Source organism: Ailuropoda melanoleuca, chromosome 11 (assembly GCF_002007445.2).
Source record: "Ailuropoda melanoleuca isolate Jingjing chromosome 11, ASM200744v2, whole genome shotgun sequence".
NCBI classification, from domain to species: Eukaryota; Metazoa; Chordata; class Mammalia; order Carnivora; family Ursidae; genus Ailuropoda; species Ailuropoda melanoleuca.
The window spans coordinates 12,132,818-12,256,291 of record NC_048228.1 but is presented as its reverse complement, the minus strand read 5'-3'; the positions used below and the strand labels follow the sequence as shown (position 1 = coordinate 12,256,291).

The following is a 123,474-nucleotide window of genomic DNA, read 5'->3' as shown; positions in this document are numbered from 1 at the left end:
GCTGGAAATGCTTTCACTGGGGTATAAATCACCGGCCCAACCTAGTAGCTGCCTTCCACCTCCCTTAGGACAGCCATCCTAACCCTCCCGGGGCAAGGGCAAGGCTGACTTCTGTGTCAGAGAAACTGCAGTGTGTTGTGCGGGAGTGGGGCTTCCCCCACGAGAACCTAGCCCTCATCCTGGTCCTCCTGGGGGTCTCTAGGGCTGAGAACCAGGCCCTGGAAGAGAGTACCCAGTGCAGCACGGGCAGCTGTCTGGGGAGGCCCCGGGCCTCAGGTTCAATGAAGCAACCCCCAATGCCCTCAGAGCCACCAGCCTGAACTCACGGGATCCCAGGTCTCAGCCTCATGTCACCAGGGGTCCGGGACTAAATACCAGTCCTGGAGGGAGGGTCCACCGACAGCATCTTTCTCCTGCAGACCCCATGACACTCATCGAGGAGCCGAGCTGGATTTCAGAGGGGCCATGGGTGCTCCAGCTCGTGGAGACCAGAAAGCCCAGTCGGGGAGTCTGGCTGGCCGTGGTAGGCAGAATAATGCTCCCTCCGCCCCCCAAAGATGTCTGCATCCTAATCCCCAGAACCTGTGACCATGTTATTTCACATGGACAAGGGGAATCAATGTTGCAGGTGGAATTGAGGTTTTGAATCAGCTGACCCAGAGGTGGCCAATCATCCTGGCTTATCTGGGTGGGCCCAATGTAATCACAAGGGTCCTTAGAAGTGGGAGAGGCAGCCAGAGGAGTCAGAGAAATAGCTGGAGAGGCCATGTTGCCGGCATTGAAGATGGAGGAAAAAGAGGTTACTGGCCAAGAAATGCGGGGGGCTTCTAGAAGCTGGAAAGGCAAGAGCACAGATTCTCCTCTAAAGCCTTCAGAAGCAACACAGCTCTTCTGATACCTGATGTTAGCTTAGAGAGACCCATTTCAGACTTCAGACCTCCAGACTATAAGATAATAAATCCGTGTTGTGTTAAGCCACTACGTTTCTGGTCATTTGGGACAGCAGTAGTGGGCAAGAGATACACCAGCTCTATCCTTCCTGGTGTGGACAGGTGAGCGCCGTCGTTGGTGGCCCACACGAGAGCTTTTTTTGTTTCCTCTCTGCATGGGGGTCAGGCTCCTGGGGCTGCTCATGGTGCCACCCACCCCAGCCTAAAGCACAGGAAGCAAACTGGAGAAGCGAGAAGTTTCCAAGGCTTTCTGTTGGGTCAGGCCTGAAGGCATGGGGGTGGGGTGGGGGGGTGGAGAGAAAAGCCTGCTTGCAAACTCATCCCAGTTCTCTTGATTTTCTGCACTTGGCTTCTAGAAAGTCCCATTCCCCACCACAAACCCTTGCAAAAAATAGGATTTTTCTCATCATCATTTGGGCCAGCTTCCCTGGGAGGTGGGCTTAGTTTGATAAAATCTGGCCACGTAGGGGCATTGGGAGTCTGGTCCAGAGAATCGAAGTAAATCGTGGTAAAGAGGGGGCTTGGGGGAGAGGCTGCAGCACCTTCTCTAAGCACCCAGAAGCAACCCAGTCCTGGGGCCGGTCTGATTGTGTTTCTGTTTTGCACCTTGGTGGGGGCTGGAAGGGAACCAAGCAGAGGGCGTGATTTCCTAAGGCTCTGGAGCAAGCCCACCTGGGCTTTTATGGGGTGCCCGGGGCCTCCCACGGGCAGGAAGGAGGATGCTGAGAAGGGAACACTGCAGGCGCCCCATGTTCCACACACCTCGGCTTCCCCCATTGCGACACTCACGATGCAACCTTCCGGCCACAGCCCAGACCCTCGCCCTGCCATGCTCACTTGGCCCTGGCGGCCTGGCCCTTGACCCCTGGGCTTGCATCTGTGTGGTTATATCACCACAACTGCCCTTGGCAGCCCTAACTCATCCTGCGGCCCATGCAGCACCGCCTCACCATCTCACCAAAATCTGGGCCTGTCCGCCCCAAATTCTTCAGGGGCCAGGCAAGCATATGCTTCAGCTGCAAACAACTCCTCCATTCGGTCACGTTCTAATCCCAAAGGGCCCAAATTAGACCCAAACCATTCGTGTTGCTGTAGATTTATTAGCCAGTGATAGACACCCAGCTGGACCCACACAGAACACATGTGTAACTGGCACACACTTGGAGGAAACCTCCCACCTCTCATCCCCTCCCCTGGCACTCAGAGCAGTTCATTCCTAGAGCTGGCCCATTGCGAGCTGTCTAGGTAGATCTGCCCCTCTGGGCCCCCTCTCCTGAAGTGTAGCAGGACATGGAAATGTGGACCAGAGGGGAACAGAAAGCCTAGGAATGATTCTGCCAGGGGTCTCCCTTCCTGCAGAGAGAGGTCTGGGGCCAAGGAAGCATCCTATGCGTTATGAAGGACATCGTTCACCCTTGCACCCACAGGCTTCCCCAAATCCAAGAATTCCCCACATACTTTCTTCTCCAGGAAATTCCTGGAGGTTTTTGGATAAAGCCAGGTTTCTGAATGTCAGATGATGGGGCATTTATAAGGTTAAGGGCCAACAGTTATTCCTTCAACACACATCTAGAAAGGACCAATTATATGAAAGCTCATGCTGGGCACAGGGTGGGGTAGAGGGTTCAGCATCTGGTCAGAAACTTGGCAGGTAGACTGATGATCCAACCTTGATCTACATGGACCCCCCACCTCCTTCTCTCTGGGGGAAGCTATGGGTAGACTCTCTCCCGGGTGGAGGGATCTGACTTTAAGGCTGTTGGACTGCAGAGTAAGAGGCAATCAGACCCAAGCAGAATTGTGGGTCCTTCCTCCATTAGGACACAAAGGCCAAGATGGCAGATGAGATGCCTGGATGTTTCTAGACCCCGAAGTAAATCAGATCCCAAACAGAGGATTTGGGGATGGGAAGGGGGAAGTTTAGAGGAGTCCCCATGGGTCATGTTGATCCTCAAGAGAAGCCACAAGAAGTGAGGCCTTTCTTCTTGGGAGGCCAACAAGAACCAAGTCTGAGAACCAAATGGGTTGCAAGTGAGGTGGGAACACTTCTAGGGAAAAGGCTTCTGAGGGAGACAGTCACCCTCAGTGTGCTATCTGGAACTTTGGGGTCTCTTGATGCTTATTGTTCAGGGCCGGTGGATGTCCTGCCCCAGGGGGAGAGGGTCACGGGGCGGGGGAGGGGAGCGCTCAGGGCACCATGTTCCACCACTTGAAGGAGAAGGGCTGCCGGCGCACGTTGGTGCCGCAGTGCACCTCCCCGTGCAGCATGTGGTAGGGGGTGAAGTCGTCGATGAAGGTGCAGTGGAGGCCCAGCGGCTCGAGCAGGGACCGCACCTTCTCCTCCAGGCAGCAGCGGCCATTGATGACGGGCCCGAACGGCTTGGGGATGCCCAGGTGCTTGCCCAGCACCAGCATGTTCACCTGCAAAGAAGTGGGGTCCCAGCTCAGGGGCAGGACTTCATCATCAGCTCCGCCTCAACACCTGCGCCACACCTGGCAGGACCGGCGTCTGACTTGCGGGCAGCCCTGAAAACAGCTCCGCATACTTGTACGCAGTGGGAGAGGCACGTGGGCTGGTGAGACTCCAGCCAGCTGTGCCATCCCATGGGAGCAACCACACAGCTAGGGCCAGCTGATTTCTCTGGTGATGGCCCTCCTTACGGGCAGACCGTGCTGGCCGCCATGTTTGTGCTGCAGAATCCCAACTTCCTAGGTTGTAGCTGATTGGACCAGGGCGGACATCTGACCCAAGCTGGACCAATCAGATTCTCTCTCTCTCTGCGGCATTTGAAGTTGACAGAGTGGGCCGGTCCAGTGGCGCTCTGCCTATGTCTGTATCTGCGTGTGGCTATGGGCGTTAAACCTCCGGCTCTGGCTAAAGCTGGCTCGGGTGGCCCTGTTTCCTGTAAACACTGGAGGCACTTACATAACTGCAGATCCGCCTTAAACATGCAGGAAGGAAGGGGAATGAAAAGAGGAGGGGAAACCGAGTTTTGCAAATGGGGAAATTGAGGAGGACAAAAGGTTAGCCAGAAAGGGGAAGGGAAATGGGATGAAGCAATGGTGGTGTGGACAGCCTCCCTGTAAGGCTCTGATGGTGGGCAAGATGAGTTCCTCTTGGGGGCGGAGGTGAAGAGGGGCTGGAGGAGGGGAGAGGAGGAGAGTTGGGTCATCTAAGTACTGCTACTCATAAGTGTGGTCCTCAGAGAGCAGCCTCAGCGCCATCTGCTGAATGAGAACCCATGGGGTGGGGCCCCAGTAATGCAGGTATTCCAGAGGAAAAGCCCTCAGGCCTCAGCCAAAGGCCATTTCATCCATGAAGGCTTCTTGGATCTTCAGTCCAACCTCTCAGGCTGGAAGTGCTTTGTCCCACCTCTCAAATACCACACGACTTTATTATACAAAAGAGATGGTTGAGTGGGACACACCCTAAAGGAGGTGAAGAGAGTTTCCCTCGCACTAGATTAGAGTGGAAACTCCTTGAAAGCAGGGAGCAGCCTTAATCATTTTTCTGACAGTGTACCCTAAATATATGCGGGATGGGTGAACAGCTATGAGCTTGGGACAGAGGGAGCACAAGGGATGTCCAAGCTCCCAGCTGATACTGCGGGCTGTGTGCCCACATCCGTATGTGGTCATTGCTTCACTCCATGAATATCAAGGGGGTCCCTGGGGGAAGGGAAGTGCCCTTCCCTGGTGGCCTTTGAGCAAAGGGCTCGGCCAATGAGACTTCCATAGTGACCGGGACAGTCAGCCACCTAGAAGCCTGTCCACTGCCCATCATGGGACCCCTGATTCTCTCTGCCACCCCCACCAGCCACCACAATCCCAAACATGGCAATGACCAAATGTCTTGCCCTTCTGGGGAGAAGCTTGGAGCCTAATTTGGCGAAACAGATTTAAGTCACAAACAGTGGCCTCACCAAGTCAGGGAAGAAGGCCACCGCCTTTCTCCTCTCAGTCTTGAAGAGCTGGGGGATGTCGATGATGTCCCGCTCGGTCAGGCCCAGTTCCCGCTTCAGCACCTCCCGGTTCCAATCGATGCAGCTCTAGGGCGGGTGGGTAGAGTTGGAGAGACCTTGCCAGTGGGTGTTGGGGGCACCCAAGAGGTCATGTCTGGTTAAGGAGACAGGCTGCCCAACTGCCCATGGGCCAACTCTCCACACAAACCTTACCTTTGTGTCCCTTTGTCAAAATACACCTGTTCTGGGTCCCACCTCTCACAGTCCTATCCCACTAATCGGGCTAGTTCCAGAGTGTTCCACAGCATTCTGTTTTTGTGAGTGTTCCAGAATGTTCCATCTTTGGCCCTCTTCCCTTCTTCAGATCCTTCACTCCTTAGGGGGATCTCCTTCAGTCTCATGGTTTAAAACGCCATCTACACACAGACAACTCCCACATTTCTATTTACCAACTGCTTTATAGAGCCCGCTCGCTTTCCTGATCTCAGATTTGCACATACAACCGCCACTTTGCATCTTCACCTGGATGGCTAAACTGGCACATCAGATATAACATGGCCAAAGACAAACTCTTCATTTCTACACGTGTCACCCCCACCCCCGCCAGTGTCCTTCAGCTCCATAAACGCAGCCAGCGGCTCGCGCCTAAAGCCTTGCTGTCCCGCCAGTGCCTCCTGCCCCTCACTTCACACCCTTCTTCAGCAAGGACCGTGGGCTCTACCTCTAAGATATATCCCCAGTCTGACCTCTGACCCAGTCCTACCACCTCCAGGGCTCCCACCTGGTGGACAGCTATCCCCCCACAGCCTGGTTGACAGCAGTGGCTTCCTAACCAGCCTCCTTGCTGCTTCTGCTTTGGTGCCCTGTGGCAGCCATCACCATGTTCCTCCCGGACCTCCAGCTACGGGGGTAGACTTGAACAAGGGCCTCGCTGCCTGGCTCTGGCTCTGAAATCCTTCCTGTGTTTGCGCCCGGGGCCACACCTCCCACCCGTTGCTAACAGCCAATGGTGAGCGCAACAAGGATACTAAGGCAGACCTAGGGCCGTCTTGGCTTGTAGAATCCCCATAACCTTGCTGAACCTGTCTGAGACTGCAAGGTGGTACAGGGGGCTTCCTTCAGCCTTCCTTCCCACTGACCCACAGAGGGTAGGTACACTCTCCCAGTTCCCTCCAGCTCCCTTCCTCGTCCTAACAGCTTCCCTGGTGGGGTGTGAGCAGTGGACCAGGAGTCTGGAGCCCTACCTTATAGTCCCTTCTCTTCTGGGCCTCAGTTTCCCTGGAGTGAAGCAAGGCATGGCTTCACGTGCCTCTAACTGTCACTCGTCTTGAGCGTTTGCACACACGGACCCCTTTAATCTTCTCTACTTTATAGACAGAGACGCCAAAGCAGAGCGAGGCCAAGTGTCTCCTTCAAGGTCACACACCTAATGGATGGTAGGGCTGGGATTGGAACCCAGCCTGCTGGGGCCCAGCATCCACAGGCTTAACCCCCTCGCCTCAGCTCCAGGGAGCTGCCCTTCCTGATCAAAACCTTCACTGGCTCCCCATTACCGCCTGAGTTTCCCCTTGACCTCCTAAGTCTCCCCTGTGAAAATGCCTTCCCCTCAGAAATGTCTCCTCCTTGTCCTTGGTCCCCAGGCACTGTCCCTAATAGGATCCCTGCATGTTTAACTCTGCCTTGGCATTTACTTCTTGGATGACAGCATGCTGGGTATTCTGTTTGCCCTTCCGGACCCTCTGTATAGCTTTCTCTTCTACTGTGTGCTTTGGGAGCCTGGTCCTTGGGAATCGGGGTCTCTTGTGCCCCCTGGCTTCTGGCCAGATGCAACCATCGGGGCACAGACAGGAGGTGGGGGTGGTAGCGGAGTGCAGCTGGGGTATTTGTTCCTGCAGCTCCCTCACCAACAAGTCACTGTGGGCTGGCCAGGAAGGTCACAGCTCCTGTCTCCAAGCCCTCTTTTCATGGTGACCTCTCCAGATTCCAGTAAGATGTCCCCTCCCTTAATTCTTTCAGGTCTAGGGGTGGTGACAGCTCTAGCTGTCTCTCTAACCTGGGGATACTGCACAGTCCCCTGTTGATTTCCTCAAATCCTGCCTGTGCCTTGGTAAATATTCCCTTGATTAAACTATTCCAGTTATCCAGCTTGAGGTCCCACATGTTTCTTGCCGGGACCTAATGTCTCTACCCCCACCCCCTGCTATGAAATACTGATATATTCTCAACACAGCCGCAGAGCAATCCTTTCGAAGCATAAATCAGATCGGGTCCCTCCTCTGCCCAAATCCTCTAGTGGCCTCAAATGTCAAAGTCCTTGCAATGTCCTCCATCACTTGATGACCCAGCTTCTCCTCACCTCCCCAGAACCCCCTGACTCATCTGCAAATATTCCATGCCCCTTCATTCTACCTCAGGGCCATCATCTGTGCTGTTCCCTATGCCTGGATGTGTGTCCTCCTCACATGCACATGGCTTACCCCTCATTTTCTCCTGGATCAGAAGAGGGGTTGGAGCCCCTGTGTCCGGGCCACTTCCAGCCTGGGCTTTCACGGACCTTGAGCCTCAGACTCCATCCCCATCGCTGTCCCCAGCCGTGCCCCCACTAACAGCGCATGACCTGTACCTGCACAGACTTATTGTAGCTGATGAGGCTTGCATTGGAGAGGACCTGGTTGATGGAGATGGTGTTGACCGGCTTATCCCCTGTGAGGGAGAGGGAGACGTTAGAGGACGGGCAGGAACGATGCCAGCAGTGAGGGTCACCGGCTCTGGGAGGCAGCCAGGCGGAGGCCAAGCTCACAGCTACTGGTCTTGTGAGTCAGTAGCTCTCTGGCCTTTCTGGGCACGGGGTGGGCACCACCCAGCAGAGCTCAGCCTGGCCACTGCGCAAGCCTGGGGGTGGGAGGGGTGGGAGGGACAGGTGGCTGAGCGCCACACACCTTAGACCTCTATTTGAGTGCATTGGAAGTGGTGACAGCTTTCACTGGAAACGTACATCCCTTCCAAGGCACTGGGTGCTGATCCCTCTTCTTTCCAGCTAGTGGTGGTAGTGGGGCTGGGTCACCCCCCTGTCCATCAGGCCTGATGGATGCCACTGGACCCTGTCCCTCCCCTCCCAGAGGGGACTGCGTGGCAAAGGGGCTCCCTGGAGTCCCAGCTTCCTGCCTGCCTGATGGGCTGAACCGGGAAAGGGAGGTTAGGCTCACAGTCCTCACAGCTGCTGGTGAGCGCTTACCAGGGGCAGGCCCTGAGTTCAGTTCTGCACATTCAACACCTCATTTAACCTCCCTGTAACCCCACAAGGCGGCCATTGTCACCCTACTTTACAGACGGGCACATTCAGGCTCAGAGAGGCAAGAAGACTCACCCAGGACCTTGCAGCTAGGAAACAGGGGGCTTGGGATTCAAACCCCAGCCCAGCGCTCACAAAGGGCTGCAACCTTGACCAAGGGGAAAGACAGGACTCCCTGGGCCCATGTGCCCGTCTGCCGGCTTGGCATCCCCTCCACCCCTGTTGGGGTGAGCCGGCTGGGGTCCAGTCCCAGCTCCGTCGTGTTCTTGCTGAGTCCTCTGGGCCAGTGACTCCCCTGATTTCCCCGTGCTCTTGGGTGTGTAGGGGGAGGGGATACTAAGAGGGGCCTGGCACACAGCGGGTGACCAGTGAGATGTGCTGGTCTCCTGGACAGCACGGTGGCTGCACGTGGCCTGACAGCCGTGAATTCCCGCCTTCTCCTTCCCAGCTGGGCGGCTGGAAAACCCACTCAGCCCGTCCCTGGGTCTTGTTCACTGTCGACGAGGTCCTTCCAGGGAAGGTGACAATGGCTTTCCCTTTGCCTGGTATCACATCTGGATTTGAGGCTTTTTCGGGTTTGCTCCGGACTTAAAGGCATTTAGCCATGGTCCTTATGGGAACAAGAGGGTTGGGAAGACTGTATTTCTAACACCTTGTAGCTGGGGCTGCAGTGTGGGGCCGGGAAGGGGGTGAGGATCGTAAATGGGCAGAAAGGGACTGCAAAGTTCTTCTTTGAGAGCTTCGGAGTTCTGCAGAAGCATTTCCCTTGGAGGTTTGGTCCAGGACATTATTGACCAAGAAAATCTACAATCCCACCAGTCAAAGGTTTCTGCCCTGAGACCACCAGGGTCCCTGTCGGAGAGGACCAGCCTGCTCAGAGTCACACAAGCTTGGTGGGGACGGCAATGGAGCCATTCTAGCCAGTTGGCGCCGCCACCCCAGCCCCAGCCAGCAATGGCTCTCAGAGTTCCTTCTAAGCAAAATGAGAACGTGGGGCCCTTTGTTCAAAGAGCAAGAAAAAAAAGAAAAGTATCACTAAAGGTGCTAAAATATAAGGCTTTTTCTTTCCTCCATGTCTCTCTCCCGCCTGTCACGTTGGTTTTTTACTTGCTGTTTGATGTCACCCTCCTCGGTCACGGGACCCCCGCAGTGCTGGGAGCCCCAGCTGAAACTTGACGCATGTACACAGCCCACCGGCTGCCAGGCATCCCAGCCCGCGAGCCACAAGACCCACATCGAGCCAGACGTCTCCCCTTCCCACAGGCCCACCATCCCGAGCCCTGGCGAACCGGCAGACCCCGCAGGCAACTGCGACTTCCACACACGGGGTGTGCTTGCTGCCTGGATGGCGGGTGGGCAAGAGGCTCGCCCCTTGCGTGCTGCCCACCCCCTGCCCTGGGGCACTGCCAGTCCAGGACAGGGACCATTCATGCCAGGTCCCCCCCTCCCTGAGATGCTGAGGGGCACATGAACCCAGGCCTCCCCACACCCAAGCTCCTGCTGCAGCCATCATCAGGGAGGGGGCGGGGTGGCAGGGGGAGGCAGAGAAGGGGAGGCAGAGAGGGGAGGCCCCACAGCCCTCACTGCCCAGAGCTGAGGCTCCCGGGAGTCCGAGGGTACAGAGGGGTCTCTTCCCTGGGAGGCAGCAAGACGGTTCACTCACGAAGCACAAATGGGTAAGCGTTTCAGGACAGTGATGGCAGAGCATTAAAGCGCCTAAGGGGAGGGCCCTGTCTGGGGACACTGGTCACGGGCCCACGCAGCTGGCCACGTCTCAGTCCCCAGCCACGGGCAGTGGGGGCTGGTGGGGCAAGGCATGGAGCGGCAGTGAGGCTCTTGAGTTTGGGGGGACCGCCCTGATATATAGACTTTGCCGTCCCTCTCTCAAGCCATGATGCATCCCGCTTTAGGGGAGGGGGCGGGAAGGCTGGGACGAGGGACACAGCACGGGTACCCACCAACAACCCCTTTGAACAGGAGGGCCCCGCCGTGGCCCCACTTCTGCTTTTCCTGGAAGAGCTTGAAGCAGGCGCTAGGGCTGGCCAGCAGCATCCGGAAGCCCTGTGTGGAGAGGGCAGACCTGCCTGAGCTCCCTGGCCTCAGCATGGCGCCCCTGCAGCTCATTGTCTGACCCAGACGCTGGCAACAGGCATGTCACCACTGTCCTTACCTTCTCATCGGGGGCAGGGACGAAGCTCAGAAACTCATCCACGTGGCCCACGGCCAACCAGTCCACAAAGAGCTCCACGGGGGGCTGCACCCTCTGCGCATAGAGGAAGTCCCGCACTACCTGGGTGACCCGGCGGCCGCTGGACCTGGGGCCCAAGGGGTTAAACATGTTACTTAGCTTAAAAAAGTCTGTAGGAACTACAAGAGTTCAAGATTTCTGCAATATCCAATTAAAAAAAAAATGCACCGTGTCCTTTAAATTCTGCTCAGGCTGAGCTCTTCGGCGGGCGCAGGACAGCTCAGTCCAACCCGGCTGGTGACCCCCAGGTCTTGCCACCCGGGCAAAGGCTCAGAGCCGCCTGCCCTGGGACCCACCCTCACCTCCAAGAGACCGATTCACCCCTAGGCCATCCCCTCGGGCCAGGCGGCTCTTCTTGGAGTTCAGCTTGAGTCTCTCTTGCTGTGGCCTTACCTTCTGTACATCAGTGGGGAGAGAGGTGGACAGGATCACCCCCAAGGGGTAGCACAGCCCCAGCATTTTATGCTCGTGAACGTAAACCCTTTCTTCTTTGATCTTCTGCGTAAATATCTAATGGTACGGCCCAAACTTCCTCTTTCTTTTTTCCTTTTTTAAAATAGGATCCACACCCAGCATGGAGCCCAGCGAAGGGCTTGAATTCAGGACGCTGAGGTCAAGACCTGAGCTGAGATCAAGAGTGGGATGCTTAACTGACTGAGCCACCCAGACGCCTCGAACTTCCTCTTTCTGTGGGATCACATGCTGAGGGCAGTTAGTCCCCTCCAAAGCCTCTTGATTCATCTGTTAGTTGACTCCAAATCTGTCCTAACTGCTTTGTAGAATTTGGTTGGCTCAATGTCTTGGTCTCTTCCACAGCAAAAAACCATTACCATGTAATTCCTTTTCTTTTACGTCAGTATCTCTGTGTCACATGTTGAACAACAAAGAATCTGTTATTCTCTGTGTGTGTGTGTGTGTGTGTGTGTGTGTGTGTGTGTGTGTGTGTGTGATGACATCTCGTTTTTCATGTCCTGTATCTTCCTACTCCCATTCTGAGGAAAACATATGATAATAGTCATTTACATCATAGTATGAACAAGCTCTCGAAATATAATTGCTCTAGGACTGTTGAGACTTGAAACTTTTTCTTCTAGAACTATTAATTGACTGCTATTAGCAATATCATTTCTTTTTGGAATCAGAAGACCTGTGTTGAGTCACGACGGCATTCTGTGTGACCTGTACCAGGTCACTCACCCTCTCTGGGCTCGCTCGTGAAATGAAAAGGCTGGACTGAATGATCTCTCAGGTCTCTGCTCACTTTGGCCTTCTCAGACTTGCCAAGGTAAGGGTGGACGGTGTCTGGTGATCAGCCCGCTGCCCGCCCCACCCCATCTAGAACTAGGAATTTATCCCTCCTCACTGGCCCTCTCCCAGGAGTGGAATGGTCCCTCACCACCACCACTCCAGCCACCATCACCACCCTCCACCGCAGGAACACCTGTCCCTGCCCCTCTCTCACCCAGGCAGGTTGCCCCCGATGAGGATCCTACCCAAGGGGTACTCTTTCCCATTGGCCACCACGGGGGGGCTGACCTCCAGGTTCCCGAAGGAGTCCAAGCCACTCACAGAGCTGTCTTGTGGTTCCCGAGTCACATAGCCGAAATCTGGACCCTGGCAAGAGAAACGGTCAGGCTAGGGGTGGGGGTCACCAGAAGGAGCTTGAACCAACTTGCTGGGCTCTGAGCTGCTTACGGATGGGGCAGGAGTGGCTGCCCATTCTTCAGATGGATATACTGAGTCAAGACAGGGATCTGACCCAGTCAATATTCCATGCATGCAGAGGGGCCGAAGTTGGGAATACACAGGCGCTCTGGCCCTGCTGCCACATTAGAGCACGTTATCCCCATGGTCACAGGGAGACAGTAGAAAGGGCCGTGGCTGCCTATACTCCCCATTAGACATGGAGCCCGACGCTGTGGCTCCTGCCGCTCCTTACCCTCTGAACAGCCCTCCTGCCAAGTTCAACCCAAGGGCAAGTACCCGGCTGTTCTAGAGCAGCCTGAATGGGAGAGCTCCCCAGGGCCATCTCTTGGAAGGAACTCCGACAACATTGAGGCCCACGTGAGAAGTCCTACCACCTCTGTGATCCAGAGGTTGGAAGGGCCTCAAGGTCTCTACGGCACCAATGGAGTCTGCCCTCTCTCTTCCAGGAGGTCCCAGTCCCCAGCCACCATCTTCCCAGTGTTTCTTATTACCAATATTAATCTCAGCTAACAGAGCTGCATGCTCCCTCTGTCTGGTACAGAGAAGCCTCACGAGCACCTGTGAGGATCAGGGCTATAATATCATTTTTGCTGATGAAGAAACTGAGGCTCAGAGAGGGGAAGTGACTCAGGCCAGGTCACACAGCATCTGAGTAACAGAGCCAGGTGGTTCTGATTCCAAAGCCTGTGTTCTTAACCGCAGCACTGCTCCCCGCTCCGCCCTTACCCAGAGTTGCCAAATGTAGTAAATAAAAATACAGGATGCATAGTTAAATTTGAATCTCAGATAAACCACAAATATATTTTTAATATAACTATGCCCCGTGCAAGGTTTGGAACATACTTATACCAAAAAGTTCCTCATTGCTGATCTGAAATTTGGATGTAACTAGGCACCTCCTGTATTTTATCCGGTCACTCGTGTCCCTAAAGAACGTGGTCCCCAGTGCTGCGCCCTAGACTCTAAGCCCCGGTGGGGCTTCGGGTAATGTTCCTGGACCCTCAGAGCCAGGCTGCAGCTTGTGGCCTGGACCACTCACCAGGATTCTTTTGTAAGGGAAGTCCTGCAGTTCCCCATTCCTGGGGGAGTCAAAGACCACCGGGAAGGTCTTGTGTGGCGCCTGAACGTAGCCCAGCTCCATCTCGTCCTGCGAACGAGAGAGACACCCTGTGGACAATCCACACTCGTTTGGCATCGAGCGCTTTGGAGAGGACTGTTCTTGGGGCTTCTTTGTCTCAGGCCTGCTTTGCCCTTTGGGCTGAAGAAGGCAGGGGTTCATGATGCCTGCTGGCTGGAGGAGGGGCTGTGAACTCAGAGAGGGGGTGCTCTTCCCTAGGGTCACACAGCAAGACGGGGGGGAATGAACTAGAACAGGGACGGGACCCTGGAGGTGTCCACATGCTGGATCAGGGCAGAGTGGCCACAGAGAGAGCCCCAGGGTGGCCAGAGTTGGACAGACAAGTCGCTGGACATCGACCAGCACCTCTGGCCTCCACGTGTGGTCATGGACAGGGCTGAAGGGACCAAAGGAGGTATAGGTCTGCCTCCTTCTCAGATCTCTCAACTTTGAGCCCAGCTCGATCCTGACCCCTGTGGTCCTGGAGGCAAAGATGGCCCAGCACCGATGAGCTCTATATCCAATGAGAAGCTCACTGTTACGTGCCTGGCCCTGCTCTAAGCTCTTTGTAAACATTGACTCCATCAATCCTTCACACACACACTCAGGCAGAGGCACTGTGATTACCCACATCACAGATAAGGAAAGTGAGAGACAGAGAGGTCTATTTGTCTAAGGACACACAGTTAGTCAGCGGCACAGCCGGGACCCACATCCAGCCCATCTTGCTCCAGAGTCCTGCCCTGACCTTCCACCTTATCAGATGGACCTCCAGCCATGACAGCTTCTCAGCTTGGCATTCACAGTCTCCCACTTCAGCTCCTCCCACTTCAGTTCCAGAACCTTGGCCGTGACCAACTAGAGCACGAGGCGAGCTTTCATGCCTCCCCTCTCAGGGCCTTTCCACACACTGGTCCTCCGTGAGGACCACCATCCACTGAACCCCAGCGTGGCCCTTACCAGCTCTGTGGCCCTGGGCGTGTGTCCCCTGAGAGCACATGGTCCTGTCCTGTCCGGTTGGCCTTCCTCTGGGAGGGCTTTATTCATCCCCAGGCAGAGGTGACACCACCCTCCTCCAAACCCTGCTGGCTCGTTGCTGGCACCCCTGCTACATCTTCAATTGCAGGAGCGGGGGCAGGGGGTTGTTGCAATATTTCACCACACCAGGGTTTCTCAGCCTTGGCATTCGTGACACTTGGGGACCCCTCTGAGATAATCCTTTGCTGTGGGGCTACCCTGTGCGTTCACTGTAGAAGGCCTAGCAGCATCCCCGAGCTCCGCCCACTAGAAGCCAGTAGCACCACCATCCTTGGGGTGACAGCCAAACATTTCTCCAGAGACCGCCAAATGTCCGTCGGGGACAAAGTCGCCTTCCGTGGGAACCACAGGGCCCAGCTGCTGAGGGCAGGGAGCGTGTCCTGTACCTCAGCCACTCCCTTCAGGGCCAGCCCCGTGCCTCGCCCAGGCCCTGTGGGTGAGTGGGGGTTCGATCTGGAGTCGATGTGTGCCTAGGTCTCCAGAAAGTTCTGGAGAGAGGGAGGAAGCTCTAGGTCTGGACTGAGAAAAAGGAGGGTCCCAGGGGGGACAGTCACAGCACCCAGGTCCTTCCAGATATTCACAGCAGCCTCCCCTCCCTGCCCCCAGTTGGGGTGGGCCAGCCTCTCCCTCCGAGACGCCATCCTGGCTGGGCGCCGCCCCGCGGCCACGGTACCTGGATCCAGCGGTCGTTGCGGTTCTCGTTCTGCGGGCAGATGGTCAGCTTGCAGCCGGCCTTCCTGGCCAGCTCCGCCACCGCGTCCACAAAACCCTTGTTGTTCCTCACGCTGCGGACAAGTCCAGGGAGCGCAGCTCAGCACGGAGCCAGGTGTGGAGACCGGAGGGGCCATGAGGGTCCTTAGGACACCCACGCCCTCTCCCACACTCACCGGCACACGTACACCTCCAGGGGCGGCAGGGTGCTGGGTGTCATAATCCAGGGCGCCACGCGAAACACCACAGTGTCAGTGAAGATCGGGGACTCGGAGAAATCCTACAGGGGAAGACGGGCAGACGGGGAAGAGCACTGGCCTTGGAGTCCAGAGGCCGGGCTGATGCCACTGGCGTCTCCTCGTTTCTAGAGGGGCAGCAGCGGGGTGGTCGAGAGCTCTGGGGTCATCCAGGCCAGCGGTGCCCGTCTCTCCTGGGGGTGGAGCCCTTTCTCACCCTCTCTGCCCCGGCCATCCCTCACCTCGTTGGAGTCGTCCAGCAGGGTGACATGGAAGGACACGAGCCCTGTGAAGCTGGCATCAGGGAACGAGAGGCCCTCCACAAAGAAGTGTTCCTCGTCCCCGTGGAAGCGGGGCACCTCGTAGGACACCTTGTCCCGGCCCAGCACGTGCCTGTAGGCCTCGCACGAGTCTTTGGGACCTGGGCGGGGACGGGAGGGACAGCTGTGACCCCCAGTTGGGCCCGCAGAGCATGCAGGTGCAGAAGGACCTGGGCCAAGCTCTCCGAAACCCCCCAAGCCAGACAGCAGGCCCCGCCTCTGTCCTCCCACCGGCAAAGGAGAGAAGATGCTTGGTGCCCAGTGTGGGTGAGGCCAGGGGAAAGGCCATTCCTTTCTAAGATGGCTGTTCAGACCTTCTGGAGACAACTTAGCAGCATCTCGCAAAGTAATGGTTACTCCTAGCTAGCAATCCCGCTTCCGGGGGTCTTTGCGACAAACACACGTACGAGGGTATTCACTGGCTGTTCGTGCACGGAACAAGTATTTCCTGAGCACCTATTCTGCACCTAGGAGGCCTGGTTCTAGGCTCAGGATACGTACACACCACACACGCACACGTGCATACACACATGCATGCACGCACATGTGTGCACATTTAATGCATACAGAGAAAAGTCAGAAGAACACATAGCAAATCGTTAACAGTAAACGCATTTTAGGAGTCAGGTTTAGGGGTAGGGATGAGGAACTCTCATTTTTTACCTTATATACTTCTATACTGTTTGAGCCTTTCATGTTTTAATGTTTTTAAAAAATTTCAGAGAAAGCACACGTGTGAGTGGGGGAGGGGCAGAGGGAGAGAGAGAATCCCAAGCCAACTCCCCGCAGAGCGTGGAGCCCAACGCGGGGCTCGATCTCAGGACCCTGAGATCATGACCTGAGCCGAAACCAAGAGTCAGACGCCCAACCCACTGCACCAGCCAGGGGCCCCTTGTTTGAGCTTTTTTTTTTTTTTTTAATAAAGATTTTATTTATTTATTTCACAGAGAGACAGCCAGCGAGAGAGGGAACACAAGCAGGGGGAGTGGGAGAGGAAGAAGCAGGCTCCCAGCAGAAGAGCCTGATGTGGGGCTCGATCCCATAACGCCAGGATCACGCCCTGAGCCGAAGGCAGACGCTTAACAACTGAGCCACCCAGGCGCCCCTGAGCTTTTTTAAAATGAGCATTTTATCACTTGTATGCATTTGTATCTTTAAAAGGGATTCTATGTCCTTGCTCACTCCATGGCTCTGTGGAGCCATAGTCAGGGGTTTGGGGGAGATGCCCTCGGAATCCTGTAGGGCCGTAGCCATCGTACCGGGAGTGGCTGCACCTTCCAGTACCTGAGCAAACAAGACACATGAAGCAAGAGAAGCCGAACGGTAACTGTTGAATCTGAGGGGTCTGCGTCCAGGGGTTTTTCACTGTTCTCTCCTTTTGTGTGTGTTTGGAAGTTTCGATAATAAGAATTTCTGAACATGCTTAAAATATATTTTTAAATATATATTTTTAAAGATTTTATGTATTTATTTGAGCACAAGCAGGGGGAGGGGCAGAGGGGGAAACAGACTCCCTCCTGAGAAGACAGAGCCTGGCACGAGGCTTGATTCCAGAACCCCGGGGTCATGACCTGGGCTGAAGGCAGACGCTTCACTGACTGAGCCCCCCAGGCGCCCCTAAATATATTTGAATTCATCCAAACGGCCTTGGGCTGTGGCTGTGCCGGGACGCCAGCCGCCTGTTTCAGAGTTCCCACATCTGACCGAGCTTCCTCTGCCCCCCAAGGCAAAGCCTGCCCTCCCGCCCACAGTGGGGAAACTGAGGCCCCCCAGCAGTGGGAGCGGAGGGAGGGGAAGGACGTGAACTCACCACAGGCGTGGAAGACCCGTGCCCACTTGGCGTCATAGCTGGAAGTGTGGAGGATAAGTTTGTGGTCATCGAACAGGGCGGCAGGGCCTTGGGTCCTCAGGACCATGACGGACATGTCTTCCAGGTCTGCGGAGCCAGACAGGGGCGGCAGCTCAAGGGGCCCGCCACCCTCCACGCCTTCTCCTCCTGCCCACCACACCACCCCTCCCCAGGGCAGAGGGTGCCAAGACCTGGGTCTCTGATCCCCGAATCTGTCCACCCTGTGAGAACACTGTTTCCAGTGTTTTCAAGAGCAAACCATGAGGACGTCTGTAAGCGTGTGCCGTGTGACTGTGTCATACTCTCTCCAGGCCTCCGCTCCCTCACCTGCCCAACGGGAAGTGCAGAGTGGCCAGCCCGGTGCCCGGGGACAGGTGAGAAGCATGGGGTAGGCAGGCCACCTGGGCGGGCATGCTGGGGAGAGTCTGGTCTCAGGACTAGCGTCACTCTCTGGTGACCCCAGGCAGGCCCCGCTCCCTCCCTGAGCCTCAGTGCTCCCCAATCTGAAATGAGGGAGATGCACCCACTTTTGGAGAAGCTGTGCCCCCCGCCCCCGTGAACAAAGCACCTGGCCCGCACCCCAGGACATTACTGCCGCCTTCCTCACGGGGCTGTTGCGTGCAGTGTGGGACTGACTTAGAACGTGGGGCATCCTGAAATGCAGCCAGGGGCTCCTGGTGGGGAGGCCGGATTTGGGGTGCAGATAGGAAGCTTTGGCTGGGAGCGGTTAGCTGGAACTCTGGCCCCTGGTGCTCCCTTTGGGGCTACCTGCCAGTGGCTGAGCAGTGACCCTGGGCGCCCCCCTTACCTCGCAGGCAGTGCACATGCCGGTCACAGTTGTCCTGGTTGTAACAGTTCAGATCGTCCCTGTCGCAGTTCACCAACAGGATGGCTCCATACCCGCCAGGCCCCCAGACCCAATCCCGCTGCCAATGGCAAAGCATAGCTCATGATGGGGCTCGGACCCGTCCTGTGCCCCCTCCCAGCAACCACCTGGCCAGCGTCCTGACCCTGTCTCCTCCTCTTCGCCCTCCCTGTGAGGACAGGTCCACTCTCACAGAAGCGCTTCCTGCACCACATCCGGCAGTGACTCCTGACTGCCCATACCAGCAAGTCCAAACTACACAGTGGTCTTTCATGGCCAACTGTGGTACGTCTCCAGCCAATGTCCTATTTCTCAATGGGCAACTTCCTGATTATAGATCCATTCCCGGCTCCAGGCCTTGGCTCCCGCTATTCCTTCCACCTGGAATGCCCTCTCTCTTGCATTGCTTTAGACCCTAGTTCAAGTGGACTTCAGAGGAAGTCTTCCTTGCTCAGGCAGCCCAGCTTGACCTTCTGCTCTGAACTCCCGATGTGTTAAGTGCCACCACATTTCAGTCCAAAGTTCTTTAACAGTCTCATACTTAGTAGAGTTCCCCTTTCGCCTAGATTAGAAGGTTGGCACTCCAGGGCCAGGAACCCCCTCTGGCCCACGGCTTCTTTTTGTAAATAAAGTTTTATTGGAACGGTCATATCCATTGTATTCACTACAGCTCTTTCACACTACAATGGCAGAATTGAACAGTTGCAACAGAGACACTTTGCAATGCCTAAAATATTTCCTATCTCACTTTTACAGAAAAAGTTTGCTGACCCCTGACCAAGACTGAAATTCCAGAAGGACTTTTCCCCACAAAGGAAGGCCTAGCCCAGACCTGGGCGTGTATACACTTGATAATTCTTGGTAATGATTTTTCTCCTGGTGAAAGAAGATTGCCAAACATGGCTGGTTCCCATTTGGTTCTCCTGACTTCAACAGGAGCTAGGAGGCAGGGAGATACCTGTAAAGGCCTCACCCTCTTAACCCAGCCTAGGTCAACTTCAAACTCCATGTCCCTTTCTGGGCCCAGGTTGAGTTGCCCTACCTTGTCCACAAAGCTCCTGCTCTGCCTGCCCTCACAGTTCCGGTCACAATCCAGAGCGATGTCTGCAAGGGGAGGGCAGAGAGTAGGTCACTATAGGCTTCCCAGGAGTCCAACATAGGTCCCACATGCACATTCTGCCTCTAACAACGCCTCCTGCAGACAGAGCATTTTCAGCTTTCTTGCTAAGTGCATTGCAGATGCTTGTACCCATGCAAACTCCCACCCGTCGTCAAGGAGCCCCCCAGTTCCACATCCTTGGCAATGCTGAGTATTAAGCAACTTTCCTTTTAGGTTCTGGTCACTGGGGCTTTCTCTTCTGTGAATTGCTTATTCATATTTTTTGCCTGTTTCATTAATTTGTCTTTTTTTCCCTACTGATTGGAGTTCTTCACAATCTATATGTACCAAGTCAGACATACGCATTCCAAATTTCTTTCCTCAGTCCATATTTTGACTTTTTCTTCCCTTTTTGTTTAAAGTAAGCTCTGTGCCCAATGTGGGGCTTAAACTCACGACCCTGAGATCAAGATTCATGTGCTCTGTGGACTGAGCCAGCCAGGCGGCCCCATCATTTGACTTTTCACTTGTCCTCTGTTGTATAAAAGTTTTAAAATTTAATACAGTCTAAATTATCATTGCCCTATCTTCAGGTTCACTGATCCTCTCTCCACTTGTGTCAAGTCTACCAAGACAACCCAGCAGGAGCATTTTTTAAAAATCTATTACCATGATTTTTAGTTCTAGCATTTCATTTCAACATCTTCTTATCGTTTTCATCTCTCTGTTGAAATTCCCCATCTGTTCATTCATGTTATCTACCTTTTCCTTTAATGTATTACTCAATCTGAGTTACCATGCATGGAGTTTATATACAATTTGTGGATAATTGCCACGAAAAGCTTAAGGTGGAAAAAGTAAGGTCCTGTACCAGGCCTAGAGTATGTCTCCCTTTGTTTACAAAAGGAGGGAGACTGCAGGTATGCCTGTATCTGCCTGCACAAGCACGTCTCTAGAAGGATGCTGGGCTGGGGGAACTGGAAGTCTTAGGTGGGGAGAAAGGGAGGTTTACTTTGCAATATATACTCTTTTATACCATTAGAATTTTTTTTAAAGATTTTATTTATTTATTTGACAGAGATAGAGACACCCAGCAAGAGAGGGAACACAAGCAGGGGGAGTGGGAGAGGAAGGTGCAGGCTCCCTGCAGGAGAGCCTGATGTGGGGCTCGATCCCATCACGCCGGGATCACGCCCTGAGCCAAAGGCAGACGCTCAACTGCTGTGCCACCCAGGTGCCCCATACCATTAGAATTTTTTAAATGTACCCTTATTTTAATTTTTAAAATGAAATGAGTTGGTGTTTGTAAAGAGACCCTTGTTTGTTGTCATTCCCAACTGCCCCCCACCCTTGGCCGAGGCCCTCGACGGCCCCCAACTTACCAACACAGGTGAGGTACAGCACCGCATAGGCCAGGGGCAGGGGCTCATGGCTGGAGTGGTAGGAAATCTGAACCTGTAGAGAAAGGGGCCCAGAATCAAGCCGGCTGAAGCCAATAGCCCCCACCCCAAAGGATAGGTCTTGCGGGATCTGGCAGAAAAGAGAGAGAGGATCTCAGGAACCTCTGGGCACTGAAGTTGAGTTTGCCAACCCAGCTCTTCCATCAGTCTCTTTGCCATTTCTCTTTCCATGCCTTGCTTGGCCCATCTGTAAAATGGGAACTATTTGTGAGGGATTCCCTGGAGACCTGGGCCCCAGTGCTGCCAACGACTACCAGTTTGGCCAAGCCCCTGCTCCCCTTTGGATCTCTGTTTTGCCATTTGTCAAATGAGGAGGTCTCCGACCGGGCAGGGTTTAGGGACCCTCTCTAATCTGTGGGATTCAGACAGGTCTGGACATGAGCCCAGCACCTCTGGGTTTTGTGACCTTGGCCAAGGTCCCTCACTTTCCTGAGCCGTCTGGTTTCCTCATCTGCAGGACAGCGAGTGGACAGGTCCCTACCTCAGGGGGTTATAGTGCCGCTTAGAAACAACATGTGTACAAGACCGACCCCATAGGCAGGGCCCAGACACACCAGCTGCTGTTCATAGAGGGCCGGCAACACTCTGTGAGGTGGTGCAGAGCTCTGGGCTCCAATTCTGGATCCACCACTTGTGACTATCCTGGGAAGAGTCACTTGTCCTCTCAGGGCCTCAGTGTCCCCTGCTGTAAAGTAGGGATAATAATAGTCCCTACCCCAGAAGGTTGATTGTAGGCTGTGACCATCAAAGAAGGAAGGCGGGTGACGTGCTCCGCACTGCGCTTGGCTAAGCAGCCCCGGTACCCGCTAAACGCGGGGCTGACAGTGACTGATGAGAACACAGTGCCAGGCCCACGTATCAGAGCCCCTTTGGCCCACCACCCTCCACTTGCACGCTCCCTCCTGATGGGGGTCCCTCAGCTCCACCAGAAGGCTCAGCACCCCTCAGTGCTGGGAGCCCCTAAATCTTGCAATCACTGACCCCCCTCTGTCAAGCCTGAGCAACGATGCTGGCCTCAGGCATACAGTTACCTGGGTCCAGGTCAAAGGTGGGGGAAGGGGAAGGGCGGGACACTCCGACCCTCCTCAATCCCTTTGGTCTTTGGCATCCACACAGCCCCCAGCTCGGCAGGGCACCGAGGAGGGGCCCTCACCAGCTGGCTGGTCCCCTTACCCTGCACCGGGGACTCTGTCCTGACCCTCACCAACTCTGCTACTCATGAGATCGGGTGACTTCAGGTAAGCAACACCCCTTCTCGTTTTCAGTCTCCTTATCTGTAAGATGAGTTCATTTATCCGTCCACCTGTGTCGCAGAGCTCAGCGGAGGGGCTCATCTCAGAGACATGGGTGGGAAAAGACGGGGGGGTGATGAAGGGAACCTGCCCTGCCCCCCGGGGTGTCAGGCAGGTCTGTGTAGTTTTTTTTTTTTAAGATTTTATTCATTTATTTATTCGACAGAGATAGAAACAGCCAGCGAGAGAGGGAACACAAGCAGGGGGAGTGGGAGAGGAAGAAGCAGGCTCACAGCGGAGGAGCCTGATGTGGGGCTCGATCCCATAACGCTGGGATCACGCCCTGAGCCGAAGGCAGACGCTTAACCGTTGTGCCACCCACGCGCCCCAGGTCTGTGTAGAATTCTAACTCTCTGATTGGGTCTGTGGCCTGGACACGGTTACTCTGAACCTTGGCGGCCCCACCTATGGAATGGGGATCAGACCCTGCCTCTCTGAGCTGTTGTGAGGGCTGCCTGAGCTCACGGCTGCCCAGGGCGTGGCTTATGGTCAGTGGTCCTTAACAGGTCAGTTTCCTCAACACTGCTCCTAACATGGGGCGGGAACCTGCCAGTCCCACACGACAAGGCCAGCTTCCCATCACTCCTTTAAGGGGGCATCACCTGGGCCAAGCTCAAGGGTCACCCCAGTTTTCCCCTCTTTTAAATGCCCCCTGCCCTGAGGCCAGAACCCTGCCTACAGCTGGGGCTTGTTAAACTCACCCTTGGTGGCTGAATGAGCAGAGAGGAGAGGAGGGGAAGTTACGTGCCTCTGAGAAGGGAAGGGGGTCAGCAAGAGAGTGGATCAGGAGGTGAGGCACATTGTAGAAAGGGAAGAACTCATCTCCCCAGGCACCGGCATCCCCCCATCTCTTCATTCAGAGTGGCAGAGATCACCTAATCAACCCTCAGCCTGCAGAAAAACGGGGACACCTCCCTTCACTGGGGTCTTGGGAAACAAGAAAAGAAGCAAATGTTGGCTCATGTTCCACCCCACACCAACACCAGGAGGAAAGGTGCTGTGATCGTCCCCATTTTACAGATGGGGAAACTGAGGCCCAGAGGGCCGATGTGACTTGCGAGCAGACACACTGTTTATGTCTGTAGGTTGCAGGGCTGGCTGGTTCCAAGGGTGGGTACTTAGCCATCACGCTACCCCGCCATCTGGGTAAATAGAGGGTGCTGGCCCTTGAGGAGCCAGATCGCTGCCCCACCCACCCCAGACCAGGGGACCTGCTCACATGACTGTCATTGAGGTCGTTGCTGGGAGAGTTCATGACCACGATGATCTCCAACCCCGTATCAAAGTGCCACCGCCTGGTGTCCGCGCGCTCCCGGGCCCTCTCCATACTAGGAGAGACGTAGATGTCCACGCCGGGGGTCCCATAGACCTCGAACATCTCTGTGCCCTCAGGTACCGACCTGGGAAGGACAAGAAGCCATGGGAAGTGCTAGAGGGGGGCAATATTTATTCAGATGCTTGAGCTTGACTCAAACTATTGCTTCCTCCAGGAAGCCTTCCCTGACCACCCCAAGCCTCTCAGATCCCCACAGCAAGCTCCTGGGAGTGAAGCCTGGACCCCACACGAATGCATACACAATCTCACATTCCAAGGTTCTGTGTTTATTAACATTTCCCTTGTGAGTTATTTTAACCCCAACAAAACTGCAAGCTTTTTGAAAGTTAGGACCCAGTTGAGTGCTTTATAACCTCCCAATGCCAAGCTGGGTTCAAGGAGCTCAGTGAACACCAGCCCGCAAATGGACCCCGCTGTGGTTTTGAGACCATGGCTTTAAGAAGAGCGGTCTCCCCTCAAAGTCCCATTGCACCCCTCTTTAGCGGGCAAGAAGACGTCCAGGGATCTTCCCTAGGGAAGGGTAGTAAATTTTGTGCAGTGCCCACTGTGTGCCAGGTGCCTTGTATTTCCTAGCTCCTTTTAGTCTTGTAAGTCTGCAAAGCGATTGGTATCATCTCCATTGCAAAGGTGAGAAACCGAGGCTCAGAGAGATCAAGAGCCAAGCCCAAGGTCACACAGCATTGAATGGCGTGGCCAGGTTTGCCCTTGGGTCTCTGACACAGGGCCTGTGCTTCTCCGTGGCGCTGCAGTGTCACCTGGGAAACTGGGCCAGATTCAGCCAAACAACCATGTATCATTTATATGGTTAAAAATTCTATGTCATCTGGCCCTGGGACTGCGTTCTCCCCCTCTCCAGCTAGTCTGGGAGTCCTGTTTGAAATCAGTATGTTCACCCTCTGATTGTCTGTGGGGCCCCAGGGGGGCCCACTGTGCCCAGAGGCATTGCCAGACGGAGGCAGATACACCCACTACCCTCCCCACTGCCCCAGAACCTTCGATCCCACCAGGGAGTTAAAAACAGCACTGCCCAGGGCAGCCAGATGGGACTTAAAGTCAGGAAGTCAGTGGTCAGTGGAACCCCATGTAGGGAGAGGCTGCTGTGAGCCAGAGGGACCAGAAGGCTTCCTGGAGGAAGCAGCATACACGTGCGCCTGGGGGATAATAGGAGCTGACGTTTGTCGAGCTCTTGCTAGATGCCAGCTCCATGCGAGGTTCTTATGTCTATTATATCATGTAATCCTCTCAATAAACCTAGGAGACACAGACTACCATTGTCTCCCATTTTATAGATGGGGAAACTGAGGTTAAGTAAACCGTCCAAGGTCACGGAGCTAGTAAGTGGCAGGACTGGGATCCCAGACCAGGCCTTCTGGTTCGTGAGTCCATGTTCTCACCCTCCACCTCCCCAAGAGTAGTCAGAATAAGCATGGCCCCTGAAGCCCCCATCCCCTGCACGCTGACCAGGGCAGCCTGGTTAAGCCCTTCCAAACAGCATTCATTTCATCCTCACCATGGCCCCAGGAGGAAGGGATTATTATCCCACTCACATGTGGGGGAACAGAGGCTCAGGATGGGCAAGAGACTTCCCCAAGGTTGCACAGCCGGTGATTGGACTCCAGGCCCTTTTCCTTTCCCTGCTCCACTTGGAAGAGAGCAGACCTCCTTCAATATACTCTCTTCACTCCTCCACCAGCGGGATTCTGATACTTCCCAAAGTAGCTTTTTTATAAATGGAGAAATAGGCCGAGCCCAAGCACCACTCGATTAGACAGGTCCCAGCCCAGTACATGGCCTTCCCAGGCGTCCTCCCCAGGGGGAAGGGGCCAACACACCGGCTCCTCCCAAGCATGGCTGCTAGATTTAGCAAACAAAAATAGAGAACACCCCGTTGGACTCGGATTTCAGATAAACAACAAGCAATTGTTTTAGTCTAAGGATGTCCCATGCAATGTTTGGGACATGCTTACACTAAAAAAATATTAACTGTTTATCTGGATTTCGAATTTAACTAGGCATTCTGGATTTTATCTGGCAACCCTATTCCCAAAGCCTGTAATTTCCAGAACTGGTGGTGCCCTCTGTCCTGTTGTACCCTGGGTGTGTGGGCCAGCCCATCACGGGACATAAAGAACCTAGACAGAGAGGCATGAGGCGCAGAGAGAGAGAAAGACAGAGACAGAGAGAGACAAAGAGATATAGAAAAACCTAGAGTGATGGAAAGCCAGAAAGACAGAGACACATGGAGATAGACCGGGTATGAAGGGCCTCCCTCCACCCCCAGGAGCACCGTCAGCCCCACTCCCTGAGTCACCCGGCCTCCAGCTCCCCAGGAGGCTTATAAACTTTTCATGAAATTCCCCACAACCCCAAGCCGCTGCTTGGACTGCGGGTGCCCACGAGCTGGAGGTGAGAAGCTTGAGGGTCCTTCTGGTGTGGAACCCCACCCAGCTCCCCACCCCCAGTCCCCGGGTTTGGGGTATCTCAGCCCAGTTCCCTTGCATCTCCTTGTATGAGGTGCCGGGGATCCCTGATGAAGATCCCTTCAGGCCTGGGGGGGAGGAGCCAAGAGCTCGGTGGTGCCGGGACCAGAGTCAAGCGTCAGGTTCTAGAGTGGGCTGGGTCGCACATGAGCCAGGTGACACGGAGTAAATCACCTAGCCTCCCTACAGAGCGGAATGACGACACCCACTTGGTCAACCTCACGGACAATTGCAAGGCTCAGATGTGATCATGGGAAAGGCTTGGAAAACCGCCCATCTGAGAGGGGGGAAGGGGGCACTTCAAGTAAATTAGGAAGCAGGAAATGGGCAGAAGGAGGGAGGTTGAGAGGGTGGGCTGGGGGTCTGGGGGCAGCTTCCTGGAGGGCGGCAGGGGAACCAAGGACAAGGAGGAGACACGTCTGAGGGGAAGGCATTTTCACAGGGGAGACTTAGGAGGTCAAGGGGAAACTCAGGCGGTAATGGGGAGCCAGTGAAGGTCTTGAGCAAGAAGGGCAGCTCCTTGGAGCTGAGGCAAGAGGGTTAAGCCTGTGGATGCTGGGCCCCAGCAGGCTGGGTTTCAATCCCAGCCCTACCATCCACTAGGTGTGTGACCTTGAGGGAGACACTTGGCTTCCCTCTGCTTCGGCGTCTCTGTCTATAAAGTAGAGAAGATTAAAGGGGTCCGTGTGTGCAAACGCTTGAGACGAGTGACAGTTAGAGGCACCTGAAGCCATGCCTTGCTTCACTCCAGGGAAACTGAGGCCCAGAAGAGAAGGGACTAGAGGGTAAGGCTCCAGACTCCCGGGCCAGTGCTCATGCCCCACCAGGGAAGCTGTTAGGACGATCAAAAGAGTGGCTGCTGGGAGAAGAGCGTCTGGTTCAGGAGGGGCTGGATTTCCCATCCTGTGGAGGGCAGGGGAAGAAGCCAGAGGCTCCCCAAGACAAAGTGTCCTCCAGCCAGGCCACCCCGAGCTGCCGGCATGCTGCTGTAGACCGCGCCCCAGCCCAGCCCTGGGGGCTTCGGGCTTTCCCCCACTGAGGCTGTCCACACACGGGACAGTCAAGGCCCTTCCCCGCACTGAGCAGCTCTGGCCAGCCCAGGGGGCCCTGCTCTCCGGAGGCTCTGCCAGCCTGGATGAATGGGGGCTAAAGCGTGCTATGGTGACCAACAGTTCTGCTTTGCCGGAGACGGGCTGTGTCCTGGGTGTAGGACTTCCAGTGCTGAAACCTAGAAGGTCTTGGGCAAACCGGACAGCTAGTTGCCCTCACAGTGGCCAACCTCAGGCCCACCTGTTGAAAATGCAGAGTCCAGACCCAGCTGGGCCACAGGCAGGGTCCCCAGAACCTGTCCTTCAAGCCACACTGACGCGCAGTGACATCTGAGAGCCATGGCTAAGGGTGGGCTGTCTCCCCGGGCAGCGCGGGAAGGACGCAGGGTGAGCCCACCCCCTCCTGGGAATCAAGACAAGTCAGGTCTTCCTTTATGCTCTATGTCACCCCTTCAGCGGTGAGGACGATGATGGCGACAGTGGTGACAAAGGTACCCCCACAGCCACACACCATCAGCCCTGTTATCCCCTCATACAGATGAGGGAACAGGCCCAGAGGTGACAGGTGACTTGCTCAGAGTCACACAGCCGGTCAGTGACAGACCTGAGATTCACAGCCGGCTCTGTTCCCCACTCCCCTGCAAACCCAAACCCATCCTCTCCTTTCATGGCCTCAAGACCTTGGCCTCTGGGAAAACGAGACCAGACGTTTCAGAGCCGAAAAACTGATGTGAAAGGCCTTTGTGGCTGAAATCAGGCAGGTTGACAAGATGACCACCACGGTCCCCCCCGACGTGGCCCACGGGGGCAGAGCAGACCAAGGCTCACACAGCTCAGGCTCTGGGTGGCAGTACCAGCTTCCCTCCCTGTTCAGCAAGGTTCCCAGATCCCAAGTCCTCTGGCCTCACCATCACCAGGGTCAGACCACTGCCCCTCCTTAGTCTCACATTCTTCCTGCCCCTGAGAAATGGTGGCCCCAGGAGCCCTTTCCCTAAAGCTCAGATTGTTAGGAGGGCTGACGATGCATCAGCCTGCCAGGGCCCGGCTCTGCCCAGGCAGGTCGACACGCTCACATAACACAAGCCGGTGGAGGCAGACAGAGAGCCGCTTCGTCAAACCAGCAAGGGGGCTCAGACACCTCCATGAGCAGAGATTGCAACCCACTGTTCTTTGCCAGCCTCTTCAGGGTGCATGAGGGGAAACTGAGGCCCAGGAAGGAGCAGAAAGTGGCTCAAGATGAGAGAGCAAAGGACGACAGAGCTAGGACTGAACCTCAGGGATCCTGGCCCCCAGGTGTCCTCTGCCTTTTCACTCCATTGACCTGCCTCCGCTGAGCAAGAGGTGACAGGAGCTGTTGGCTTGTCCAACTAGGGCAGTGGTTTTCGACTCCGGCTGCACATCCATCCCCAACGTGTGGCTCAGCACACCCATGGATCTCCCTTCCTTCCCTTTTCCCCTACCAACCCCCGCTCAGGAAAGCAAAGCCCCCTTACCAAGTCGGGACCATCTCCAGCTCAACGGAAGGCAAGAAGACAGGGTTTAGTCCATTGCCACAGACAGAGTGCCCCAACGGTATTGCCTGCGCTCGTCCTTCAAGGCTCTGGTTGGTCCCCTTCCTCCAGGAAACCTGCCCTGACTGCTCGGCTTCTGTTAATTTCTCTTTTCTCATCGCCTTCTTCTCCCAGTAGGGTTCAGAGGTTGTCCCCCAGCCATCTTGTGGATGGCAGGTTTGGAGACACTTGAGGCTGGGACAGAGCCTTAAAATGATGATGATGATGGTGGTGGTGATGGTGGTGGCGGTTACCACGATGGACTGTCCACCACGTGCCAGGCATGGCCTATGTGCTACACACACAATCTCATTCAATCCTCCCCAGAGTCCTTTGAAGTGAAGGTCTAAGTGTTTGGGTTGCAGCCTGGCTCTGCCGCTCCTCACAGGCTGTGTGACATGGGGCAAGTTACTCAACCTCTCTGTGCCCCTATTTCCTCATCTATAAAATGGGGATGATGATAGCCTCCCCCCATAGAACTGTGGGAATTACTACACATCAGGTGTTTTGGGCAGTGCCTGGTTTGGAGCCGGCTCTAAGTGTCATCATTAGTAGGACCGTGTCCATCCTACGGATGAAGGAACAGTCTCCAGGAAGTTAAGCGACTTTCCCAGAGTCAGAAGGCCGCTAAGCCACAGCGTCACAGCGGAGCCAGCACACCCTCTCTCCTTCCCCTTATTGGCTCACGGGGTGAGCACCAGGATGGCGGAAGCACGACACCTCCAAGCTGGAAGGGACCTCAGGGCTGACCCGGTCCTGCTCCCCTCACAAGGCAGGAACCCTTCCACAAAGTGTGAAGTGGTCCAGCCTCTGATAGAACTCTGAAGGGACAGGATTCTCAGCGGGGACCAGGCCTCCTTGTTCACGTTGTGTCTCCTTGCCCAGCCCGCACTAGACCCCAAAGAAATACTTGCTGAAGGTGTGAACGAAGCAACTAGCAGCTCTCCCCCTCCCCCAAGGTGGTCCGGTCATCGAGGCCCAAGAATCCTTCACGAGGGCACCTGAGGCTCTACTCTGCACCCTCCGGCTGTCCCCCCCACCGCCTACTCTGCGAACCCCAACACGGCTCATCCATTCACAAAACCCCAAGTCGCTGCTGCCTTTGCCTGTGGTGACCCCAATTCGTCCTCCATCCTCTCGGGATGCTCTGCAGGGGAGGAGCCAGCCCTGAGCTTCCTGGGGCAGGTCACACTGCACATCTGCCTGACGGGCATGAGGCAGCTGACGCAGGTGAGTCACGGCCACGGGCACGCAGCCTGGAGGAGGGGGTGGCGCCAGGCAGCATGGACACCTTTCCTCCCTTGTCACTCCTCCTGGCACAGCCTCTGTGGCTGCCCCCTCCTCCAAATCCCCTTTCTCCTTCTCACTGCCCACCTGCCGTCAGCCAAGCTTTAGCTCCCGGTGCCTGGCTGGGCTAGGCCTCCTCCAGACTTGGTTGCCTCCCATGACCAGCCCCTCACCCCTTCTTATCTAATGCTCTGGGACCAACCCTATCTCTGCTTCCGACTAAGTTCACTCCCATTTTTAAAGTCTTAGTCTGGGATACTGGTTCTCAACTGGGAGTGATCCCCCTGCAACCGGTCATGTTTGACAATGTCTGGAGACATTTTTGGCTGTCACGAGTGGGAGTGTGTCACGGGCATCTCAGGCATAGAAGCCAAGGGTGCATCTCCCAGCGCACAGGGCGGCCTCCGCAGCAGAGAATTATCACGTCAGTAGTGCTGAGGTTTGGAAACGTGACTGAGGAGAGGGTGGGAGACATGACAAGGGATTGGTGACACGGTTCTTCCTTCTCTCCTCCCTGTCCCCTATCTGTGTCCCCAGCTCTCCCTTGGAGCTGGGACCCCTGGAGATTCCCCAAAAAGCTAAGTAGCCAACTCCCTGGTGGTTCCCAGAGCCCAGTGCCTAAAACCCTGCCCAAATTCTCCTTTTCTTCCTGGGCAAGAGAGAAGGTGGGGCCTTACCTCCAGCCATTGGCTTTAAGGACATGGCCATGGCACACAGTAGGGCCATAACATGTGGGCTCTGAATGGCTGGAGGAAACCAGATCCTTCCTCTTCAAGGGGCAGACAGCTAAAAGCATAAGACGCTTGACCATGAATAGGTTTGAATCCTGGCGTTGACACTTAGTTACTGTGTGACCTGAGCAAATGGCTTGCCCTCTCTGTGCCAGTTGCCTCATCCATCAAATGAGATGAAGCTGACAGCAAACTTAGCTCACAGGTTGTTGTGAAGGTTAAATTGGAGCAGTAAAGTTCAAGGGTTACATTCAAGAAGCTTCCAAGCTTAGAGCAGTGTCTGACACACAGGAAGTGCTACCTAAGCACAAATAATTTCTAAAGAAATGATTGATGCTCTTTGCAGAGCTCATAGGCTGGGGACCAGGGCTGGGCGTACACACCTCCCCCTATTCTTGTGTACCCAGCCTGCAGGGTCCTCCAATGTGCCCAAGCCCCCATGACACCAGCACCCTCCAAGGCCCTAGACCAGAGCTCAACCATTGCAAGTCCCCTGGCTTAGGGGGAGGGAAGCCTTGCACAGCTTGCCGGAAGAGCCCGAGGGGCTCAGCACCAAGGGACTGCAGACCCCCAGGCCTCTGGCTCTTACCCATAAATGTCCACGAGGGTCTCCACGCCAGCCACACACACGGCGCTGGTGGGATGCTCCAGGGACACACGCACGATCCTCTGCAGTGACATGCTGGCCTTGGACTGGGCTTGGGCCAGCAAACCCAACACTGCCCCGCCGAGACCTTGACGGGTGGTTTAAAAGACCCTGGCCCCGCCTCTCCAGCCCGGGGTGCTAGCTTATTGGCTCCAGTCCTGGAAGCCCAGCCCCTTCCCAGAGCCAGGAGCTCAGGATTGGCCAGAAGGAACCTATCGTTTGCATATGAGCCTGTTGCTCCGCCCCCAGCACGAAGGGAGTTAGTTTCTCCAAGAGAGCAAGTCCCCATAGGCACCCCGCTGGGGCACCAGGGCTTTGGGGGGTGGGGGAGGCAAAGATGTGCAGTATTGACCTGGGCGCCTTCCTTACTTTCCACACTCCTGTTCACCCCCTTTCCTGAGTTTTCAGAGATAATATGGTTTTAGTGGGGGGCTTCTCTACCCTGCCGGAAGAGCTGGTGAAAATGCAGATTCCAAGGCCCCACCTCCAGTCTGACGCAGCCGGTTAGGGGTGCCACCTGGCATGCGGATTTTTTTATAAGCACCCCAAAGCATTTTGAGAAACTGTGAGAAACCCCAGCTTTTTTCTTAAAAGCATGGAGTGAAGAGGCAGGACTGGATTCAGCCCTGCCTCAACCACCTCCTGGGTGCGTGGCTGTGGACAAGTCACTTCATTGCTCTGTGCCCCACGTGTCGCTTCTGAAAATGCTGTCGCAGGGCTTACATGGGACGACGTGGGTAGAGCTCTAGTGCGGAGCTTGGCATTATTCTATTACTGGCATCGTCATTATTATCACATGCCAAAAGCCTGTGGAAGGGGTGGGTGGTGTGAGTTAAACCCGCTCTGGCTAGGAAGAGCTTAGAACACCGGGGTAAGAAAGCTTACTTGTCAGGTGGGGAAACTGAGGCCAGAGGGGGCATTCGGCCACCTGAAGCAGCAGGAGCAAGGGCTCTGGGGAGAGGTCTGGGGTTCAGATCCCGACTCCACCGTGCACCAGCTATGTGGCCTTGGGTGGTTGTGTTCCCTCTCTCCGAGCCTTGGTTTTCTCATCTGTAGAAAATGTGGCTGATCAACAGCGGGGCAGAGGTAATGGCGGGGACACACCCTACCCAGCCAGGCTCTAAAGGTGCTGAATAGAAGCTTCCTCCCTTCTCTCTGGCGATGCTGCCAGTCTGAGGCCGGGGAGGGATGGGGACCTGCTCCCCAGAGTCCCCAGTGGGTGTACTCCCAGCAGTTCAAGGATCTCAGCAGGACTCTCAGGTGCTCTTTGATCCCAGAGTCTGGGAAGGATGTTCTCAAGGGGAGCTGCTGGGCTGCTGGATTCAATGCCAGCTTTACTTTTTTGGCTAGAAAATGGCTTGATGGCCAACTCAGCTCTGGGTTAGAGTCAGGACTCGGAAGGAAGCCACAAGCAGTCCCCCTACCTGTTTATGAGCACAGCTGGGGAATCAGTGCAGAGATTGGGGGCTTCCCCCTGGGCACTGGCCAACTGTGCTGGGGGCCGCGCCAGCTTCTGGCTTGGAGCCCTGTATCTCCCTTTGGAAGTAGACCCAGGCCTTCACCTCTCCCCAGTTAATACCAGCTTGTAGAAACACACCTGTTGTTCGTTCAGACTAAAGTGTCAATGACTGATGGGCAGCAACTTCTTACCTTTTAGTCCACAACAGAAGACAGAATAAAGTGAATGAGTGAGTGTCAAAGGGTACAATCTGAGGCAGCGGCCAGCGTGTAGGATGAGAGGGGTGATATTTTCAGGATCCTGAAATCAGAACACTGAGGCTGGGGAACCTGTATCTTTAGAGGTAGGAATGCAAGGGAATCATAGTGGCCTTTGGCCCTGGGCACGAGTCCCACTGGAGAATCTCCGACCTCTGCCGGTAGTGCCCAGCCCGCCCGCATCTGAGAGATGGAAGAGATAGCTAGCCCAGGCAAGGAAGAGGTAGGACCCACCTCTCCGCTGATATCCGTCTCAGTGGGGCAGTCGGCCTCAGAGCTATGGGCCTGCGCCAGCCATCCTGCTGAGTCAGCCTGCCTGCCCCGCTGGCACGGGCCCTGGGGGCTCTCCCAGCCAGGTAGGGGCTGCCCATGGCCAGCAGAAGTTGAGCCAAGGAGCTGGGGCATGGTGGGCGGGAACTGGAAGGAGGGCCCCCGCTCCTCCCCACGGCCCAACAAACAGAAGCTCAGGAGGCAGCCACTTGAAGAAATGCATGTTGACATTTTTATTAATCCGGTAGTAGGGGATCGGTCACCGGGAACATCCTCAGAGGGGACGGCAGGGCCCTCCGACAACTCTAGCAGCCATTCCAGAGCTTCCCACGCTCAGGGCAGCTCTCGAAGGCCTGCTCCCTACCCTCCCTATCCCTCTGCAACGCCCATTCCCCTCCACCCACAGCTTTTCCCTGGGGAACCTCAACCCTGGCTGCACGTCCTTGGCCCCCGAAGAGCTTCCCTTTGCTCCTTGGCTCAGTCTAGGCTGGGTCATGGTCATGAGCAGAAAGTGCAAAGGTTAGACCAGGGGCTTGCAAATGGGGTCCCCAGAGTCTTCTGGAAGAGGAGAACCCAGGTACACCACCCCCGCCATCTTAAACCAGAGCAGTTCTGTTTCATCCCTTCATATGTCCGGTTTCCATGGAAGTTTCTGATTGCTAAGTGTTCTGTGGCTCACAGAGTTGAACAGTGGCTGGGTGGCCCAGTCTCGGTCTTACCAGGGGGCACTGAAAACCCCACTGGTGGAGGCCAGGGCTGAGAGCCTCCGGGATGGCCCCAGAGGCAGTGGTGGGGAGGGCACAGGCTGGCTCCCTCTTACCTGTGCCTGCCTGGGGCAGAGGCCACCTCTCACCCAGCGCTGGCTAAGCCTGCCTGCCCCTGCACGTCCCGGTGACCTCACCTGGGGCCGGCCTTAACCACCCCCTACCCCCGTGGCAGCTCTCTTCCCCTCTCTGGAAGGGGGAGGCAGTGCAAGGAGACAGGCCTGCCAAGGGGTTGACTCTACAAGGGAAACCCAGGCTACATGCAGGGTCTCCGGGCTGCCAAGAGGGACTGGGCCAGCCTTCCCTCCCATTGCCTGCAGGACCAAGGGGAATAATTAAACACAATTAAAGGAAATTAAACCCCACCTTCAGAGATAACCTAATGCCCCCCCACCCTCTCCTAACATCTGGGCCCCTGACCCACGTGACATCCGAATGGCCGGCCCCCCTTCACATCCAGAGTCAAAAATCCAAAGTGGGGACCAGGTCCCACGGCTCATCCTCAGGCCTCGGCTTCCTCCGTCACCCTGGCCTCCTGCCAGCCTGCCTGTGTGTGCCCCCCTGGGCCTCTCTCTGGCCTCACAGCACTCGGGCTGGGCCGGAAGCAGCCAGCACGCATAATTAAAGGCTTTCTAACCAGGTAACAAACGGAGTCAGGTATTAAAGGGGTTTTGTTGCCTTTTCTTTTTAAAACAGGCCCCCAGATGCTGGGTTTTCCTGTCCTTATTTCCCTCTATGAATGTGGGTGAGCGGTACCGGAAGGCCATGGCTCGAGGGTCCCCTGCAGAAGAGGACAGCTGGTAGAGGAAAGAGGGAGCCTCACCTCCCGGCTCCGGCTCTTACAAGAACCACAGGTGCCCCAGACCCAGGCCCTCACCCAGAGCCCAGGCCCTCTGGGTTCCATTCCTGGTGCAGACACGAAAGGAGTATCAGAACAGAGGGGAACTACTCAAAGTGGGGTACCTGCCGTGACCTTGCACGGCCAGCCATGAATATGTTAAGGCTGTTGCTCTTTTCCAGAACCTCTGGGAGTGGCGGGTCAGGAAGAGGGAGGGAGGAATGAGGACAGTCCTCCTTGGGCCAGGGAGCCCCTCCAGAGGCGAGGGCGTGTGCTGTCCACTGCTGTACCCCGGGCCTGCGGTGGCTGGCACATTTGCAGGCACTCAGGAAGAAGCGCCCAAGCCTCCCCTAAGAGGACGGAGGCCGGGTGGAGGTTCCTCACCCTCACCCTGGCGGGGTTCCCTGGCAGGTGGGCAGAGGGGATGGCGGGGGATGGGCTCAGGGCACCATGTGCCACCACTTGAAGGAGAAGGGCTGCCGGCGCACGTTGGTGCCGCAGTGGACCTCCCCGAGCAGCTTGTGGTAGGACAGATAGTCGTCGATGAAGATACAGTGGAGGCCCAGCGGCTCGAGCAGGGACTGCACCTTCTCCTCCAGGCAGCACTGGCCGTTGATGATGGGCCCGAAGGGCTTGGGGATGCCCAGGTACTTGCCTAAGACCACCATATTGACCTGCAGAAGAGAGAAGGCAAGAGAGAAGCCTTGCTGCCTGGGGGTGCTTACACACTGAGGCCCCGTCCCCAGGTCTGTCCCATCCTCATCAGCATCCCTGGGCTGCTAGGACTGGCGCTTGCTCAAAAACTAGGGTCAATGGAGAGAAGAAATGGATTTGTGGTTGGAAGAGAGGTTTAATACCAGGCGGAGCTGCCAGGAACATACATGGTAACTTTATATGAATGAAAGTGCTTCTCTGATACTTTCTTCCATCTATCAGAATATTGCCATATTCTAACAATTTAGTTAGAACAAGATTTTACCATCGTCTGCCAGAAACTTTGTACAACAGATATCTATAAGGTCTATGGAGCAAATGTCCTTACAGGTGTGGTGCCCTTGTGCAGTGCACAGCTTGCTCAACTCTCCCTGGAAGCCCTGATACGTGTTATGGTTTATTGAACATCCCCTGTGTGCCAGATACATCATCACTAAACCTCACAGCCTCCCTCTGAGTCAGCGGCTGGACAGAGTTAAGTAACTTGATCCAGGCCACACAATCAGAGAACGGAGAGACCGGGGCGCCTGGGGGGCTCCGTCAGTTCAGCGTCTGCCTTCTGCTCAGGTTGTGATCCTGGGTTCCTGGGATCGAGTCCCACATCCAGGCTCCCTGCTCCTTGGGGAGCCTGCTTCGCCCTCTGCCTCTCTGTCTCTCATGAATAAATAAATAAATAAAATCTTTAAAAGAAGAGAGAGAACGGAGAGACTGCAATTTGATGTAGCCCTAGCTCGTGCCCAAAGTCGCGTTCTTTATATCCTACCGGAGTTTGTAGCACCGGGGCTGCCTGCGGAGCTGAAGAGTTGGGCAAGGGGCTAGGAGCCCTTGGGGACATCTTAATCTCCACTGGCACCTCTGCTTCCCTGGCTGAGGGCCCTAACCCTGGGGAAGGGAATTTTCCCCGGGGCAGGGTATGGAACCATCTCAGAGAAAACCTTGGCCCCATACTGATGGCCACAGAAGCTGTCCTTGGTGTTCAAAGGGGACACTCCAGACCCGCTGTGTGGAGGGTGGTGCTGGGTCATCTCAGTGTGGGGTGGACCGCCCTGGAAGCTGTGCTCCCACATTCTCCATGCCGTGGCCCCTCACCCTCAAGTCTGCCCTGCAGGGCCAGGCACAGCTGGGACCAACGTGAAGCTAGAGGACCCCCCGGGGTCAGTCCCATGGCCCTGGCCCTGAGCTACCCATTGCCCACTAATGGGCCAGAATGTGCTGGTGGAAGTGGGGCAGGTGGAGGGACAAAGGGAGAGGAGATGAGAACTCAGGAGACTGGAGACTCCTCCCTTGCTGGGTGACCTCAGGCAAGTCAACCACTCTGCTGGGACGGCCTGTTTCCCCACGTGACAAATTAGGGGGTTGAGTGTTCCCCTTGGGGATCTTCCAATGACGAATACTGGGATCCTTCAGCGGGGTCTGGACCGAAGCTTAGAGATTCCCACAGAGGGGTGTGTGTTGGGGTGGGGGCTTCCAAAAGAGGGCTGGCCAAGGTCATGGGCTCTGGCCCGGGCCCTCCCCCAACCTTCAGCCAGAACCAGAGCCTTGATGCCCCCTCGCGCTTCCCGGACCAATATGGCAGCCACTGGCCACATGTGGCTGTTAACAATTAAATTAAATTAAAGTATAAATTTCATTCCTCAGCCACGCTAGCCACATTTTAAGTGCTCAGTAGCCACATATGGCTTGATGGCTCCCACGTCGTATTGTGCAGACAGAGAACATTTCCATCATCTGAGAAAGTTCTAACAGACAGCACTGCCTTAGAGCAGTGGTTCTCAGCCAGGGTGATTTTGCCCCCAGGACATTCTGGTTGTCCCAGTGAGCGGAGTGCTGCTTGGGGGATAGGGACGCTGCAGCCATCCCACGGGGCTCAACATGGCCCCCGCAACAAGGGAGTCAGGCCCAAACATCAGTAGAGCCAAGGGCATGAGGTCCTGCTTCAGAGAGCTCTGCCAGGACCCACAGCAAGGAGTCAGGAGTGAGCGCAAATCCTGGCAGGGAAGCCCCACCCCACTCACGTGCCTCCAGGCAGGCCCTTGGGATTCATTCCCACCCCTTGGATTGTCCAGTGACAGGGATTCGAGTTAAAGGCTCCGGGCTGGAGAGGGAGGGTCTCCCATCCTGGGGAGCTGCTCCACCAGCGGCCAACACCCTGACACCTTTCCAAGGTGTTAATGGTTTAGCCAGCACCTGCTGATAGCATCACCCGGACCCTCCCAGAGGCCACACCGGTGAGATCACATCTGGGCATCTGCTTGGCAGCTGCCTGACTTAATGACAGCCGGAGAGGCAGCTACTGTGGGCCCGCCTGCTCGCCTCGGGAGCCACACTAGGGAGCAGCCAGTGGGGGGCCAGGGTGCGGGGCAGGCCCAGGAATGGCAGCCCAAAACACCAAAACCAAAAGACGCTTCCTTTTTTCCACTTGGGAGAAAAAAACGCCCTTCGTTGTGGGGCCGCCCTGTGCAGTGAAGGAGGTTGAGCCCGGACCGCACCTTCGAGATGCCGGTAGCTCCCCTGATCCAATCCTCGCAGCAATAAGAAAATGCCCTTGGGGGACAAACTTGCCCTGGCTGAGAACCACTGATGGAGACGCTCTATATCCGCCCAAAAAGCAAACACATGCTGGAGAGGTCCGCAAGCACCCCCCAAGTCTCTGTGCCCGGCTGCCCTCTCCTCTGGAACCCCAACTGGCAGCCCTGCAGACCCTGCTGGGCCCCAGCGACAGGAAATGACCTTCTTCTGCACTCTCACCATGTCAGGGAAGAAGGCTTCTGCATAGGAGTCCTTCAGGGAGAAGAGTTGCGGGATGTCCACGATGTCCCGCTCGGTCAGGCCCAGCTCCCGCTTCAGCACCTCCCGGTTCCAGTCGATGCATTTCTGGGGGGCAGGGGGAGAGGCAGCGGGCACACCCCGGGAGCCAGAGAGGCTCTAATGCTTGCTGAACGCCAACTGTGAGCCAGGCCCTGTGCACAGCCCCCTGCACCCTTGCGCTCCTTTGAGCCTCCCAAAAGCTCTGGGACGCTGCCGCTCCCAGAAGGGGAAACTGAGGCTCAAGGGGCCTGCCCAAGGGCACAGAGCTGGAAAGCAGCGGAGCTGGGATTTGGACCCAGGCAGTTTCTGGCTCCAAAAGCCCCTGCCGCTACACCACACTGGCCCAGCAGGGCCACACACCCAAGCACGAGGCTGGCATCAGCCCCGCCCCTTCCGGAGACCTCCTCCCGCCCCCACCCCCTGTGTCCTCCTGGCTGGATCCCCTTGACTCCCACCCATCCCACCCCTTACCCCCATGGGGCCCCATTTCTCCACCACATCTCTCTCCTCTCACTGTGCTTCCCCGGAACCTGGAAATTTGTCCTTCGCTCAGAGCAGAGTTAGTTCTCCCTTGTCAGGCCGGGAGGGCCCTGAGGGCTCTGCTGTGTCTCCTCCATCAGACCTTGGGTTTCCTGGCGCAGAGGCCCTACCCTACCCACAGGTTTCAGCAGCCCCAGACAGTCAGAGACCCGGGGATGAGCGGCTAACCCCCACCCCAGCGATTCCTGGGGCTGCTTCTCCTGGGAGCTGGGGGACCCCCAAGGGCCCTCACCTGTACATAGAGACTGTCGCTCCTGAGCTGACGGTCTGCCAGCATCTCATTAATGCTTCTGTTCTCCTGGTGACTTAGCCCTGAGAGAGAAAGAAGGCAGGACGGGGGGTTGGGGGGGCTGCCCAGGGCCATCTCGGGCCTGGGGTGGCAGAATCCGGGCCAGGATTTTTCTCCCACCTCAGTGCCAGGAGCTGAAGCTAGGACAGAGAAAGCCAGAGACTGGGGACCCAAGCTCTGGCTGCAAGGAGCACAAGCTCCTCCGCAAGGGCCTCCTGGCTCAGCGCTGTATAATTACAGTGCGGTTTCCATTACCGAACGCCCGCCGTGCTGGGACACCCCACTACATTTATGAACAATCTTTAAAACAATGCTAGGTAGGTTAATTATCACCCCCAACTCAGAGAAGAGGAAACTGAGGCACTGAGCGGTCTGGAGAGCAATCTTGATCTCACAGCCCAGGATTTGCACCCAGATCTTGAAGCTCTGCCCCACCCCTTCCAGTGCTCCATTTCTCAGGGGGGAACACTGAGATCCATGGTAGGGAAGGGGGAGGTGCTCAAGGGGGCCAGCCAGGCCCTTGGACGGTCTGTCAATTCCCAGAGGCAGGTCCGCAGAGGGGCCCTGACCACCACCTGGCTTCTACCCACCCCCCACGCTTGAGCCCTGCCGCCTCCTGAGGATAGCCCTGGGCTCCTCTCTGAGCCTCTGGGGATAGGGGTAAGGGGGAGGGTGCGAGATCAGCACGGTGCACATTCTCTCCGGTGGCTTTCCTCCCCTGGGGTGTGCCCAGGAGCCGCCTTACTGTGGAGGTCACCCCTGCGTGTGCCTGGGACAATCCACTGGCCTCTTGGCTTCCCTGCCTGGGCCCAATAAAGGGACAGCCCGACAGCCCTTGTCCTTAGCTCCCAGGTGAGGTGTAGGGAGAATTAGTTATGTCCAGCTCTGAGTGGACGGATCCGAACAAGGCAAAGGGCATGTAAACAGAGTATAGCCACGAAAGGCATCCCCGGTGCCCAGGGTTGGCAGTGAGAGGGCAGGGTCCCCACGGCGGGGGGCTGTGGTCATTGGCACTCACCATCGAACTGGGCAGCCTCCCCGTACCCCTCCTCTTTCTTCTCTTGGAACAGTCTGAGGCAAGCGCTGGGGCTCGCCAGGAGCAGCCGGAAGCCCTAGCACAGACGAAGGGAGGAGGTCTCAGTGGATAGGTTCCCCCTAGATGCAGTGGTCCCACCTACCAGCCACAAAGAACTCTCAGCAATTCCCCTGATCCTCCAAGCTGGTTCACACCCCCAGGCCTTTGCCCAAGACATTCTCTTTGCCTGGATGCCCTTGTCTACCAGGGAAGGCAGCCTCTGGTCACTGGTCGGCCTCCCCTCCCAGGCTGCTTGCTCTCTGAGGGCTGGGCCTCTCTCTGCCAGGCGGTGGAGCTGAGTGGTTAAGATGTTGGTCCGACCCCTCTGTCCAGGTTTGAATCTTACCCTACCAGTCATTGCCCTTCTGAACCTCAGTTTTCCCATCCGTAAAATGGAGATGATGATAATACCACCCATCTCATGGAATTTTTGGAAGATTAAATGAACTAAAACACATGCACATCGTAGGTGCTTGCTAAATGTTACCGGTTATTATTATCAGTGTCATCCTGGGTCTAGGCTGAGAGGTTTGGATCACAGCAAATACCCAGCAAGTGTGAGAATGAGTGTATGAGTAGGGGAGCCAATCAGTACCCTCCCGACCTGAGCTCTGACCTCCTCCAGGAAGCCCCGGGGATTAACACATCTGGTTCCTAGGGTGCCCTGACTCTGAGCTCACTACGGACACAGGCGGTGAGCTGGTTCCAGGCAGCTTTGCCCCCACCATTCCCATTAGGTTGGGGAGGGGCAGGGGTGGCTCGGACAGGAGGAGAGGGGATGTACCTTTCGGTCAGAGGTGGGCACAAAGCTCAGGAACTCGTCCACATGGCCTACAGAGAGCCAATCAGAGTAGAGCTCCACGGGCGCCTGCACCTGCTGGGCCTGCAGGAAGTCCCGGACAACCTTGGCCATTCGCCTCCCGCCGGACCTGGCCCAGGAGGGAGAAAGCAGGGTCACTTCATGCCCACTGTCTGCTGGCTCCCTGAAGACACTTTTGAGCTTCCCAACCCTGTCCAAGCCTCACGAGATCCCTCTGAACGGGTCTCCTGTTGTCCCCACTTCCTGCACCAGCTCCCAGGTGCTCCCAGGAACTCACTGTCCATCCTGACCATCATCCCAGAGACTCCACCCCCTCCCCACAGCTGGGAAGGCCCTGCCTTCTCCTCCCCACTAAAAAGAGTCAAACAACGGAGCTCCACTTGCCAAAGGGACCTAAAGACCCTCATCTTACATCCTGGGACGCAGAGAGGTTGACTCTTTACCTAAGACACCAGCCTCAGGTTCTAAATATGACCCGGAGCTGGCCCACCCCTCCCTCAGCCCAGTGTTTCCCAAAGTGTGGGCCCTGGACCGCCTGCGGGTCAGTCTCTGGTGGGGGTGGGTGCTTGCTTAAACAGAGGGTTCCTGGGCCCCGACCTCCTCCCCATCTCAGAGTCTTGGAGAACGTGGCCGTCTGAGGATGTGGGATTTGCCTTTCCACAAGCCCCTCGGCTGATTCGCGCGCAGGAGAGCCATCGCCTCAGTCACCTCGTGTTCAACACGGACTGTCTAGTCCTCAGCAGCTCCTGAAATGGGCTCTGCGCATTTTCAAACCACCCTTGTCTAGCACAGGGAGGGGCTGAGGTGGCTGAAACTAGGAAGCAGGTCTTGGGAGCTGGAGTCCCAGGGCTGGGGGAGGAGACGATACCAAAAGCTCCTAGCGCCTACGGGGATTTTGACGCTGCCTCAGGCACGGCCATGTCCCCATTTCACAGATGGGGCAGCTGAGGCCTAGCAAGTTCAAGGGGAGGACTTGTCCAAAGTCAGAACGATGTCTTATATACTCTGGGCACATTCCACCTTTTCCTGGCATGTGTAACCATGTGCAAGCAACACACACACACACACACACACAGAGAGAGAAAGAGACTTCTTTTTTCAATATGTTTTACAAAAAAAGGATCACATTTCTTGACCTCGCTTGCCTGGCTTAAGGAGATATCATGGACAAGCTCCCCAGCCTGCATCGAATCTGGGGACACAGATTTGAACAGAGCACAATCCAGCCTTTCCCTCCTCTTCTGCCACCATCTAGCCCGCACACTTTCCTCATCTAAATAATTCTAGTGGCAGGGGCTCCTGGGTGGCTCAGTCCGTTAAACCTCTGCCTTCAGCTCAGGTCATGATCCTGGGTTTCTGGGATTGGGGGGGTCCCTGCTCAGCAGGGAGTCTGCTTCTCACTCTGCCCCTCCCCCCACTTGTGCTTGTTTCCCCCCCCCCAAATAAATAAGGAAAATCTTAAATAATTCTAGTGGCTTGCCCCTTTCCCTCGTCTCTCTGCTTTCACCCTTGCTCCCCTGCAGTCTAACTAGACGGAGGCTTTTAAATATGTCAGATCACCTCCCTCCTCTAGACAAAACCCTCCCACCACCCCCGTCTCCCTCGCTGTACATGCAAAGTCCTCACAATGACCTGCACAGCCCCTATCAATCCCTACAACTTCCCTATGTCCACTCTCCTCTTCATCTGCTCAGTTCTGGCCATGCTGGCCTCCTGCTGCCCCTTGAACATACCAGGTACAGTCCTGCCTCAGGGCCTTTGCACATGTTATTCTATGTACCAGGAATTATTGTCCACTCCCCATCTCCCCATGGCTTACTTCCATCTTCAGGTTTAACTCAAATGTCATCTTCTTATTCTATGAGGCTTTTGAAAATTACATCAATCCCTCAATCCCTTTCCTAGATTTATGTTTCTTTACAGCATTTGATACTATTCGGTACTTGATAATCTCATGTATTGTCTGGCATCCCACCAGAATGTAAGCTCCAGGAGGGCTGGGATTTTGTCCACGTTCAGTTCTGTGCTCCAGGCACCTCTGACATAGATGTCCAACAACTCCTTGTGAATGATATGCTTTTGAAAAGCCATGTTATAGTCCATGGTCTCCGTCACTCAATTATGTCGTAGACGTGACAAGCAGCGACAAATGACAGCACTGATTTGATCTGGGGGATAGGATTACGGAAAATATTTTTCTTGTATTTCTGTTATTTTAAGATAGTGCCGGCAATTTAAAAGGACTTTCTAAATACAGTGAGGTGGTGAAGAGCGAGACTCCAGAACCGGCTCATGAGTCGACCGTGACAGGAATCAGGAACAGGCGAGCTTGAGGCAAGGGCAGCCTGGGAAGCATCAGACCTCCTCGCCCAGTCACACCAAGCCACCACCAGGGGGCAGAATAGCTTAAAGATGCTTAAAGATGATTTTAAACACGGGAAGCAGAGCGTGAAGAACCCAAGCAGAGAATGGACAGGACACCTTACTGAGCAGCTAGTGTGTGCCGACCAGAGGCTCCTAGTACCAAGTATCTTGCTTAATGTCCACTGATTCCCCTGTGATGAACGTACTAATAACAGGTGCAGGTCATGGTCTAAACTCTGCCCTGCTAAGCTCTCTGACCTCATCCCCGGCCATGCTCCTCCTTGCTTATTCAGCTCCAGCCACGGGCCTCCTTGCTGTTCCTCTGATGTCTCTGGCAGGCTCCTGCTTCAGGGCCTTTGCACTGACCATTTCTACTCCTTTGCACGTTTTCCTCCCAAATACCCACATCTTCAACTCCCTCATTTCCTTCAGGGCTTTCTTTAAGTGTCAACTTCTCTCCCGGGGTTTCCTTTAACAACACCCTGTATTATCTACGTATTTATTAGTCTTGCTTATTGTCTGTTTCTCCCTTCTAGAATGAATGTAGGTTGGCTGTTTGTTCACTGCTGGGATCAGAAAGAAGCCAAGACAGGAACACAGGACAGCAGCCTGGGTGCTAAATTTTAGTTTGGGGCCCAAGGCGAGATCTGGATTCTGACTACACCGCTAACTTGCTGTGTGATTCTAGGCAGTAGCTGTCTGTCTCTGAACCCAGGGCCCCTTCTGTTTACCAAGGACGTTGTTCCTGGTTATCTACACAGTGGTCAGTGGACTTGGTCACAGCTGCACTGGAGGTCTCCACCTTCCTATCCCCAGTCTTTGCTCTGAACCTGGAGCTTCCAGAACATTTCTTTTATCCAGGGCCTCAGACCTGGCGTATGGGAAGTCTCAATAAATATTTACAGAATCGGTACATGAATGCATGACTGAGTGCACTCCCTTCCCCTTTCTGAGCCCCAGCTTCCTCATCTGTGAAATGAGGATAATAATTATCCCAACCTCATAGGGCTGTTCTAAGAATTAAATGAGGCTAATCCTTAAATTACATGAGGGTAAAATCCTTATGTTCGTGGCATATAGTAGGTGATTGATAACTTTGGCCCAGTGAGTTCCGACCTGCTTCATAACAGACCCACTGCCGAGGGCCCAGCTAAACAATACTTAAACATTCAGAAGACAGTTAACATGAATTCTTTATCTCCACTAGTGCTGATTATATAGCTAGCACAGAGATTTTTAATAGACCCATTTCACAGACAGGAAACTGAGGCACGGAGTATGAAATCATTCATTCATTTCATAATGTATCTTCTGTGCACTGATGTATCTCTAGTATCTTCAACCGTGCCTGGCACATAGTAGGCATGAGGTAAATAGTGTCAAATGAGTTCACTGAGCACCTACTATGTGCCAGGCACTACAGTAAGTGCTGCTTAGGTGTTATACCCAAAACCCATGACTAATATATGGCAGAGGTAGGACTCGAACCCAACCACTCCTGTGCTCCTTCCTCCTGGGTCCCTCCCTGAAACACAGGAGGACTTCCCAGAGGCCCCAAGGTCCTTCCGCCTCCAGGGCACCGGGCAGGATCAGGTCCCAGAGGAGTGTCTGAGCATGAGTCACCAGCAAGGTGAGCACTCCTCTTGCCTCGCCAACCTCAGCCCCGGGCACCAGCTTGGGCACCCAGCTACGTGCCTGGGGTTGGTGCCAGGAAACCCCGCCTTGCCCGATCCACAGCCCTGAGGCTGCCAGGGTCACCACTGGAGGCCGGGTGACCTTCCTCTGACTGCCTGGCTGTTCCAGACGTCAGTCAGGGCTTGGGGCTCTCACCTGGTTTCCAGGCCATCCCCACGCAAAGGAGAAGGTGGTCCCCGGTGCCTGTGGCAGGCCTAATCTCCAGGCAGGAAGCCAAGGACCCCACCAGGATCCCTGCACAGCACACCCCATTCTTCGGTTGCCTGAAGGCAGGGTGGGGACCCATTCGGCAGGATTTAGCAGATACTGTCACCTGTCTAAGCACCGACCCCTCTATACCTTGTTTCCTGCCTGATGACAGCTGTCCGGGGTGGGACCCACCAAGTCACCTCTGCTGCCCTGGTGTCCTGGCCAGCCACTCATTCGCCGGTAGCCCCCTGGTGACCCCTGGGCCCTTTAGCTGTTGCTAGAACAGCAGCTATTTTCACCTCCGGGGAGAGGTCACCAGGTCCATCTCCTTCCTCTGCACCACATCACCTCCCCGACAATGCCAATGTTTCAAAAGAAGTTGGAAGTCTGGCTTTTTACGTAAGGCCTCCCCCCATACGTGTAGTCGGTGACTAATGAAGCTCATGAAACACTAGGCAGCCCAAAGACGGTGGGTCACTCGTCCATGAGTTTTCTCCAAAGAGAAATGAGCTTTTACATCTAAGATCCTAGGACTCGGGGTCTTTGACCCCAGGACCGCGCAGGAATGAAGACCGCTTCTCAGACTGGAAACCTGTGTTTGGGGTGAGGGAGCTGGAAGGTGCGTGCTGCGGGGGTCCCCACGTCCTCCCACCTCCCGCCAGGCCTCTCACTTGGGGAAGCTGCTGCCGATGAGGATCCGGCCCAGGGGGTACTGCTTGCCGCCCACCGTGACGGGCGGGCTGACGTCCAGGTTGCCAAAAGAGTCAAGGCTGGAGGCGCCGGCGAACAGGATCTCCCGGGTCACATATCCAAAGTCGGGACCCTAGGGCAGGACCAGCAAGCCCCCCAACCCCAGAAGGAGGGGTCAGTTAGGACAGGAAGTGACAGCTCTTGGGTGTGGGCGACGGAGGGGTGCAATTTAAAGTCCCAGTCTGCAACAGGATGATAACGAGAAAATCCCCAAGTGCGGGGAAATCAGGCAAGACACTTCTAAAGGACCCTTAGGTCAAAGAAGAAATCCAAGTGGAAACTAGACAGTATTTTGAAGTGTAAGGTGATAAGCAGNCCCTGCTTGTGTTCCCTCTCTCGCTGGCTGTCTCTATCTCTGTCAAATAAATAAATTTAAAAAATCTTTAAAAAAAAAAAATAAAGTCCCAGTCTGCAACAGGATGATAACGAGAAAATCCCCAAGTGCGGGGAAATCAGGCAAGACACTTCTAAAGGACCCTTAGGTCAAAGAAGAAATCCAAGTGGAAACTAGACAGTATTTTGAAGTGTAAGGTGATAAGCAGGCAGCCCACCAGAACTCGTGGGGTGCTCGTGAGGCCACAGCCAGGGAAAGGCTGCAGCTCTGAACACACNCAGGCAAGACACTTCTAAAGGACCCTTAGGTCAAAGAAGAAATCCAAGTGGAAACTAGACAGTATTTTGAAGTGTAAGGTGATAAGCAGGCAGCCCACCAGAACTCGTGGGGTGCTCGTGAGGCCACAGCCAGGGAAAGGCTGTAGCTCTGAACACACGCATTAGGAAGTGAGAGGGTTGGAAAACCTTGCTTCCATTTCCAACCAGGAAAAGAACAGCAAATTAGACGTAGAGCAAGTGGAAGGGAGGACAGAGTAAGGATGAGGGCAGAGATGAGTGGGGAACACGCCGGCCGGATCAGGCCCAGGCTGGGGTCAGGCCACTGGTGGATGCAGACTCACCCTGTAGGGCTCGCTGTCACCTGCGCTGGGACCCGGCCCCGGCCCTGTGTGCCTGTGAGCTCCCAGACTTCCCCCGCCCAGCTCCCATCTGGACTCAGGCACTGTCCCAGTGCCGGGGGTGTGGGAGCTGGGAAACAGGCAGGGACGGCGAGCTGTAGGCCTCGGGCCCCCCTCCAGAGGCAGTTCGGCCTAGTGGTAGGGCTGTGGACACAGTCCCTCTGGGTTTGCTTCTTGGTGCCACTAGCTGCATGGCCTAGAGTCTGTTACTTAACCTCTCTGAGCCTCCGGAAAGAGGGGCTAAGAACGGCAGCTATCCACAGGACTGTGGATTCGAGGAGTGACCGTGTAACACTAGCGCTGGGTGTGCCCAGAATGCTGTGCATGGTTGCTGGGGCTGCTCTTGTCCCCATCCCATGCGTGAGAGGCAGCGTGGAGCCTGGCCCGCAGCAGGGGTCCAGAAAACATTTGTCACCTGAAAAGAGGCCCCATCTCATAAAAGCAAGAGTCGTGAGGGCTCACTAGTGGTGTGTTCCCCCAAAAGGCAGTTTGATCTCCCCAGAGCTGACCCCACTGTGGACTCCCACCCACATGGGGGAGAAGGGCTCCCTAGGAGGACTTTACTGGCCTGCCCTTCTCAGAATGGAGGGATTTGCATGTTCCAGAAAACATTTGTCACCTGAAAAGAGGCCCCATCTCATAAAAGCAAGAGTCGTGAGGGCTCACTAGTGGTGCGTTCCCCCAAAAGGCAGTTTGATCTCCCCAGAGCTGACCCCACTGTGGACTCCCACCCACATGGAGGAGAAGGGCTCCCTAGGAGGACTTTACTGGCCTGCCCTTCTCAGAATGGGGGATTTGCATGTCATTTGCATGTCATTTGCATGTTCTATCCCAATCTCCCTCCCACTGACTCCCCATTTCCCCACCATTTGTGTCCTTTAGCCCCCCCGTAAAGGACAAGGACCAGGACCAGCGAAGTCCTATAGGAGGAGCCTCCCAAGGGACCTCCACTCCGCCCTTTGCCACATACCAGGATCCGCTTATACGGGAAATGCTTCAGACCTCTGTTTCGGGGAGAGTCAAAGACCACTGGGAAGGACTTGTGAGGGGCCTCAGTGTAGCCAAACTCCATCTCGTCCTAGGAGGGGAGAAGAAGCGATCACGGTGGTGGCCCCAAATGTGATTTTCCAAACGGGGTGATCCCCTCAGACCTGGACCAGGGCAGGGCCACAGAGGCTCCCTAACACCTGGGGATGCATAGGTCAGGGGTACAGGTGAGGCCTTTAGGGACCCCAACTGGGAGAGGACTCTGTCTGGGACCCGAGCATGTAGGGGAAACAGGAGAAACTGGGGTGATGGGGGCAGCTGGAACGTGTTTCCCTAAGCTGCCTGCGCCTTGACCCCCATCCTGGCTTTTCTCGGGAGACCAAGGGTGCTTAGGAACCTGTCCAGGCCCCATTTCCCAAAATCAGGGTAAAGGATGGGGACCCAGATGCCTCGGCCACCCCCACTGCTCCTGCACCCACCTGGATCCAGCGGTCACTTCGATTTTCAATCTGAGGGCAGATGATCAGCTTGCAGTTGGTTTTCAATGCCAGGTCAGACATGTCTTCCAGAAATTTCTTATTTGGGCCATGAGAGTCTACCACACTGCAAACACAGGGGGAGAGGAACGTAATAGTGACCTCTGACTGTGGCCTTGGTCCTGTCCACATAGGCCCCGTGTGGCCCCTGCGTATAGGGGTTCAAACACAGCCCCCGCCCTAGGGAAGACAGAGACAGATAATGTCCCCAGATCATATCAGGGGGTAGGTGCAAGGTGAGGGGCAAGCCCAGGTGCTTGGAGGCCAAAGGCAGGGTATGAAAGCCAGGAGGCCTGGAGACTGGGCTAAGGTGGCAGTGAGGGTAGCTAGCCCCAGCTGCTCTCAAGGCGGATACAAAGGCATCAGGGTGGAGTTAGTGAGCAAACAGAAAGAAAGAATCCCCTTCCGAACACGTGCAGAGCAAACTTATTTCTTCCCACCTTCCTGGCCTTTTGACTTAGATTCCAAGTTGGCTACGGGCCTGTGCACTGGTCTGACCTCTGACACAGGGGCCTAGAGTGGCCTTGCCAATCAAGGCTCACCTGTCCATTATGGGGCCTGACAAGGATTCTGGGAGACGGCAGAGGGACTAAGGTTTCAGGCTGGGCCGGGTCTCACAGCCGATGCCAGAGGCTGGACTCCCATGTTCTCTGTAGGCCCAGCAGCACACCGACCCCAGCACGAGGCTAGGTCTCCTGCGACTGCCAGCTGCCTAAACAGAGCCTAGCTTTGCTGCCCCAACTAATCCAAGCTGTCTCACAGGCAGGACACAGTAGAGGCAGGGACACTGATGCTGCACCCATTGGCCTCAGCTGGGGCCTTAGCTGCTCAGGACAGGCTGGGGCTGACCGACGCAAGCCAGCCTGCTGCTCTCCCCTGCCCGGCCTGCACCTACGTGTGACCTCAAAGCCTCCATCCACTGAGTGAGGGCCCAACACTGGACACAGCATTCTGTTCCTATCTCTACTGGTCCAGAGACCATGGGGTCGCTGCAGGAGGGGTGAGGCCTCACCTGCATGCGTACAGCTCCAGGGGGGGCTGGGTGTTGGGGGTCATGATCCAGGGGGCCATGCGGAAGGCCACGGTGTCTGTGAAGAGGGGCACCTCAGGCAGGGTCTGGGGGGAAAATGAGGACTAAGTGGGCCCTGCAGGGAGCCCCATCAGGCCTCAAGTTCCCCCAGCCCCCCAGCCTGCCCAGCCCTGGAGACTCCAAACTGGTCCCCCAAACCCTCAGGCACCACCCTAGCCCCTAACACTATACATACCCCCGTGTCCACCAGGCTGACACTGAGGGAGACCATCCCCAGGAAATCAGCGTCAGGGAAGGTGAGCCCCTCCACAAAGAAGCTGATCTTCCGCTCCCCTCGCTGCCGCTCGACTTCGTAGGACAGGTGCTGAGGCCCCAGCACCTGCTTGTAGTCCTCGAGGGAATTCCCGCCTAGGGGAAACCAGAGTCAGGGGCCGGCGCTGGGACAGAGGGCTCGAGGAAGGAAGCCAGAGGCCAGGGATCCGGGGCAGAGCCACTTTCGTGTTAGATCTCCTGGGGCTCCCCTCGAGCCCTGCCACATGCAAGCTGTGTGACCCTGGCTCAGTGACTCAGCCCCTCTGAGCCTCCCTTCCTCATCTGTAAAATGGGCCAACAGTATCTCATGAGGTCCGTGTAAGCTGTAAATCAGATAAAGAGAGAAAAGCAGCTGGCACAAAAGGTGAAAAATACCCAAACGTCCACCAACGGATGAACAGATCAACAAACTGGAGTCTATCCGTATGACGGAACTTTTTCTACCCATCAAAAGGAATGAGGTACTGACACGAGCTACAATATGCACGAACCTTGAAAATATTATGTGAACTGAAAGTAGCCGGACACAAAGGCCACATATTGCATGACTGCATTTACAGAGAAGCATCTAACACAGGAAAATCCACAGGGACAGAAAGCAGATTACGGGTTGCCTAGGATTGGGGGGCGGGGGGAGAGAGCAGTGGCCACTGATGGGTACAAGGTTTCATGGGGGGGTGAGGAAACAGTCTTGCAACTAGAGAGACGTGCTGGTCGCACAGCATTGAGGACGTCCTAAGTGCCATGGAGCTGACCGCTTTCAAATGGTTAATTTCCTATTGTGTGAATGTCACCTCAATTTATTTTTACAAGCGCCTGGCCTGTAGTATTTCTGCGCTGCCCCCTTCCGTGCTCCCCTCAGGCTTGTCTGGGAAAGTTCTCATGCACCGCGAGGAAGGTTATCCGTTCACTTAGTGAGGTTTCACTTCTGTTCTGGTATCACAGTGACTCCAAGCGGGGCCTCTGCCTAAACGTCCACCATCGGTGCACGAGGAGGAACGTTCTGGCTCCTGCCAGGCTCAAGTGATCAGGACAAGTTCTGGATCAGTCTGAACAGAAGAAGGTAAGGGGGGGAAGAACCAAAGGGGCAGGAAAAGCCTCTTGCTATTTATAAAAATGAGTAGAGGCAGCTCAGGGTTAAGGATGGGTAGATGTTTTTTAAGCCATAGATTTTGATTAATAAAATCTCTGGCACAACAGCCGGGATCTAAGGGCTGGCCTGGGCCATGGCTTCGCTGGTTCCCGCCCCCACCTCACCCAGCCTGGACAGAGCGGGACGTGCATGAAGAGCTCATCCCAAGCTGCCTGACCAGAGGAGGGGGACGGCAGTGGAAAGAGGAGGGGTTTGGGCTCTTAAGAGACCCGGGTTCGAATGCCCGCTCCACCCCCAGTTGGTTGTGTGACTTAGAGACGGAGGATTCCTGAGTCTGAGTCCCAGGGGCCTCCTCTGTGAAATGGGACTCGTTTTCGACCCTCCTTCGTAGGTAGCAGCTGTGAGCTGTACGTCAGAGGTACAGGGAGGTACAGAAGATGTGGAGGGGATGGGGGATGTGTACAAGAGAAGAAAGAGTTTGGGAAGCAGAGGGTGAGCAGGGCAGGGGGGAAAGCAGCCCAGCAGCCACTCACCCCTAGCACAGAAGACCCCCACTCGTTTGGAATCCGAGAAGGGCATGCTCAGGACCAGCTTGTGGCTGTCGAAGAGGCTGTCTGGGCCGTCACAGCTCAGCACCATGGGGGACATGTCCTGTAGGTCTGGAGAGGATGGTGCCCTTGAGACAACCCTCCCTGCACCCCACCGACAGGCTACCCCCCCATCTTCCCCAGCCTCTACTGCCCCACGCCACTCTGGACGTCCCCACACACCCCTCTGTCACACACCATCCAATGATGCCAGTTGGCTGTTGGTGAGGTCAGGCCCTCTGGACGTGACACTGTCCCGATCACAGTTCACTAGCAGGACAGCTCCATAGCCTTCGGGGCCCCAGCGCCAGGTTTTCTGTGGCAAAACAAGAGGTTTTGAGGTCAGTGGGACCCAGAGGGCCTGGGGAAGGGGCTGTGGAGTTGGCTAGGGCTGGCTGCTTTGTTAACATGGAGACTTCTGTTTTCTGGGTTTGCTGCAGGACTTAAAGAGGGATCATAGATTTGGGGACTGGAATTCCTGGTCTCTAGACCCAGATCCACCCCACACGTGTGCAGTGAACAACCTATACAACTATACATTGTGGTCCCACCCAGCCATGGCACTGGAGGACGAAGGGTGATGTCAGTCCTTCAAGAGGAAGGCTGTTCCAAAAACAACCTTTACCAGCCCGCCGAGCTTTGGCCCTGCCTGGGGGACAGAGGCTGCCTTGCCTTGACCTTGATGGGGCTGGACAATCCCAGGGAAACTTTCCCCATCTCAGCACTCTCCTGGGTCCTGTCCCACAGACATCTCTGGCATCTACCCTCAGTCCTGCAAGCCTTGCAAGGAGGTCTAAGCCGAGGTGGGAAAGATGGCTGGAGCCCTGCCTCTGATTGCAGCTTTCCCTGACACGCCTTCACTTAATCCCTACCAGACCCCACAAGGCAGGGCTCACTTGCCTCATTTCACAGAAGAGGAAAGGAAGGCTCTGGAAAACGAGCCCCCAGTCCCATAGTTGGGACTCAGACTCATCTGGCCTATATGGCACACTTGTCCACCTTTCTTGGTAAATGCTGCCCTATGCCAGGGCACAAGACATGACTTGCATCATAGCCCCACTCACCATCTTCGCCAAGCAACCTAGCTCAGTGAACAACCTGCACAGCCATCCATGGCTGCCCTGCCCCCATCTTGTCCTCAAAGTCTATCCTTGGGGCCCAGGCTTTCTCTCCAGGATCTTTCCCTACAAATTACACCTTCTACCCCTTCCAGGATAGCTTCCAGATATTTCCCGGGTGGTAATGCCTCGAGCCCACCCCACCCTCCTCCTCACTCTTCAGGATCCAACTGAGGCTGTCCACCCGGCCTCCTCTACCAGAAGCCTTGTCTTCTCCCAGCCGTCAGTCAGTCACTCGACAACCTTTTATGAAGCACTTACCATGTTTGGGGGTCCAAATACAGCCAAGGAAATAGAAGAGGCATCAAGCAAGAGAACCAGTCCCAATCCCTACGTGGTGGACAGACTCCGAGAGGGCTCACACCGGACTCATGCAGCACGGTGCTCCCATGGTGCAAGTTACGCCCACCTGTGTCAACTTGGCCACCTCCAGATGGGTTCCCTACACGGTCGGTTCCCACAGACCCTGGGATCCATCACCCCCAGCTTTGTCTGTCAACCCTGCCACCCTGGGGTAGCCAGGAGAGCTTCACCTTGTCGCCGTGGCTCCTCTTCACCTTGCCTGTGCGATGCGTGTCGACGTCGAGGGAGATGTCTGTAAAGGAGTGGAGAGGGGCACCAGAGGCTCGCCCCGTCCCGCCTCCATGCCCACGATGTCCAGGCCGAGGCAACCTTTGCCCACGAGACCCAGGGAGACCAGTTCTGGGGACCACACCCAATGCCCAGGGGGCCATGCGGCCACCCCCTGTGGTTCTGGATGTTTGGAGGGACCTAGTCTCCAACTCTTGAATTTATTGCCCGTCTAGGATTCTGAATCGCTAGCTCTCGGTGGCCCTGCCACTGGCCGTGGGGAACGAGGCCTGAGGCTCTAGGTGCTGGGTCCCTTGCTGTCGGAGCCAGCGGCCAGGGCTCTGGCTGAAGGCGGCTCACGGCCCTCTGAGGTTTAGCGAGACAACTTGGGGTTCCAGTGGTGTGACAGGTGGGCCTCCGGAGGGAGGAGGCCCGTGGCGGGTCTAGCTGTCCGCCAAGGGCAGTGCAGTTTCTAGATTCTGGTGGCCCTGAGTATTTCTGAGTCTCCATCCCCGAGCTGATGGGATGAGCTGAAGAAGGTCCTCGAGGTGGAGGGGGAGGCATGGGCCTGGTACTCAGGGGTTCCCCTGAGACCCTCAAGCGGGCAACATGGAGGGGCGGGGGGTATCCAGGGAGCCCAGGAGGTGGTACTTACCGACGCCGGTGAGGAAGAGCGCGCTCTGGCCCAGGGCACCGCCGTCATGCGGCCCGAAGTAGGACACCTTCACCTGGGGGGACACCGTCAGCCCTAAGCCAGTACGGCCACCCTTCAGAGATGGCCGTGGCGGGGGGGCGGGGGGACACCCTGACAGTCCTGCTTGGAGGCAGGGAAGGCCTGGGCACCCCTAGTGCTCCCCACTGCAGAAGGCCCAGGATTCCCGGGCCCCTGGCTTGGACTCAGAGCTGCCTTCCCCAGCGTGAGAGGCTGTGGCTACCTCCGGGGCTCTAGAGCTGGGCTGAGAGCGATGAGGGCTGAGGAGGGTGGGGTGGGTCCCAGAGGGAGCAGCTGGACCCTCAGGAATCCACGGAGATGTCAGAGAGGAAGAACAAGGGGAGGGACGGCTGACACCATTGACATCAGCCAGTTACTCGGCCTATTACTCGGCCAGTTACTCGGCTTCTGTTTCTTCATCTGTAAAATGGGAACAATGACCACACGCTCCCCTCCCCCCTCCAGTAAAAGCCAGTGGTCACAGAGCTCTTCTCATGGTCCCGAACCCATGCCAAGAGCTCTGCCCAGGCCATCTCAATGAGCTCCCAAGATGGCCCCAGGAGACAGGGTGCATTCCTAATGAGGCCACTCCGGGCCCTCCCTGTAGGCGTGCTGCTAGTAAGCAGAGCAGGTAGGATTTGAACCCATGGCAGGCGCCGGGGCCTCTGCTCTCAGCAGCTGTAGTTTCTGCCTTTTCCCTGCTGGGGGAGAAAGGGCGATGGCAGTGAACCAGTGGGTTCACTGTGTGTGGTGGGGGCCTAGGGGTGAGCGATGACGGGGTCGTCCATGAAAGAGAAGCCTTTCTCCTTCCTTAGATACAGGGACAAGTGCACATCCAAGCAGACACCTGTGTCTTCGCGCATGCTTGTGCACAGGCCGTCGCTAGAGTCCTGCCTGCTGCAGGGCTTGTTTTGGGGTCTGTGTGTAGGCTGAACACAGGCATTCACGGGAGGGTGCCTGCGAATTTGAGGGGGTGAGTGGGCAGGCTGTTTTTATGGGAGAACTCCTTCGTGTGTGTACATGTGACGCTGTAGCCTTGGGGTGGACGTGCGTGTCCGGGTGTCCGTGGTGTCAAGATGTGCTGTGTGGACGCAGGTGTCAGGGCCTCGTGGGGTTTGGCGGAGCAGGGGTGATGTGTGAGTGGGGTTACGCGGGGGGGCGGGGGGATGCGGCCCCTGACTGTGGAGACGAGACCTCTTACCTTGAGATCATTTAAGTCCTTACTGGCTGTGTCCACGGATACGGTCACCTCCACACTGGCGTCCAGGGGCCAGCGGGACTTGCCCGTGGGCACCGTCACCCGAGCTGGGTCGTAGACCATGAAGACCTCCACTCCGGAGCTCCCAGACACTCCGAAGGTCTCGGCCCCCTTGGGCACGTCACTGACAGAAAGGAGAGAGGGAAGTTTCCAGCGGGCCCAGGACAGAGACCACAGCGGGGTAGCGGGCAGGGGCTGTCAAGCTACACAAACAGCAACCCTAACAGCAGGATTGCGGAGCGGCAGGGGACTGCCACTGGCCGGGAGACCAGCCTGACTGGGCAACGGGCAGCCTGGCCTCCATCCCAGCTCTCCACTGATTCCCACGTGACCCACCCTGGGCACCTTCTCTTGTCCTCTGGCCTCAGTCTCCCCATCTGTAACATGGGGCTTTGCTCTAATGGCAAGGCCCTTTCAGCAGATCTCATGTGGAACCCAGGACCTAAGACAGACGCAAGGGAGCGGGGCATGGGGTCAAACCACGGCACTTAACGCCCCGCTCTAACAGTGGTCCCCGAGGCTTCAGAGACCAGAGACAGCAAATCCCTGGACGGCCTCCCACCCCCAGCCTAAGGCTTCCCCTTCTGATACTTCCAAATTCTCCAACCCCATAGGAAACCCACTTGATCATCCCCCTCTCATCACCTCCACCACCACCACCCAATTACTGGGCAGCCTCCTCACTGGTCTCCCTGGACCCACCTGTGCCCCCCAGGTCTGTTCCGCACACGGCCCACTTAAGCAGGTTGTGTTGTTCCTTTGCCCAAAAGCAGTGGTTCCTGTCACACTCAGTAAAAGGCAAAGTCCTCAACAGTGGTTTACAAGACCCCCCCCGTGATCTGGCCCCTGCCACCTCCCTGACCTCTCCTTCCCATGATGATCCAGCCACACTGACCTTCCTGCTAGTCCATGAAGCTGCCAGTCTGTCCTGCCTCAGGGCCTTTGCACTGGCTGTTCCCTCCACATAGAATGCTCTTCCCCCAGATGTCCACAAGGTTCATTTCCTTACCTTCTTCAAGGCTTTGCTTAAATGTCACCTTCTCAGTGAGCCCCCCATCACCCCATTTAATGCTGCACCTTGCCCCCACCTTCTCCCCCTCCTCCTTACCCCTCTCACTCTGCTCTGATAGCTAGGCCCCCTATGTGGAGCCCATACCCTAGAGGGGAAGTTGGACAACCGCACTACGCGTCAGTGTTTCTCCCTCCCCTGCATGTCAGGGCTCTCCCCTACCCTTCCCCAGGACAGAGCCATCAGCCTCAAGGCCACCACTTAAGGTCAAGTCCACCTACGAGGCGTCAACTTGACTGTAAAGATGCTGGACCAGAGTGGTCCGTTGATGTATCCTCTAGCCTCTATCCTTACCTGGACCCCTGAGAACCCACCCAGATACTACACCCTCTGGAGAAACCAGACACCCCTCCACAGCCCCCACCACAGTCACCTGTGCCCGTCAAACTGCCCCCAATGACAACGGTTGACAGGGGTCATAGTTACAATGACCCCAAGTCCTGCTCAGCACTTGGCTCTCTGATGTTCAGCAAGGCAGTTTCCACTCTCCTCACTTTACAGATGCGGCTGGGGTGGAGAAGGGCTGCTGGCAAGACCCACCCACGCCACCCCACACTCATGGCCCCACATCCCTGGGAGCCGTGGTACCTTCAGGAAGCCCTTCGTCCTTGTTTAATCAGTGACCATAGGAACCCAAGTACCCCAGAGGCTCATCCTCTAATCTGACCCCATCTCTCACCCGTCCCCACTCCCGGACAATCCCACGTGCCATCACCTGCACGGTGGCCTCAACCGCATCTTGGGGTGTGTCCTTGACCTCATACTACCACAGAAACCTGTTCCCCACAGTGGGCAGGGGTCCCCCTGCAGCCCTCTCAATGGTGGCCACTCCCCCCACTTCTCCTACCATCGGGCCCAGAGGTGGGCAGGAGTCCTGCGTGCTCCTTCCTGTCACCACCACATCATTGTCACTCTGCCCTCATTCCTGGAGGGGGCTGGCTCCTGCCACCATCTCCAGCGCTGCTGCCCCCACTTACGGGCCAGCACCCTGGCGCCTCAGCGCTTGACCCCCTCTTCCAGCAATCCCAGTCCCCGCCCAGCCTCAGCCACCTTGCCCAGGGCAGACCCCGGACCTTGTCATTACCGAGAACTGTGCCCACCACACACCCTCCATCAGCAGCCCACCGACACCCCCTGCTAACCCGCCAGCTCACTCCTCTAACACGCCAACCCCATCGAGCCCTCTGGGCAGCCCTGGCCCTTCCTGACCTCTCTTCCCTTCCCAGGCTCAGAGTCCCTAGCCTGTCTCATGGTCACTCCCTGGCACCGTTCGACTCCTCTGCACCCCTTCCCCTCCATCAGATTGCCTAAGCACTGCCCCAGCCCCCAGAAAGCCCCCTCCCTCCCCGCTCTGCACCTGCACCCCCGTGGCTGACCACATCCCACTCAGATTCGTGACCGCCAACCTTAAGTGACCCTTGCCACTGCCCACAGCCTGACAACATTTCTGGGGGCTGGAGAGCCTGGGAGGGAGGGGCTAGGGTATCAGGCCCATCTTGGGGCTCCATCTCCTGGACACTGGGGTCAGATCTTCGGTCTCAAGCCCGCCAATACGGGCTCCGGCTCTGAGCCCTGAGGCCAGACTTTGGAGTCCAGGCTGTGCATTCTGTCGTCCAAGAGGAACTGGTGTGCAGCATCAGAATGAACTGGGGACAGGACTGGACCACCCCAAATTTCTCTCTCGTTTTCTTTCTTTTTTTTTTTTTTTTTGAAGATTTTATTTATTCAATCGACAGAGAGAGAGACAGCCAGCGAGAGAGGGAACACAAGCAGGCGGAGTGGGAGAGGAAGAAGCAGGCTCATAGCGGAGGAGCCTGATGTGGGGCTCGATCCCAGAACGCCGGGATCACGTCCTGAGCCGAAGGCAGATGCTTAACAACTGAGCCACCCAGGAGCCCCTCTCTCTCTGTTTCTTGCCTACGACCCATCCGCCTGACGTGGAGAGGTGGGAGGTGACAGTTCGGACACCCACAGCTCCTTCCCTTTCCAAAGGAAAACGCCTCAGGAGCTGTGTGTGCTGGCTGCCCAATCCTGTCTCCCTGTCCCTGTCACCTTCCGCCGGCCAGGCTCTCCTCCCGGCTGTGCCATTGAAATCACTCTGGTGCCAAACCCAGAGGTCCCTTCTCTTCTTCCTCTTGAGCCCCGTCGGGGGCATCTGACCCAGATGATCAGCTGTCCTCCTTGAAACACTTTGCACTTGGCCTCTGGGACACACGGCTCTCCTCTCCTCCCCCAGGCTTCTCCTTTGCTGCCCTGTCCTCCTGACTGCGGAGCGCCCCAGACGGCGGCAGGCTGGCCCCCCTTAACCAGCAGCAGCTGGGAGGGATGCATATTTACTTACGCTGATTATTAATTTTGCTGATACGAATGATGTGTAGCACACGGTATACTAACGATAGTACACTCTATGTTACTCTTCATCATAAAATCACTTGTAAATCCCATAAATCCCCCCCCATCCCGGTTCTTAGAAAATGCCTCTCGCAACCACAGCCAAACCGTGCTGGCCATTCAACCACAACTCCACAAATGGGGTTGCATCCCAATCTGCTCATTCTTTCCCCAATAAATTTGTAGTCACGAAATTTGATACGTGACATAAATGCAGACTGATATTTTCGTTTGTGTTCAAGAACAAAATGAAAGCGAAGCCATGGAGATAAACCTCACCCCATCCGTGATATGAGCAACCTGTTTGCTGAGCCAGCTGATGCTGGACGAGCACCTCCCTCACTTTTTGTGCTAATCACATTGTAACACACTTTTAAATTTAATCCGCGTTAATCTCCTTTTCTTCGTCAATTAAACAATAAATGGAGTCCTGCTTTGTAGACTTTGCCCATTTCCATGGTCTAGAGACTTCCACCAATGGCCAATTTCAAGTTACCAACTCAACATCATTGAACTCAGAGTTGCACAGAAATGCACGATAGCACCCCATATATCAATATTTCTACCATACAGACGTGAATGATCCCGGAGCATAGATCTTGGTAGAGTGTAATAAAATAGTAATGAAGCCGTGCATTTTGATTATTACCTTTGTTTTCAATATAATTTATTTAATTGTAAGTATATAGAGTTTGATTTTAAATACTGTCCTGGCGGGATACCTCGGTGGCACAGTCAGTTGAGCGACCGACTCTTGATTTTGGCTCAGGTTGTGATCTCGGAATCATAAGACTGAGCCCCGCATAGGGCTCTGCACTCAGTACAGAGTCTGCTGGAGACTCTCTCCCCTCTGCCCCTTCCGCTTAGATGAGCGTGTACATGTGCGTGTGCTCTTTCTCTCTCAAAAATAAATGCATAAATTTTTTAAATAAAATGAATAAATACTATCATGGCAGTGTTTGGCAACAGGCTGATAAACTTCCTAAAAAATGGCCAATTGGGGCCTCTGGGGGAAGGACCCTACTATACTGCTAAAAACGTGTACTCTTCACCTGTCTCCCAGCCTTCGCCAAAGGAACTCACAGCCTTTAACCAGGTGACCGTACACTGGGGAAAAGGAAATAATCAGACCTTTCCAGCTTTATTGGACACTGGCTCTGAGCTGAGGCTAATTTCAGGAGATCCACATGCTATGGCCTCCTGCCAGTCAGAGTAGAGGCTTTCAGTGGTCAGGTGACCCATGGGTTTAGCTCAGGTCTGGCTCCCAGTGGGTCCAGTGGGTCTCCAAACCCATTCTGTGGTTTTCCCCCACTCCATTCCAGAATGCATAATTGGAATAGCACTCAGCAACAGGCAGGGTCAACTCATAGGCACTCCTGTGAGTGTGTCCCAGCTGGCTCCAGCCCACCTGGCCCCAGGGCTTGGTGCTCAGTCCTTGTCTGGTGACACTCACCCCCTTGATGTTCTCCACCTGCCACACCGATGTGGTTAGAACCCCTACTCTCCATCTCCAGACCCTTATAGCTAATTGCTTTTTGAACATCTCCCTTGGGTGTCTAACAGGCATTTGAAATTTAACATGTCCATATATAATCATAAAGGGAACAAACCAACAAGAAGCTATAACAATTGTAAATATTTATGCACCCAATAGGGGAGGACCCAAATCCATAAAGCTGCTAATAACAAACATAAAGGAAGTAACTGATGGTAATACAATAATTGCAAGAAAATTTAACACCCCACTTACATCATGGATAGATCATCCAAACAGAAAATCAACAAGGAAACAGTGTCTTAGAATGACACATTGGACCAGATGGATATAACAGATATATTCAGAACATTTCATCCAAAGACAGCAGAATATACATTCTTTTCAAATGCACACAGAACATTTTCCAGAACAGATCACATATTAGGCCACAGAATAAGTCTCAACAAATTCAAAAATATTGAAGTCATACCATGCATCTTTTCTGACTAGAACACTATGAAACTCGAGGTCAACCACAAGAAAAAATCTGGAAAGACCACAAATATGTGGAGGTTAAATAACATGCTACTAAACAATGAGTGTTTCCATTAATGAAACAAGAAATCGAAGAGGAAATTAAAAAGTACATGGGGACAAATGAAAATGGTCCAAAATCTTTGGGATGCAGCAAAAGCTGTTCTAAGAGGGAAGTTTATGCCAATACAGGCCTAGCTCAGGAAGCAAGAAAAATCTCAAGCAACCTAACCTTACACCTGAAGGACCCAGAAAAAGAACAACAAACGAACTCAAAACCAGTAGAAGGAAGGAAGTGATAAAGATCAGAGCAGAAATAAATGAAATGGAGGGGCGCCTGGGTGGCACAGCGGTTAAGCGTCTGCCTTCGGCTCAGGGCGTGATCCTGGCGTTATGGGATCGAGCCCCACATCAGGCTCTTCTGCTATGAGCCTGCTTCTTCCTCTCCCACTCCCCCTGCTTGTGTTCCCTCTCTCACTAGCTGTCTCTATCTCTGTCAAATGAATGAATAAATAAAATCTTTAAAAAAAAAAAAAAGAAAGAAATGAAATGGAAACTAAAAAAAAAAACAACAGATCAATGACATCGGGAGCTGGTTCTTTAAAAAGATCAACAAAATTGATAAACCTCTTTCCAGACTCTGAGAGAGAGTGAGAGAGAGAACTGAAATAAACAAAATCAGAAATGAAAGAGGAGAAATAACAACAGACCCAGCAGAAATACAAAGGATTTTAAGAGAATAATATGAAAAACTACATGGCAACAAACTGGACAAACTAGAAGAAACGGATAAATTTCTAGAAACATACAACCTACCGAAACTGAATCACAAAGAAATAGAAAATTTAACAGACTGGTTACCAGCAATAAAATGGAATCAGTAATCCATTACTGATGGATAAAAATGCCCAACCAACGAAGTCCAGGACCAGATGGTTTCACAGGTGAATTCTACCAAACATTTAAAGAAGAGTTAATACTTATTCTTCTCAAACTATTCCAAAAAACAGAAGAGGAAACTTCCATATTCATTCTATGAGGTCAGCATGACCCTGATACCAAAACCCGATAAAGGCACTACAAAAAAAGAGAACTACAGGCCAATAGCTCTCACGAACACAGACGCAAAAATCCTCAACAAAATATTAGCAAACTGAGTCCAACAATCCATTAAAAAAATCATTCACCACGATCAAGTGGGATTTATTCCCGGGATGTAAGGGTGGCTTAATACTGGAAAATCAATCATCATGATACATTACATTAACAAGAGAAAGGATAAAACCATATGATTATTTCAGTAGATGCAGGAAAAACATTCGACACGACATCCCTTCATGATAAAAATGCTCAACAAAGTAGGTTCAGAGGGAACACGCCTCAACATAATAAAGGCCTTAAATAACCCACAGCACATCCTACTCAATGGTAAAAAACTGAGAGCTTTTCCCTTAAGATCAGGAACAAGACAAAGCTGTCCACTCTCATGACTTTTATTCAACATCGTCCTGGAAGTCCTAGCCACAGCAATGAGACAAGAAACAGAAATAAAAGGCATCCAAATTGGGAAGGAAGAAATAAAACTCTCACTAATTTCAGATGACATGATACTATATACAGAAAACCCTAAAGACGCCACCAAACAACTGCTACAACCGATACAAGAACTCAGTAAGGACACAGGATACAAAATCAATGCACAGAAATCGGTTGCATTTCTAGGTACTAAAAATGCAGTAGCAGAGAAGTGAAGAAAATAAGCCCATTTACAACTGCACCATAAAGAATAAAACATCTAGGAATAAAGTTAACCAAGGAGGTGAAACACCTGTATGCTAAAAACTATAAAACATGGAAGAAATTAAAAATGACACAAATGGGAAGATATTCCATGCTCATGGATTAGAAGAACAAATATTGTTAAATGTCCATGCTACCCAAAGAAACCTACAGATCGAATCCAACCTCTATCAAAATACCAACAGCATTTTTCACAGAACTAGAACAAATAATCCTAAAATTTGTATGGACTACAAAATACTCGGAATAGCCAAAGCCATCTTGAAAAAGAAGAACAAAACTGGAGATATCACAATTCCAGATATCAAGATGTACTACCAAGCTATAGACAGCAGATCGATGGAGTAGAATAGAAAACCCAGGAATAAGGGCGCCTGGGTGGCACAGCGGTTAAGCGTCTGCCTTCGGCTCAGGGCGTGATCCCGGCATTATGGGATCGAGCCCCACATCAGGCTCCTCCGCTATGAGCCTGCTTCTTCCTCTCCCACTCCCCCTGCTTGTGTTCCCTCTCTAGCTGGCTGTCTCTATCTCTGTCAAATAAATAAATAAAATCTTAAAAAAAAAAAAAGAAAACCCAGGAATAAACCCACAATTATATGGTCAATTAATCTTCAACAAAGAAGGCAAGAATATGCATTGGGAAAAAGTCTCTTCAACAAATGGTGTTGGGAAAACTGGACAGCTACATGCAAAAGAATGAAACTGGACCACTTTCTTATACCATACACAAAAACAAACTCAGAATGAATTAATGACCTAAATGTGAGACCTGAAACCATAAAAACCCTAGAAGAGAGCATAGGCAGTAATCTCTCTGACATCACCTGTAGCAACATTTTTCTAGATATGTTTCCTGAGGCAAGAGAAACAAATGCAAAAATAAACTATTAGGACTACATCAAAACAGAAAGCTTCTGCACGATGAAGGAAACAATCAACAAAACTAAAAGGCAACCTACTGGATGGGAGAAGATATTTGCAAATGACATATTCAATAAAGGGTTAATATCCAAAATATATAAAGAACTGATACAACTCAACACCCCCCAAAAACTAAATAATTCAATTAAAAATGGGAAGAAGACATGAACAGACATTTCTCCAAAGAAGACATCCAGACGGCCAACAGACAGGTGAAAAGATGCTCGACACCACTCGTCATCAGGGAGATGCACATCAGAACCACAGTGAGATGTCACCTCACACCTGCCAGAATGGCTAAAACCAAAAACCCAAGAAACAACAAGTGTTGGTGAGGATGTGGAGAAAAAGGAAACTTCATGCACTGCTGGCAGGAATGCAAACTGGTGCGGCCCCTCGGGAAAAGAGTATGGAGATCCCTCAAAAAATTAAAATAGAACTACCCTATGATCCAGTAATTCCCCTTCTGAGTGTTTACCAAAGCCACACGAAAACACTAATTTGAAAAGATACATGTGCCCCAACTTTATTGCAGCTTTTCAACAATAGCCTAACTACGGGAGCAGCCCAAGTGTCCATTGCTGGATAAAAAAGATGTGGTATATATATATATGCATATAATATTCCATTCCATATGCAATGGAATAGTATATGGCCATTAAAAAGAATAAATCTTGCCATGGATAGATCTAGAAGGTAAGTGAAATAAGTCAGAGAAAGACAAATACCGTATGATTTCAGTCCTATGTGGAATTAAATTAAGAAACAAAACAAATGAACAAGAAAAAAAGAGACAAACCCCAAAACAGATTCTTAACTATACAGAACAAACTGGTGGTTAACAGACGGGAGGTAGATGGGGAAGGGGGGAGGGGGAGATAGGTGATGGGGATTAAAGAGTACACTTACCATGATGAGTACTGAATAATGTATAGAATTGTTGAATCACTATATTGTGTACCTGAAACTAGTGTAACACTGTATGTTAACTATACTGGAATAATTTTTTTAAAAAAGAAGTTCTCTAAAAAACAAGAATATAAATGAATAGATAGATAGATAGATAGATAGATAGATAGATAGATAGATTTAAAGTGTCCGAAACCAAATTCCTACCCCACCGCCCTGCCCCATCCAGTCCTGCCCAAGACCTTCCCCAGCCGTTCCATCCTTGGGTTCACCCTGGGGTCCCCGGCCTCCTTCACACTCACACCCAGTGCCCCAGCAAACCCTAACGACTCCACCTTCATGTCATGTCCAGAGCAGAAACTCTCACCTCCCCAACAGCATACACCCCGGGGTGGACCACCAATCACCTTCATGTGGATTTTTACAACAGGCTGATCTCCTGCCTCCCTTCCTGCTGCCCTCAGTCTGTTCTGGACATAACAGCAAAAGGGTCCTCTTTAAAAAAAAAAAAAAAAAAAGCCCTATAGTGTCCCTCCTGCTTGTAACCCTTCCACAGAGTCAAACTGGCTCCTGAACACGTGGCTCCCCTTTCCCCCTCCCCACAGACCCAGCTCCTTGCTCTCCCTCTAGCACACCCAGCTCACTCCTACCTCAGGCCCTTTGCACCTGCCGTTCTTGCTTAGAATGTTCAGCTTGCAGATATCCGCTGGGTTCTCACCCCTCATTTCCTTCTCAGGAGGTCTTCTCTGCCCAATTTAGGACAGTATGACGGGAAGACACCATGAACCCCACACTCTGTAACCCCGTGAGCCAGCTTCATTTCTCCTGACATATTCTGCTTATTTTGACACATTGGCTTATTGCCTGTCCCTCTTGTTTCTTCCTCTAGAATGCAGGGATTTTTTCCATTTTACTGTCTCTGACGCTGCTGTCACCTGAGCAGCCAGCTCGGTGCCTGGCACGGACCAGGAGCACAATAAACCCTTGTGTTATGGATGACGACTGGGAGACCCAAAAACCCAGGACTGCCCAGCTGCGAGGTGGCTGCACTGAACTTGCATCCAACCGTCCTGGCCCCAGAGCCTTTGCCCACACATCCCGAGAGCAAGTAGGCATGAGCCCCAGCTGGTGGCAGAAGGGTTTCCAGCTCCCAGGAGACACCTGCCCCACCCCCGCCAGGGGACTGCCATCACCAGATGCAGCCCTTTCAAGGAGAGCGGGGTTCTGTGGAGCCAATCCCCAGCTTTGGGCAAAAGTTGGCATTTCCAAGTCACGGCCCTAGCACACAACTCCCTATATGGGGTAAGAAATAACAGGGGCGCCTGGGTGGCGCAGTCATTAAGCGTCTGCCTTCGGGTCAAGGCGTGATCCCAGGGTCCTGGGATTGAGTCCCACATCAGGTTCCATGCTCTGCTGGAAGCCTGCTTCTCCCTCTCCCACTCCCCCTACTTGTGTTCCCTCTCTCGCTGGCTGTCTCTCTGTCAAATAAATAAATAAAATATTTAAAAAAAGAAAAAGAAAGAAATAACAGTAACAGTAACAACAACAAAGATGGTAAAAGAAGAGGGGGAAAGAGCGAGAACAAATGTTCTGGGGCTGTCCGGCCCTTCCAGGCCCAGCCTGCTTCTCGACCCCTACCTTGCTGGGTCGCTGCTGCCTCTGGAGTGCTGGGAGTCCGGTCTCAGACGCTTTCTCTCCAGCAGGTACCAAGGGAGTCCCTCCAAGGCCGGGCCTCAGGAGAGGTGAGGACGTGCAGGAGGCACCCGACAGGCAGGGCTGAGGCCCAGGGCCGCTGCCTCCACTTCTGCAGGGCCTCTGCAGGTCTCACCTGCCCTCTGGCCCCCACTGCCTTCCCCCCACCCAGGTGGTTTCCCTTGGGCTGCCTCTCAGAGTGGAAAAGGTACAAAAGAGCTGGGCTCTCCCAGCCGGAGCTCTGCAGACTGGGAGGAAGAGGGAGAGGAAGGGGGCCGCAGGGAGGGGGGCCCGCTGCTTCCCCCTGGTGCCCACGCTTGGCAGGTTATGCCCGGTAGGCCCTTGCTGCCTCAGATTCTCATTCCCTTGGCGTCCTCCCCCCGACCGTACCCGGGCCTCGCAGAGGGGGTTCGCACTGCCTTCCCACATCTCTCAGGCTCCCGGATCCGTGGTTAGGGCCAAGGATGAAGGGCTGCTCTTGCGGGGTATAACAGGCAGGGGTGGGAGCTTGAGGGCTGCTCAGTAGGAGTTTTTAGCTGACACCTGCCGGCAGGCTCCCCTTGGGTGGAGTCTCCCGGGGCAGCCCCCAGACCCAACCGAAACTCACAGTCAGGTGAAGTAATGCATTTGAACCCCGCCCCCCGCAGCTGAGAGGGTCTAAGTCATTACCATACACGTAACCATCGTGTCTTCATCGTCACGTCCATGCCGATGCTGACGAGCCGGTGCCCTCCCCTTGCGCTTGCTTCCCAGTGTCCTTCTCCTCCCTCCGCAGGGGTGCGGGGTGAGGATGGAGATGGGGCAAATCTTCTGCATTCTTGAAGACCCATTTCAAATGCCACCTCTCTACAGAGGGAAGTGTGGGTTCTGTGCAGAGTGTGGGCTCAAACCTGGTCACTCAACTGCTCTGAGCCTCTATTTCCCTCCTCTGTGAAATGGGTATAATCCAAAGAGCTACTTCCTAGGGCTGTCGAGGGGATTTCATGAGATGATGTATTTTAAGTGCTTGGCATACAGTAGGTGCTTACTAGGCATTAGGTGCCACTGCTACCATTACTCTCACTCACCCCAGAGTCCCCCAAATAGCCCAGCCCACTCGGGCCAGCTCCCAGGGTCCTTTCCTCTGTGTTCCCACAGCACTGGTTCAGACCCTCCTTGGGGCCCCATCGCAGTCCGTCTGTGTCACCCAGAGCAGCACCCTGCCTGACTCGTGCACATCCCTGCACCCCATGCCCACACCTGGGCCTGTGTACTGGGTCCATAAAGAGGCTGCAAGGAGAACAGAGTCGATTCTTAGAGAATCTCATAGAAGGAGGTGCAGGGAATTTCAAGTCAACAGGTAGTTCCCAGCTACCTGATAAGGTGTAAGGACAACGGGCTCCAGGTAATAGTGGGGAGGGGTACACTGGGGTGCCATTTTCCACCACCGAATATGCGGCAGGCGCCTGCTCAGGTTTTGACACCCATGGTTTCAGCTACACTCACAACTACCCTCCCAGGTATGCGTTGCTGTCCTCATTTGGCAGATGAAGAAACCTCAGAGAGGTTAAGTAACTTTCCTAGGGTCACACAGCTGGCAGAGGGACGAGGGAGCAGCAGGTTTGTCTTCTATCTTACGCTGCCCTGGCTGACATTAAAATGGACGTGCGTTCCCTGAGCAGGCCCCCAGCGGGGACCGGAAGGATGAGTTAGCTGGGGAAGATGTAGGAAGGAAAAAGGAAAATGTTGAAACTTTGCAACACAAGCTCCTCAACATGATTCCTTGGGAATGGGGGAGGGGGGTTGGAGCCCAAGGCAGCGTGCGGGACACCGAGTCAGGAAACCATGTCCCCTCCTCTGCACACGAGCACCTGAACTTTGCAGGGGTGAGGCTGGTGCAGGCCAAGAGGGCAGCGCCCATGACCTCCTGGCTCCTGCTTGTCCTAAAACAACGAGTCTGTGGAGTATCTGCACAGGACTTGGGTCAGAGAAGGGTCTCAGAGATCATCCTGGCCTGCCTCCTGCCCATCGCAGGACTCTGTGCTTGAACACTTCCTGTGCCAGACAACTCACTACCTCACATCCCTTTGTGCTCTGACAGCTCAGGTAATTAAAAAGCTTTTCCTTTTGCTTAGTGGCACCCTGGCTCCCAGAAGCTTCCTCCCACTGGGGTTCAGCAGGCCACACCTTACCTCAACTACTCAGAAACTTACCGCCTGGTCTCCAAGGAGAAACACAACAGTCCTGGAGAAGTCCCTCCCGTGCCTACCTGCCGCTTGGACTTCGCCAGCCCCCCAGGGATAGAGCTCAGGGGTTTGGGGCCCCTCTTCTCAGCCTAGGGTCTGGGCAGGGAGGGCAGAACGGTGCTGACCCAGCCTCCAGCTGGCTGGGTGGGGATGGGGGCATGGTAGCAAAGGACTAGTACGCTCTGGAGGGTTGCGCAGGGCGCTGTGCTGGGGAGAGGCAAAGGCAGGAGGGAAGAATAATGCCGAATCGGATGGAAAGGCTGAGGAGCGAGCCAGTGGGTGGCTCTCGAGCAGACGGGGCCAGCCAAGACTGTAACTGCCCTCACACCTGGCCAGACACCTGCCCACGGGGTGACCCCAAAGTGCCCCCTTCCAGATGTCCTTGAGTTGAAGTTTTCTGGACTGAAACCACAAGAAACGCCATGGGACCAGCCAGCAGGATCCAGCAGGTCCTCTCTGGTGCAGCCAGCCCTGTGGATGCTTCTGCTGGATGCTGAGACCTGCCATGGCCGACGGTCCCACAGAACTGGCCAGCCCCCTCCAGGCTCCGGTCCTAAGGACAGCAGCTCTCCAGGGGCCCACAGAGCTTCCGGTCAGTGCTGCTGGCTGCTCTGCCTCGACATGCGTCCCTGAGCACCTGCTGTATGCCAGGCACCACGCTGGGCACGGGGAGGCGGAGCTGAATCACCCTGACCCTGCCCTCAACGGGTCCACACGGGGCAGGCACACCATGGTCGGCACCACACTTTTATTCCGTTCTCATTCCATCCCTCGGCCCCTGCCTGCTGAGCAGGGAAGTTAGGGTTCCTCTCCCCATTTTACGGAAGACGGATTGAAATTCAAAGGGAGGTCACACACGGGGACACAGTGGCAGAGCTGGGATTTGACCCCACTCGGGACTGATTCCAAAGCTGAACCTCTACCTTGACCCGACTCTACGCCTCAAACTGACCTGGCAACATAGAAGATTCCCAGACAATGAGCTCTCGGGAGGTTGAACTCACAGAACTTGGGATCAGGTAGTCCTGGGTTCAAATCCCAGCTCCAGCATTTTGTGGGCTGTGTGACTTGGGGCAAGTCTCTCGAGCTCTCTGTGTCTCCATGTCTTTGTCTGCAAAATGGGGATCACAGTTGCCCGTATCTCACGGGGTTGTTGTGACACTTCATTGAGATAAGGCCGGGAGCCCTTGCTACAGTGCCGCCCACTGTCATTACGGTCATAAAGGACTTGGGGAGCAAGCCGATCCTGGAGAGAGGGCTGGTGGATAAGAGGATCCTTGTACCTCCCTTCACTAGCCCACTCGACCAAAAATGTGGATGGTTAACGTCTGCATCCTGAAGTTCTTTTTGCTCCCAGATGAAGACAGGAGTCCCTCACCGGCGGGTATGGGCTCTATCACCTCCAAGTGCCAAGCCCAGCAGGGAGCTGGACCCGGGACAGGTGTTCAGCAGCATCTGTTAAACACCTGCTGTGGGGCAAAGGCCCCGGAAGGTCCCCCAGCCTCCCCATCCCTGTGTGGCTTTCTCCTTGGACTTTCCCCGGGAGCTGGCTGCAGCTGACAGAGGTCAGGGGAAGCCAATGGCCGGCCCCTTGCAGACCCCACATCACGGGCAGACATTTTCTCCTAAATCTAGAAGGGCGCTGGGTGCAGCTGTGAGTTCGTGTTCTCTCTCTCTCCCTCCTTCCTTCCCAGAGATAACAATCATGGGTAACTTATGCCTGTCATTTCTCAGGGAGGGGCACACCCAGGGCCTGGAAGGAGGGCCCAGGCTGGGCAGGCCTTCTTTCAAGCGGACCCCTGCTCTTCCTGGGAGTGGGGGCTGGAGAGGAGGGATGGCAGCTCTCAGCCACAGCCTCCCCAGCAGAGGCGCACAAGGGCTGGGGACTGGAACCTCCCTGCGAGAGGAGCCAAGAGCTGTGGATGGGAATTCACCAGTCCGCCACTTCTTCCCTCTCACCCACAGGCTCCCCATCTGTAGAAAGAAAGGCATGCCTGTATGTATGCATTTCGTGCGTGATGAAATTCGTCATCTGTAAAAAGGGGGCCAAAGCCACAAAGCAATGTTATCCCCATCTTGCAGGGGCGGAACAGGTGCAGAGAGGCTGAGCAATTGGCCCAAGGTCACACAGCCTGCAAGTACAAGCCTGACCCCCAGCCAGAGGTCATGACTACCAGTCACCCTACTTTCAGCTGTCAGTGTGTTGATTCTCAGGTGGCCCCAACCCCACGGAGCTTCCTCCTCAGGGGCCCAGGGAGGCTGGTGCCCAGCCTTTCATCCCAGGTGAGGAACCTAGGCCCAGCAGCCTTGCCTCGGCCTGGCTCAGACCACACCAGCTGCACCCACTACAGGGTCCAACTGTGGAGTTTTCTTTCTTTTTTTTTTTTTTTTTATTTTGTCTGTTTCGTGGTTTTGTTTTGTTTTTTTAAGATTTTATTTATTTAGTTGACAGAGATAGAGACAGCCAGCAAGAGAGGGAACACAAGCAGGGGGAGTGGGAGAGGAAGAAGCAGGCTCATAGCGGAGGAGCCTGATGTGGGGCTTGATCCCAGAACGCCAGGATCACGCCCTGAGCCGAAGGCAGGCGCTTAACGACTGTGCCACCCAGGCGCCCCATCAACTGTGGAGTTTTCAACCTTGCCTTAGTCCACCTCCCCCAGCACAGTGCCCGTGACCCAGGTGTGGGTAGGCGGGGTCATAAATGGGGCTGGAGCACTTTTAGGGCTTCAAGTGGCCTGGGACTCCGATGCAGGGTGAGTGGCTTCTCCAGGGCCTTTGGAGGGCCGAACACGGTTCTGGACCTCCTGCGAGGGCAGGCCCCGCCAAGAGCTGGTGGGTCCCAGCTCCCTCGGCACTGGCCCCAAGGCCAGGCGCCCACACGCTGTCTGGATGGCACCCGTCCAGGCCCACAGCTGAGGCCCACCTCCTGAATTCCCCTGGTAGCTGACGTCCTCGGCTGGGTGGGGATTTGCCAGTTCCTTCTAGCTGCACAGCCCACCCACAACACCCCCAAGCCTCAGGACCCCTTGGCAGAGCTGAACAGCTGCTTAGCAGCCACGGACAAGGGAGTGGAAGCTTCTCTGGATGGAGCAAAGCTGATGACAACATGTCACATGGAGAGCATCTTAGGGTCAGGAAGAACCTACCTCACCTGTGAGCGACCTCCCACTCCTGGCATCCCCACCTGGTGGGCCCACCGAGCGAGGAAGGGCAGGGACTGGGAGGAGAAGGGGCAGCTGGGGTTGGCAGTGATGGGAGCTGGAAGGGAAACCAAAGGTGAAGAATGAGGATCGGTTCCAAGACCAGAAATGATGGGAGGGGCAAGGAGGACAGAGCGACCGATGGGGAGGGGCCCATGGTCTCAAATGGCAGGTGGGGTGGCCAAGGGGACCGGGGAGGCAGGGACACCTGTAGGTTAAAGAGTAGTTGACCTTGGAGGTCACCCTGATGCCAACATTTTCCGTCCCAGGAACACAAACTGCACCGTTCCATGTCCAGACCCTACAACACACCGCCCATCGCCCCCCGCAGAGCGTGGGGAGGACCCTGGCCCCAGAGTCTCCAAGCACCTCATGTTTAAAGTGTAACATTACTTCTAATGAAGGAATGCGGTGCGGCCCAGGATGGAGCCAGGAAGAGAGACGGTCCTCATCCGGCTTTTAAACCCAGGTCCAGCCCGGCTCTCGGAGTCTGTCAGTCATTACGAATTAGTGTCTGCAACAATCCTGTAATTATCCCTGAGCAGCACAATTATGCTTCATTGTACTTCTGCGCACGTTAAAAGCATCAATTTACTCAATGTAAACATTAAGAATATATATACCACAGGTTTTATAACTCTGTTTTGGCATTTTCCTTGTTTGAAATACACAGAACCCCAGGAAAAAGCAGCAGCCTGGGGCCTCTCTCCGGCTGGCTCCTCAGGGAGGCCCCAAAGAGTCCCCTCCTCCCTGGGCGCCTCAAACGCTACCCGTCTGATCTGAAGAGTCTGCTTTGCTCTGATGCTTTTGCAGGGCTGGGGGAGGCTTGGGAGAGATCCGGGAGGATGTCTCTGTCCCCCACCCAGCCATTCTCCTCTGTGCTGGAGAATAAACATTCATTATGGCCTCCAGCCTGGGGCTCTGACTCTAGCCTCTGGGCAGACAAAGAGGGCTGGACTGCACCATGAATGGATTCCCCCACACTGCCCACCACCCCTCTCTTTTTTGGCATGCGTCCTCTGGGGACCACCTCCAAGCGAGGACAGGGACAACCAGGGCAGTGTGACCAGACCCAGAGGGTCAGGATGGAGAACAAGGCTGCTGGGGTGATGGGTCAGGGTGGGGAGCTAGGCCATCAGAGTGAGGGGAGGGGGTTCTATAGCACATCCTGAGTCAGGGGATTTCTAAGGGTTCCTTGGGCTGGGGCACACAATTACCCCAAACACAAATATTTCTCTACTCAGTCTACACAGCACTTGGGGGAATTCATCAGCCCGCATGCCCACCCCACTGGCTCTCCTGGGGAGGGGCTTAGCCTCCTGGCAGCTCAGGTGACCAGCAAACCTCCTCTCTGGGGTGGGGCGGGGGGGAGGCTTTCCCCTTCGATCAGCAAGGCTAAGTGGAAACCCGCTGCTTGGCCCTAGCTGGAGCCAGACACAGGCAATGGGGGCGGAGGAGCCCCGAGTTCATCATCCTAGCCAGCCCAGGCCCTGGGTACCCTTCGGGCTCCTTGTCAAACCTTCCCAGGCTGATAATTCCATGCCCCTTCTCTACCGATCACAGACCGGACGGGTGGGAAGTTCTTCCTTACGTCTACTTTTAAACCAACTTGCTGCAGAATAAGCTTGTTTTCTAGTTTAGAGACCCTCAGTAGTTACATCCCTAGTCAAGACTAACGCCCAGGACCAAGGCTTCTGAAGGGCTGCTGGGTGGGGTCTCTCAAAAGGCTCATTCAGGGGGCGCCTGGGTGGCTCAGTTGGTTAAGTGTCCAACTCTTGATCTCGGCTCAGGTCTTGATCTCATGGTCATGGGTTTGAGCCCCACATTTAAAATAAAATAATTTAAAATGCTCACTCTAGAGCCCCGCAGTAGCACCCCCTCCCAGAGTCAACCAGAACGCAGCAGCTGCAGCCAACCCAGGCAGCTTCCTTGTGCTCCACAGCTGGGCCAGGGCCCGAGTCTGAGGATGCTCAGGTGCTCGTTGATCCCAAAGGGGATTGCCTGCCCCCCCTTCCCACCGCACACACAGCCTGATCTAGCCTCTGAGACGTGACAGGAGGAACAGGTACTGGAGAAAAGGGAGCCCACAGAGCTGTTGGAGCTGTGAGCATCTCTCCACCTTCCAGGGGCCCTATACACGCAGGGCCTCATTTATCCTTCCCCACCCCATTAAGCTCAGTGCTATTGTCAGATGAGGACGCCAGGGCCCAGAGAAGGACAGTGGTTTGCCTAGGATCATGCAGCCACAAACGGAGCTCGGATGAGAAGCCAAGTGTGCCCAGCTCCAGAATCAGGGCACTTGACCTCCACACTGAACTCAAGACATGACTGAGCTCACCCTGTCAAGGCTTAGATAAGGAATGAGGCCAAGCAAGGGCCAGTGACTTGTCCGACGCCAGACAGCAAGTCAGCAGCAGAGCTAGGACCAGAACCCATGTCTCCTAGCTCCCAGCAAAATGCTTCCAGCCTTAGTCAGCAGCACTGTGTCGGGCCTGAGTTTCTGAAATGACCTTCCAGAAACAACCACCCCCCCCAGGGATGAGAGCAGAGGTCTGGAATCAGGACCATGGGGACCCACTAGTGACCACTTCCCTGCCTTTGGTGTTAAAGCCGGGTGGCCAGATATAGTCGGATGTCCAGCTAAATTTGAATTTCAGGTAAGCAGCGGTTTTTAAAAACATCAGTATGTCCCATACAATATACTTAAGATCATTATTTGTTGTTTACCTGAAATGCATACTTAACTGGGTGTCCTGTTTTCCCATTTGCTAAGCCTGGGAAACGCTATGTTAAAAGGACAAGAGAAAATGGGATCTCGGCTGGCCACCCAGACCCGAGAGAACCAGCCCCACACCAGGGCTCCCGACAGGACTCACAGCCAAGGTCTGGCCTCCAGGTGTCCTGGCTCCCCTTCCTCAGCCCTGTCACTGGGGCCCCAGGCCACTCTGAGTGGGGTCAGGCAGGCTTCTGGGACAGAAGCTCCCCTGAGGCCAAGTGGGAAGTCAGGCCCAGCATTCACTAACCAGACTGGGCCAGCATAGGAACGGAGACCCAAGAGGCAGTGGGAGCCCAGATCCCACTTGTGACAGACTCCCCAGTCCCCACCTCCTGAGAGGGGGACTCCCACCCTGAACCCCTCATCTGCAGGGGCTCCAGCCCCATCTGATCCAGCAGGAATGAAGTCGCTAGATGGTTCCAGACAGGATGGAGCCCATAGACAGTAACAGAGCTGGAAAAGCCCCCCATGATCCCCAAGTCCAGCTCCTTCAGTGGCCAGGTGGGGAAACTGAAGCCAGGCCAGGTCCCTGGGCCCCCGCCTGGGCAGAGCCAGGACAGGTTGGAGACTTGGGCCAAGAGGAGAAGCTGATTTGTCGGGGACCCCTCGGATGTCACCATGGCTCCCGTCACCACCGGCACCACCATCATCGTGGCAAAAACAAGCCTGGGTCTTGTTCTAGGTTCTCGTCCTTTATTAACTCCTTGAACCATCCCTCTGACACTCCCTCCTGATCCCAATCGCCGTGGCCAGCCTCCAAGGACCGAGCCACCACACACCCCACACCTCCACCGCAGACAGAAGGGTTGTTGGCAAGAAACAGAGAAATTCAGGGCGGCCCGGTCCTGCTCCCCATCTTGAGCATAAGCTCATTCTGATGTCACACACCAGTTCCTCTCTGACGTCAGAACGCAGAGCCCGGGGCTCAGAGCTAGAACCCTTATCCAGGGACTTGAGGCCAAAGACCTGACCCCGGGTGCCCAGGAGGGATGGAGCCCCAAGATGGGCCGGATACCCTAGCTCCTCACTGATACTTCCGCTCTCCATCCCAGTCCACCTGCTTTGCTCTCAGAAGAGCCTCGTACCAGCACCCTCCAACATGTTCGATTTGTCCACCGGGCACCCACCCCATAGCCTCGGGGTCCTCCGGTGTAGCCCAGTCCTCTGCAGCCAGGTGGGTAGGCTCAGTTCTCACCTGTGAACATCCACAGATGTCTCCACCCCCACCACACACACAGCATAGGTGGGCTTCTTCAGGGACAGCCGCACAGATCTCTGTGGGGCCATCCTGTGCCCCTGGCTCCCAGGCTCCGTGCTTCCTCTCTCCCCGTCTCCTCTCTTGGGCACCAAGTCTCCGGGAAGGAGTGTGCGTTCTGACGGGTCGGTGCTTTCCTCCTCCCTTTTAATTTCACCCTGTGACCTGATTAGCTGCCTAAGCCGAGTCCCCACCTCCTGGCCCCACGCCCAGCCCTCTCACTCAGGCCTGCCAATCCAGGAGGCCAGGGGAGGAGGCACCCAGGTCTCTGAGAGAGATGGGAAATGGGGGCTTCAGCTGGGGGCCCCGATGGAGCAGGGCTCAGCAGCCCCCAGAAGCTCCCCGTGGGCCCTGTCCCTCCTTCCCTAGCCTTGATTCCATCTGCAGACTCTCGATGCCTGAACCCTCCACGTCAGCATTTTCTGAGCACTGAGGAAGTGCTGGGTGCAGATCTGATCTCATGCACCCCAAGCACAGGGCAGTCAGACCTCCAGGGTTCGAATCCCGGCTCGGCCTCTTACAACCTATGACCTTGGGCGGTTACTCCACCTTTCCATGCCTTCGTTCCCCGGGCGTGAGATGGCGGGGGTACCGGCTCCGTTGGGCTAAGATGGGGAGTCGCATTCGCTAAAGAAAGACTCGCAACTCTTCCTAGTAGCCTCGTTTTACAGGGAAGAGAATCATGGCTGCAGGACCCACTGTCCGTAGGTGGGACACCCACGGCTTACACCCAGGTCCTCCTGACTCACTAAACCACCCCCAGAAGGTGAGGTTATAGCCTTGTACCCCAACTCCAGTGATGGCAGCAAACCCCCCCAAGGGGAGCACCCCTGGCCAGCCAGTGGGGAGGGCACCCCCGAAGGAATGCAGAGCAAGGGGCTGGGGAGGGCTGATTCGTGCCTCAAAATCCCTTCTCAGGGTGTTGGTGGAGTCCCGGGCGCTCACTGACAAGCGTTCGCAGAGCACCTGCTCTCGGCAGACACTCCTTCAGGCGATGGGGCTGCCGCTAAGAGCCAAACAGACCACAGTCCCTGCTCCAACGGCACTGATGTTGTGGGAGCCACTGTAAGAGCTGAGACAATGGTGGCTTGGTCCTGGGGGCAACCGTGAACGCGGGAAGGAGCGCCTGGATTCTGAATGTCTCCTGAGGACGGGACTGGGAAGGATGGAGGGCAGGCTGGATGTAGGGGCGCGAGAGAAGAAGGGGAGCCAGGGATGACAGGAGTGCTCGGGGCCACAGCAGCTGGAAGGATAGAGCTGTCATCGGAGAGAGACGGGGAAGGCTGGGGGTGGGCAGGGTGGGCAGGGGGCTCCCAGCTAGACAGGAAGTGTCTATCAGGCCTGCGAGGACAGCAATGCTTTACATGTGCTATGCTCCCTTCATAGTGGGCGTCGAGGATGATGAGGAGGGGAGTTCCCTCGAGAGGCACTGGACGCCTCCTCGGCCACAGGGCCCTCTCGGTCCCCAGGCAGCCACTGCACAGGGCAGAATAAGGACACGCAACCAGGTCTGACACCATCCACAGGTCTGGGGTGGGAGGATGGCAAAGACAGAAGGAGAAAGGAGCAGCACCCTTGCCTGGGGAACTGCCCGTATGACGGGGCAGGAGGGGGACACAGTCTCTGCTCCGGGAACTCCCTGCCCAATGAGGAAGACAGGAAACATAAAAATGGTATAAGCATTTATGTGGTTACTTTTCATTTTGAAGATCTTCCTGAAATATCTTTCTTAGGGCCAACTCATCCGATGGCAAATGTTCTCGATCTGCAAAGTTCTTTACACCCAATGGCACCAACACAAAGTCTAGGTTTACCCCCATGGACGCAGAGCCTAGCGACACAACCCTCCGGGGGTGCACAGCGGGTCCCACCCCAACTAACCAGAACCTGAACCATGTTGTTCACATGTAACACAAGGTGCAGTGTGGAAAGCGGACTCCTAGAGAGCCCATGGGCATATTCCTATTAGAGAAAGATGGATGGATGGATGGACGGATGGACAGACGGACAGACAAACGGGAAAGCAGGAGGAAGGGAAGAAGGCAGGTTGGTGCATGAAGAGGCTTCTGCAAGAACGACAGTAACAATGGTGACACTGGTGACAGGATGCTAGCAGACACTTGCCTAGCGCTGACAGTGTGCCAGGCACTACTCTCAGCCCCTTCCGTGTCATCACCCACCTAACCCTCACCACAATATTAGGTGGCAGGTACCAACTAAGCTGGGAACCCAAGTTCAAACAGACCACGGCATGGGTGTACAGGATGTGCCTTATGCGGGTTGTGGGAGGGGCAGGGGCCCGGGCAGGTCACGGTGGCTGAAGGGACATGTTCTCAGAGCCAGAGGAAAAAGGGAGGGAGTAGCAGAGAGTGGGCAGAGAGCCTGAGAGCAACATCCGTGCATCCCCATTTTACAGACAAAGAAAGTGAGGCACAGAGAAGCTAAGGGACCCTCTCAAGATCTGACTCTGGAAAGTGGTCGAGCCAGGATTTATACTCAGGCCATCTGACCCTGGATTGGCTCTTCATTTTTGACTGGCTCCCTGGGAGATAGAATATCAGGGTTTTTGTGTTTTGTTTTGTTTTACCTTCTTCCTTCTGCTTTTGTGTATTGTTTGAAAGTTTTGGTAAGCAAATGTTTTTACTATTGGAAAAAAATGAAGTCTCTCTTTAAGAAAAAATGAAAAGACTGGGCACCTGGGTGGCTCAGTTGGTTAAGTGTCTGCCTTCAGCTCAGGTCATGATCTTGGGGTCCTGGGAACGAGCCCCGCATCAGGCTCCTCGCTCAGCGGGGAACCTGCTTTTCCCTCTCCCTCTCCTTCTGTGTGCACCCGCACTCTCCCTCTCTCAAATAAATACGTCTAAAAAAAAAAAAAGAAAGAAAGAAAAAGGAAGAAGAGTTTCCTGCTCTGGGCTTCCCTTCCCACCCTCTGCTCTTTGCTCCCTGCTCCCCTCCCTCTTTCCTCGCTCTGAGAACATGTCCCTTCAGACACCATGACCTGCCCGGGCCCCTGCCCTGCCCATCCCACAACCCGCAAAAGGCACATCCTGTATACCCATGCTGTCGTCTGTTTGAACTTAGAATTTCATGCTTGATTGGTCAGATTTGGGAGGAACAGGTGTGGGGGAGCTAAATGACATCATTGCCCCCCTCCCCTCTGACAGGTAGAAACTTCAGCTGGGAGGACCTGCCTCGGTTAGCCTCAAACACAACCCCTCGCAGGGGGAGAGGGCTGTCAGCTGCTGGGTGGCCGTGGGACCCTAGCATGACTCCAGGATGCCCCCCAGAACAGCCCAGGGACACTGCAGCAGGGAGGATTCCAGTGCTGGCGCAGCCATGTCCGGGGACTCACCTTCCCCATTCTCCAACAATCTTTTTGAGCACCTACCATGCACCAGACGTTATTCTCGGCACTGGTGATACAGCGGTGAATAAGACCAAGTCCCTGCCCTCATGGGACATACAGAGTAGCAAGAGAGACAGGGAAGACACTGCAGGACAGAGACTGGGGCGCCAGGGGGTGACGAGACCCAGGGAAGCAGGGTAGAGGGGCAGAGGGGGTGGGGTGCTGTTTGCATCGGCTGATCGGGGAAGGCCTTGCTGGGGAAACGATATTGGAGCAGAGGTCTGGAGGGCAGACCTCAGGGACCTCAGGGCTCTTCCAACCTCAGGGACCTGGATCCCGTGAACCCCGGAGCCCCCACCTCCTGTCTCTGCATTCACAGGACGGGGCTGTGGAACAAGAGTGGGGCTTCCAGACTGAGAGGACTTTAGGGGTTGGGCAGGTGATGAATGTGGGAAGCCGCCAGGTGCAGCACACAGGGAGGGGTACCAACTGAGGCGAAGGGAGTAAAACCTGCTTTGCCTAATGCATTAAAATTCCATATTTCTTAAAAACAGAACTCTACAGGTCACAGGTCAAGCTATAATGTAAGCAGACCCGGCCCCCGGGCCATTGTTTGAGACCCCAACATGGACTATTTAAAAACTGGTGGATAAGGGGGGGGTGGAAGGAATAACTCAGGTTGGGGAAGTCATTTGATGCCCGGGAGGGTAAGCTACCTGGGCCCAGGTAAGCCTTGGTTGGCATGATCGGGACAAAGAATCTGCCTGCCTCCGGGCTTGTGAGCCGTCCGAATGGGTTCTGGGCCGTTCCCGTGATTACCGACACCAGGTGTGGGCTCTTCACCTCAGGGGACCCCGTCTTCAGCCCCTATACACAGCCTGTACCGGAGCTTACAGGATGGCCATGGGGGTGGGGCAGCAGAGCCCAGCTCTCTAGAGGCCCTGCCTGTGGCCTTTGTCCGCTCCCAGCACCCTGAGCACCGCAGGGTCAGTTCCTCCTGCCTTCCACGATCCTCCCATTTCCAATTGGAAAGGCCCCTAGAGTCCCTTAATTTTCCAGTCGGGTAAACCAAGGCTCCGAGAAGAGCTGAGACATACACAAGACAACGCAGTAGAGTCACGGGAAGCCAAGCCTGGTCCAAGGTTTCCAGTCATTCATGGAAGAAAACGTGTCCTGGGCGCTTGTGTATACAGGTGCTGTTCTGGGCGTCAGCGTGCTCCCCACCCGTCGAGCCCCCTCAGCTCCTTACGTTTGGCTCGCCCCTCTGGGATCTCCCAGGGTACCCCTTCCTGCACCCTGGGCACCCAGGGCAGGATCCTGGACCCCCTGAGGCCTCAGGGGCTCTGACTCAACTACCGTGAGAAGGCAGGGGACCCACCGATTCCCGTAGGGACAGAGAGCCTGGGGCCAGTGGCTCTGATAGCAGGAAGTAGCTAGAGCCATGAGTCATCCCACTCAATCGGCACGTCCCCTGAGCCCGAAAGCCAGACCCAGGTCTCTGTTGGGCACCATGGAGCTTCAGGGATTACTGACTCCCTCCTCGGCTCTGGGACGTCCCAGTCTCCACGTGGCAACAGCAGCGGCACTAATGGCATCACATGTGGGGCTGGGCTGGGCACGTAGGGACCCGGGGGGCTTGTGGTCAGGTGCGGCCAGCCACACCCCCACAAGTGGCCGATTCAGCAGCTCCCAGGCACATCACCTCCTTCCCTGCCCCCCACTGGCTGTCCACCCTCCCCCCTTCCTGCCTGTCTCAGCAAACGCTGCGGCACTGGCACCGGCTACCCACCCTCTTCAGTCTTCCCCCTCCCTCATCACCAGCATCCAAACAGTCACTCCACCTGACTCATCAGCTCTACCTCCCAAACCTCTCTGGCCCCATCACTTCCCCTCCACCCTCACCCCTACCCTAGTCCCAGCCAAGACCTGAGCCGCCTCCGGCTCTCCCAGTCCCCAAGCTCTCTTCATTCCACACTGCACGTAGTACTGACCTGTCTGAAACATGCCTCCAATCTGCCCTCCCCCATCGCCACCTCCGCATAAGACTGCTCCAGCATCCTGCGGCCCCCAGATAAAGGAGGGCAGCTAGATGGGAAAATAAATTCTAGACCCTGGAGCCCTACTATCCGTGGTTCCAGTCTGGGCTCAGCCATTTCTTAGATTTCAGAGCACTGGGCAAATGATTTAACTTTTTTGAGACGCAGTCTCCTAATGTGTAAAGTCTGGAATAACGTAGAAATTTAAATTGACGTATGTAAAGTGCCTGGAATATGGGCAATCCTCAAGACATAGAAACTTCACCTGGAATTCAAGCCCCCAGATCAGGCCCTTGAGAACCACTTCTTCACTCAATGCCTGACCCCTGTTCTGATCATATTTCTCTAGCTTCCTCCCTCACTGCCCCCACCCCTGCCAGGGATCTGCTCCCTGACCTGGGGGTCTCCATTAAGCTCCTGCCTTCCCCTCCCTGACTTCCACCTCCCTTCCTCCAGTGCCCACTCCAGGCGAGACTCAACATTTCCACTTCTTTCTTGGATTTTATCCTACATCCTAATAGAAAGAATTTGAGACAGCTTACAAAGTACACCCTGGGTAAAATTATTTTTCCAAATGAGAAAATTAGGTCAAAGAGCAGGGAAAGAAAGTAAAAGACAGGGATGGACATCTGACAAGCAAAGGGAAATATAATCAATTTCATGAATCATGGTGCCCACGAGATACAACTAAATCAGTTAAAGAAGAGATGCCCAACACTTTTGGTCCCTGAAAACTAAGGGACATCCCCCCTCCCACCCCTGAGTGGAGTTTACTAAACGGGGCAAGTGGGGGATTTTGAACTAAGAGATCCACGGCACCCTTATGGTTGGGTCTGGCTTGGGACGGGGTGTCTATAGAAAAATGTGCTTGGTATCCTTCAGGCTCTCCTCAATGAATATTCTTCATTTTATTCAAGCCTTTGATTAAATGGGGAGTAGCAGAGAATTTGGGGGTTCCCTCCCTGATGATGGCTCTTCCTCAGAGCTGCTAGAGGAGAGATCCAGTATCTTCCAGTGTCAGCCATCCTGGCTGCAGTTGAGGTCCCACCATGAGAATCAGAATCTAGCACCTTCTACTGGCTCACTCAGAGCTGGGGAATCATTTCCGGAAAGGGGGTGAGGGACGGCACCCCTGCTGGGCATCATTTAACACTTCATGTCACAGGCAGGCACTCTCAGAAAACTTGGTCCACCTGCCTCATCAAACACATGGAGACAGAAAGGCCCAGAGAGGAACAGCAACTTGCCTCAAAAAACACAGCCTCCTAGAGGCAACGTGAATTAGAAGACGGGGAATCAACCTCAGAGTGAGAAACTTGGACCCCCAGGCTGCCCGATGGGGGTCCTTGAAAAACTCTTCTTTCCCATAGGGCGGCCCTGTCCACTAGGGACCCTCCATCTAGACCTGGCCTGTCCAGCTACTGTGAGACATCATCTCCCAGACCCCCAGTGGAGAATCTATTTAGAGAAGAGCCCGGCATCTTTCCCCTGCATCACTCGCTCATATTGATGTCACCAAGATTTCTTGGGCAGCTCCACCATGGGCCAGGCCACGAGTAGAGAAGAAGACCTGGCCGCAGCCTGCTTTCTAGGGGAGCATGGCTAATGGGGAATGTGGGCGTGTGAACGTGCTGCTATGAGGAAGCTTTCCAGGAGCCACAGCAGGGCAATGGCCTGAGGCCCGGGGACGCGTACGCGGAGAGAAAGGACGGTGATGATGCGAGCCCGAGTTTCCGGAGCACATACAGGGTGCCGGCAGGCACCATCTTGCATTCTTGGAGCGGACCGAGGGGGCAGACTGCTGTTGCCTCTGCTTGGCAGAGGAGGAAATGAAGGTTGAGGTCTCGTGCGAATTTGGATGGAAACAGCCAGGCCGGTTGGTGGGACTCCCAGCTTGGGTGTGAAATGCTGCATTCTGTCCTTGGTGTTTACACGCTGCAGGGGCCACTGGCCTCACCCCTCCTGTTGCATCACTCACACACACACACACACACATACACACACACACACACACACACCACCTTCCACCCTGGGGAGGCACAAAGGCCAGATGGCAGGACTCAAGCGACACCCAGTCCCAGATGCCTCACACCATTAAGACCATTTGGGTCCCAGCCACCCAACTCTGTTTCTCTGGCACCTTCAAACCCTGGAGGCTTCCATGACATGGGCCCCAGCCATCTGGCCCCTGCTGGCTTTAGCCTGGCCTGAGCATTAGGCTTGTGGGGGGGAGCCCAGGGGCAGACACCCACCTCAGAGAGGGCCCTGATGGCTGGGATGGGGTTGGGGGGGCACATACTCTCCCAAAATGTCAGGGAAAAAGGAGGCTTTTGAGATAAGTTGAAGAGTAGACACTCAGGACCCAGCACGGTAGGGCCCAAAGCCCACCTGCTCATTCTCCCCGCTCTGGCAGTACCTGCAGCCCTTGATCAGGAACCTGGGGCTCTGCAGATCACCTCAGAAAGCCACTGGCCCGACTGGTCACCACGAACAAGCCCAGAGAGGGCCAGCAATATGTCCAAAGACACACAGCCCATTCTGTTTCCCCCTTACAGGGAAAGAAGAAGGAGCATTAGGGGTGTAGGGGATCAGCAGCTGGAAAGGCTGTACGAACAGTGGACAGAGCATGGGTCCAGGCGCAGGTCCAGCCCTGGCCCATCATTCATTGGCTGGGTGACCATGGGCAGCCACTTGACCCCTCTAGGACTGCTTTGGCCTCATCTGCAAAATTATTATATGCACATTGGGTCCAAGTGCTGGGCTTTGCAACATGTTCCCCGTGACACCTCCCAGGTGGTGGCTGTGCTTAGCCCCACTCTGCAGATGAAGACCCTGAGGTCATGTCTACAAAGCACTCGGCGTGGGCCAGGTCACTGGTGGGCACTCCTGCACATTAGTCCCCCTCCTGCCCCCCCGCAGTCCACTTCCTCCAGGAAGCCATCCCACATGCTTGCCTCTGGCTCCCATGGAATGTTCTGTTCTCTAAGTAACCCCCCACAAGGCTCTGTCCCAGGAAACCACCTGCTTTACCACTTCCCCTGTGGCAAAACTGCCATATTCAGAGGGACAGGAACAGGGAGTGGCCAGGTCTTCAGCTCTGGGAGATCAGGACGCTGGCTTGAACAAAAAAAAACATCGAGACTCACGGTGGTACAGGAGTTCTTGGCCACCGACCACAGCCCCAAGTTGTCCAGGCAGGGGTTCCAGCCACCCCTTGACAGAGCCCCTTGGGCTCCATCACCCTGACTGAGGGGGTGAGTCAGGCAGCCTCGGTGAGCACAGTGTGGTCTGGGAGCCGAGCTCCAGCTTTCTCCCCACTCCGGCCTGGCCCTGTGGCTCAGTGAAGCCAGAGGGGCCTCCAGAGAGAAGTGGGGGGAGAAGGGACAGAGACAGGAAGAAACAGAGAGAGTTGGAGACAAAGAAAATCCAACCCACAGAACAAAGGGACAGAAGTGAGGAAGAGAGGCATGGAGAGCAGCAGGAACAGAGAAAGACAAACTGAAAGACAGAGGGAGGGACAGAAATATGAGGGAATAAGAGAGACTGAGATGGGAGAGCAGGAAAGAGGCCCAGGAGCAATGCAGATGAGAGCCCTGGAGCTCCGTGAGTGCCAGAGCCCTCTCGACCCCCTGCTTCCCCAAGGGCCTCCCCTTCTCCAGCCCCCTGCTCCTGCCCTCGGACATGGAGGGATCACCGACTTTTCACCTGCCCTGGGTGCTGGGGACACACCCCCCTGACACTTCCCATGTCATGGCTGTGTGTGCAGATGAGGAAACTGAGGCTAGGAGCCATCAGGTTACTCAGCCCATCAAACTGGATCCACAATTGCGAGGGTGCAGGAGGAAGGGCAAGGGACAGAGAGACTGAGGCCCAGAGAGGGGAAGTGACTGGCTCTGGCTCACAAAGCACCCAGCCACAGAGCCAAAGCTAGCAGCCAGGTCCTCTGGCACTTGGCCTGACTGCAAAGAAAACAAAGTAAATCATATTAAGTCTTTAGCAAGTAGGCTCCAGGTCTTACCAGATGGCGTGTGGCCAACACCCTAAAAGCTGTCGACATCCCCTGCATATCCTTCTCGCTTACCTCTTGCTATCTCTTCTGGGAAGGGCAGCTTGGGAAACTCCCAAACGTGTCCTCTCCCCTAGGAACCAGGCCTCAGTCGGGGCATCTCCACCTCCCCATTCCCTGCCTTCCAACATGGACTCCCATGCAGAACTAAGTGACAAGAGACAGGGGGGCTGCTCCCACACCCCTAAATTTCACTGACATCAGCTAAGTGTGAGCTCAGGCTCCCCACCATGTCCTGATGGGTTCAACCGTAACACGCGAAACCAGGGCAGAAACCAGCGGAGAGGTCAGCAGGGGAGCACATGTTTACCCATTGGGACTTGTAGAGTCAAGGAAATTTCTAGAAGCAGTGCTCACTGCAAAGAATGTAAAGACCCAGCCCAGAAAACAAACACAGGGAAACCTTTCTTCTCACCCTACCTGAGTCTGAAGTTGTTCTCCTTGATAAAACATTTCCAAAGAAAATCATGTTAGCGTGGTGAGAGGAACCAGCTTCTCACGAACTGCGGTCTCTCTCATTCTGAACGTCGGTCTCCTCTACCAGAGGGGAGCTCTCTTTGAGGGCAGGGGCACAGCACAGCCCCCGGCACCAGCAGGGCCTGGCCAGTCATCCCTGAGCCTCCTGGAATGACCAGAGATTACAAGAATTACATTTCCATAGGGAGAAGGCAGTACTCATCATCCGCGTATCTGACAAAGGACTCGTGTCCAGAATGTATGAAAAATGCTTATAAATCAACATGAAAAAGAGAAACTACCAGCCCTGTGCACTAAGGAGAGGGGGACACCAAATTCACACGCCACCGATGTTAAGCAGGCGCCTTCAGGGAGAGTCTGTGGTCGCTGCTGGCTTCCCCGGCTGGGCCCCCGGCCCCTCCAAGCCAGGCCTCCACCTGCCCCTTTACTCCGGGCTCAGTCTTGGAGAGTCTCAAGTAAGGAGGGGCAGGGCTGCAGCGCCAGGGAACGGGAAAAGAGAAGGAGGATGGATGACGCCGGGAGCAAAGGTAAGAGGCACAGGAAGTCTTCCCATGCTCGCCCCTGAGTTATCCAGGCTCAGTGCTAACCGTGGGGGGTGTGGGGAAGGGGGTTCTGTTCACCCTCGGATTGGAGGGGTGGCTCCTTAAGACCAGGGCTGCAAAAAGTAGGCAGGCAGAGTAGAAGGGGCACTGGGCCAGGAGTCAGGAGCCCCGGGATCGGGTGCTAACACGCCCCGTGCACACTGGCCTGGGGTGGGTGGGGGAGTGGGGAGGGCTTTGGGCACCGGCTCCATGACCTTGGTCTTTACATCTGTAGGAGAGGATCGGGTAGCTGATCCTCCGAGCGCTGCCAGCACCGACTCAGAGCAGGTGAAGAGCACCCCTCTTGCTACCCCTCCCCCACCCGCTCCCCAACAGCATCCCAGGACCCCCAGTTCCAATGACGCCCCCAGGCAAACCACAGTGAGGCCAGTCAGGGTTTGGCCGAGTCTAAGAGCCAACCAGCCCCACCGTGGGCCTGAAGGACCCAGGAGCGCCCAGCGCCAGCATGGCCTGGCAGGGAGGGCACCTCAGCCTGAGCTGCTGCTTATCCCCACGGGCCAGCCACACACACATGGCCACCCACAACGCGGTCCTCCTGGGTGCTGGCTGTGAAGCAGAAAACGGGACAGTGGGAGCCCCCAGTCTGAAGGGGTAGGCACAGACCATGCTCTGCGGGATCCCCAGACTGAGTGTAGAGACAAGCGGCCTGTCCCTCAGGAGTTCTCTCTCTGATGGGGGAGGCACAGCCCCTACCCCTGAGAAGTTTCCGATCTGATGGGGGAGGCACAGCCTCTGACCACACGGATCAGCTAGTCTGATGGGGGAAACACAGCTCCTACCTTCTAGGAGCTAAGGTTTAGGCAAAGCCCCTCTCTCCCTCTTCTGATCTAACGGGGGAGGCACAGTTCTGTCCTGGAGGAATCTATAGTTGAGGGAGGAGCCTAGGGAAACTCTGTTCCTGTCTGTGGAAAGGACCCACTCCATTGTGAGGGTCACTCCTGAACCCCGCGTCCGCTCACTACTGGCAAAAGACTTTCACGTACTGTCTTCCCTGAGCATTATCACCATCCAGAAGCAAGGCCAGCCAAGGACTGGCCTCCCTGTTGCACAGATGAAGAAACTGAGGTCCAGAAGGAAAAGTGGCAGGGCCAAGGCCACACAGGGAGTTAGGACAAGAGCCCAAGTTTATCTCCAAAGGGAAGAAGAAGGGGAAGGAGGAAGGAAAGAGTGATGGATGACTAAGGGAGCTGGTTTCCCAGACGCTTGGCCCAGAAGGCCGGGCAGCCAATCAGCCCAGAACCAGTGCCCCTCTGATGGCCTGACTCAGGGTCGCCCAGAGCTAGCCTTTCTCAACCCTGTTTGGTAAACAGTTTTTATTTGAGAGAGGCCTGCTGCCCCGCCAGGCATTCACGAACCTGGTTTATTGGTCTGGCCAGGGAGCCTGGGGCACAGCTCCTGTGCGAGCCAAGGCTGGGCAGGGGCTGGAAATCTCCAACCGTCAGAGCCAGAGGGAGCCCGGGGCTGAGTTGGCCCAACCCCTGCCTTGTACCGAAAGAACCACTGAGGACCCAAGGAAGGGCAGCGACTTGTCCAAGGTCACACAGGACCTCGGCAGCACAGCTTGGCCCCCTGCCCCTTGTCTGGGATTCTCCCGGCACTGGGGCCAAGTAGAACAGTTCTGCACCTCAACCCGTCCTTGTGGGAACAACCCAGGTGTCGGAAAGATCTGTATGAGGGATATTCGGGGATTTGCCTTGGGGCAGAACCCCCCTCCCCACTCCTGGCTCTGTACTCCTCCAGAGCATCCCCTGAGGCAGCCACCCAGGTTCTGGCCATGGTAGGGATTCGCCAAGACCAGGGGCAGGGGAGGGGAGAGGGCTTAGAGGCTCACATCGCCCCTCCTTCCAGCCCCTCACCATCAGCCAGCAGGGTGGGGGGGGGGAGAGAAAACTAGAGGAAGGAAAGGAACACACTATTTATTGAGCACCTCCTGTGTGCCAGCCCAGCGAGAGCCCTAGAACATGAGCTCATCACAACCGTTGTGGGACCAGGCACCTTTATGAGAGGAAATGGAGGTTCAAAGGTGTTGAGACACTTCACCCAAGGTCACGTGGCCCCTATGTGGGGAGCTGGAATGCCAGCCTGGCTGGCTGCCTCTGAAGCCCACGCTTTATTTCTCCTTTTAACCGCAGACTCCGGAAGGGTTCCAGGGTTGCCTGCCTCCTTTGGGGAGTGCTCAGAGCATGCGGCCTTCATAGGATAGAGGTCCTGCCTCCATAGGGCTCTGGCCGTGGCTCAGAGCTGGCCTTGCTGCCTCCCGCCCCCCACCGTAGCCTTGGCGTGGGACTTCCGAGACTCCCTGAGCTCCGTACAAGAAACAACAGGGCAAGCATAGCCACACCTGACCTCAGGGTATATTCAACCCCATGGGGATCCCCAGGCCAGCACAAGGCAGCACGGGCGCTCCCGGCTGAAGAGGGTTCGTGGGCCACACCCAAGTTTGTACAGTTCCAAGGCTGGGCTGGGAGTTCCAGCTGAGGTTCTGAGAGACTGAGGTTCCCGATGAACTCTGCCATGTCCTGCTGTGTGACCTTGGGCATGTTCTCCCCCTCTTTGAGTCTGTTTTCAGAAGCTGGTCACTGACATTCTGTGACGCATGAGTCTACACATGCCTGGCGAGGTTCAAAAGTTCAGGCCGGACCACTGGTTGGCAATGGTTCTCAGAAAAGGAGCTGGGCCACCAGTGGGGGTGAGCTCCTGGGCTACCACTCCCTGGCAGGACTGTCCCAATGTCATCCCTCGATAGCTGCAGCGTCAGTGACTCTACCAGGGTGGAGGGTGGCCCAGTGGGGCCTCACGTGCAGGAATACCCAGCAGATGTTTATTTCTTGTCAGAGCCCAGCAAAGTGCTAGAGGCTGGCTCTGCAGGTCAGACGGTGTGCATCTCTTCCCACCTCTGCACTCAGCGACGTCACACTGGGAGCCTGAAACCGTTCGTGATGGGAACCATCACACCGCGGAAACCGGCAAATGCTACCAACAGGGGGGTATTGCTGCGTGTGCGTGTGTGTTTCATTGGTTTGGGAAGTCAATTGTAAAGCATTGACCAGCACACCCCCGGCCATATGGATCAGTTCTATTTTTCTAGAAATTTGTCCATTACATCTGAGTTTTCATACTTGTTGGGCATATATTTTTCGTTTCATTTAAAGTTAATTTTAACAACTAACGAAAGATAAATTGGGCTTCATCAAAATTTTAAAATTTGTGCTTCAAAGGACAAGATCCAGAAAGTGAAAGACATTTGAGAGAACGGGGGGAAATACTTGCAAACCATACTCTGACAAGGGTCTAATATTCAGACTATATCAAGAATTCTTACAACTTAATGGCAAAAACACAACCTGATTACAAAATGGACAAAGGTGTTTGTTTTTGAGAAAGAGAGAGAGAGAGAGCACACGGATGAGGCAGAGAGGGAGAGAGAGAATCTTAAGCAGGCTCCACCCCCAGCACAGAACCCCACTCGGGGCTCCGTCTCACGACCCTGTGATCATGACCTGAGCCAAAATCAAGAGTCGGATGCTTAACCAACTGCACCACCAGGTGCCCCAGGATTTAGATAGACATTTCTCCAAAGAAGTTACCTAGATGACCAACAGACACATGAAGAGTTGTTCAGTATCAGGAGTCAGCAGGGAAATGCCAATGAGAACCACAATGAGAGAAACCCTCACACACACTTGGATGGCTACTATCAAAAAAACAGATAATGGCAAGTGTTGGCAAAGACGTGGAGAAACTGGAATGCTCACACAGCTGCTTAGGGAATCAGCAGGCAGCCGTATGGTAATCCGACAGTTTGCTACCACCCAAGGAAGGGGCTCCTGCCCTGGGAGCTTCCATCAGACAGGAAACAGGCACCTCCCTGAAGGCCCGAGCTCCTGCATGTTTCCAAGTGGGACTGTGAAGCTCCCAGACGTGCAGGACTGCCTCCTCCAAAGGACTGCAGGATGTGGGTGACCCCCCTTCTAGAGGTCCTTCCAAGGCTGGTAGATCTGAGATGGTGGCCGTCCCCTCCAGGCACTGAGGTGGCTTCCTTGGGTCACCCACTCTACATCATCAGAGTCTCCTGTGCCTCTCTCACTACGTTCCCTTATTTATGCATTTCTCTATTTATCCTCACGAATCAAAGTTTATCAATTTAATTAATCTTTTCCAAGAACAAAATTCAGATTTTTTAAATCCCAATTTTTTCACCAATCCCACATTTCTACTCATCATTCCTTTCTTTGGGTTAATCTTGTTATTTTCCTGACTTCTCAATTCGAGTGCCTAATTCATGAATTTTCTGCCTTTCTTATTTTCGGCCATCAGCATTTCAGACTCTGCATCTTGTTCTTTTCTTTTTTTTAAGATTTTATTTATTTATTTGACAGAGAGAGAGAGCCAGAGAGCACAAGGGGTGGGGTGGGGGAATGGCAGGAGAGGGAGAAGCAGGCTCCCCACTGAGCAGGGAACCCAAAGCAGGGTCGATCCCATGCCTCTGTGATCATGACCTGAGCTGAAGGCAGATGCTTAGCCAACTGAGCCACCCAAGCACCCCTCTGTATCTTGTTCTGAGAACCACTGGAGCTAAGCCTACTGTTTTCCAGATGTTGTCTTTTCACTATTGTTCCATTCATAATTTCCATTTGACTGACAAGTTAGTTAAAAGACCGTTTTTAAAAACTTCCAAACAAGGAGCACCTGGCGGGCTCAGTCAGCTAAGTGTCCGACTCCTGATACAGGCTTAGGTCATGATCTCATGGGTCATGGGATCAAGCCCCTAGTCGGGCCCCGCACTCAGTGGGAAGTCTGCCTGAAGATTCTCTCCCTCTGTCCCTACCCCCGACTTCCTAAAATAAATAAATAAATCTTTTTTAAAAATTTCCAAACGAACAGGTTTTTCTTACTATCTGTACTGAGCTCTAAGTTAATTGCACAAGAGTTGGCTGTGGTCTGAAGGATGCAATTTACTTCCATTTTGTTTAGACTTGCTTTCTGGATAGGACTGACATGGTCAGTTTTCACTTATGTTCCCTGTGCTTGAGAAGAATGTGTGTCTGTTTATGATCAATACACAGGGCTACATGTCTGTTGAGCGGATGAAGCCTGTTATTTGTGCTTCTCAAACCTTCTATTGACTACTGATTTTCTTGTCTGCCTCATCAATTAGTAAGATGTGTTAAAATCCACCCCATCCAGTGCTCAGAGTTCAATCCATTTTACTTTCATATATTTTTGTGATTTTCGTATTTTTTTGTATTTTTCTGTGTGTAATATTTTTATTGTTTTCTATTTTTATGTGTGATTCAGACTTCATAAAATGAATTGAGAAATTACCTCCTCTTCTGTTTTCTGGAAGAGACTGCAGAACTGGTGTTAATTCTCTCAATGCATGGTAGCCTTCTCCAGCAAAAGCATCTGGGCCAGATTTCTTTCTTAGAAGTTTTTATTTATTTACTTAAGTTTTACTTATTTAAGTAATCTCTACACCAACGTGGGGCTCAAATCCATGACCCCGAGATCAAGAGTTGCACACTCTTGAGGAGTTTTTAAATTATGAATTCAATCCCTTCAATAGGTACAGAGCCAAATTACCTATTTCATACGGGCTGAATTTGGGTTGCTTGTGTTTTCTGAGAAAGTGGACCATTTCAACTAAGTTGTCAAACTTACATGTGTAGAGTTGTTTGTCGTGTCCCCTTCTTAATCTTTTGATATCCTCAGGGTCTGTATGGCTATCCCTGGCTTCATTCCTGATATTGACAATCTGTGCCTTCTGTCTTTTTTCTTTGTCAGTCTCACTAGGCTCTTGTCAATATTATTGATCTTCTCAAAGAACCCACTTTTTGTTTCATTGGTTTTCTCTAGTGTTCTTCTGTTTTCGGCTGCATTGAATTTTGCTCCTAACTTGGTTATTTTCTTCCCTCTGCTTGCTTTGGGTTTCTTTCACTCTTCTAGCTTCTCACGGTGGGAGCGTGGAATATTGATTTGAGACTTCAACATTACCTTCCCGCGTGAGCATTTAGCGCAGATTTCTCTCTCGGCCCAGCTTCCACTATGTCACACACATTTTTTGTTGTTGTTGTTAAAGATTTTTATTTATTTATTTGACAGAGACAGAGACAGCCAGCGAGAGAGGGAACACAAGCAGGGGGAGTGGGAGAGNCACATTTTTTGTTGTTGTTGTTAAAGATTTTTATTTATTTATTTGACAGAGACAGAGACAGCCAGCGAGAGAGGGAACACAAGCAGGGGGAGTGGGAGAGGAAGAAGCAGGCTCATAGCAGAGGAGCCTGACGTGGGGCTCGATCCCATAACGCCGGGATCACGCCCTGAGCCGAAGGCAGACGCTCAACCGCTGTGCCACCCAGGCGCCCCAACATACATTTTGATATGATGTATTCCGATTTTCATTCAGTTCAATGTATTTTTTTACTTCTCTTGAGACTTCCTCCTCTTTGACCCAAGGATCATTGACCAGTATATTTTTTAGCTGCCAGGAGTCTGAAGTTATCCATATTTATTTTAATTCCAGGATATGACAGAAAGCACACTGTATATGATCTCAATTCTTTTCAATTTTGTTGGTGGGGTGATCCTGGAGACAGTTCTTTCTGGGGTGTGTGGCTGGAGCAGAGAGAGGTTTATTGTCTAAGAGCATTCTTTGTTGCTCATTTATTTGTGTCTTTTCTGGTTCTTTGACCCAAGAAAGCAGACTTCTGTAGGGCTTTTTTTGGTCATCTCTGCCTGTTGATGTTTCCGGGTTGCTACTTTCTCTGGTACCCAGTCCAGGATATACAAAAGAAAGGCAAGAAGAAGAGCCAGGAAACTTGCTTTATATATTTGAACTCATGTCATTAGATCATACAAGTTCAGAATTGTTCCGGCTTTCCAATGTACTAAACCTTTCAACATCATGTGGCAACCCCCTTAATTATACATTTACTTCTTTATAATTACTCTATGTTATTATAAACAATAACATTATTGTTTCCTAATAATGTTTTAACCATGTTTTTTTTTCCTTCTTCTTTTTTTTAAGTAGGTTCCATGTCCGGCATGGAGCCCAATGTGGGGCTTGAACTTACAACCCTGAGACCAAGACCTAAGCTGAGATCAAGAGTCAGATGTGTAACTGAATGAGCTGCCCAGGTGCCCCTCTAATAACATTTTATCTGTGATTATTTAAGCCATACCAGTTTCCTTTAGGTTGGCATTTCTTTTCATCTGTCTTTTTTCCATTCTACTCTTCAAACCTTCTGCGATTTAATATTTGGGGAGTTTCTTCAGTATGAAGTTGTACTTCTTCATCTACGCGGACTATCTATGTCTTTAAAGCAGATAAAATAGTCCATTTCCAATTATTGTCATTGCTGACTCATCGCTTTTGGATATTCGAAAATCCAGGTTCCTACTCTGTGCCAGGCACTGTTCTAGAGGTTGAGATCTGGCAGTGAACCAAAGAGCCAACATCCAAGCCCAGGAGTTAGAGTCTGGTTGGGGGACACGGACTACAAACACATGACTAAGGCAGGTAGTGTCCATGGATGAGAATTCCAAACAGCTTATGTAGATACTCTGTCCTCAAGAAGGTCGAGCTTAATTATGGGCTGCACCTGACTTTCTTCCAATGCACAGAGCGTGGAAAGGGGGAAGAAAGAGTGACTTCACAGTGGTGTATATATTTGCTAGGGCTGCCGTAGCAAAGTGCCACAAGCTGAGTGGCTCAAAGAATAGAAATTGACCGTCCCAAGTTCTGGAGGCTGAAGTCGGAGATGGACGTATTCACGGGGTTGGTTCCTTCTGACCGCTGTGAGGAAAAGACCTTTTCCTGGCCGCTTTCTTGGCTTGTAAATGGCTGCCTCCACACTCACGTGTCAGTCTCCCTGCGTGTCTGTCTCCAGATCGCCCCTTTTATTATGAGGACACCAGTCATATTGGATTCAGGCCCACCTAACCACCTCATTTTGACTTGCTTCCCTCTGTAAAGACCCTCTCTCCAGAGAAGGTCACATTCTGCGGTGCTGGGGGTTAGGACCTCAGCATATGGATTTAGGGAATGGGGTGGTAGGTATACAATTCAACTCATTACAAGTGGAGGAAACTGACCAACACACCCTCAGCCAGGTGATCAAGGTTAACGCCAACAGTGGTAAGACGTGGTGCTCAATGCCACAGAGGGCAAGGCTGCTGTTTTTTTGTTGTTATTTTTGGTTTTTTTAGAGAGGGACAGAGAGGGGCAGGGGGAGAGGCAGAGGGAGAGAGAGAATCTTAAGTAGGCTCCACCCCCAGTGCAGAGCCCAATGGGGGACTCAATCTCATGACCCTGAGATCATGACCTGAGCTGACATCAAGAGTCGGACACTTAACTGACTGGGCCACCCAGGCACCCCAAGGCTGCTGTTTTGTATGTACAAGGGCCAGGAAGCCTCTCTGGCTGACGAACATTTGAGTAGGGACCTGAGGAAGCAAGGGCATAAGCAGTGGGGATATCAGGGAGATCTGAGTGCTGGGAAGGGGAACAGAATATGCAAAGCCCCGAGACAGGAGCTTGGTTGGCATGCCCAAGGACCCTCTGGGAGGTCAGTCTGGCCAGGGGGTGGAGGGAAAGGGACAGGCTGCTAGGAGATGAGGTCAGAAAGGTGGAAGGTCAATTCGTGTTGAGCTTGAAGACACAGTTAAGCAGAGGAGATATGATTTGGCCTGGGTGCTCACAGAATCCCTCTGGCCACCTTGCTGCCCACAGCTCATGGGAGGCCCAGGTGAAGCAGAGAGACCAGGGAGAGGCAGAGATAATCACCCCAAGAGAACCCAGCAGGGGAGCAGGTGAAAAGCCATCAGACTGAAACTGTGGTTTGGAGGCAGAGCCGATGGATCAAATGTGGGGCGTAAGAGAAAAAGAGGAGCCAAATGTGATTCCATGCTTGGGTGTGGGCCACCAGAAGCCACGGGCTGCCACTGACCGAAATGGGGACCCTGGATGAGGGGAAGTCTTGTGGGGCTGGAAATCAGGAGGTTGGTGTTGCAGGGGTGAGACTGAGATGCCAGTAAGGCCTCCATGAGGTGATGCCTGGAGGGTCCGGGTAGTCCCGCTGGGGTTCGGAGGTGATGCTGGGCTGGAGGTGTGACTATAGGAGCCGTGGGGCTGGTTTGAAGCCGGGACCAGATGAGCGCTCCTGGGAGTGTAGACAGCAGAGAGATGAGGCCCCAGGACCGCACCCCGCAGTCCTCCAACAAGCAGAGGTTGGGGAGAACAAAGGAGCGGAGAAGGAGCTGTCAGGGAGGTAGGAGGAAAACGAAGCATGAGTGGGCGTGTCTGGAAGAGAGAGTGTCTCAAGAAGGGGCACAAGCCATTGTGTGAAATGTTGCAGATGGGTCTAAGAAAAGGACTAAAGATGGACCCCAGCCAGGCTTCCCAAGTTTCCCATGTCACAGCACACACAGAAAATACCAATGTTGGTGTGGCCCCCAGGGAAACACACAAGGCTGCTCAGGGATGAATGTGACAGGCTCAGGATCTCTGGCCACCCCGGGCCCTGTCCAGTGTCCCATGAGCTGAGTGAACCCACAGCTGGGCATCCAGGACCCTTCCTTGCATGGCACCCTAGTTGGGAAGCTCTGAACGGCTCGGCCATATGGAAGTTGTTGGCCACCTGGACAAACGGCCACGGGGACAGGTGCCTCACTGGAGTGTGTTGGGGAGAGAAGAGAGGCAAGACGTGGAGAAGGTGCATACAGCCACCTCTGCAGGCGCCGCTTGCCGAAATGGGAACACAGAATCAGGCAGGGGCTAGAAGCATCCAGATTTACTTCCACCATCTTGCTTTGTACTATCTATTATCTGGATTTCTTAAGATCTTTCTTTTTTTCTTTTGAATTGAGTTTTCTCCTCATTCTATTTTCTCCCCTCCGTTTAAATGCTATAGCCTCTGTTTCTCTTCTTTCAGTAGCTACCCTGAAGCAGGCATCAGCAAACGTGTCCTACAAAGTGCCCAATGGTAAATATTTTAGGCTTTGTGGACCATCCTGTCTGGGCAGCAACAGCTTAACTCTGCTACAGGAGGGAGTGTGAAAACAGCCATAACCGATACCAAAGGAATGGGCATGGCTGTGTTCCAATAAAACTTGCCTAAAAACAGGCACTGGGCCTGATTTGGCCCAAGAGCCATAGTCTGCAGACCCCTCTCCTAAAGCATCCGTCCATAAATGACTACAGGCACTTTTCCTCCCAAACAGGACAGCAACCTTAGAAAACTTTAAATCCCGTCACCCCCTCGTGACTTAACAGGTTACTGTTGTCTGGTATTTTCACTCTATTTTTTTAAGCCCTCAAAAAAGACATTATTACCGCTAATTATAGATTCGGTGTTTAATTAGATTTAGCCACATGGCTGGCGTGTTTATTACTCACAATTCCATCTGTGGCTCAGACTTCCTTTAAGATCATGTTCTTTCTTTTTGAAGCACATCCTTGACGATCTCCTCTAAATGTGTCTCATCTGGACTACACTCTCAGCTTTTCCGGATCTGAAACTGCCTTCAACTCCCTCTCGCTCCACAAAGATAGCTTCTAGCTGGTCGAGGGCTGTTTTTCCCTCTGAGCTTGCCTGCGGACATGGCCTCTGACTTCCGCTCTCTGATCAAAGGTCACCTATCATCCTCCCGCTGTCCCTTTGTAAGCGCTATGACTGCCCGTTCTGCTCTTACGGTCTTCCCTTCATCCTTGCTATTCTGAAATTTCAATCTAATTGTCAAGTTGTGTATTTCTTTTTATTTTTCCTGCTGGGGTTTCTGAATTTGAGGATTCATCTGTCCTTAGTTCTGGAAAATCCTCAGCCTTTATGCCTTTGAAAAAGGTTGCTCCTTTATTTCCGCCCCCCATGGCCCTTTCTAGAAGACTGAGTTGATTTGTTCTAGAGGCTTTCACACCATCCTTCACATCTCTTCGCATCTCTTCACCATCTGCATCTCTTTGTCCTTCTGCGCTGGGATCTGGGTGTTTATTCACCAACCTTGTGGCTCATCGATTCTCTTCTCAGCTCTCTTTTCAGTGTTTAATCTACTACTCAACCTAGCTGTTGTATTTTCTACTGCAATTTTATATATCTCATCTCTAGAAGCTCAGATTAAGTTTTTTTCAAACTGCCTATTGCTTTTTTATTATTTTTTTGAGAGAGTGTGTGCATGTGAGCAGTGGGGGAGGGGCGAAAGGAGAGGGAGAGAGAATTTCAAGCAGGTTCCACGCCCAGCACAGAGCCCATTGCGGGGCTCGATCTCACAGCGCTGACATCCTGACCTGAGCGGAAATCAAGTGTCGGATGCTTCACCAACTGAGCCACCCAGGTGCCCCAATTTATTGCTTTTTTAAAATTAACTTTGCTGAAGTATAATTTCCCAAGGTGTAGCTATGTTGTATAACTGGCACCCAGTAAAAGCATCTATTTGAAGTGTACAGTTTGGTGAGATTGGACACTCACGGAACCACCTCCACAATCAGGATGGAGAACATTTCCATTATCCAGAGACACAGGTGCCTCGTGTCCTCTTGCCCCTTTACTCTCTGCCCCAAGCCACCACTAATCTGCATTCTGTCACTAGAGATTCGCTTTTGCCTCTTTGAAAAGTTCATAAAAATGAAATCGTACAGTGTGTCGTATCTCGCTTCTCTCTCTCCACATAGTGTTGTTTCTCCATCCGCCAGTTGATGGACATTTGTGTTGTGCAGTTTGGGGCTATCCGAAACTGTTAGGAGCAGGCACGCACAAATCTTCTCCAGGACGTATATGTCTTCATTTCTCTTTTTGGCAAATACCTAGGTGTGGAATTGCTGGCTCATACAGTAAGTATATGTTTAATGTTATAAGAAACCGTGCCTGGTCATTCTTGACAGTCTCTTGTTCCTTGTTCATACTTTTAATACTTTCTTTTACTGGTTTAAATGATTGAGCACCTTTTTTTCCTAAGATGAATTCTCTAATTGCCATACCTGAAGTGTTTGCAGATCTGAGTCCGCTGCTTCTCATGTCTATGAAAACTTGTTCCTAGAATCTTGGTTTTTGTGTGTTTTTAAATTTTGCATCGTGAGCACATGATCATTAGGACTCTATCTGTGGGAATTTTATAAGGCTTGGATTGATATGTTTTCCTCCAGAAAGGATTTTAGTTTGGGGTTTTTTGTTTTTGTTTTTGTTTTTTGCTGGAGACCTGGGAGTATTATTCACCAGGAACAACTTTAACTTCTCAGTTGGAGGTTTCTGGACCAAGCCAGAAGTAGGAATTTGGACTCTGGTCTCACTTGAGGGCTGGCTCAGGAAAGAGCTTATTTCCCCTCCATCCTGAGTCAAAGCCAGGACCAACATTTTTCTTGCATGTCCTTTTGGAAGCCAGATACTTTTCAAGTTTACTCTTTCACTGACGATGTTGTCTGCAGAGGTTCTGACCTTATGGGGGATCTCAGATCCCCCTTTCTACCTGGTCAGGTCTTGGGCTATGTGTCCTGTCTCATGTCCATCTATTAAAAGCAAAGCTCCAGGGGCGCCTGGGTGGCTCAGTTGGTTAAGCGTCTGACTCTTGATTTCAGCTCAGGTCATGATCTCAGGGTTTTGGGATCGAGCCCCGCATCGCACTCCGTGCTCAGTGCGGAGTCTCCTAGCCCCTCTCCCTCTGCTCCTCCCCTGACTCCCACGTGCTCGCTCGCTCTCTCTCAAATAAAAATAAAATCTTTAAAATATAAATAAATAAATAAAAGCAAAGCTGCACATTGTTGGTCACGGATGGAGATTCAGAGTAGCACAGCCACTCTGGAAAACAGTTAGGCAGTGTCTTAGGAAGTCTAGCATGTACGTGCCATACAACCCAATGATCTCACTCCTAGCTATTTACCCGAGTGAAATGAAAACCTACATTCACACCGTAACCTGTACATGAATGTGTATAACAGCTTTATTCGGAATCACTAAAAACTGCAAACAACCCAGATGTCCCTCAACAAGCAAATGGATAAGCGAAATGTGGTACGTCCATACAATGACATAAACTACCAGCGTACCCAACTACACAATCAATCTCGAATGCTTTATGCTAAGAAAGAGCCAGCCACGAAAGGTGACATACTATAGGATTCCATTTCTATGACATCCCACGAAAGGCACAAACCATAGGGACAGAAATCAGATCAGTGCTTGCCAAGGACCAGAAACGAGGAAACAGGTTGACTACAGAGGGACGCAGGGGAGACTGGAGAGGAGAGGAAACGTGTGGATCTTGACCATGGTGGAGGGGTCACAACTACAGTTGACACTCAAAGGACACAGTCTGAACTGCACAGGTCCACTTATACTTGGGTTTCTTTCTGATAAATACAGAACAGTACTGCAAATGTATTTTCTCTTCCTTACAATTATTGTAGCATTTTTTCTCTAGCTTACAATACTGTAGGAATGCAGTATACAGCACACAGAACATACAAAATGCATGTTAATTGACTGTTATCAGTAAGGCTTTTGGTCAACAGTAGGCTGTTAGTAGTTAAGTTTGGGGAGTCAAAAGTTATATGGGGATTTTCGACTGCATGATGGTGGAGGGTTGGTCAGCATCACTAACCCCCATGTCGTTCAAGGGTCAACTGTCTTTGCATTTGTCAAAATTCAAAAACCTTTACACTAAAGGGCACGAATTGTACTCTTTGTAAATTGGGCTTCCACTGAAAAACTAGCAAACTCTAGTTGACACGCATCTTTTGGGGGAGGCTGCCGGTACAAGGCTCACTTTCCTCTCCTGCTTTGTATACACATTCTTCTGTCCTTCCTTCCTTTTCTTTTTTTTCCCTTTTCTTTTCTTTCTTTTTTCTTTTCCTTCCTTCCTATTCTTTTTTTTTCTTCCTTCCTTCCTCCCTCCCTTCCTTCCTCCCTCCCTCCCTTCCTCCCTCCCTCCCTTTCTCCCTCCCTTCCTTCCTTCCCCTCTGTCTCTTTAATTTATTTAAACATATTTTTGGCTCTTGAATGCTTCTTTTACTTTCTTGCCAGCTCAGTCATGCATTTTAAAACATTCTTTTAGATCTTTTGTCCAGAGCTCCAGCCTAATGGGGGAGATACCCTCCTCACCCTCAAAGGCTCCTCGTCCAACAGAGGAAGACAGAACTGGCTGGCAAGGAGGAGAATCCTCCCAAGCAGCCCTGGAGAGGAGCTCCCCGGGGCATTTTGGGGCTTCCTGGGCCTGCAGGATCACGTAACTTTTTCATCATGACAGTAATGGCTGTAATTAACTGACATCAAAACGTGATGCACAGTCGGTAGCTGGCCAGGCTCACAGCCAGGGAGGCGGCACTGCGTGACTCATGCCGCTGCCGGGGGACAGAAGGCAGACCAGAGAGGCCGGTGGCCTGACCAGGCTCCAGAGAGAGACCTGGAATGCACCAACGTCCCCTCGAGCAGGCGGGCGGCAAGGTCCAGAATTCTGAGGATGGGCCTGATAGGTCCCGGTCACCATCCAGAGGGTCCTAGGGCCTGTGCTCTCTCCACAAGCGAAATCAACTTCCCTCAATGTCACTGGCAACTCTTTTTCTTTTTTATACAGATTTAACCTTTTCTTTCTTTCTTTTTTTTTTTTTAAGTAAGCTCTAGGCCCAACGTGAGGCTTGAACTCACCGCCCCAAGATCAAGTGTTGAATGCTCTACCAACTGAGCCAGCCAGGCGCCCCTCATTGGAGCCAAATCCTTCACCAGCATTATTTAGCAGACCCCCTTCTGCATCTCTGTTTCAACAGCACCTGTCTCACAGGGTGCCTGTGAGGATTCAGTTAGCCACCATGGGTAAAGCATTTATGACAGGGGCTGCCACTCAAGGAACACTGGCTGTGGTTATCACCGCCCCCATTAAACAGAGCAGGCAATTGAGGCCCCGTGCTGTCAAGAGACTTGCCCAAGGCCACACAGTGACTAGTTTGCCGAGTTGGGCATGCCTGGATCTAAAGCCTCACAGGACAGACCTCCTGAAGCAAGGTCACAGCTTGGACAGAAGTTTCCAAGCTTCGAGCAGGGCTATCTTTAAAATATTTCAAGTAGGGGTGCCTGGGTGGCATAGTCAGACTCTTGGTTTCAGCTCAGGTCATGGGATAGAGCCCCACATGGGGCTCTGTGCTAAGCGTGCAGTCTGCTTACCCCTCTCCCTCTGCCTCTCCCACTCGTGTTCTCTCTCTATATATATCTAAAATAATTAATCTTAAAAAAAAAAATTCCGAGGAGGGCAAAATGCCTCCCCTGAGCCCTCCCCACCCAGCTCTGAGTATCTCTACCCTGTCCTCACTACCACTTAACACACTTCCTGAATACCTACTGTGTAACTGGTTCTAAACTGGCCCCTGGGATCAAAGACAGCCAGGTCCCGGCAGTGCCTCGGGGGTTCTGTGTGGGGGAGGCAGATGGGCCACCGGATGGATGACGACAGCGATGGTGGGGATGGCAGTGACGATGGGGATGATAGGTGCAATTTGTAAAGGGCTCACTAGGTGCCCAGCACCGTGCTGAGCACTTGACGTGCATAAACTCACTAATCCTCGTAACAGCCCTATGAGGCAACAGTAATTATTTTAATCACGGGTAACATTTACTATTTACTAAACACCAGGCACTATTCTAAACGCTTTACAAGTGTTAACCCATTTGAGGCGGTATTATTATTGCCCCTATTTTACTGGGGAGGACACCGAGGCACTGAGACATTTAATAACTTGCCCAGGGTCACACGGCCACTAATTGGCAGAGCAAAATGCATTTGCTATGATGAATGAAGGCAGGGGGTGCTGTGGGGCACAGAGGAGAAAGAAGTCCCTCCCTCCCGGGCAGATCAAGGAAGACTTCACAGAGAAGGTGACTTTGAAGCCAAGTTTTAAAGGGATTAGCAGGGGTTTGCAGGTGGGCGTGGGGGAAAGGGCATTCCTGGCCAAGGACAGTAGAGCGAAGGCTTAGAAGCAGGGCGTGGTTTGGGGTGGGCGTGGCTTAGGGTGGGCGTGGTCCAGAAGGGCCGGTGGATTGGGTGGGGCTGCTCCAGATGAGAAGAGGCCCGGTCACCAAAGGGGCCCCGAGCAGCCAGGCTGAGGGGCTCCGCCTGCTCCTGAAGATGTGGTAGGCTGCAGCCCCCTTGTCTCTCCCCCGAACTGATAACACTAACTCTTAACCCTGTGAGGTGTGAAAGAGAAAAACTTCCTTTAAAGAGGCCCACTCAGCAATCTCCTCCTGCTCTCAGATGACTGCAGGCCCTGCCTCCCACCCCACTCTTGTTACACCCCGAAAGTGTCCTTGGCAACCCTCAGGCCACACCCCTGCCACCCCACCAGCATGACCCCTGCACCTTGTTCCCCTGCCCGAATGCCCTCGAGTCTCCCATCCACCTGTCCACAGCCTGTTTCTCCCTGGGGCTTTGCTCAGGGACCTCTTCTCCAGAAAGCCCTCCTGGATTACTCTGACGCAGGTGAGTCTCCACCTTCGATGCCAAGATGCTTATCCCTTGGGACTCACATCATAGCTGAAATTATGGACTCCCAGCTTGCTTCTTACCTGTCCTGTCTCCTCAGCTGGAATACAAGATCCCTAAGAGCCGAGACCATATGCTATAATTAAGCGTCCAAGGTGGGCGCTGTTTTCTGAATGCTGTGTGCGCACTGCACGGCCATCTGAGGCTGTACTCTGTGCTCGCTCAGTCCTCAGTGCCGGCTTGCAGCTTGAGGACAGAGGCTCAGACGGAGGAGGGGGTTTCTCCATGGCTGCCCCAAAAGGACTCCAAGCTCCCTATAAGCAGCTGCCTCCCACATCTCACCCACATTGCAGCTCCCCAGGTGGAGGCACACGGCAGGTGCATAGTAGGGAGTCAGAGACTGATCCAAAGGCCGGTCCAACCTCAGGAGTCACCCTCTGTGCAACAACGACACTGAGGTCTGGGTGGCCCACAAGTCCGCAGGAGCTGGAGGCTGAAATTCAGCAGTTCTGAGCTCCTCTATCAGATACTGGCCTAGACTCGCTCTAAAGAACCATGGGCAGGAAGCGAAATTGAGGCCTAAAAGAAATTGACAGGGTGGCGAGTGCAAGTTCCTATCACTTCGTCCTGCCAGATACAGCCAGATAATAATAGTCACAGCCAACATGCACTGGGCACTTCCTGTGAGCCAGGCATTTCTCATTTCTCCTCCCAGATACCTGAGGAAGCCAGTCCCGTAACCAACCCCACTGTGCAGATGACAAAACTTTCATGTATTCACTCCTCCAACCAGTCACTGTATTTATTTGAAAAAAAAAAATTTATTGAACACCTACTACATGCCAGGGCTAGAGTCCAGAACCAGGGTAGGAAAATGCGCAATGTATACACAATCCCAGCTCTGGAGCGCACACCGTCTGCGGGGTGCCTGGCTTTGGGTACTGGGCGCAAGCTCCCCTGGATGTGGGAATGTGAAGACCTCACCAGTGGTGAGTGTGGGGAAGGGAAAGACAGCCACGCATCGAGAACAGAGCGTGGGGAATGGCTGTGAGCCTCGCGATGGTTTCTCTGGTCAGGTGGCACTGGGAACCCCCCCCCCACGGAAGCTCCTCGAGCAGCTGGACATGCACCCCGGGGGGTCGCTCCCACAGAGAGACCACTGAGTGTTGCGGGTGTCTTTCATCAACCGCACCCTGCTAAGGGCAGACGGGGGAGGGTAAAGAGGTGACAGAGGAGCAAGAAAGGAATATGGGGAACCTGCCATATCCCCCAACCCAGGGAGGGAGCAGGTAAGGACTCCCTCAGCAGGGGCTCTGTGGAAGCTGAATGCTGGTGACGCTGGCCCAGGGTGGAAACCAGTCATGGAGGCGTCTTCAGCACGATGGTCCCCAGACAGAGGTGGCTGAGCCGTGGCAGAGAGGGAAACTGAGGCCCTGAGAGGAAAGAAGTGGCCCAGGGCCACTCAGCACGTGGGGGTGGGGAGCAGCCCAGGAGATGGCAGAGACATTCTGAGCGCGACGATTCGGGGCAGCTCCCAAGTCAGCAGGTCCCACCCCAGGTCATGTGGTTTCTTCACGAGGCCCCATCATGCCCTCATGACTGGCGCCCAGCTGCTGGCAGTTACTCACGGCTTGTTACAGAGGCCGGAACACACGAGAGATGGGCAAGACAGGAGAAACTGGCCTTGGCCTTGGCCTCGAGCCAGCTTCCTGCTCCAGCTTCTCCCCTTCCTTGGCCCCTTTCCACCACTGTTTCTTCTTCCCTGGGGAGAGGAGGGCTGGGCCTGAGCCTCCCTTATTAGACTGGGGTCTCCTCTAAGGCAGGGCCTGTGTCTCCTCTGCCCCACCAGGAGCTCCCCCCAGGACCTCCCCTCTTAGACTAGTGGTTCTGCCCGGAGAGAAGCCGAGTCTGCCCATCAAAGTAGGGGCTTCTCCGGGGTAGCCCCGGGAACATCCCCCTACCCCCCGCCCCTTGCTCCGAGACACTGGCCAGCCCTGGAAGACTTATCGTCTCTATCTGGGGTCTGTTTGAGGGCAGTGCCTTCGGGGCCTCGTCCTGACAAAGGTCTTGTGGTGAGAGACAACCTTCCAGACTCACACTGACCCGGGCTGGCGACCCACATTGCCACCTCCCAACTCTGGGACTGAGGCAATTTACTTAACCTCCCTGAACTTCATTGACTCATTTAGAAAACAGACAGGAACAGCCGCCTGCCTTGTGGGGCGGGGGAGAAGTACATGACATAACGCTTGTCAAGCACTTCACGCGGGCCGGGCCTATGGTGAGCGCTGCACAAATGGGCGTCGTCATCGTAGTAAGAATCACGGGAGATGCGCACAGCCCCGAGGTGCCCAGTGCGGTCCTGTTCACAAAGCACCTCTGTCCTTGGAGGCATGGGAGGGAGCCTTGAAGGAGCCCTAAGGTGACACGCAGAGGCCCCTTGCCTGGAGTCATTGAGCCTGTCTTCCTGGCTCTGGCCTTGTAATCCTGACCCACCGCTTACCAGGTATCAGCGCTGTGCCTGAGTATTCACAAGCTGGGTGCCTGGAGCAGGTTCCTTGACCTCTCTGAGCCTGTTTGCTCATCTGTACAATGGGACTCATCGTGGTACCTCTCTCACAGGCTCGTCGTGAAATGACATCATGAGGGCATAGGATATAAAACACTGTCTGGCAGAGTTGGTCCTAACCATTTAAGTGTTTGCTAAGATTACTATTTACTGAGCAACTACTGTGTGCTGGGCGGTTTCACTTAAAACATCAGAGCGATATCATTCCAAGTTTACAGATCCAGGGAACTGACTCAGAGTCACTGCTGGGGAAGCAGACTCTGGGATGGAGATTTGCACGCAGGGAGTTAACTGAGGGGTGCTCTCAGGATCAATACCAGCGGAGTGGCAGGGGTGGCGGGGGAGAGCCAGGTTGGGTGGAGAGAGAAGCTGGGCTGGAGTGCATCCCCAACAGAGACCTCAGCCAACGCCACCAGAGGCTCTGGGGCTGGAATGTCCTTCAGAAATGTCCTCCACTGAGGCGAGGAGTGGGCTCTGTACCCCCACACTGGTGAGTCACTATATGTGGGCTGTCCCAGGAAAGGGGCATGGCCTTGGGCAAGATAGCTCTTCTGGCTAAGGGCAATTCCTGGAGAGGGACTCATCGGAGAGCTCTGGGCCGCCCAATATTCCTCGCAGCTCGGGCATGTGTGTTTCAGGATTTTGTTTTGTTTTGCGGGGAAGGGGAACATCTGGGCAGCTCACGACAGCAGGGAGTTTAAATGACTTGTCCTAAGTTTCCCAGCCAGAAAGTGGCAAAGTTAAACCCAGGATTTAAACCCAGATCAGACCCTCATTCTTCCTTCTACATCACACTGCCTCCCATCAGACAAGGAAGGAAGAAACAGGTAAAAATGGAATCAGCAGTATGGGGTAGGATGATTTCACTAACTGTGAAAGATAAAAGGGAACGCTGAAAGCCATCCATGTGGCAGACGGCTAGATGTCCCTCCCCCCAGATCCACTCTCTCTTTTGAAGAGTAGACACGTGGCTGGGGAGGAAAGACTCCATTTCCCAGCATCCCCTGCAGCCACCATGATGTGACCAGGGTATGTCTAAGTCATGTGACAGGAAGCGATGAGTGCAACTTTTGGATGGTGCCCTTAAAAAAAGAAGAAAGAAAGAAATCTGTCTTCCCTTTCCCATTGTGCTTTCCCACCAGACAGAATGCAGATGTGAGGGAAGGATCTGGGCAGCCAGATCAGATCATAAGGTAGAAGCCAAGTAATGAGGAGGGCAGATCAACAAGTCAGAAGGAGCCTGGGACCTAAAACGTCAGTCAGCTCCTGCATCATTCCTAAACTGTGCATGTCCTGCCCATTCCTGGAAGCCACTGCTTCTCTGGCCTTCATTACAGTGACAAAACCAAGGCGGCGCATCAAAGAAACCTATATCAACCTTGGTTGTCTCTCCTTTGATTCTTTTTCCTGCCTATATCAATATAATCCTGAGCACTCATCTTCATATGTATGCATGTGGGTTTGAATATGCAATGAGTGTGGATTTTCCAGGACACAAACTCACATATGCAAAAAACCTTTTGTTTTTCTGCAATTGAATGTAGTTTATGTCTTGAGCTCCTTGTTCCCTGCTGGTGAAAGCCTAAACCAGCCGATGGGTAACCTTGGTCATTTCAGATCAATTTCACCCAATTAGGATTTGTCTGTTTTGAGCAAATCAGGGTGAGTTCCATCAATTTGGGGTTCCTCCTCCCCATTCCTCACACCTTCCTCCTTCCTCAGTAGCATTTAAATTCCAGTTAATAACTTAAATATAGCATTATAGGGGCACCGGGGTGGCTCCGTTGGTTGAGAGTCTGCCTTCATCTCAGGTCATGAACCTGGACCCTGGGATCCAGCCCCATGTCGGGCTCCCTGCTCAGTGGGGAGTCAGCCTCTCCCTCTCCCTCTGCCCGCCCTCCCTCTGTCCCCGCCTGTGCTCTCTCTTATGCTCTCTCTCGCTCTCTCAAATAAATAAAATCTTTTTAAAAAAATAACTTAAATATAGCATTATAATATTGCTGACCAGAGCTGGGGCCATCCACCATTTGGGTAGAATCAGAGGGGAATGTCATACCATGCGGCTCCTGACCATCCTGGGGAGTCTGCATCCCTGCCTGGTCTCCAGCTGTGAGGTCTCGGCTGCCCTGGCCCAGGGTTACCTTGTCATGACCCCACAGCGCCACTGCACACCTTCCTTAGAAGTAACAACTGCTCTGCACCCGTTCTGAGGTCAGAGAACTCAGGGTGCTGCCTGGAAGCCCTCCCTGATCACTGTCTCTCAACTCATGTCCTGCCTGTTCTCGGATCCTCAAACTTCTATAGCCTCCGTGCCCTCCAAGCCCCTGCCAAGCTGATGGAGGGGCTGCAACCTGTCACCTTTCCTCTGATCTCTCTGCCTCTAACAGTGGCACGGTTTGAGGGCAAAGGGCTCCCCGGAATGCAGGAAGTTCAAGGGGTTGAAAGGAAGTACGCTGCAGGGCAAACTCTCAAAGAGGCAGCCAACCCCTCGCACACACTCCTGCTAACACGGAGGACAAAATTGTGGGTAAACCTGTTCCCTGGCAAGTCTGAGTTAAAAAGTGATTTCGAAAAGTTGGACTCTGAATATGAAGATGCTTGAGGAATATCTTAACCAATTCACTTATATTTCATTTATATTTTCCTTGTAACGTATGATCAAGAATGTTGTCTGGGGGCGCCTGGGTGGCGCAGTCGTTAAGCGTCTGCCTTCAGCTCAGGGCGTGATCCGGCCGATCCTGGATCGAGTCCCACATCAGGCTCCTCGGTTGGGAGCCTGCTTCTTCCTCTCCCTCTCCCCTGCTGTGTTCCCTCTCTCACTGGCTGGTTTCTATCTCTGTCTAATAAATAAATAAAATCTTTAAAAAAAAAAAAAAAAAAGAATGTTGTATGAAAGAGCTCTTCCGGTCAGAATAAAATACAACCTTGGTGTAAGGAAGCACTGTGTCCTGGTTGGTCACCTTTCTTTACTTACAGGACATACAATATTGGTGTTGGACAACTGATGGAAGTCTCAGAGTTGATGAACTTTGGTCACTCCCAGTATTGTCCCCATTTTGCAGATAAGGAAGCAGGCCAAGAAAGGGGAAATCAAGGGCATGCAGCTAATAAAAAGGGGAGCTGGGAGCAGTCTGCATCCTTATGGGGCATCCTTCCCTTTTCCCCAGCCAGTTTTGGCCTCATGGTCTTACGTGTTGTTCACAAACATTTCCTAAGGAAGACAAGAACCAAGGCAAGGGTTACTCCCGTTTTACAGTTAAGGAAACTAAGGCCAGCTGGGGAAAAGTAACTTGGCCCTGATGACCCAGCTAGGGACAAGTGGAACAAGGTCTCCTCTGGAGAGGCCCCAACCCTGCCCAGTGAAATTTCCAACACTCACAGACCCCCTGGCACGCACGCACACACACACACACACACACACACACACACACACAATGCATGCCCGAATGTGCTCACACACACCTATGTACACACTGAGCAGAGCTGGCCTGACCTCCTCCCAGTGGCTTCATCCAGAACACAAAAATCATTACCCGGTGCTGGCACTCTGCCTCCCTCTCTGGGCAGCAGTGCAGGGCTGCCGGAGGGGAAAGTGGAACCTCAAAGCTGTGATTAATTCTCCACCCCAATTACCAGCGGTAATTTGAGGAGGGCCTGTACGCTCCTGGAGCCAGCCAGCGCAACATCAAACGTGGCTCCTAAGTGCCCCAGAAGGAAGTCTGGCCCATTAACCAGAAAGTAGCTACTGAGGGGGGGGAGAGGCCCGGGGTCATACCAGAGAGGGCTGGAGGCTCCACGTTCAAGTCCCAGCTCTACCACCGTGTGGCCTTGAGAAAGTCCCTACCCACCCGTGGCTGGTTGGGGAGGCCCATCTGACATCAGCATCTTTAAATAATGGTAACAACAACTGCTTACACTCGGAAAACTCTGGACCCTTTGGGTGAGGGACCACATCTGGCTTGCCCATCATGAGATACCCAGCAAGGCACCTGGCTCACACAGGTGCTTAATAAATGATTGATGAATGATTGGATGGCCACCGCTTTCTAGTTAACACACTTTTACAAACTGCCTCTCACTTAATTTCATGATGCTGGGATTAATAGCCCCATTTTATAGATGAGGAAACTGAGGTTCACGAAAACTGGGACAAAGTTCGAGCTTGTGACATTAATTTCCATGTGCTAATTCTCCCTGGCTCTATCCTATTTGACCTTCATTTTCTCTTCTCCTCAATTTCTTGCTGATTTGAACCCCACCCTCCCAACCCACACACATAGAAGTCATGGTATCCAGGGGCGCCCGGGTGGCACAGTCAATTAAACATCTCACTCTTGATTTTGGCTCAGGTTGTGATCTTAGGGTCGTGAGATGGAGCCCCATGTCGGGCTCCATGCTGGGTGTGGAGCCTGCTTAAGATTCTCCCTCACCCTCTCCCTCCGTGTCTCTCTCCTTCTCTCTCCTCTCCCTCTCTCTCCTTCTCTCTCTCTCAAAAAGAAAAAAAAAAAAGAGTCATGGTATCCATAGGTACAAATGTGTCCATTACTGTGAAAGAGCAAAGAGATGTGTCCTCAAAAAGAGGACATCACGATGACTGGAGGGGCCATACCACAGACTTCCCAGCATCCATTCTCCCCTCCTAATGGAACCCCAAATTTGCCAATCTGATGCTTTAAGAGAAACTGACCTCGCCTCCAGCTTCAGAGGCAGGCGTCCAAGTCAATCAACATGTCCCATCCTTCTGGCCACAGTTATTGACTGGGAGATGGACAGATGACCCCAGACAGGCCAACTGGGGCCAACAAACCCATTCCAGAATTTTTTCTACTACCATGGAACTTTCTCTTTACTACTGAATTTAAATCTAGAGGCATAGAGTTCCAGAAACTTCTTGAGCCATCTTAGGAACACAAGGGGAGAATCCGACTGAGAATAGGGCTAGAGAACTGAGCGTGTATGAACTGCTGTTTCAAGCTATACTTGAAGGTTAATCTATTTCTGGTTTTTTAGTATCATGAGCCAATAAATTCCTTTTATTAATTGAATTGGGTTTTCTACAAACTTAACTGCAGCTGCTGAAAACTAGCCTGACAAATATAAACAGTTTTAGGAACATCCCCACAATAAACACGCTGTTTTTATAGGGCTCTCATGACTGCACTTGTTATTAAGGCAGATGGTAGGAGAGTGGGAAAGGGGACACAGCCACTCATCTTCCAGCTCCATCCATGTTGCCACTTCTCTCCACAGTTTTTGCTAAATGAAACCTCAGGGTTCTACTCCAAGATGCAAATCTAGGACAAAGTCCTAGAGGCGGCTGGATAAGCATGAGGGCAGGGCTAAATCACCCACAGCGGAGCCTGACTCTTCGAGGGAGCAGTGACACCAGGGGGGTCCAGTTCCTCCATCCTACCTTTGGCATTTCTGTCCTCCAACTAATTCTATCTACTGAGCACCAGCCTACTGAGACATCCTCGTTTATCAAGGGATTTATTCAGTTCACAGTCTCCTGAAACCTCTGAGGAAACCTTCACCCCATCAGAGCAGCAGGGGAGCACGGGAGGAGAGGTCGCCAGGATTTGGGGCTTGGGGTTTTGGGGTTGAAATCCTAGCTCGGCCACTCCTGGGCTGTGTGGCTTTGGGCAGATCCCTTAACCCCTCTGTTCCAGGCAAAATAAACCCCCCCCCACCCCAAACAGGTCCACATCCTCATCCCTGGAAATCACGAAAATGGCAGAAGGGACTTAGCAGATATGATTCAAGCTAAGGATTTTGAGATAAAGAGGTAATCCCAGATTATTCAGGTGGGCCAATCTAAGCACAGGAATCCTTAGGAGAGGAGACCTTTCCTCGCTGTGGCTGGGAGGCATAGAGAGATGCAACATGCCGACTTCAGAGCTGGAGGAAGGAGGCTAGGCAGCAATGAGTGTGAGCCGCCTCTGGAAACTGGAAAAAGCAGGGAAATGATTCTTTTTTAGAACTTCAGGAACGTAGCCCTGTTGGCCCTGATTTAGCCTGGTGAGACTCACGTCAGAATTGTGCCCTCCAGAACTGTAGCAGAATACACGTGGATGGCTCAGCCACCACCTTTGTGGCCGTTTGTTACAGCAGTCGTAGAAAACAAACACGCTGAGCCTCAGTTTCCCCATTTGGGAAACAGGTGATGGCACCAACCTTCCTGGAATCCTGGGAGAACTTGAGGTTGAGAGCCCAGCCCTAAAATCACAAAGTCCAGGGTTCGAAGCCAGACTTACATGGGGTCTCACTCCTCTCGAGAGGGCAGGCCAAGGGGCACACCCTCTGCTGGAGGCCTGGGAAGCTTGTCTCCCCGCCTGAGTGAGGCATGTTGGCCGAATATCACCCCAACCTGTGATCTGGAACCACCTCACCTGGTCAGGCCAAAGCAGAAAGGATTAAGGGAGAGTCTTGGGAGCGGCCGGAAGAAACAGGGGCAGGGCCTAGGTCCTGGCCCAGATGCTGGGTGCAGCCCGAGTGTTGGGGGAGGGAAACAGGTACTTGGAGGCTCAGCTTCTGATCGTAGGACTCCCAGAAAGGCAATTAGCCTCACTCACCCCATCCGGAAAATGGGGACGAAGAGTTCTAGAAATAGCTAGATCCCATTGATGTGCATCCTCTTTTTCTCACCCTCTCCCCTCCCTCTCCTTCCTTCCCTCCCTCTGCCCACCCCACACTGTGGCTAATACTCTCTCCAGGGAGCAGGCAAAGGAGACCCTCTGACCCCACTTCAGTCCAGACCCAGGTTAGATTCCCTTCTCCCCAGTTCTTTCAATGCTCATTGTCTCCAGAGACTTAAAAAAGAGGAGACAGTGTCACACAGCAGGGCAGAAAGATAAAGCCAAATCCCAGGTCAGCCACCTGCCCGCCGTGGGAACTTGAACCAATGAGTTTGCCTCCCTGAGCCTTCACTTCCTCATCAGAAAAATGGGAATAAGAGCGCCTGCCTCACTCAGACCTGTTTATTGAGAACTAAATGAATAACCATGTAAAGTATGCAGCAAGGATTAGAAACACAGCAAGTACTTAATAAAGGCTATCATTAAATTCCCTTTAAGCCCCCTTCCCCCCCACACACACACGCACACAGAGCAACAAGGGTGTGTCAGCCCAGACTGGACAAGTGCGTATTAATAACCTCCTCTGTGTAAAGCCCTAAGGGTGGTGGAAATTGGAGGACATATGTCCTTTCCCTGCTGGAGGACATGGAGAGAGGGAGACAGGGGTCTCTGGAAGGAGGGAGGGGGAGTCACAGCCCAGAGGGGCAGGTGCTAGGGCTGGGAGCTGCTTTCTGGGAAAGGGGAGCAGGCAGCAGCCAGTGCTGGAGAGGCAGCAAAGGCCAGATGGGAGATCCCCTTCGCTGGACTGTCCTTCATGGAGTCTTTCTCTCTACCAGGCACTGTTCTGTTGTAGGGTGTTTTGCTGTGGGGGAGGGGGTGTTTATTCTTTTTTCAGTTGTTTAATCCTCAGGACAACTCTCTAAAAGCACACAATTACACACTATATCATTATCTGCATTTACAGAGGAGAAAACTGCACCGCGGAGTAACCTGCCCAAACTTAGCAGGTGGTAGGAGGCAGACAGGGTCTGCGGACAGGTCCTGGCTCTCCCAGCTCTCCCCTCACTGGAATCTCCCGCGGATCTTGTTAAAATGCAGGCTGAGGGCCCCTGGGTGGTTCAGTCGGTTGAGCCTCTGATTCTTGATTTCAGCTCAGGTCCTGGGGTTGAGCATGGGTCTACCTTGGGCTCTTCACACAACTCGGAGTCCACTCGAGGTTCTCTCCCTCTGCCCCTACCCCGCCCCCCGCACTCACTCCTTCTCTCTCTCAAATAAATAAATAAAATAAAATCTTTTCTTTAAAAAATGCAGGCTGGCTCAGCAGGTCTGGCGGCAGGTGCAGCCGCCGCATTTCTATCAAGCTGGCAGGAAGTGCGGTGCTGCTGGACCGCGGACCACACTAGCAGCTTCCACGACCTCTTAATAAGTGCTCGCTCTTGTTTTTAATAATAATGAGTTTACCCATGTCCCGTAAGGAACCTGGAGCTTGGCCAGCTTCACTTGTCAAGGTCACGGATCAAGCAAACGGCAAAGGTGGGATTTGAACCCAGGGCCCACGATCGCGCCAGTACACCGGGCTGCCACAAAACGGAAGGAAGCCTGGGACCACCGAAAGGGGGGGCTCTCTTTGGGGCACAAGACTTCGCTTTGGGAAGCACAGATTTCCTCGAGGAGCATGGCTGGACGGGACTGGGGGCCTGAGCTGAGGGACAACCGCTCGCCCCCAGCGGAGGCTGGCAGATCCGGGGGAGGGGGCTCACTCGAAGGCTTGCGGGGCGCTATCAGCCAATGGGCTCCGGCGTTTCTCTGGCGCCCCGGCGGCGGGGTGAGACGGAGCCCGTGATTGGAGGAGGGCGCCCGGCCCTCCCTGGGAGCCCGGGCGCCTAGGGCGGGGGCTCGGGCTGCGAACCCACAGCTTAGTCACCGAAGAGCTGGCCATCCGCCCTAATCCCGGGCTAATGCCTCGCTAAACCCTCGCTGTGGGCTCGCTCCCGGGCCAAGCCGGGCGGTCACAGGTCAGGGCCCGGCCGGGAGCGCCTCTCTCGCCCTCCGCGCACCTTGCGGTTCGCCCTTTCCCAAGCCCAGACCCCCCACCGCAACAGCCAACCCTCCCCCCCACACACACACACCCCGCAGGCTGAGCCCCGGCAGCTCCTCTGGTCACGCCCATATCCCCGTGTCACAGATGGGAAAACTAAGCCCACCAGGAAGGAACTTGGTCGGGGCCAACATGGCTGGACTTCCCTGGTCACCGACTGTCACCACCTGTTCCCGTCTACACTAAACTTGGGCCCTAGTGCTTAGGGCGGGCCCTTGCATATAGTAGATGCTGAGTGAACCTGGGGTCTTTGGGGGTCATTCCAGAATTCCGCACTGAACTGCTGAAAAAGACAAGCCTGTGGCCTGAAAACTTAGTGGGAGAAGTGGAGGGCTAGCGTATTCGGGAAGGTGTGGAATAACTGTGAATGTGCCTATTTTATATGAATATTTGCTGTTCCAAATCTTTGGAACCTGAATTTGCTGGGTTTTCTTTTATTTTTTTTTTTTCCTTCCACTTTGTAAAATGGAGACTCCTATTTTCAGTGTCAAGCACCTGGCTGGCAATTTTCTTGCATATTTCATTTAAACCTTTGAGGTGGAGGTTATATTCTTCTTTTACAGATGAGGAAGCTGAATGCAATCAGAGAGGTTAGGTCACTTTCCCAAGGTCACACAACTGGAAAGAGATAGAGCTGATCTTTGAGCCCAGCTCTGTGCTTTTTTCCCCGCTGAGCTGGACTAAAAGTCTATTGAGGGCTTTCAGACTTGAGGTTGTAGGATTCTACGGTTAGATTTAATATTTTTGAATTGATCTTTTTGAAAAGGGCAAAGTCAGTTCTCTTGCAGCCTGGTCAGCCCACAGCTGCCAGGAGAAGGCACCCCTCCAGTTCCTCCTCTGGGATCTGTCCCTTTGCAGAAAAACTCCCAGGGAACACGCAAGGTTCCATGCGCCAAATGGCCATTTGTCCAGCTTTAATAGAACACAAAATTGAGGCTCGAGGACAGGGTTATGGGTCTCATGCAAGCCAGCTCCACAGACTTTTCCTGACACTGTGTGACAGATATTGTCCTGGGACTGGAGATGGAACAATAAATAAGATACCTCCACTCCCTGTTCCTCTCTCAGTCTCACCATCTGTAAAAGGAGAGCATTTGACTAGGTCAGAGATGGCAAGAAATACAGCACACAGGCCCCTTCTCTGCTTTCCAGCATCCATAGCAGACATTGCTAATTGATCACAGCACACTTTCCTACTGGAACACATCTCAGCCTCAAATACATCACTCCCAGCAGCCACCAAGCACCAAGGATAGAGGTACCAGGGAAGACGAAATACTCTGCCCTCCCTGGACTGAGGTCGCTCAGACTCTCCCCAGCTCTGCCTTTCAGCTCAGTATCTTCCAGTTCCCCCCAGAGTCCCCAACCCTGTGGTTTCTCTGCTCCTGGAAAGGATCCTCCCCTAGAAGAGGCAAGACTGCTGGGCCAAAGGAGAAAGCCACAGGGCACAGCCTCCTTCTGCCTCTTTCCCTGTTGTGCAGAGAAAGGAGATTTGATGAGCCCCCAAAGATCTGCTCCCCCAAGCAGTGCCTCCTAACAGGACTGCTTCCCAGCCCCCCACCCCAAGGAGGCTGGGCACTCCTGCAGTCACACATCAGCCACCTCCCTGCCAAGACCCCCTTGGCTCAGGCCAAAGTCGGGAAAGGCAGGAAGTGGAGGAAATGCTGGGTCAGCCAGAGAGGAATCCCACAGATGGCAGTGTCCCCATCTCCGCTGTGTTGTTGCGAGCCTCTCTCTGACCGCCCTGCCCGCTGTCTGTCTGACAAACTTCGATTCTGTTTATTCCCTCAACCCTCTCAGATGTCCTTTCCTTTGGGAAGCCTTTCTCGCCCTCCCTCTAGGCGGCCACCCACTTCGTGAGTACACTGTCTGGGGCTGTACATGCACACACATCACTTCCCGTAGCCACTAGACTGTGTTCCGTGCTTGTTTCTCTCCCTGTGTGGGCTCTGAGCTCCTTGGAGGCAGACGAGGTCTTATTCTACAGGGCCGTGGCAGGAGAGAGGGAGCTCACTTGATATTTGTGGACCTGTTGATCCAACACCAAACCCTTCTGCCTGAAAAATGTAAAACACCCCCCCAGCTGATGAGCCAGGAACAAACATCATTATCCCCAATTTGCGAGTGACTCAGCTCAGGCAAAGAGACATCCCAAAAAGTCACCTGCTCGTGCCACTGGCTAAGTCAGGGCAAGGATCTGGGAGTCCAAGCTCCCCAGCATTCCGAGGAGGGGGAGTGGTCCCTCCCTTTGATTCTGCATATGAGTTGGCAGACTCGAAGTGTCCATTAGTGGGATTTTTTTTTCTCTCTGCATATTCCGAGGCTGGAGCAATTAATCCAAGTAGTTAGAGCTCACGCTACCAGAGTCAAAAGTTTACACCATTTTCAGTCAACACCTTTTAAGAAATCAAAAGACAGAATGCTAATATTCTTTTATTTTATTTTATTTTATTATATTAATCACCATACAGTACATCCCCAGATTCCGATGTAAAGTTTGATGCTTCATTAGTTGCGTATAACACAGTGCACCATGCAATACGTGCCCTCCCTACTACCCATCACCAGTCTATCCCATTCCCCCACCCCCTCCCCTCTGAAGTCCTCAGTTTGCCTCTCACAGTCCATAGTCTCTCATGTTTCATTCCCCCCTCTGATTACCCCCCTTTTCTTTATCCCTTTCTTCCCCTACCGATCCTCCTAGTTCTTATGTTCCATAGATGAGAGAAATCATATGATAATTGTCTTTCTCTGCTTGACTTATTTCACTTAGCATTATCTCCTCCAGTGCCGTCCATGTTGCAGCAAATGTTGAGAATTCGTTCTTTCTGATAGCTGAGTAATATTCCATTGTATATATGGACCACAGCTTCTTAATCCAGTCATCTGTTGAAGGGCATCTCGGCTCCTTCCATGATTTGGCTATTGTGGACAATGCAGCTATGAACATTGGGGTGCATATGGCCCTTCTCTTTACTACGTCTGTATCTTTGGGGTAAACACCCAGTAGTGCAATGGCTGGGTCATAGGGTAGTTCAATTTTTAACTTTTTAAGGGACCTCCACACTGTTTTCCAGAGTGGCTGTACCAACTTGCATTCCCACCAACAATGTAGGAGGGATCCCCTTTCTCCACATCCTCTCCAACAATTGTTGTTTCTTGCCTTGTCTATCTTTGCCATTCTAACTGGCGTAAGGTGGTATCTCAGTGTGGTTTTGATTTGAATTTCCCTGATGGCTAATGATTTTGAACATTTTTTCATGTGTCTGTTAGCCATTTGTATGTCTTCATTGGAAAAGTGTCTGTTCATATCTTCTGCCCATTTTATGATTTGTTTATTTGTTTCTCGTGTATTGAGTTTGAGAAGTTCTTTGTAGATCTTGGATACCAGTCCTTTATCTGTGGTGTCCTTTGCAAATATATTCTCCCATTCCGTGGGCTGTCTCTTAGTTTTTTTGACTGTTTCCTTGGCTGTGCAGAAGCTCTTTATCCTGATAAAGTCCCATAAGTTCATTTTATCTTTTATTTCTCTTGCCTTTGGCGATGTGTCGTGAAAAAGGTTGCTCTGGCCGATGTCATAGAGGTTGCTGCCTATGCTCTCCTCTAGGATTTTGATGGATTCCTGTCTCACATTGAGGTCTTTCATCCATTTGGAGTTTATTTTTGTGTATGGTGTGAGAGAGTGGTCAAGTTTCATTCTTTTGCATGTAGCTGTCCAATTTTCCCAGCACCATTTATTGAAGAGACTGTCTTTTTTCCACCGGATGTTTTTTCCTGCTTTATCAAAGATTAGTTGCCCAAAGAGCCGAGGGTCCATTTCTGGGTTCTCTATTCTGTTCCATTGGTCGATGTGTCTGTTTTTGTGCCAGTACCATGCTGTCTTTGTGATCACAGCTTTGTAGTACAGCTTGAAATCCGCCATTGTGATGCCCCCAGCTTTGTTTTTCCTTTTCAACAATTCCTTGGCCATTTGGGGCCTTTTCTGGTTCCACACAAATTTAAGGGTTGTTTGTTCCAGTTCTTTGAAAAATGTCATTGGTATTTTGATCGGGATGGCATTGAAAGTGTAGATTGCTCTGGGTAGCATGGATATTTTAACTATGTTAATTCTTCCGGTCCATGAGCATGGAATATTTTCCATCTTTTTGTGTCTTCTTCAATGTCTTTCAAGAGTGATTTGTAGTTTTTAGAATATAGATCCTTTACATCTCTGGTTAATTCCAAGATCACGTATGATTTTTGGTGCTATTGTAAATGGGATGGATTCCCTAATTTCTCTTTCTTCATTTTCATTATTCGTGTATAGAAATGCAACTGATTTCTGAGCATTGATTTTGTATCCCGCCACATTACTGAATTGCTCTGTAACTTCTAATAGCCTAAAATGTTTAGATATGACAGTATCACCAACCCGGTTGAAGGCTTTCAAGCCATATCCCCTGTACCATTTTTGTAGTGAGTTCCATGAACATGTAGATTACCATGGCACCTTCTATCTCTTTTGAATGGGACAAATTGGTTCCATCTCTATCTAGTTAATTTCATTTTCATCAAATCAGCCCGACTCACACAAGGGAATGGCAATGCCTATAAGAGGTGGTTAGCAAAGCAAGGAAGAGATGTGTGGGCAATACCCAATGTCAGTGAGTTGGTTACATTCTGTCCTTGTTGAATTATATGAGCAGTGGTGTGGTTACAGGCGAGGGAGGCAGGAGGGACAGAATGCAAGACATCAAATAGTGCATGGAAGGATCTTCTCCAAGACACTGCCTTGCCTAGCTTGTCTGGGATTGCATACTGTTTACAGCTTTAACATCTTGCCTGGAATGGACTTTCAGGGGCCATTTAGTTTGTTCTTTGCCTCCAGGAGAACCACGTGTACTATAACTCAAATTTATGGACGTTTCTCTTGTTCTTGAAAACACCCAGTAAAAGAGACATCATAGCATTCTTGATCCAAACCAGTCTCCAACAACTCTAAATACAGCACTTCTTGTGTCTTTCCTAAATATCACTTGCTACAAGACAACCATTTCTATTCTGCCCTCACTGGAAATTAAAACAGCTTGTTACAGACCACCTTCTTGAGAAAGAGACAGTTGTAAATACTTTTTTTTTAAAGATTTTATTTATTTTTTTGACAGAGAGAGAGACAGCCTGTGAGAAAGGGAACACAAGCAGGCAGAGTGGGAGAGGAAGAAGCAGGCTCCCAGCAGTGGAGCCTGATGTAGGGCTCGATCCCAGAACGCCGGGATCACGCCCTGAGCCGAAGGCAGACGCTTAACGACTGAGGCACCCAGGCGCCCCAGTTGTAAATACTTCTCACCTTACCTTTAGCCACTTTATCTTCTCCATGATGGAAAACCATAAGGCATTTTAATTTTCCTGTGATCTCTTACACTTCTTTGCATGTTTTTTACTGAAAATTCAGCACTGTGAAGAAGTTTCCCATGTGTTAGTTTTGGAAGTTCAGAATAGTCCTATAGGTTGGTGGCTCTAAGCTCTGCTTTGGTATCCGACTACATTTTCTGGCCATTAGCCTTTCCTCCTGCCCCTCTTTAGTTTACAGTATTTTATGATATTTGCTAGGCAGTCAGCAGTCTCCCCTTTTAGCACCCACCAAGGCTGGACTCTTAGTCGTCCATCAGATAGTTGTGAATGAGTAAGTTTTCCTCAAGTTCTGCTTGTCTTCTGTGAATGTTGGACTTGCTTTGTCCATACAGGGCTTACATCCATGTTCTTGTTATGGGTAGGTCCTTCCTTTTCTTATGCCAATCTCAACCACAGCCTTTCTCCAACATGGAGCTCAAGTTTGTTGGTAAAAATGTCCATGTACCATGGCCCCGAGGCATGGCAATGTCCTCTGAACTCCTCATTATACTGTATCATTATGTATCATAGAATAATTCACCATTTTAGACTGTTGTCTTTCTACTTGTGATGGTTCAGGGTAATGATGGGAATTAGGTCTCCTTTCTTGGGACAACTCTGAATGGTTAGTAGAGGTTGCATGTAGTGCAGAATGATTTGAAGCAGCATCTTAATTTGGTGAGAATGTGCATCATGATTGATTTAAGACATCTGCCTCAAGGACAAGCAGAGATAAGGGTAGTATGTGTGCCATGTTTTTGCCATCCTTGTTTTGGAATCTTTCCAACTAAATTATATAGAAGGCATCATAACACATGTCTCTTGGATCTTCCCATTCTAAGGGAAAACAGGTACTCAAATACTTATTTACTGACTGGTTGACATTTAGATGTTTGTTTGTGACCACTGTCATGTAATGTCTTCAAGAAAATATGACCAAGCAGAGTGACAGCAAAGTACTTTGCCAAACTACTCTGTCTTCATGGAGAAAAGAGTTCCTTCTGTGAGAGAGGGAAGGGGCTGGGGGGAAACCCATCTCACTACCCTCTACTGTAAGCTTACATGAACTACTCACTGACTTCATAGCTCTCTCTGCAGATTTCTTGAATTTGTTTGCTACATTTTTATTCCTTTGCCTAGATTCAGAGCCAAGTTGTTGTAAGCTCAAGTTATTCAAATAAAAATTCATAAGGCTGTGTATCAAATGCTCAAATTGTCATCAATATAAACATAGTTAGACAATTCTTTTGGAACTATCCTTCTCTATCAATGGTTTGCTTCAATTCACCTACCTTCTACTTTCCACTTTCTCCGTTTCCTCTTCTCTATTTCTAGCTTCTGTTTGCTACTTTTCTCATTGAGAAACTCACCCCTAGCCTTTTCCCCTTCAATATTATCATGAATCCAGGAAAAATAATTATCAACACACAATCCCGTTTCCAAACCTCTCTTTAGTATCTTAACAGACTTAAGCAAAAATTGAGGGTGAAGCTGAACTGCCAACACTTAGCAAGATGGCAGGAGATAAGAGTTAATTGTTGGCTAAATTCCCCGAGTGAGTGAGTGAGTCAATATTATTTAGCTCATTCTGTGCACAGTTCTGTGCTGAGTATTTTAAAGGAAATGAAAGAAAATGAGAAGCTGACTTCTACCCTTAGGAAAACTAGCATTCTTTTTTTTTTTTTTAAGCTAGCATTCTAATCAGAGCCATAGGAGAGGCAGGCACATTTACCCTAAGAGTTTCTGATATAGTTTCTAAATAACAAATGTCAGTATACCTTAAAGTCTAGGAATCAGGCTCTGCAGTGGAGTTTGCAATCAACTGTGTTGATGACACTGGCAAATTACTTAACCTCTTGAAGTCTCAGATGGGAAATGGAAATGATATTGGTGCTTACCGTACAGAGATGTTGGGGGAACTAAAGGAGGTAATGCAATTGAAATACATAGTCTTGTAATGCTGCATATAAACAGTATTATTAGTAGTTAATCACTTTCATGTTAACACAAATGACTTGCAAATCTATAGAGTCAGGTATCATTAATATTAGCAGCTAATGTTGGTATTAACCAACCAAACGTAAATGTGATCATCCCATCCCATGGTGGAAATTAGCTGCTACATATGGCTGCTGTAATCTCAACTATCTTAGGTTCAGTTCAGAATTTATTTAGAACTTATACTTACATAAGGGAACCCAACACATGTAGAAGTAGAGCACAGCATCAGGTACTTGGTTGTCATCATTTCTGTAGACCTCCTTTGTTCCCACTCTGATATATTCTCTCATGGGTCCTTTAAGTCAAGCATCTGGGTGCCCAAATGAAAGGCTTTGTTCCTGTATCTGACTTGGAGAATTGGCTTAGCCAGGAATGTTCTTGGATGGAATGTGTGGGCTTGGATGACTGTACTTCCCTGGAGCGACAGAATTTGTAACTCTCTTTCATTTTTTTTTTTTCAATCTAGGTGGTGTCTCCACATTTTTAAGCAAATGGAAGTTGTGAAGCTGCCAAGTAACCCTCCAACCTCTTTCTCCTTGAAAGGATGCACTGCACCAAAGGGAAGGAAGAAATTAGTTAGAAACCACAGAGCAATTAATGGCTGAATTGACCTGTATAAAATATTGCCTAATAGACAATCCACTTGATTCCAACTCATTTGGGGATGTCCAAAGAAAAAAAGCACATGGCAACTTCTTTGGTCGGCCAGAATGAACCAAACCAAGTGCTACTATGTGTGTTTGTGTGTGTGTGTGTGTGTGTGTGTCTGTGTGTGTGTGAGAGAGAGAGAGAGAGGGAATCTGAGCTTTTCATTTACATATGTGGCATTGATTTTTCTTCAGTGTGAAAAACATTGTGCAAAATCCAAGAATAACTAACAAGCAACACTCTATATACCAATAGAAAAAAAATCTACATAAATATTTGCCATCTGTAATGACTAGTTTAAATATCCACCTAAAGGAAGACGAAGGGTCAGAAAAAATCCCTCCTTTAGCTGGGGGATGCTGGCTCATTTCTGTGCGTTTACAACCCATAGAAAAATTCTGCTCATGGGACCCCTTGGATTGTCGGAGTCTCTTCCTGTGAAGTCTTATCCATACCTCTTGGGAGAAGAGACTGCTTAAGTGACAAAAGATGCAAGACAGCACATGCCACAAGAATGCAAGTCTTCCTTCAGGCAAATAGCTCAATAAACCCCAAACAGCAGGCTCTGGAGCTTGTCTTCTGCTTCTGAGGGACACACGCCTCATCCCCAGACTCCACTCCTCCCACCTTCAGTTTCCAGGGTGTTCCTCAGGCTGGTGTCTGTTCTGCTTTGGGTTTGCTTGACTGCACAGAGCACCACACACTCCCTTGTTTTTTACAACAAAGCTTTTGAATCATTCCAGCTCTGTCTGTGACTGTGTGCATGCACGCATGTGTATGGACCAAGGAAGTATATTTACATTTACTGAAGTAACTTTTATGATGTTGTCACCAAGTCATGTGATAAGACTGCCCACTTATTTCATATTTTACTTATTCTTCAATGGTCCAGAAAGGGAATCTTGGCTTCTTGACTTTCTCAATCACAAATCCTGCCAACTGAAAATACTTACCAGGCTCTGTGAGAAGCAACATGTGAGGAAGTTTCTCCCGAGGATGAAGGTCAAGTTATTTCCATCAATATCTAGCCCCTCCTTGTAGCATCTCAAAGCTGCTATAAAGAAATCTATGACAAGGTCTTCCTCAGAGAGTCTTCCCTCTCAACCAGGTCCAAGGCGACATCTCAGGATTGTGACTTTTCCAATCTCAAATCAGCGTTTTGATGAAGCTAGTGAGTGAATTAACATAGTCGCTTTTTTTTTAATACTAATTTTTTATTATGCTATGTTAGTCACCATACAGTACCTCAATGTGAGACAGGAATCCATCAATATCATAGAGGAGAACATAGGCAGCAACTTCTTTGACGTCGGCCACAGCAACTTTTTTCATGACACATCTCCAAAGGCAAGAGAAACAAAAGATAAAATGAACTTGTGGGACTACATCAAGATAAAAACTTCTGCACAGCCAAGGAAACAGTCAAAAAAACTAAGAGGCAGCCCACGGAATGGGAGAAGATATTTGCAAATGATACTACAGATAAAAGACTGGTATCCAAGATCTACAAAGAACTTCTCAAACTCAATACACGAGAAACAAATAAACAAATCATAAAATGGGCAGAAGATATAAACAGACACTTTTCCAATGAAGACATACAAATGGCTAACAGACACAAGAAAAAAATGTTCAAAATCATTAGCCATCAGGGAAATTCAAATCAAAACCACACTGAGATACCACCTTACGCCAGTTAGAATGGCAAA

General features: G+C 53.0%; 2 protein-coding genes across 2 annotated transcripts; both read right to left on the bottom strand.

The window, feature by feature from the left end:
* Window positions 1-2,034: 2,034 nt before the first annotated feature.
* On the bottom strand, window positions 2,035-31,865 carry PADI3 (peptidyl arginine deiminase 3). Its single transcript, XM_002924019.4, has 16 exons — window positions 31,169-31,865; window positions 23,366-23,546; window positions 20,777-20,849; window positions 19,338-19,399; window positions 18,239-18,356; window positions 17,392-17,517; window positions 15,504-15,682; window positions 15,202-15,305; window positions 14,988-15,099; window positions 13,199-13,306; window positions 11,915-12,066; window positions 10,375-10,519; window positions 10,163-10,265; window positions 7,536-7,615; window positions 4,874-4,999; window positions 2,035-3,371 (listed from the first exon to the last, which is right to left on the bottom strand). Exons 1-16 carry the CDS (start codon window positions 31,258-31,260, stop codon window positions 3,138-3,140), a joined length of 1,995 nt encoding a protein of 664 aa, XP_002924065.2. The 5' UTR covers window positions 31,261-31,865; the 3' UTR covers window positions 2,035-3,137.
* Window positions 31,866-33,336: 1,471 nt separating this feature from the next.
* PADI1 (peptidyl arginine deiminase 1) lies at window positions 33,337-75,629 on the bottom strand. Its single transcript, XM_002924018.4, has 16 exons — window positions 75,460-75,629; window positions 55,214-55,394; window positions 53,956-54,028; window positions 53,264-53,325; window positions 51,811-51,928; window positions 51,559-51,684; window positions 49,856-50,028; window positions 49,603-49,706; window positions 48,534-48,657; window positions 48,038-48,145; window positions 45,979-46,130; window positions 41,024-41,168; window positions 40,183-40,276; window positions 39,108-39,187; window positions 38,276-38,401; window positions 33,337-35,487 (listed from the first exon to the last, which is right to left on the bottom strand). The coding sequence occupies exons 1-16, from the start codon at window positions 75,549-75,551 to the stop codon at window positions 35,254-35,256; spliced, it is 1,992 nt and encodes a 663-aa protein (XP_002924064.2). The 5' UTR covers window positions 75,552-75,629; the 3' UTR covers window positions 33,337-35,253.
* Between the last annotated feature and the right edge of the window lie 47,845 nt (window positions 75,630-123,474).

Excerpts from the sequence above, each read along its gene's own strand:
- PADI3 (XM_002924019.4), bottom strand. The coding sequence starts at position 31,260 with ATGTCACTGCAGAGGATCGTGCGTGTGTCCCTGGAGCATCCCACCAGC. Across the intron at positions 10,520-11,914 it reads ATCGGGGGCAACCTGCCTGG|GTCCAGCGGCCGCCGGGTCA; the intron begins GTGAGAGAGGGG and ends CTTGGGCCCCAG. Across the intron at positions 10,266-10,374 it reads TCCCTGCCCCCGATGAGAAG|GGCTTCCGGATGCTGCTGGC; the intron begins GTAAGGACAGTG and ends CTCTCCACACAG.
- PADI1 (XM_002924018.4), bottom strand. The coding sequence starts at position 75,551 with ATGGCCCCACAGAGATCTGTGCGGCTGTCCCTGAAGAAGCCCACCTAT. Across the intron at positions 40,277-41,023 it reads TGCCCACCTCTGACCGAAAG|GGCTTCCGGCTGCTCCTGGC; the intron begins GTACATCCCCTC and ends CGTCTGTGCTAG. Across the intron at positions 39,188-40,182 it reads GGAGGCTGCCCAGTTCGATG|GGCTAAGTCACCAGGAGAAC; the intron begins GTGAGTGCCAAT and ends TTTCTCTCTCAG.